General features: G+C 44.1%; 3 long non-coding RNA genes across 4 annotated transcripts; 2 read left to right on the forward strand and 1 right to left on the reverse strand.

Annotated features, from left to right (window-relative positions):
* Positions 1 to 30,690: 30,690 nt before the first annotated feature.
* On the forward strand, positions 30,691 to 46,188 carry LOC144339653 (uncharacterized). The gene is made up of 3 exons (XR_013414910.1): positions 30,691 to 30,926; positions 32,831 to 32,972; positions 45,511 to 46,188. It is a non-coding gene; the product is annotated as an uncharacterized LOC144339653 (long non-coding RNA).
* On the reverse strand, positions 45,480 to 49,634 carry LOC106997241 (uncharacterized). Its single transcript, XR_003727868.2, has 2 exons — positions 49,405 to 49,634; positions 45,480 to 48,710 (listed from the first exon to the last, which is right to left on the reverse strand). It is a non-coding gene; the product is annotated as an uncharacterized LOC106997241 (long non-coding RNA).
* Positions 49,635 to 54,455: 4,821 nt separating this feature from the next.
* On the forward strand, positions 54,456 to 84,893 carry LOC114676806 (uncharacterized). Of its 2 annotated transcripts, XR_003727869.2 has the most exons (4): positions 54,456 to 55,236; positions 57,199 to 57,263; positions 79,120 to 79,178; positions 83,129 to 84,893. It is a non-coding gene; the product is annotated as an uncharacterized LOC114676806 (long non-coding RNA). The 2 variants fall into 2 exon arrangements; XR_003727870.2 differs by lacking the exon at positions 79,120 to 79,178 and having other exon boundaries at positions 54,486 to 55,236.
* The last annotated feature ends 40,928 nt before the right edge of the window (positions 84,894 to 125,821 follow it).

Here is a 125,821-nt window from a genome sequence, read left to right on the forward strand (position 1 = left end):
TAAGCCTGGAGGAATTTTTGTTGAATGAATGAATGAGTGCAGGAAAGAATTAAAAGCAGCATTTGCTAAGTGTCCTGTCAACCCATCTGTTCCGAAATGGCTTTGTCATTTCTGTCTGAAATGAGTCACCTGCTTAGGGGCCTCACGATTCTTCTTTTCTCCTCGCCCACAGAATTTATTTTTTAATGATGAAAGGCTGGATCGTTTGAAATCACTGTGGGATGTGTGCTTTTCTAGCCCCAAGGGTGGTGCTGACCATGTAATTTTCCATGAACCAGTTTAAGAAGGCAGTAGATTTCCACCAAGAAAGAGGAAGGAGCTGGCGGCCAAGTCAGGAGTGGTATTTTACTGGGGAAAAACAGGGGCGGTTGATATACAAAGCAATCTGCAGGCTTGGTGCTGACACCATAGCCTTCCAGCGACCAGGTGCAGAAACTCAATATAGAAAGCTCCAAAAACGGAACGTTTATTACCTATTACCTGAGAAGTATGCACTTTCAATTTACCCTGCCCCAAAATGGATTTCTGGGAAAGCAGCCTTATCTCTAGTGTGGCTTGGTAGCAACAGCTCTGCTTAGTGTCATTATCTGGAGTGCAGCTGTCTACACTCACCTTTTAAAAAGGTGCTTATAACAAACAAGCAGTCTAATTTATTAAGCAAGCTGGCTTGGGCTGGGGAGGAAGGCAGGTGCTTTCATTCAGCTTGCTCACAGGGTATTGTTCTCACAGAGCTTCCCACTTGTTTGTTTTTTATTCCCTTCATTTCCCTGCTTAAGAGAGCTGTTTGCCCGGCACGCCGATTTACAGGACGGGGAGTGATCTGGATTTATCTGTGGGTTCACTGGCCTTCCACAGGGCTTATGGATGGTCTCAGTTTGAGCTGCATCACACGCTGCCTGATGAAATTGACAATATTCGGCCAAACACCAGCTGCGTGTGGTTCAACCTAAGGGTAATTTACAGTGAAGGGCAAAGTTACAGATTTCAAAGCAAAAGACCCAAATTCACATCTGATCACCTGCTGACTGGCTACGTAACCTTGGGAATGTTCCTTGGTTTCTCTGATCATTCCTGGTCCTCATCTGTAAAACAGTTCAGTTAATAGCCAGCTAGGAAGCCATGATGGGAAGCACTTGCAGCTAGTTATATAAAGCACTCAGCACAGTGCCTGGCGCAAAGGAAGCTTTCAGTAAGTGGTAGCTGGTGCTTATTTGTGGCCACGGCTGATTGAGACTGGAAGCTGCAGGGACTCCGGTGCGCGATGGTAGATGCTCCATGAATGCTGGCAAGAAGAGTGAGCATGGGGTGAGCTGAGAACTCAGAACTCTGCTTCTTAGATGCCTGCTTTGTGTATAGTTTTGCCCTGTCCTAAAGCCCAACATGCACCCATGTTTTGCGTCATTGTTCCTGTTGTATATGTTACTTATCACTCGTCATGAGCTTGTTTATATCCATCCACAGTCAGGGGTTCTCCTCCTCCCTCCTCTGCAGGCAAATCCATGTCTGGCTCTCCGGTGAAGAGGGTGGGGTGGGTGGTGGACCAGGAGGTCCTGATGGGGTTGGCCTCACCTTGCCCTGGGCATTCTGCAGCCTATGGCCTCCCCACAGCCACTTTGCCTTTTATCTCTGGTTTCCCCAGGCCTAGAACAGGATCTGGCTTTTGTAGGCAGAATCAAATACACAATTTGCAGGGCCCACAGTACAAAAGGAAAATGCAGGACTCCTTGTTCAAAAATTAAGAATTTCAAGATGGCAGCCACTGAGCATTAAACCACAAGCAGGGCCTTCTGAGGGCGCCCCCTGTGGCACGACCTGCAGGTGTCTGTGATTCCAGCCCTGTTGATAGGCAAGAAATGTTTCTCGAGTTAAACTAAATAAAAGTTAATTCAATGCACACAGATGCCCGGGTGCTCCCAATGTATCCTGCTGTTTTGCAGCAGCATGAGTAAGTGTCAGGCTGAGGGACATGAGTCACTGATGTGACCTGAGCACTTGGCTCGCTGGGTGATGCTCAGCTCTGGCGTGGGTGTGATAGAGCCTCTAGAACATGTCTGTGCTTGGGCTCCATCCCAAGAGATTCTAATTTGAGTTGATTGGGTCCACAATACAAGGTGGTTTTTTCTGTCCTCAGCAACGATGACAGAATCATGGCAAACATGTTTTTCTTTTTAGTATTTCCATTGTGGTAAAATACACATAACATAAAATGTTCCAACTTAACCATTTTTACAGAGAGTTCTATGATACTAGGTACATTCACACTGCTGTGCAACCATCCCCACTGTCCATCTCCAGGCCTGTTTCTGTCTTGCAAAAGTGAAATTCTCTATGCATGAAACCCTAACTCCCCATACCCTACAGCCCCTGGAAGGACACCATTCTACTTTCTGTCTATGGATTTCATTCCTCCAGGTGCCTCATGTTAGTTGAAATCATACAGTATTTGCCTTTTTGTGACTTGGCATTATGCCGTCAAGGACTATCTGTGGTGTGACCTGTGTCAGAAGCTCATTCCTTTTTGAGGCTGAATAATATTGCATTGTATGTGGAGACCACATTTTGTTGATCTATTCACCTGTTTGCTTCCACCTTTTGACTGTTTTGGGCAAACGTATCCTTTTTACAGTAGTGTGGTTTGATTGCCAGCCCCATTCACAGATAGGAAAGTCGAGGTAAGAGAGTGTGAGTAGCTTGTCCACACAAGCAGAGAAGTCTCCCGATTCTGAACGGTCTGCTTCCTGCCCCTCGCTCTCTCCACCTTTCCACACTTCCTTTACTCCTGCAGAAGGGTGCTTGTTTTTTGCACTGAGATAAGCAGCAACTATTTACCTAACGACTGGCTGAGTAGTTTTCCTCCCTTTCATACCCAATGGATCAGCTGCTGCTGGTAGAAAATTGGATACACACAGGTGTCCCCTTATTGGAGTCTTGCGTACACAATACCTGTGGGCAGCTGGTTGCTTCGGTGGCAGGGCTCGCTCAGCAGGTGAAGAGGTCGCAGCCCCTTGTGTGTTTGAGTGTGTACATTTTGAAGAAACTGACCTGTTTTGTGGCCAAAAGAATGGAAATTTCTCTTTATTCAGTAGGTGAAGAGGAGATTGGCTCTGTACGATCAACCTATTTGTCTTTTTTATTTGATATGAAAGACGTAGGACATTAGTTTTTCCAAAAGTGTTGAGACTGAAAGACAATCTTTTTTCTAAACCTACAAATGTGAGAAAGTAGACAAAGAAAAGGCGGGGGTTCAGGTTTTCTAATGCGTCATTTAAAAAGAAATCTGACTGTTTTGGAATTTCTTGGATGTGCTGCTCCTTTGATGACTATGATGAGGACCTAATTGGGGGAATGGAAATCTCTGGGATGAATTTTAAAAAATGTATGTGTTTTATTGGCATATTTCTGAAGTCCTTAAAGTACTTCTGTAAAAACAATCTCTATGAAAGATCAAGTTCTACAACAGGGTAAACTGAGTTTTAAGTAATCGAGCATGATCCTGTAATTGACGAGGTCATTGGTCTCTTTGGTATTGCCTTCACTGGTCATTTTCTTTTTTTCTTTTATCTTTTTTTTGAGATGGAGTCTCGCTCTGTTGCACAGGCTGAAGTGCAATGGCACAATCTTGGCTCACTGCAACCTCGGCCTCCCAGGTTCAAGCGATTTTCCTGCCTCAGCCACCTGAGTAGCTGGAATTACAGACACCTGCCACCACGCCTGGCTAATTTTTGTATTTTTAAGTAGAGACGGGGTTTCACCATGTTGGTCAGGCTGGTCTCAAACTCCTGACCTCAGGTGATCCACCCACCATGGCCTCCCAAAGTGCTGGGATTACAAGCGTGAGCCATCATGCCCGGCTTAGTGGTTGTTTTCTGCTCAAAGGTGGGGAGAGGGATGTCCATTCCCCTCCTGGGCTATACTCTTGGGCCAGGACTCTGTCCACATATTTAGTGGCTCCAGCTGGGGCAAGGTGGTGTTGACAAGGCTTGTTGTGTCTTTGCATATTCATGGTGACTTCGCTGCTGTGAACATCACCAGCCAGGGGATCTAATGCGCCGTTTAGACCTTTTGGTGTTGTTGAATGACACTGTCATCATGTCAGCTGTGTAGCGACTGTGACATCACCAGTCATGTCAGCCAAAATGGATGCCAGACAAAGTCACCCATCTGGCTCTGCAGGCCTCTGCCCACGTATTTAATCTGTCATAAAGATTTGCTAAACTCCTGTCCTCAAAGATCTTACCGTCAACCCGAGTCAGCAAGATACCCGTGAAACACACTGTGTGCCATGTGGGCTTATAATTAGATTATCATAAGGCTGGAAATGACAGGAGGAAGTGGAAGGCCTGACAGTGGTCAGGGAACACCTTGTGGGGAAGGAGGACGGAGTGCTGAGATCTGAGGTGGGAAGATTTGGAAGGGAAAGGAAACCAGAGGGGGCTTTCCCAGCCGGGGAACTGGCATCTCCGTAAGTGGAGAGGTGGGGCCAAGCCCAGGCTCTCATGCAACGTTGGAGTTCAGTAGAAGCTGGAGCAGGTACTCGGTGACCTGGGGTCCAGCTTAGCCATGAGCTTGCTGAGTGAGCCTAGCCAAGTCACTGGATCTTTTGTGGCCTGGTCCTTCATCTATAACATTGGAGCATGGAGGTATAGACCCAAAGGAACTGTAGACAGAAACTCAAGTGCTTACACACTAATGCTCAGAGACACAGTAATTCACAGTAGCCAGAAGGTGGTGGAAAGAACCCCAATGTCCATCAGTGGAGAGACGAATATCTCCCTACAACAGATTATTATTCAGCCGTAAAAAGGAATACATCCTGGTATGTGCTACAGTGTGGATGAACCTTGAAAACATTATGCTAAGTGAAAGAAGACAGATCTAAAAAGGCACATATTGTCTGATTCCACTGATACGAAATACTAGAATAGGTAAACCTGTACCCACAGAAAGCAAATTGGTGGTGTCCTGGGGTAAAGGGAGGAGGAAATGGGGATTGATTGCTTAATGGGTTTGGGGATTACTGGGGGGTGATGAAAATGTTTTGCAACTGGATAGAGGTGGTGGTCACACAATGTTGTGAATGTACTGAATCTTTTAAATGCTTAATTTTATGTTCACCTCGGTTTTTAAAAAATGGGGCATTGTATTAAATCCAAGCATTTCAGCTTTCCTCTATGGGTCCTGAGGAATTCTGGGGAGAGGCCCCTACAGGGCGGGAGAAAGGTTTTACCTACCCCGTCCTCTCTCTCCTTCGGTGAGCACAGCTCTACTTTAAGTGTGTGATACCCTGGGAAGGCAGTAAGATTTCATGGGAAGAAAAACTTCCCAAGGACTTTCCTTTTTTAAAAATGATGAAAGGTGAGCTCCGCTTTCTGGTGTCTTTGCTGGATGGGAAATTCTATCATTTCTTTGGGAATCGGCCAAGTGTCATTTTTCAGCATCACTTAGACCTCTTTGGGCTGTGGCCCTTCTAAAACAGCCTTCTATAACCTCGTGTGGCAGATGAAAATGGAAAGCACCCCTGGCTCTTGCCATTTTATTTGTCTTCGGAGAAATTTTGGCCAGGGGAGTTTCTAGGCACGTGGGACTTAGGTTCCAATGGGAAGGCTGTGGACAGATGGGATGAATTCCCCTTTGCCTCCTCCCACCCTCAGCCTGCTGAATCAGAGTCTGCATTGTCACGAGATTTCCCAGGTGATGGTCACAGTGTTAAAGTTTGAAAAATGCTGGTAACTAGGCAAGTTCAAAGGCCTGAAGGTCAGTACCTGACTACACTTCCTCATGGTAAAAAGAAGAAAAACAAAGACAACAACAACAAAAAAACATCTTGCAGAATCTAGCAGAATTTAGGAATAGGTGCTGCCTTCAGCCCAGTCCTGAACACAGGGGAATCAATCACTCCATGAAAAATTGGGTAAATCTCACTCTAACATCTTTAGGGCTTCATAGGATCTCTAGGAGTTGCCCTGGATGTAAGTTTCAACCCTGGGGAAAGTTCCCATTTCACTTTAGATTCAGAGTTGAAATCCAACTTTTGGGTCTAAAGATACTCAACTGGGTTTCTCTTAAACAAACATAATTAGGAAATTGAAAAATATACACACACGAACTTATACATAGAGATATTTAACTAGTTGATGTTTCTGGATGGTCTTTAAAAGGCTCTTTACAGCTGTGTGTAGTTAACACTCATGGGCAATGTACTCTAACTGTCCCATAAACCAGGAAGGCAGGGCATGTTGCACAATACATCACCCCATCACTTGACTGTAGTAAAATGACTACTTCCTTGATGAATGTGTACCAGTTCTTTCATATGTTATTTGAGTAAATGATAAAAGTGGCAATTATGTTTTAATAGGATATGTTTCCAAATCTTTTTTTAAACCATTGCCAACATATACAATGAACAGTCTGTATATTTACATGCTCCAAGGTGGAGTCTAGGTTATTTTATGGTAAACATATGGAAACTTGCTGTACTTAGGAAGTTTTTTCTCCTGCCAATGAAGTTTTTCATTAACCAAAGCTTTTGTTTTGGTTGATCCATTCCTGTTCTATGAATCAGAAATAATAGGCATGTTATGATAAAATATCCCCTCTTTAACGCAAACAGAAAGGCTAAAACACTGGGATGATATCTCTGAGACTGTTTGAGTGTTGTATTAGTATGTTCTCACATCTTTAATAAAGACGTACCCAAGACTGGGTAATTTATAAAGGAAAGAGGTTTAATTGACCACAGTTCTGCAGGGCTGGAGAGGCCTCAGGAAACTTACAATCATGGCAGAAGGGGAAGCAAACGTGTCCTCCTTCACATGGCAGCAGCAAGGAGAAATGCCGAGCAAAGGGAGAAAAAGCCCCTTGTAAAGTCAACATATCTTATGAGAACAGCAGCATGGGGGTAACCACCCCCATGATTCAATTACCTCCCACTGGATCCCTCCCATGAGGGGACTATGGGAACTACAAGTCAAGATGAGATTTGGGTGGGGACACAGCCAAACCATATCAAGTGTTTAAAAAGAAAGCCAAAGGTAAAAAGAAATGTTTCTGAGATCCTAAGCACATTCACCTTTCTGAATCATCCTGCATTTCTGGAACACAAATGAGCTAATTAAAAATTGCTGGTATTATTCAGATTACAATGAGAAGTTTTTCCTTCCATTATCTCTAAGCTTTTGATCATTTGCACTTTTTGAGTTTTCTTTGCTGTAGCTTGAGTTGTTTCATATATAGCAAATTTTCATAATAAATACAAAACGATTATTCTTCAGCTTAAAATGTGAAACTAAGAAGAATTGCTTATAATCAGAAGCTTTTCAAGGGATACTGATAGTTAATAACACATGGTTCAAAATCAAAGAACCATCTCATGTATCTGACACCTGTCACCTATGCTCTTTCAATGAATCAGTACTACTTTTTGAGCATGTATGCTATCAGCCTTGAGTCAGATCTTACAAAGGTGTTGAAAATGCAAAGGTCATTGAGAGTTTCACCAATCTTACCATCTAAATGCTTTCTCTGAAGCAAAGGAAATGAGCCGTACATTCTGTGTTGAATCAGTGGTGTGGATGAGGCCCTGCTCTATCGTTCAGAACAAGCACAGAGCACTGATGCTTGGGGGTGATGATGCAACGAAGCCCATCCTTCATGCTAAAGTCAATAAGGCATTTTTCCCCCCAGAAGCCAAATATATCTTGAGATTCCATTTTGAAATAAGGGCTGCTCTTGTTTCTGTTCTTCATGTTCATGCTGAGGAGATGCAAATACTGGATTAAAGGGCATCTCACTCAATTAATAGAAATTCAATAAAATCAAGACCATTTTGGTCCATAGATACTAGGCCTTCATAGAGTCAACTAATACTATCTAGATATTTGTTGAAACGTTCAAGACTTACTCAGGTGCAAGTGACAAAAACTGAGCTCAGACTGGCTTAAGAAAAAGGGGAAGGCAGAAGGGAAGGAGGGACTTTGGGTCCAGCTGGATCCAGAGTCTCAGATGATATCATCGAGATGACTGTCTCAGCTCTAGCTGCCTCTGCTTAACTTCAGTTTCACAGATTTTCTTCATATGGCTTCAAGATGGTCCCTAGTAGCTTCTGTGACTACATACATAGTAGGACCTCCAGACCAAGTATGACCTCTTACCTTAAGCTCCGTTTCAGTTCCCCCGAAGAGCTCTGATTGGGCCAGCTCTGGGCCAATCACAGTGTGGGTGGGACTGGGGTGGGACAATTTCATAGGCTTGAGTGACTACCCACTCCTAGGGTGAGTGAAGTGGATCACATGGTCATGACATCCAGTGGAGAGACCTGTGTAGAAGGGAGGGAGAGCAGTTTGGGAAGGAAAGGAGGCAGGACAGGTAACACATGTCAGAATTGTATTATTGTTTGATGAAGAGGCAGTATTGCAGAGTAAATATCGAAAACTCAGCGTAACCTGGGAGTAAAATGGTTGATATGGGCTTCTATCCTGGCTATACCACTTACTAGCGATATGACCTTCAGCAAGTTACTTAACTTTTGTGTCTCACTCTCCTTCCTCGAGGTGAAGGTAACAATAGTACCCCACCTCATTGGATTGCTTTGAGAATGAAATAAGCTACATCATACAAAACCCTTGGATTAGCGCCTGGCATATGGAAATGTTACATAGTTGAGTGGCTTCTGCCTGGTGTTGTTTAAGCCACATATTTTTGATATGAAACAGTCCCTTTAGTGGGGAAATAAGTATCCACCCATTGATTCATTCATTGATTCATCAAATATTAAGTACCAGTGAAGGGTCAAGTACTTGCCTACCATTGGGGATGCAGCAGTGACCTCGACCCAGACCTGCCCTCAAGGAGCTCATAATTATAGAGGCAGAAGGTACTGAAGAAACGAGATTATAATGAAACGTGGGAAGTGCTGCGAGGGGTGTGTCACCTGTACCACCTGCATCTCAGGGCAGCCATGGCTCCAGTCCGAGGTCTCCAACTGAGCATGTCTCTAGTGGCACTCCCTCTTGTTATCTGCCTCTCTCTCCCCCAAGTTTCCCACCTTTTCTTTTGAGATCCTGTGCCCGTTCATCAACAAACACCACCCCTACTGCAGATAGAGGAGGTTCCAGCCCTGCCTCCTTTCTTTGTGTCTTATGAAAATGGGTGCTTCACCTGGAGATGGAGACGTAGCTGGTTCCGGGTTTGTGGCAGTGAGTCTCAGTGGGGGAGGGTGTGTGTATAATTTTACCCCCCAGGGGAAATTTGGCACCTTCTGCAGACAGTTTTGGTTGTCACACTGAGGGGTGCTCCTGGCATCTTTTAGGTAGAGGACAGGGATGCTGCTCAGCCTCCTACAGTGCCCAAGACAGCTCCCTCAACAAAGACCTGTGCAGTCCTAAATGCTGTGGACACTCTTCAGGGTAGAGGGCTTGCAGAGGGGGCTTGTGGAGGGGAGGGACTGGAGATGAAGCCCCATAGGTCTTGCATTGTGGAAAATGGAGAAGACAGACTTTTGCTCGAGCCTGGCTATAGGCACCCAATGTGTCCATGTAGAGGGGACATGCCTGTCGTGGCCTCTCCAGAAGTGTGGGGAGATGCAGGGAGGCGACACCAGCACCAACCCCCCTTGGCCAGGCTCTCTTGCAGCTCTCCCCTTCCTACTGAGTTGCCAGCACTTATGAAACCATCATTACAGGTATTTTTGTTTTCCAGAAACAGAACTACCACTTTTCTGCACCCTAATGTGAGAGGCAGAATTTGCTATATTTCCCCCAGATCTTCTATAGAGTGGAATTTTTGGCTGAGCACATGACTGCCTAGAAGCAATCACTGTGTTTTCCTGCTTCCCCTGAAACTGGGTGAAGACACGTAGTTGGTTCTGTCCAATGAGGTGACAGCAACAAACCCCACCGTAGATGCGGATGTGGATGTGGTGGCTGGGTGACATCTTGGACTGTGAGACAAGGACCTCACCTTAGAGGTGGCCAAGTGGCAGAATGAAGAAGCCAGGTCCCGCAGGTTCAGTGAAGAGGAGCTGGATCATTTCTGCCACACTTTGCAGGGAAAAAGAAACCCAGTCCCGTGGTGTTTAAGCCACTGTGATTTGGTGTCTATGATACTTGCGGCCAACCTGATCCTAACTGGTAAAATAGGTAAATTCATTCTTGGACTTTCAGACTTTTACCTTTTAAAAGTTTTGGGGGCTAAAGTAGAGGGCTGCCTGAATAGTGACTGGAGACTGGTGGCCCTCCTGGCAGGCTGCCTCCGAGAGCATGTCCCATGGTGCAGACACCTAGGAAGGAGAGGGATCATGTGTTGTGTACGCGCTTCCACATAGTCCCCAAGATGTATGCGCTTCCACATAGTCCCCAAGATGTATGCGCTTCCACACAGTCCCCAAGATGTATGCGCTTCCACATAGTCCCCAAGATGTATGCGCTTCCACATAGTCCCCAAGATGTATGTGCTTTCACATATGCCTCTGGTGCTCCTGCCCTACAGGAGTGCTTGGTGCACCCTACTAGACCCCTGCCTTATCCCAGTGCCCCTTCCTTCTCTTTTCCTTCTGAGGTCATTCTTCCCTACCCCTGGGGACAGGGCTGCCCTGATACCTTGCGGTCCCAGCAGATCCTCCCCACAGAGAAGAAATGGTCTCAGAGGGCGAGGACTCTGGAAAGGAAAATCTCTTGAATCACTCCCGAGAACATTACTGGCCTGTATTGTGTATCTCTCATGTGCAGGGAGCTGCCTGAGAACACTGCAGGGGTGTCGCACTGATGCCCAGAACCCCTCAATAAAAAGGGAAAGCAGAACATCATGATAAACCTGACTCATAGGTGACGGGGGGCGGGTGTTCTAAGTGTAAGTGACAAGAAGTTAGAGGCACAGAAAAAGCAAAACAAGGGAGGAACAATGTCGGGGGATCTCATGGCACTCCTGCCTAGGTGCCTCCCAGCACTTCATAAGCAGGGTTCTTTTCTGACCTGCTAACTCATCCGAGGGGGTGCGCATTTCCATCGTGGTCCCGGCAGGCTCACGCCCTGGCCTCCTTTCCTGGGGGGTGGCTGAGCTGGGGCAGAGGATGCAGAGGAGCACAGAGCCAGTGCTGGGCCATCTGTACTCCTTCTCAGGGTGTCTGGTTTTCTCACAGTTCTGGGAGGAGAAGAGAGACAAGGAAGAGTGCTTTGTTTTCGAATCTAAAGAGACCTTCAGCATTCTCTGATTCCCAGCACTCTTCCTATCTGTAGCCTTTTCTACCCACGCTCTGCCTCTTCCCTTCCACTGGTGGGCCCCACTGGACAGAGCAGGCTTGGGAGGTGCTCTGTCCCTGGTCTGCCTCCTGGGACACTCCTGGCCAGGTACTGCCTCTTCCTGGTGTACCTGCCCTACAGGAGTGCTTGGTTCACCCTACTAGACCCCTGCCTTATCCCAGCTCCCCTTCTTCCTCGTTTCCTTCTGAGGTCATTCTTCCCTACCCCTGGGACAGGGATGTACTGATACCTTGTCCCAGCACATCCTCCCCACAGAGAAGAAAAAATGGTCTCAGAGGGTGAGGACTGTTCTGCAGACATAGTCGGCAGACATAGTCGGACTGTTCTGCAGACATAGCTCTTCCATAGTCGATGGAAGAGCTGGGACTTAAACCCAAGTTCCAAGGTGCGTGCTCCCTTCTCTCTCTCCTCTCTCTCTGCACCACAATTCTCTTGTCCATAAACATTCGAGTAATATAGAAAGTTTAGACCAATATGGGATGGTCAAACTTGAAGATGGTTTAATTATTTTTAATGGAGAATAGAGGTTTCTGTAATGACAGTATCATCAAATGCTATGATTAAGTGCTGAATCATAGTTGTTTAAAATACATTTCTTTATCGAGCCAATTAGCAACGCTTAAATGACCCCAGTGTCCTACTTGAATGACCAAGAGGTTCCAGACGCAAAGTTCCAGAGCAGGAGAATTAGACTGATGTACTCAATAAATTATTCTTTAAGAGGAAAATCCATTTTCCAAAATGTATACCTAAGAAGTGAGACATGAAAATCAGCCTGAATGATGAAATGTTTTTTCACATTGTTGGAAAAATGCAAGTCTTAGGAGTTGGCTTCAACACTGCAGCCAGCGTTTCCGCAGGGCTGAGGACTGGGCTGGCGGACGGGGCTGCCCACAGGCCTCAGTGGTGACAGTGCCAGAGCTGCGTGCACTCTGCCTGGGCTGAGTGGATGCATTACCTTGCTCTCTAGAAATAATGGGAATTATCCACTTAATCCTTGGCACACAGCACGGATGATATATCAATTAATGAGTAATTAGGAAGATTTTTCCAGAACATTAGGTTCTGGGAGAAAGTCTCATTTGAGAAAGAGGTTTGCATGTCTTCTCTTTTCTTCCTGTGGTTTTCAGCTCAGCGGGCATCCAGCGGGTCTGGGTTTGTTTACAATGACTCCAGGGCTGTTCCATTCACTGATTTGGTTCAGGCAGCGTGTGTAAATCATGCTGCGCTGACCCTGGTCATCCCAGAACCTGTGTAAATAAAATGGGGGCCTTGCCCTCCCGCTGTGAGACAGACTTGCATGGGATTCCTTCAGTGCAGAATTCTGGAATGCTGATGAACATCAGCTAAGCCAGGGAAGGAAAGGGAGCCCACAGCAGGAAGGGAGAGAAATGGCTCTGCCTCAGTTTCTTTCTTTTTTTCTTTTCTTTCTTTCTTTTTTTTTTTTTTTTTGAGATGGAGTCTGACTGTCGCCCAGACTGGAGTGCAGTGGTGCAATCTTGGTTCACTGTAACCTCCGCCTCCCAGGTTCAAGCGATTCTCCTGCCTCAGCCTCCTGCGCAGCTGGGATTACAGGTGCCTGCCACCACGCACGGCTAATTTTTGTATTTTAGTAGAGATGGGGTTTCACCATGTTGGTCAGGCTGGTCTTGAACTTCTAACCTCAGGTGATCCACCTGCCTCGGCCTCCCAAAGTACTAGGATTACAGACCTGAACCATCACACCAGGCCCCCTACCTCGGTTTCTTTGCTCCACTTCCTGTAGCAGGGACAATGGGATCCCACCATGTTCCGCAGAAGATTCTTCGCTGGGAAGACAAGAGGTGGGTGGAAGAGGATGGAGGAGCCCAGAGGGCCCTGCCCAGCAGTGAGGCACCCCTAGAGGGGAAGCAGAAGAGGAAATGTTGAAAGTGGTTCCAGGTTTCCGACACTGGGAAAGAAAGCGATAGAGACGGGTAACCACTGAGTGGCCAGTTCCCGGTGGGCCGGCACTCACTGTGGCCTAGAGCACGCCCTGGTCCGGGTCTGCTCCAAACCCATCCACAGAGTACCGTGATGTGCAGGCTGTGGTCTGGGCACCAGGATGCAGTCGTGACAGACAAATCCCCGCTCTCACAGAGTTGATGACGTAGGAGGTGACGTTTCTGCCGAGGCACTGCCAGCGTTTTGGGCTGGATCGTGCTTTGTGGCAGGGCCCTCCTGTGCACTGTAGGATGTGAAGCAGCGTCCCTGGCCTCCACTCACCAGATGCCAGGGGCCTCCTCCAATTGTGACAATCAAAAATGACCCCAGGTACTGCCCACTGTCCCCCTGGGGAAGTGAGGAGTGTTGTTACCACCAATTGAGAATCTGTTTAGTAGAAAAGCCAGGTGATAAATAATATGTCAGTGAATAGACACATGCTGGATGACAAGGAGAAGTAAAGCAGGGGAGGGTGGAGAGGGCACTGATGAGGTGACAGTGGGTCTCACTGAGAGGTGATACGGGAATAGAGTCCTGAGGAGGGGAGAAGAGGAGTAGTGCAAAGCCAGGGGCCCATCTGCTGGATAAGTGGGCGGGAGGAGACCTCGGGGAGGAGGTGGAGACACGGGCAAGCTGCGAGGGCCTTTGCAGAGGGTGTGGAAGTGGGACCCCGAGTGCGCTGGGGTCACAGTGGGCCGAGGCAGATGGCTCCCTCCCACCACTGTCCTCTGACACAGGCCTGTGGGCCCAAAGGCCCGCTCGGCTCAGCTGGTTTCTCTGCTGTGGCTCTCACAGACCGCAGTCCTGGAGTTGACCAGCTGGGCTTTCATCAGGAAGCTCCGGGAAATCCACTTCTAAACCATTCCAGGCCATTGGCAGCCTCCGGTTCCCTGTGGCTGCATGGCTGAGGCCCTGTTTCCTTCCCGGCTGTCAGAGCTGGGAGCCATCCCGAGCTCCTGAGGCCTCTCTGGTCCTTGCATGTGGCCCCTGCACCGCAGAGCCACAAGGACCCAGGGAATCCTTCTCAGGCTTGGAGTGTCTCCCACCTTCCTTTTGCCTCCAGCCTGAGGAATTTCTCTGCTTTTAAGGCCTCATGAGATCAGATTGGGCCCACCCAGTGAATCCCAGACGATCGCCCTTTCAAAAAGAAGATGAAGAGATTGCCTTCATCAATTGGCAGAGTCTTTTTTGCTGTGTAGCAAAGTGCATTCATGGGTTCCGGGGATTAGGACGTGGACATCTTTGGGGGACTATTCTGCCTACCAAAGTCTGAAACAAAAGACGTGGTGTTATTTTTCTGAGCATGATGCTTTTATTTAACTTATTTATTTTTAGTTTTAATTTTTATTAGAGACAGAGTCTTGCTCTGTTGCTCAGGCTGGAGTGCAAGAGCATAATCACAGCTCACTGCAGCCTCCATCTACCAGGTTCAAGCGATCCTCCCACCTCAGCCTTTCAGGTGGCCTGGGACCACAGATGTGTACCACCACACCCACCTAGTTTTTTTGTAGAGAAAGGGTGTCATTATGTTGCCGAGGCTGGTCTCAAACTTTTGGGCTCTAGTAATCCTCCCACCTTGGCCTCCCAGAGTGCTGGAATGAGTGGCCTGAGCCACCACACCAGGCCAGCATGATGCTTTTATACAGGGAACCCTGTGTTGAGCTTGACAAGGGCAGATCCTTTGCATTGACCTTCATTGATGCCACACATGGGCATGGTGAGGCGGGTGTTGACAGCGGTAAATCCTGACTGAGCACACATGCTACATGCAAGGCATGGGAATGACGGTCCCCACATAGTTCTTGGAGATGGGGACCACTTTTAGCCTGAGTTTTTTAATGCGGGAAGCCAGACTCACAAAGACAAGCCTCTCTCATCCGAGAGTGGGAGACCCGGGGCTCAGTGCACGCCCGCCTGTGCTCTAAACCAAGATGTTCTGTGAGATTCTTCTCTCCCACAGCAGCCCCCGCGCGTTTCATTCATGCTCACCTAAAAGGAAACAAGAGGAACCACCAGCTTGTGCTCCTCTAGTGGGAATGTGCTTTACGGGGAGCCCTGGGAGAGGTGTGGGCTGAGTAGGGAGAAATGAAACAGAGGTGACAAGAGCCCACTCTGGGCGCTTAGGGAAATACGGCGTGTCATGTGCAAGATGAAATGGAATGAGTGTTTCCTAGCAACCAGACTGCTAAGGGACAGGTGTATGTAGGTGGGGGGAAGCTGTGTGTGGAAGGTTGTGCTGGGTTCTCAGTGCTTGGAGGACTAAGAGCGCACTATCTTGTCAGTCCTGTGTCAACGAGACTCTCACAGGTAGCTCATGAGACGTGCACCTAGTTAGGGTAGAGAAGTGCCTTCAAAGGGCATTGATGTAAATATCCTCCCAACCCCCCTGGAGCACAGCAGATAGTCAATGTGCAGACAGCGTTGTCTCTAGCTTCCATGTCTACGAAGTTTTATCTGATTCTATTTATACAAAGTTCTAGAAAACGGAAGTCAGATCTCCCATGTTGCTTTGGGCCAGGAGTGGGAACGATTGCAAAGGAATGTAGAAAACTTTTTGGGGTAACGGGACAATTCTTTTTTTTTTTTTTTTTTTTTTTGAGACGGAGTCTCACGCTGTTGCCCAGGCTGGAGTGCAGTGGCGCGATCTCGGCTCACTGCAAGCTCCGCCTCCCGGGTTCCCGCCATTCTCCTGCCTCAGCCTCCTGAGTAGCTGGGACTACAGGCGCCCTCCACCGCGCCCGGCTAATTTTTTGTATTTTTAGTAGAGACGGGGTTTCACTGTGGTCTCGATCTCCTGACCTTGTGATCCGCCCGCCTCGGCCTCCCAAAGTGCTGGGATTACAGGCTTGAGCCACTGCGCCCGGCCGACAATTCTATATTGTTGTGGTGGTCATGTATGTTTACCTTTGTCAAAGCTCGGGCTGTGCAAATAAAAATGGATGCATTTTATTGTGTGTTAGTTCATAGCAGGAATGATTTTTTAGAAAGGAATGCCACAGGCTTTGCTTGGGAGAAGGAAGCATTGCAGGATTGAGTTGAATTCAGATCTCGCTGAGCCAGGGCCAAGTCACTTGGACTCCACATTCCTGCTTTTCCATCATCAGAATGAAGTGGTGGCTTAGACCCAATTCCAAAGGGCTGTGCAGATGGGCTCACTGGTCAATATGTGGCTCTCAGAACTAACCACCGAGTGGGCGAGAATGCTGAGCGGCAGCCTTGCTTGCAAATGAAGGACTGGTCGGGGCAGGTGGCTGTTAAGTAGCCACCCAAGTCGAGATGGCTGATTAGATGCTGCTCCCGTACTTTCATCTGATGTTGATTTGGGATCTGCACAACAGCTGTCCTTTGAAGGATGAAAAATAAGCAAAGTTAGGAAAGTGTGAGTTTCCTCTTTGCCTCGCATTAATGGACGGGTGATGAGGCACACAGAGGGTGTCCTGAGGAGCCCAGGGCAGGATCTCACTGATCTCCTTGAACTCTTGGATGCCTGCTTCCCCACCTGGACAATTGCCCTGGCAAGTTAGAGGTGATAGGGTTCATGCCTGTATTAGTCCATTTTCATGCTGCTGATAAAGACATACCAAAGACTGGGCAATATACATAAGAAAGAGGTTTAATGGACTTACAGTTCCATATGGCTGGGGAGGCCTCACAATCATGGAAGGCAAGGAGGAGAAAGTTATGTCTTACATGGAGGGCAGCAGGCAAAGAGAGAGAAGCAAAAGTGGAAAACCCTTTATAGAACCATCGGATCTTGTGAGACTTATTCACTACCATGAGAACAGTCATGAGAACAGTATGGGGGAAACTGCCCCATCATTCAATTATCTCCCACCATGTGGGAATTATGGGAGCTCCAAGATGAGATTTGGGTGGGGACACAGAGCTAAACCATATCAGTGCCCTCATTCAGACCACTTAGGCTTGAATCCTACCATTAGCTGTTGAAGACTAGGGGGAGCCAGAAGTAGGAAGGCCAGTGTGACAAGCCTCCCAAAATACCCACAGTGGGTGGACTTAGGGGCTGAATGCTGGCTCTACCAATTACTTGCTGTAGGAACTTCTCACAAGTTTCCGTACCCTCTGTTCTTCAGTTCTTCATCTAAAAATCTACAACAATAATAGTACCTACCTCTTGGTATTGTTATAAGGGTGTATTAGTCCATTTTCACACTGCTATAAAATACCTGAGACTGGGTAATTTATAAAGGAAAAAGGTTTAATTGACTCACAGTTTTGCATGGCTGGGAAGGCCTCAGGAAACTTACAATCATTGCGTAAGGCAAAGAGGCATGTCTTACATGGCGGCAGGCAAGAGAGAGAGAATGCGTGTACAGGAGGAACTGTCAAACACTTATAAAATCATCAGATCTTGTGAGAACTCACTGTCATGAGAACAGCACTGGGGAAAGCCACCCCCATGATCCAATCACCTTCCACCAGGTCCCACCCTCAACATGTGAGGATTATGGGGATTACAATTCGAGATGAGCTTTGGGTGGGGACACAGACCGAAACCAAATCAAAGGGTTATATACGATAATGTTTTGAAGCACTTAGAACAGTGCCTGGCACATGGGAAGAACTATCTGCACATTTGTCAAATAAACAAATGATGGAACGAATTAATGGATGCAAAACTCTTGGCACTGGTTCTGGACCTTTGTGTGTGTCCGTTTATGTTAAAGAGTGGTATTCCTGCTTCAGTGTCTACTTTGGTAGAATGAATTGAAACAGGCCTAGATTTTAACTAACAAGCATAAGGGCTTCTGTGCTCTGTAATGAGCCTTGTATTATCTCTCTCATGCCTTGGGTCTTTTTATTATTATTAATTAATTAATTTATTTATTTTGAGACGGAGTCTCCCTCTTGTTGCCCAGGCTGGAGTGCAATGGTGTGATCTTGGCTCACTGACTGCAACCTCCACCTCCCAGGGAAAATTATTCTCTTGCCTCAACCTCCTGAGTAGCTGGGATTACAGGCAGGCATCACTGTGCCCGGCTAATTTTGTATTTTTAGTGGAGACAGGATTTCTCCATGTTGGCCAGGCTGGTCTCAAACTCCCAACCTCAGGTGATCTGCCCCCCTCAGCCTCCCAAAGTGCTGAGATCATGGGTATGAGTCACTGCGCCCAGCCCTTGATTTTTAAAGTATACTTTTTCCCACTAGAAATTCCAGGCCAGCTTCCCAAGTTCTCATTTCCACATGTCATATCAGCATCACTTTTGAGGACTTCAATAGAAAACAAATAGAGACAAATAAATGATGAAATCCTCAATTTTCATGGCAAACAAATGATCCATACCTACAGGTAGATATAGATACCTGTATATCTATATCTTCTATGAATATCTTCAGAATGTTGTATCTATCTGATTGATTGATATAGATATCCTTTTTATTGAAAGGCCAATGACTAACACCTGTGAATGGCAAAAACACCAGTAATAATGGATCGTATTAATAATACTAGATTTTTTTCTTTCTGGAGACATTTATGCACCCGGACCTCTTTGGCAGTCTGTGAAACCTTTGGGCCACTTTTCAGAATCAGATTTTTGAATGCACAAAATAAAACACACAGGTTACAAAGGAAACCACTTATATGAATGTTAAGATACCATTATAAAACAATGAATGAGGTAGCAACACATGTGCTATTAATATACCATAACCAGATCTCTAACAGGCCTCAGAGGTGGGACTAATAACATGGGAATTTTGAAGCAGTGATGGGCAGAAGTGGTGGACAGGCATAATATGGTATCCAATGATTTTTGCTGATGTCAAAGTCACAAGGATGCTAACATACCACTGTGGTTGTTGCCTAGGTACCTATTGAAAGGAAATGCTACATTTCAGTTAAAGGCTGGTGAAAATAAAAATGTGATTTTTACCCTTTCAGTTCCTGGATCCAGGTTCAGAGGCCCCTGCCTGTGTCATTAGGGCCCTTTTCATTCCCTCCCCCTTCCCTTCTTTCTTTTCTCCTTCCTGCCTGCTTCTGGAGTGAAAACCAGGAAGGCAGGCCTATCTCCCCAGCACCAGAGTCCCTTAATCTAAAAGATCCAGAATCGATTCTCCCTAGCCATGCCTAATAATGCATTGATTTTTGCAATGATCTGAATATTTATGTCCCCATAAAATTCATATGCTGAAATCCATACCCCCAGGGTGATGGTATTAGGAGTTGGAGCCTTTTGGAGATGACTAGGTGGTGAGGGGAGAACCCTCACCACTGGGATTAGTGATCCCATGAGAGAGACCCCAGAGAAACCCCTCTCCCCTTCCCATGTGAAGTTAGGGTGAGCAGAGGCCATCGGAGGGAAAGCCGCCCTCACCAGAACTGACTCGGCCAGCACCTTAATCTCAGACTTCCAGCCTCGCGAACTGCAGAAAATCCATTTCTGTTGTTCGTAAGCCACCTACTTGATGGTATTTTGTGATAGCAGCCTGAACAGGCTAAGGCATTTTCATCTCAAAGACATTATAATTTCCATGAAGTTAATGTGTCTCCGCAGATGAAGGAAGCTAACGCCTTGCGAAGGAGGTGGCTTGCGGCTGTTGCCTTAGAATCTCATCAAGTGTTACTTGGGTATAAATTTCCTATGGCCCAAATTGTGAGAAATGGCCAGTGTGGGTTCACAAAGTGCCTCTGAGAGTGGCACATGTAGCCCCAAGGGTTTACAAACGCTTGTTCCCAGCAGCAATGATGAAGACCCCCACACCAAAGCCAAGTTAATTAAAGTGCTTGATTTAATCATCTGTGGTGTTGCTGAGGGAGATGAAGGTGATGCTGAATGCAGGAGCCTGGGTAAGGCAGGAAGTGGAGAGTCATGTTACCACGGCAACAGTGTCCCTGGCCTGCAGTGTGAACGAAACTCTTGCTCTGAAGACCTCCATGGTTTAAAATGCCATCGATGTGAATATGACATCTATTTGTTGCAACAAATCTAAATGGAACCTACTGGGGAGGGACAGAGACCCAGAGACCCAGAGGGAGACACTGACACAGAGAGAGTGATAGAGAGATGGAGAGAGACAAAGATACAGAGACAGAAAGAGGAGGGGAGAGGGATGGAGAGAGACAAAGTCAGAGATAGGTGGAGGGGGAAGAAGGGAGGAGGGAGAGAGAGAGAGGAGAAAAACAGAGACGGTTGACAGATGAGGAGAGGTGCTGCTGGTGGTGCTAGGAAAAGGCATGTTTCTCTTTGGACAGACGTGCTGCCAGTGCTGGCAGTAGGCTGACTCTGTGTCTCTCTCCCTGTGCTGAGCCTGGCACCAGATTTGGCAGAACCAGACAGAGCAAAAGCTGCTTCCAGCCCACAGCACCCAAGGCTGGCCTCCTCTTTCATCGCAGGGCTGCTACGTACAGTCGCACAGGCTGTGCCCTGCACCAAGCACCCGGAAGAGGACACAGGAGCCTGCCTGTGCTCCTTGAAGTATCCCTGAGCCCTGATGAGCAGCTGTGTCTACCTAGAGAGAGGGGAGCCTCTGCTCACATGAACAAAGCAACAGGGCGACTGCAGGGGCCCGTTCCCTCCCACAGTCTCTATTTTGCAATAAGGTGGGTGGGAGGCTCTTCCAAATGTATTTACATGCAACAGTGACCTCCTATCCTTACCTCCTTACCTTTGATGAAGACAGTAAAGACCAACTCCCTGACAGACAGATAGAAATGCACGGCGATTGGAAGAGAGTCTTGGCACCTGTGTAGACTTGAGGCGTGTCCTTGATGTTCTTGTCTTGGGGTTGGTGTAAGAAGCCTGTGGTTTCTTCACGGGAGAGGAATGTCAGCTCTGCCGTCATGAGCTGACTGCGCGGACAGGAGTCTCTACCCCACAGAGCCTCAGTGCACTCATCGGTACAATGGGGTGGCTTGGAATCACCAATTCATAGCAAAGGTTGTTGTGAGGATTCAGAGATGCATCATGTGAAGTGTGTGTGTGTACGCGCGCGTGTGTGTGTGCAGAGCCCTGACACCTCAGGGCAGGTCACTTTGACCACACACAGCTGTGCATGAGACTGCCATGGGTGCACTCATGGGACTGGCTTCGGCCTGAGCCTTGGCACCATCAGAGTGGGTGCTACAAGGTGCTGTCCAGAGATGAGAAAACCTGGATTTGCTGAAATTGCTGCTGCCTCAGGCTGACCTGACCCTGCTCCCAGGAACAGGTGTTTGCCCTTTCCTTCCTGCGGGTGTCTGGTCTCCCTCTTGCACAGGCAGTGCCAGCCTGATGGTGGAAGCACACATCCAACACTCTGATTGGCAGGACCTCTGATGCCACACATGCCTTGGGAACTCGTGTCCACGTGGGAGAGTCAGGCTGACATGGGCTCCTGCAGCAGGGCAGACAAGCCCAAGTTCAGGGCCTGCTCTGCCAGCCATGTGACCAGAGTTAAATTCACCTGCCTTGAGTCCCTGCTTCCTCATCTGTGAAATATAGAACAAAACAACCTTGATACCAGGTCAAGGCAAGACAGAGAAACTATGTGGGGGTGGAAGTTCCTCCCACAGCTTCTAAGAAATGATCATTCCATGTTAATATGTTGGTTGCATGTCAATCTATGTGATGGGTTATGGCTGTGCAGTGGGGAGGAGCTTGTCCTTCTCTGAGGCTCGGTTTCCTCTGTGGTCCAAGGACTGGAGGGGTCTTGGACACTGCGAGCCCTAACAGAGTTGAAAACATGAATCCCCGAAAGTGGCAGGCACCATGATAACCTTTTAGAAAAATATGAAAAAACTAAAACTAAAGAGTGTGTTTTTAGGAATAACTACCCAGGATAAAACTACAGTGTTAAAAAAAAGAAAAAAAAAAAAAGCCAAACACAGGTTCAGCCCAAGTGGTGCCTCTACAGGAAGAGGGAGCCGTAAGCGGGTGTGAATTGGTGCTGAGGCTCGGGACACATGGTGCTGGTGACCTCACTGGGCTGAGAGTATGCAGATGTGTGGGGATGTGTACATACTTAGATGTGCTTCCAATAAGAAGAGGGTGGTAATCTATTTCTGTGAACCTGACATTGGAGAGAGAGAGAGAGAGACAGAAAGACAGAGGGAGGAGAGAGAGAGAGACAGAGACAGAGACAGAGAGAGAAACATAGAGACAGAGAGACAGGGGGAGGAGAGAGAGAGAGAGACAGCGTTTGGAGCTGTTTTTTTCCAAGCAGTCTTTCAGGAGCGGCCTGCGTCTCACCTGTGGTTCCATGGAAAGGAGCGCTGTCCCCATACACAACTGTTGAGATGTATGTAAACAAAGGTCTGCGCGTGCTAAGCAGAGTTTGGAGGACGGGTCCTGGAGACTGTGCATTTTAATTGGGTAGTAAGAGAACGTAAGTAGCGGCTCAAATGTTTCAGCAAGATTTCAAAAGAAATACGATTTACAAAAATATCATTTGGTGGCTCTGTGGTCCAAAGCTGCTTAGTTTTTCAGAGGAGTGAACTCATTTATTTAGTAAAAGGAACAGAAAGGAATATTCCGGCGTATGAGGCAGGTGCTTGCCTGGAGCTTTGCTGGGTGCTTTTCAGGGGGCGCCTCACTTCAACCTGGCAGCAAACTCCACGAAAGCTTAGACCTCATTGTGTACAGTGGTCAAGAGTGCAGGGGCCCGACAGTGAGCGCTATGGAGGGCATGAAGTTCGGGGAGACCTCCCACTGTGGGGGCACCATCAAATGGTAGGCACTTAGGAAGACCAGCATGGCAGTTTCATGTAAAATGAAACACATACCACTCCCATGACCCAAAAATTCCACTCGTAGAAGGGTTTGCCCAAGAGAAATGAAAACATGTGTGCACCAAAAGACCTGCCCAAGAGGGTTTACAGCAGGTTGATGCCTCGTAGCCAAAAACTGGATCCCAAGAGTTAGTTCACAGGCAAACCATAGCAATCTGTGGAATATTCAAACCATGGATAGGAGAAAAGGAGCAATGTACTATTTTATTTATATGATATTCAAGAACAGGCAGGACTGATGGATGGTGATGGGAATCAGGACAGTGGCTGTTTCGGGACAGGGACTGGATCCACTAGAAAGGGGCAGGGGGGAGTTTTCTTGGGGGAATGATCTGTTCTATATCTTGATTCAGGTGGTGCTACGCACGTGCTTAAATTTGTCAAATCGTATTGTGAATTTCACTTAATGAAACTTTGCCTTATTAAGAATGTTTTAAATAGTAAAATTCTTTATTAATAAGTACAGGTTCTGAAGACAGACGGCCTGGGTTTAAGTCCTTTCTCCTCCATCTGTAGGAGTTTGCTGTGGCTGTCCTAGCAAATGACCACAAACCTGATGCCTTCAAACAACACAGCTTCATTCTGTTATGGGGCTGGAGAGCGGAAATTTGAAGTTAGAGTTGCTGGGTTAAAGGCAAGGCATTGGCAGGGCTGTCCCGCTCTGGAGGGTCTAGCGGAGAATCTGTTCTTGTATTTTCTGGCCCAGGGTGGCTGCCAGCATTCCCTGGCCCATGGCCCCTCCCTCCATCTTTAAAGCAACAGCGTAGCATCCTGCTCCTTGGTAACAGCCCTTCTGCTGCTGTAGCATATCTTCCTCTGAGTTCTTCTATAAGGCCTCTTGTCATTGCATTTAGGACATACCAGGACAATCTCTTCATCTGAAAAATCCTTAAACCCAGCCTGGTGCGGTGGCTCGCACCTGTAATCCCAGCCCTTTGGGAGGCCGAGATGGGTGGTTCACCTGAGGTCAGGAGTTCAAGCCCAGCCTGGCCAACATAGTGAAACCCCATCTCTACTAAAAATATAAAAATTAGCCAGGTATGATGGTGGGCACCTGTAATCCCCACTACTCGGGAGGCTGAGGTGGCAGAATAGCTTGAACCCGGGAGGCAGAGGCTGCAGTGAGCTGAGACCATGCCACTGCACTCTGGCCTGGGCGAGAGCATGAGACTCTGTCTCAAAAGAAAAAAAAAAATCCTTAAACCCGTCATTTCTGAAAAGCCTCCAGCCATAAAAGAGACTTCTGGCCCTGGGATAGTCACATTTAACCTTAATCAGCTCTTCAATGGCCCCGTCTCCAAATACAGTCACAGTCTGAGCTACTGGGGGATAGGGCTTCAAGAGATGAGTTTGTTTTTGTTTTTCTGAGACAGAGCCTCACTCTGTCACCCAGACTGGAGTACAGTGGCGCAATCTCGGTTCACCGCAACCTCCGCCACCCGGGTTAAGTTATTCTCCTGCCTTAGTCTCCCGAGTAGCTAGGATTACAGGCGTGCGCCACTACCACCTGGCTAATTTTTGTATTTTTAGTAGAGATGGGGTTTCAACATGTTGGCCAGGCTGGTTTTGAACTTCTAACCTGAGATGATCCACCCGCCTCAGCCTCCCAAAGTGCTGGGATTATAAGCATGAGTTTTGAGGGGAACACAGTCCAACTCATAACACAATCTGTAGCAAAACAAATCCAGAAGGGAAGGACAAGGTAAACAGGGAAAGGTGGGAAAAGACATGGCAGCTCCTGAGGGTGTGTCTGCTCATGTGAACATAAGCTCAGGGACGTTCCCTCCACATGAATTAACCGTGAATAGAGGGAAGTAGGGAAATGGAGTCTGGGCACAGGAAGGATGGAGGATGTGAGTGACAGCACTTAGGTCACTGCCTGGCAGAGGCAGCTAACAAAGGGGAGGTCATGAAAGCCGTGTGTGTGGGTGGAGGGGGGCTGAGGAAGGAGGGCCGGGCCCTGCATCTTCTGGTCTTTTCCGTCCATCATTTGAGGGTGTAGACACCAGGACTTGGCTCATACCTGATACCATCCCACGTTTACACGAAGTGGTGGGTCTCAAACTGTAGAGTCTGGATTGACCTCTCACCATTGCCTGGAAACGTGTTAGCAATGCAGAATCCCAGGCCCTACCCAGACCCATGGAATCAAACTGTGGGGCGAGGAACAACGGGTGTTGCACCAAGCCCGTCAGGTGATTCTGATGCCCCTGAAAGTTTGAGAACTGCTGCTGTAATTATGTTGAACTGAACTTAAACCGAGTGGCCCTGCACAGACCCTGGATACAGAAGAAGGCTGCTGTAACACCAGGTCGTGGGGGGAATTTTCATGTGATCTTCGGAACAAGGATACTCTGCTTGGATCCCAGCCCAGACACCCTGCACCTATAGGATGGGGACCTTGGCCCTGACCTTATGATGGTGAGAACCAGACATTCTATGGGACACTCATAGCAGACAGTCAGGCATGACTAGAGACCTAACAGCATCTTCTTTCCTTCCTCCTTGGGCCCTGCCCCTTGTAGGCAATGTGTATGGCATTATTTTGCTTTTGTTTTGCATTCTTCAACATGGTCCATCCTACTTTAAGAGAACTTGGAGGGAGGGAAGGTTGGGGAGGACATAGCTCATTTCCCAGGACCCCTTTTGGAACTAGTCAAATTCCCAGAGGGCCTTAGTGGTTCTTACTTGGATTTCCAGTCCAAATCGGGCTTAGGCTGAAACCTCAGAAGCAGACAGAAACAGCAGAAGAGATGTATTAAGTATAGAGATAATGCCAGGCATGGTGGCTCATGCCTGTAATCCCAGCACTTTGGGAGGGTGAGGTGGGCGTATCACTTGAGGTCAGGAGTTTGAGACCAGCCTGGCCAACATGGTGAAACCCATGTCTACTAAAAAAACACAAAAAATTAGCCAGGCATGGTGGCGTGTGCCTGTAATTCCAGCTACTTGGGAGGTTAAGGCAGGAGAATCGCTTGAACCCGGGAGGCAGAAGTTGCAGTGAGTTGAGATCATGCCTCTGCACTCCAGCCTGGGTGACAGAGTGAGACTGTCTCAGGAAAAAAAAAAAAAATAGAGATAGGCACTTACTTTGAGTTAAAGTGACCTAAAGGGGCATTTTAGGGTGGAACTCAGTGTGTGAGTTTCCCGGAGCTGCCATAACAATCACAAACCTGGTGGCTTCAAACAACAGAAATGGGGCTGAGCACAGTGGCTCATGCCTGTAATCCCAGCACTTTGGGAGGCCAAGGCAGGTGGATCACTTGAGCTCAGGAGTTTGAGACCAGCCTAGCCAACATAGAGAAACCCCATCTCAACAGAAAATACAAAAATTAGTTGGGCATGGTGGCGGTGATTGCCTGTAATCCCAGCTTCTCAGGAGATTGAGGTGGGAGGATTGCTTGAGCCCAGGAGGTCCAGGCTGCAGTAAGCTGTGATCACACCACTGTATTTCAGCTTGGGTGATAGAGTGAGACCCTGTCTCCAAAAAGAAAAGAAAAAAACAAACCAAAAAGAAAACAGAAATGTATTCTCTCACAGTCCTGGAGGCCAGAAGTCTGCATCAGCTGATTCCTTCTTGGGGACTCGGGGAAGAACCCTTCTTGCCTCTTCCTGGTTTCTGGTGGTTGCCAAGGATCCTTGGGGTTCCGGGGCTTGCAGTAAATGCCTCCCATCCCCATGACATCCTCCCTGTGTGTCTTTCCATCATCTTACCTCTGTGCTTGTGTCCACATTTCCCCCTTAGGAGGACACAGCCTTTGGATTTAAGGCACACCCTACTCTGGCATGACCCCATCTTCTTATATCTACAAAGACCCTCTTTCCAAATAAAGTCACATTCCCAGGTACCAGGGATTGGGACTGTAACATATCTTTTCAGGGGACACAATTCAAGCCACCACACTCAGCATTTATGTAGCAGTGCCAGGAATGATGGCGGCTCTTTGAGCAGGCTCTGCTCTGCAGCGGCAGGTGGGTGGGCAGCGGGATCTGCCCAGTGGCGAGTTTCTCAGAAAGCATTTGTTCCTCCGAGGAGGGGGACTTCACTCTGGAGAAACTGGCTGGACTCTCAAACCCTTGAGAGGTAATGGCAGCTTCTCAGGACTTGCAAAATACAGAAAATTAGGAAATATCTTAGGTTGTTTGAACCAACTATTGCCTATTTAACTTCACAGAATGGAATAAAGAAAAAGGAGAAGCAGAAGTTAGATCTTAATGACTTTTTTTTTTTTTTGCTTGAAGGCAATTTAATTAGAGATGGGTGGGAGCAATAATGAGAGTGGTCTGAAAATAAATGTGGTAACTGTCCCCTGCATCTGGATGGAATATACTGAAAGGAAGTCATATATGTTTAATGATGTGTTTGTTAGCATTCGAGTTCCTTGTGACTAGCTGGGGGCCATTCCTTTAAAAGCATGCTTTTAGGGGGAAAATCTGCTCTTGGAGAAAGAAAATGAACGAATCCAAACCTCCACAAACACTTTGTATATTGCACTCTGCTGCACTTTGGCTAAAGTGATGGTGAAGCGGGTGACCTCACTTCCCCCAAGCAATATCTTGCTCAACTTCAGAAGGAGGAGTGGGGTCAGTCTGGGGGATATTGCTGCATCTGGAGTTTTCTGAGTTTCTGGCTGCTTGAACATTGCTTGTCTGTTTCCTTTAATAGAGTGGGTTAGGCCGGGCGCGGTGGCTCACGCCTGTAATCCCAGCACTTTGGGAGGCCGAGGCAGGCGGATCACAAGGTCAGGAGATCGAGACCACGGTGAAACCCCGTCTCTACTAAAAATACAAAAAATTAGCTGGGCGCGGTGGCGGGCGCCTGTAGTCCCAGCTACTCAGGAGGCTGAGGCAGGAGAATGGCGTGAACCCGGGAGGCAGAGCTTGCAGTGAGCCGAGATCGCGCCACTGCACTCCAGCCTGGGCGACAGAGCGAGACTCCGTCTCAAAAAAAAAAAAAAAAAAAAAAAAAAAAAAAAAAAATAGAGTGGGTTACTGCTGTCTCAAGGCAAAGGCTCTATCCCCAATACCCCCCTTGCCATTTTGACTTTTAACTGTTTAATCCAAAGCTATCTTCAAAAATATAAATAGTCTTGGGAAAATATCAGGGCAGGCCTTGCAGGCATGGCCCAGGAGAGCATCTACAACAACCCAGTTTCTTGGGGTGCCTCCTGATCCACAGGTTGCCAAGTTGAGTTGCATTCTGTGATTTAACTGCTCTATCCACCACTGACAAGTCATGCTCTCCAGGCAGGCTGTCAGTCAGCAAAGTGTCCTGGCAGAAGAACTCTGTCTTAAGGCATCAGGTAGCCTGAACAATGCCCCCTCTCTTCCCCCCAAAAAAGCCTGTGTCCAAATCCCTGTGAATATGTTACTCTACACAGCTGATGTGATTCAATAAGGTCTCTTGTGATGGGAAATTGTACTAGATTATCTGAGTGGGCCCTGAAGCATAGCAGAATAATATGCCTCTCCAATATAAGCCATGTTGGCAACAAGATTATTTTAAGCTGAAGGCAATTAAGAAGTAGATATAAGAAAAGCTCCCTGCCTTCCCCGTTTGTCTAAAAGCAGAACCTAAATCTGTAAAGGTATCCCCCTCCTTTCTCTACCAGGAAGGGAGGATGTTAATCACCAGAGACAACTCTAGACCCTTATCAGCCTGTGATGGCACTAGGGGAATCAACAAACCTTATTAAATAGCCCTTATCTACCATTAGTTTTTCCATATATTTGTCTTCCCACAATGTGTCCTCCCCTTGAAACTCAAAGTCCTTTTTTCTTGTCTTGTCACTTCTCTACAAAATCTATTGTTCTTTTGTTAAAATTCTATGTACACCCAAGTTCTATCCACCCCTCTGAGTTACTCACCCCTGAGTGCTCTCATGCACAGTTAAGATGCACACATTAGTAAACTTCTGTCTGCTTTTCTCTTGTTAATCTGTCCTTCATCAGTGCCTTAGTCCATTTTCTGCTGCTATAACAGAATGCCACAGACAAGATAATTTATTTCAAAAAAGAGAGATTGATTTAGCTCACAGTTCTGGAGGCTGGGAAGTCCAAGTGCTTGGCACTTGCATCTGGCCAGAGTGGGCCCATGACAGAAGGCAGAAGTGAGCATGTGAGACAGGCAGAGGAAATCAGGCTGAACTCATTCTTTTCATCAGGATCCCACTTCTGCAATAACTAACCCACTCCCACAATAATGACATTAATCTATTAATCACCTCTTCAAGGCCCCACCTCCTGATACATTATATTACATTACATTGGCAATTAAGTTTCAACATGAGTTTTGGAAAGAGACATTCAAACCATTAGCAATTAGTTTCATTTACAGGGCAATAGCGGGAGAAGCTAGGAGGGTGAGAGTAGACGTTTTTTCCTCCTTTATGGCCCCCAAATTTTGTGTTTTTAAAGCCACTAAGTCTATGGTAATTTATTACAGCAGCTGCAAGGAAACTAACACAAAGGATATTGGAAACTAGAAAATGACTGATCAATCCACCCTGTCACCCTCTTGGGAAGCATGAGGAAAAGACTAACCAAGAATTGGCAAGGGCAGAGCAGCAGGGTGCAAGAGGAAGCCAGACGTGGGAGCCATGTGGCCACAGACTTGTGACTAGCAGAAGCCATATGTCACAGGAACAGAGAAAAGAGCCACCATCTTCGAGGAGCAATGAAGATGGTGCCCCTGGCCCACCGCATTGGTTCCTCCCTACATGCTCACACCTCTGTGCAGCATGGCTAGCCGCTGGCGGGAAAGGTTCCACCCATCAGACATCCCAGTCAAACACTTAGGCCCAAGTGTGAGTGAGCTTCAGACTCTCCTCAGTGGACAGGGCTGCTGGTGCCAGAGGGGACTGGGACTGTGTTGTACAACTTTTCCATCCTTATCACCCCCCAGAAAGAAAGACTAATCAATTTAAACTTAATTTAATTTCCTCACAACAAAGGAAATTCAATACTAAAGAGTAAGAATGTGCTGTAGAGGATGAAGAGTTAAAGGGCCACAAACCATTACAACGTCTAAGATTTGTTGACCCCTTAAGAACCAGTTTTATGCCCTTTGGAAACAGCATCACCCCCATTAAGGATGTGGGGTGCAGGGAAGGTGAGGCCGCCAGTGAAGACCTAAGTACACACAGCAGGTGTTGGCTGCAGACAGCCATCTGGGCTGGCCCATGGCCTGCTGCAGTAGAATCTTTTCTGTTCACATAAAAACATGACTGTGTTGGGAGGTCCAGTTTTTTCTCCACCTCAAATGTATACAAGTGTAGCTGCTACAATTAAATCAAAATCATTCTTCTATAACAGCTGATGATACTCGGGCCTCATCAGACTTTTCTCTTATTCTTTGGACTCTGCCATTTTTGATGTGGGAAATTTTTTTATTTCCTTTTGGACTTTCCATCATCCCATAAATGTCCCCCGCCTCTCTCTCTCTTTCTCCCCACCCTACCCCCTAACTGAAGTGGGAGGAAGGGGGGTCCTTGTCACTTCTCTTCACTCTCCCAATCTGCAAAGTACTTGAATTAACCGTGAACTAGTGACTTAGAATCTTAAAGTGTCAAAGCTTCTCTGGCTGGGCTCTCTCTGTTTATCGAAAAGCCTATTTTTCCTGGAAGCTTCAGAGGGCAGGTAAAAAGAGGGGGGAACAAGTTCAGAAGTAAAAACCCACAATGCCAGGAAGTCCTTACAGCTTTAAGCTTCACATTTAATCACTTCCCACAAGGAGGAGCAGGCTGGGTGTGCTCCAGCCTCCGGAAGCTCCAGCAGCCCCAGAGATGAGGGTGGTCTGCTCCCCACACTCCCTGCCCCAGCCCATCCTGGACCTTCTCCTGACACACAGCAAACCACACTTAGCTGTCCATGATGAATCGGAGCCTCTGCCAGACAGCCGGCCAAGCCGACGCTAACCCACCCCACAGCCTGAAATAGAAACTTGCTTGTTTTCCAGTGTGTGACAAAGAGGGAAGGTATTTAATTTTGAAAAGAGCTGAGCCAGCTTTATTGTGGGTCATTTTTTTCTGGGGCAAAATCCTCTCTAGTTTTCTCCCCAGGCTCATCTTCCTTCTGCTCTATGGATTGGCATTTTGGACGGGATGGTTTTCTGGTGTGGGGGGCTGTCACCGGTGCTGCAGGATGTTAGCAGCACCCCTGCCCCTACCTGCCAGATGCCGGCAGCACCCCTGCCCCATTCGTGCCAACCAAAAATGCCTCCAGAAATTGCCAGTGTCCCCTGGGGGAAACAGCAGCCCGCTGTTGAGAAGAACTGGTCTAATTAAACAGCAGAGGAAACAGATTAGTTAGGAAGAATGGGCTGGTGTCCTGGCTCTGCCTCCCCTGCTGGGAATACAGCAGGCTGAGATGTGTGCCTGGTGTCTTATGATGCTGGATGTGAATGGAGGGGCTGCCAAAGAAGGCAGGAGCCTCTTCAGTGGTGTGCAAGGAGGGCAGTGGTGCACGGTAGATTTTATTTATTTAATTTTACTCTTTTGTGACAGACGGGGACTCTACTTTGCCCAGGCTGGCCTTGAACTCCTGGCCTTGAGCCATCCTTCCATCTTAGCCTCCTAAGTAGCTGGCATTACAGGCACATGCCAACACCCCTGGCTTCTTCACTGGGTTTTGAATCAGATAAGTTTTTCCATCGGTTCCCTGAGTGGTTTAGAAGCCCACGCTTGGGGCTGCAGATGAGACCAGAGAGTGTCCTCAGAAGACAGTTGGGACCATCTTCTTGCTTCCCTGTGATGCCCTGTGTTCACACGGAGCATCCCTCCTTCCTTCCCCTGCAGCTGCAAAACACCAGCTGCTCCTCGAATGCTCCTGACCACCTACCCCAGGGCCTTTGCATGTGTTCCCCACACAAAGCTTTCCCCCTGTATTTTCACTTACCTGGCTCCTTTTCCTCACTGAGGCCTTAGCTTGGCACTCCCCGAAGTGGGGGTTCAGGGGGGTTCAGTTGCTCTGCAGCCCGTGACCCACCTGGTGTTCTTTATAGCACCATGTGCTGTGATGGGAAAGCTGGGTTTCTTGCCTGAGGACTGTAGGTCTCAAGGTCCTCAGCACCATGAGAGCAGAGTCTTGTTTGCTGCCAATTCCCAACCTTGAGAACACAGAGCAGAAACTCAATGAACTGTTATTGAATGAATGAAGGAATGAATGATGCAGCCTGTAGTCCCCCTGAAGGATGTGAGTCCAAAGATCAGAGGGGCCCCTTTCAGCCCATTGTTTCTCCCACAACCCTTTGGGCAGGACTGGCTCCCATTAAAAGGCAGACAATTCTTGGGACTCATCGCCCCTTTCTTGGGATTGGTGGAGTGTTGTCTGAGAGGGCAGTGGGCCTCGGCTGCAGGCAAGGGGTTGGGTGACACCATCAGCAGTGGATCTGCAGGAGGGGATATGGAGGCCCCAGCTGGCAGCTTCACTGGCGCCGTCCCTGCTTGTGTCCTCTCATCTTGCTCTTTACAGCCAAGGGAGTTTCCAAAGGTGAGGGAAGTGCTAACACCAGCCCCCGCCCTCCATTCCAGAGCAAGAGACGCCCACCCAAGGGCACCAACCTTCGCCTGCCTTCCATGACCACAAATGGGGGCTTTGTGGAGAGAAGCTCTTCTGTGGCTTATCTTAGGACCTCCGGAAGAAATCTCTTCCTTCTTTCTGCCCAGACTATAGAGAGAGGGCAGAAAAGGAGTGGAGGTGGGGAAGGTGAATAGTGGAGTTGAAGATAGCCATGCCTAAGTGACCTTTCCACCCCATTAGAGGTGTCATCACTGGTGTAATATGGTGCCCAGCCTTGTGTCTCAAGTGGGGGTGGCTCAGCCCTGCTAAACTTCACTGCCTTGCCTCTGGTGTGCATTGTGTTATATGGCGTCTCCCCCAGGTCTGGCCAAAAAGAGAGCTTCCTAATGAGGCATCCTGGAAACTGATGGGAACTGTGTTCTTATCCATCTTCCCCACCTCTTGTGCCCCATCAACTCAGAGTGGCCCAGAAGCCCAAAGCTGAGAGGACGAAGCTCAATGGGGTAAGTTAACATCACTCCAGATCCGCCCCAGTGAAGACAGGGAGAATTGCCTACACGTGAAAAAATGTGACAAACTTATTTGTAAAGCTTATCTGACAGTTTTGTCTATATTTGATACATTCATTCCTCCACAATCTCTGCTTTACCAAAATCCATGTGGGTGCATCATAAAGAGAGATGTTTGATGACCAAGTTGTTCTGGGCAAGTCAAGGTAAACAGATGATAATTACTTCACAGGGATTATTTTTGCAATGTAATGGCTGGTCACTCCCTCGACTGTGTATATCTCTTAACATGTAATTCAGAAACATGGCCTGTGCCTTAGGGAGAGCATGAAGATACACATGAGATGGGCATTCATTACCTGTTTAGTCATGCCAGAGACTCTAAAAAATGACGTTCTTGAAGATCTTTATTCTTGGTGCTTTATTTTTCATTTGAAACTCAAACAGCAGAATACTTCTTTTGAGGTTTGAGTTTAGGCAATTCCTTTTCAAAAGAATACATACACATGGCCAACAAGCATATGAAAAAAAAGCTACACATCACCAATTATTAGAGAAATGCACATCAAAACCACAATGAGATACCATCGCACATCAGTCAGAATGGCTATTACTAAAAAGTCAAAAAATAACAGATGCTGGTGAGGTTATGGAGAGAAAGGAATGCTTCTACACTTTTGGTGGGAGTGTAAATTGGGCCAGCCACTGCGGAAAGCAGCGTGGTGATTCCTTGAAGAGCTAAAAACAGAATAGCCATTCAACTCAGCAATCTCAATACAGGCATATACCCAAAGAAATAGAAATCATTCTGTCATAAAGACATGCACACATATGTTCATTGCAGCACTATTCACCATAGCAGAGATACGGAATCAACCTAAATGCCCATCAGTAATTGACTGGATAAAACATGTGATACACATACACCATGGAATACTATGCAGCCATAAAAAAGAATGAGATCACATTATTTGTAGGAACGTAGATGAAGCTGGAGGCCATTATCCTTAGCAAACTAATACAGGAACAGAAAACCAAATTGTTCTCACTTATAACTGGGAGCTAAATGATGAGAACGCTTAGACACATAGAGGGGAACAACATACACTGGGGCCTACTTGAGGGTGGAGGGTGGGAGGAAGGAGAGGATCAGAAAAAATAACTAATGGGTACTAGGCTTAATACCTGGGTGATGAAACAATCTGTACAATAAACATTTGTAACGCAAGTTTACCTATATAACAAACCTGCACATGTACCCCTGAACTTACATTAAAAAAAAAAAAGAGTTTAGTGCAGTTCATTGTTCTTGAAGAGGCATACATGAAGTCGTTTCTCATGACCAGTACTGCTTCAAGGGTGTTATCAAAAGTACCGAACAACAAAACGCTCCTTAAAAACTTGGGCTTGCCATGCAATTAAAAATGAAAGAGTGGTTTTTAGATTAGGATTAATTTTATGACCAAATAGAGGGTCGAGCTACTTTGAACATGCTGCAGTTGACAGTTTATTACACAAGAACAAAGGCGCCGGTGCGTAAAACTTAGGTAACAGCTACAATAACTTAAAACAAATCTCAGGGGCCACCACATTTCTACAGTTGAGACTTTTTTCCCAAGAAGGGAGGCTGCACCTGCCCCCTGCCAAGACAGTCTTGCGTGGCCCTAAGAAAACCACCTAACTCAGTTGGAACGGTACCAGTTTTGTGATTAAAGTAGGGCTTGGGTCCAGCCAAACATTCGTTTGGAAGAATGAGTAACTAGGCTGTTTCAGGAGCAGCAGTGTTGGTAAGATCAAAACCAGGGCGGGGAAGAAGCCCCGGGCCACTCGTATTTCTAAAAGTGTCTTCCCAGAGTCCTCAAGGTATATTCCTGCTGGGAACAAGTATCAGAATTTTATTCCTTTTTAAGGCTGAATACTATTCCATGTTTTTGTTATTCATTCATCAGTCATTGGACATTTGGGTAAAAACAGAACTTTTTATCTTACTAGCTCGTATATGAACAAGCTCAAGTCTTGTTCATATATGAGCTAGTAATATTTTAAAAAGTCAGTTTCTTCTTTAGAATAAGAGCATTTTAAGCAACTTCACTGACGAAAATTGCCCAACCTCTTTAATCGTGTGGGGAAGAATAGATGATAAAATACAAAAGTCAGTGGGCAACAGCATGTATTTAAATCACAGCAAACATGTAAATAGGAGTATCATTCCTCCCCTACTCCTCCACCTCAGGTTTTTTTTGTTGCTGTTCTGGAAAAATATTCGGGGTACAAAGATTGCATTTCAAAAATAGAATTTATGAGCCTAATCATCTTAACAGGGAACATAAATGCCAAAACAGCCTCTGTGAGTCATTTCTTGGATTCTGAAAGGAATTCATTTCAAACAGGAGTTTTCTCATCTTTGAGGTTTGTTTTAAGAAGTTCCAAAAGCAAATAGCAAAATAACAAAACGCCTGGAGCTGCAGATCTCGAAGCACCCTTCAAAATAGCAGCCCTGGTGTCAGACATCTGGGGCTGGCTCTGGGCTGGAGGGGTCTGCATTCCTCTCCTAGGTCTGTGGACCATGAGAAGATCATTCCATTTAAGAAACCATGATGCTAAGGAAGGGGTGGGGGTTCTGGGGAATGGGAGCATGAGAAAGAAAACCAAAGGATCTTTGAGATTTTTAAAAGCAATGACTGTATTTTGGAAAGGAATCCCACACAGGAGCACCAAGGTGATTCTGCTGACTTCTCTTTTTAAACGTTCTGTGTTTACTCAACTGTCCATGCCTGAATTGTCTCCCTAGCTCATTTTTTGCACCCCCTGTTTCTGGGGAACAAAACCTCCTGGTCAAGAATCATCAAGCCCCTGGCTACACTACCACAAACACTCCAGTAAATCAGGTGAACGCCCACCCGGGGCTCCAGAGCCTACACACACAGAACATTTGTACTTTAGTGACTTCCACCTTGAAGATCTACATGGGCCAAGAGTGATGCTGACATTAGCTGCTGCTTTTTCCATGATCAAGTGGGTTCAGTGATCAAATAAGTTAGGAGCCTGGGCAACATAGTGAGACCCCATTACTACAAATAATACAAAAATTAGCTAGGTGTGGTGGCGTGTGCCTCTAGCCCCAGTTACTTGGGAGGCTGAGGAAGGAGGATCACTGGAGCCCAGAAAGCAGAGGTTGCAGTGAGCTGAGATTGTGCCACTGCACACCAGCCTGGGTGCTAGAGTAAGACCCTGTCTCAAAAAACGAACACACACACACACACACACACAAACACACACACAAAAAACGGAAATACTGGGCTAACCGATGACAAATAAGTATATCTATTGCACGCATTACCAAAAATTTAATGTGTATTGGGAGTCTTCAGGGGATGAATAAGAGATGACACATTTTCCAAAGGTATTTAACAATCAAATGCTCTTAGTAAGAAGCATCTCCCTGGAACAGTGTCCTCCGAACACACTTAGAAAAGCCCAGTTTAGACACCTGTTAAATTCAGCAATTTAATATGGCGGCCAACACATTGTAGGCCATCAACACAATATTAATAGTGTTCCAGGGACCACATATTTTGTGCACCAATAACCCAAGTCTCTCTTTCCTACTCCACTCTCAGGGTCTCCCCATTCTGTAATCCCAGCTTGGTCTTGATTTTTTGGTACAGGGAAAGGAGAGAGGGTCCTAGGAAGGAAGAAACTGGTGGGATTTTCCATGGGAAGGTTTGAGAACTACTGCTGCATCAAGAGGGAGAGAGAAAGCAAGAGGGTGTCCCAGGAGAATGTGGCAGAATTTGTTTGGAGAAAAGAGTATGAGAACTGAAATGTGAGATGCAGAAAGAAGGACGAAGAAGAAAGGTGGGAAGAAGTCGAGCTGGGTGTGGGATGGAATCTTCCTCTGGCCTTTCTGAGCACCTTCAGTGGTGGCTTAATTTGCCCTTTGCTTTCCTTTTTGGCTGCTGCGTGTTTGGATTTTGAATCAGCTACTGTGCCATGGCTGACTTCAGGGTGCCAGCAAACCAACCTGACTTAATGCAGGTTCGTGGGTAATAATGCCAACCATTTACCATATTCTTGTCATTATTCACCCATAGATCTTCTCATTTGCTATCCCTAGGAGGGAATATTGAAATTGGAACCATAGCACTTGGGTATATCGGGTTGGAAAAGACAGTTCAACAGATGGCTGGTCACCTTGATTGAGTAGAATGCCACTGGAAGACCCCAAATCTCTAAACCATAGTGAAGAATTGCCCAAGGGAAGCAAAACCCAATCAATTCAAGGGGTTCCCCTTTCCAGGGTCTTGGACAGTGAGGTGAGTGTGTGTTTCTAGCAGGTGAAGCTGACGCATGGCATCCAGGAGGTCTCTGCTCAACTCGAAGAAACTGAATGAGTGCATTTTGTTTCCTGCTTATAATTTCCACTTAAAGCACCTCTGTAGTTGACCTCAAGGCCTGCTTTGATATCAATCTCCAAAGCACAAAAGGAATCATTTTGCACTTTTTTTCTTCAGGGGACTTACAAATGAGGGATCTGATAAGCACAGTTGATGATTAAACCTAATAAGCTGGCTGCCGGAGTGCTTTGATTTACTTTGACAAAGGTTCTTTGAGCTTGGTTGAAAACCTGAATCAGTTTGTTTGTTTTTGTTTGTCTCTGGCTTTTCTGTTGAAGACCTTGATTTAAGTCTTAAAAGCAGTATTTTTTTTTTTTTTAACCAGAAAGTTCTGCAGGTTGAGAGGACTGTCCTTGGTATACCCTGCTGAGTGGTCTGAATGGAGTCCTCTGTGATCACCAGCCACCCTGGGGAGCTACTGAGTGATGGTGCCAGCCAAGGACATTTAGGGAAATGGTTTATGTATGATGTAACTTTCTTTTTTTATTTTATTTTATTTTATTTTATTTTATTTTATTATTTTTTTTAAAATTTATTTATTATTATTATACTTTAAGTTGTAGGGTACATGTGCATAATGTGCAGGTTTGTTACATATGTATACTTGTGCCATGTTGGTGTGCTACACCCATCAACTCGTCATTTACATCAGGTATAACTCCCAATGCAATCTCTCCCCCCTCCCCCCTCCCCATGATAGGCCCCTGTGTGTGATGTTCCCCTTCCTGAGTCCAAGTGATCTCATTGTTCAGTTCCCACCTATGAGTGAGAACATGCGGTGTTTGGTTTTCTGTTCTTGTGATAGTTTGCTAAGAATGATGGTTTCCAGCTGCATCCACGTCCCTACAAAGGACACAAACTCATCCTTTTTGATGGCTGCATAGTATTCCATGGTGTATATGTGCCACATTTTCTTAATCCAATCTGTCACTGATGGACATTTGGGTTGATTCCAAGTCTTTGCTATTGTGAATAGTGCTGCAATAAACATACGTGTGCATGTGTCTTTATAGCAGCATAATTTATAATCCTTTGGGTATATACCCAGTAATGGGATGGCTGGGTCATATGGTACATCTACTTCTAGATCCTTGAGGAATCGCCATACTGTTTTCCATAATGGTTGAACTAGTTTACAATCCCACCAACAGTGTAAAAGTGTTCCTATTTCTCCACATCCTCTCCAGCACCTGTTGTTTCCTGACTTTTTAATGATCGCCATTCTAACTGGTGTGAGATGGTATCTCATTGTGGTTTTGATTTGCATTTCTCTGATGGCCAGTGATGATGAGCATTTTTTCATGTGTCTGTTGGCTGTATGAATGTCTTCTTTTGAGAAATGTCTGTTCATATCCTTTGCCCACTTTTTGATGGGGTTGTTTGTTTTTTTTCTTGTAAATTTGTTTGAGTTCTTTGTAGGTTCTGGATATTAGCCCTTTGTCAGATGAGTAGATTGCAAAAATTTTCTCCCATTCTGTAGGTTGCCTGTTCACTCTGATGGTAGTTTCTTTTGCTGTGCAGAAGCTCTTTAGTTTAATGAGATCCCATTTGTCAGTTTTGGCTTTTGCTGCCGTTGCTTTTGGTGTTTTAGACATGAAGTCTTTGCCCATGCCTATGTTCTGAATGGTACTACCTAGGTTTTCCTCTAGGATTTTTATGGTATTAGGTCTAACATTTAAGTCTCTAATCCATCTTGAATTAATTTTCGTATAAGGAGTAAGGAAAGGATCCAGTTTCAGCTTTCTACTTATGGCTAGCCAATTTTCCCAGCACCATTTATTAAATAGGGAATCCTTTCCCCATTTCTTGTTTCTCTCAGGTTTGTCAAAGATCAGATGGCTGTAGATGTGTGGTATTTTTTCTGAGGACTCTGTTCTGTTCCATTGGTCTATATCTCTGTTTTGGTACCAGTACCATGCTGTTTTGGTTACTGTAGCCTTGTAGTATAGTTTGAAGTCAGGTAGCGTGATGCCTCCAGCTTTGTTCTTTTGACTTAGGATTGTCTTGGAGATGCGGGCTCTTTTTTGGTTCCATATGAACTTTAAAGCAGTTTTTTCCAATTCCAATTTTTGAGACGGAGTCTCGCTCTGTCGCCCAGGCTGGAGTGCAGTGGCGTGATCTCGGCTCACTGCAAGCTCCGCCTCCTGGGTTTACGCCATTCTCCTGCCTCAGCCTCCCGAGTAGCTGGGACTACAGGCGCCCGCCACCTCGCCCGGCTAGTTTTTTTTTTTGTATTTTTTAGTAGAGACGGGGTTTCAGTGTGTTAGCCAGGATGGTCTCGATCTCCTGACCTCGTGATCCGCCCGTCTCGGCCTCCCAAAGTGCTGGGATTACAGGCTTGAGCCACCGCGCCCGGCCGTATGATGTAACTTTCAATACTTGTATTATTTTCTAATTGTGAATTAGAATAGGTTAAAAAAATAAAGGGGTGCAGGAGAGGAAGAGGAGCCTTGAGGTGAAGCCACAGTCAGTTTTGCCTCTCAGTTTGGGTTGGATTTGGGTCCCTGGGCAAGACTGGCACCTTCATGTGCATATCAAACAGCCAGCGTTGACGTCTCTGATTCTTCTTCCATTATTTACTCATTGGTTCATTCACTTCACAAAGTTGTCTGGTGCCACGTTCAGCAGCAGCTCAGAGACTCATTTGGGAGCTTTTGGAGTAACCTTTATGGGCCACCCCCCGCCCCCAACCCCAGAGACTGACTCAACCAGCCCAAATGCTTTTCAAATTCAAAGTCTAACTTTCTTTTGTGATTTAGACACGGCTAGGAAAAAAAATCAACCCGTATAGAAATATTTTATTGTGGAAAACAAGAGTTCTCTGCCCTGGTCACCCCACCCCAGGTTAGCTTCACAGAAATCACCATTTTAAATTAAATCTTGTAACTATTTCTGCTTTTAGTTCTGATGGCAATCCACCCCAGGTTGCTAAGTAATGTATGTATACCGCTTCAAAAATACCCATTTTTGGCATTATCGGTAGATTTCTGCCATGAGAAATGAAGATTTGTTCCCTCCTCCCTCCTGCTAATATACTGCTTAGGCTATTGCTATTTTGATCTCTTAGGCGGCTGTTTTATAAGTTTAAATAACAAGCCTTTATTTGAAGCTTCTTAAAGTGTTTCTTAGACCCTCAGGTTGAAAGAGAATAATGTTAGGCCAGGCGCAGTGGCTCACGCCTGTAATCTCAGCACTTTGGGAGGCCGAGATAGGTGGATGACCTGAGGTCAGGAGTTCCAGACCAGCCTGACTAACATGGAGAAACCCTGTCTCTACTAAAAATACAAAATTAGCTGGGCATGGTGCTGCATGCCTGTAATCCCAGCTACTCAGGAGGCTGAGGCGGAAGAATCACTTGAACCCAGGAGGTGGAGGTTGCGGTGAGCTGAGATCTCACAATTGCACTCCTGGGCAACAAGAGTGAAACTCCATCTCAAAAAAAAAAGAAAGAAAGAAAAAAGAAAAAAAGAATAATATTAATGCCCCTTTCTCCCCCTCACCCCCGTGGTGCAGGCTGGCTGGGGCTCCGGGTCAACTCTCCCTGCTCTCCTCTGTAGAAGCCAGACACTTTCCCTCTCTCCCCTCACCTAGAGGAACCAGTTTAGGACCAGTCACATACTGGACTGTGGATCTTCAGAATCTGGTCTTTGGCAATTTGGAAAGGCCTGGAATATGCCTTTTTAGCAGATGACTGTGATGCAGGTGGTCTGAGAATGCACTCTAAATCTTGTAAGACAGGTGACGTGAAATGGCGGTTCTAGTCTATGCAAGGGCAGCATGAACACAGAAAGTGGAAATGGGGGACCAATTCTGCAGCCAAGAGACATTAAAGCTCAAAGCTATAATCAGAAGCTAGAATTCATTCATTCAACAAATGTTGACTGAGCAAGCTCTTACTGTGTGTAATGCCTTTTTTATTATAGTTTTTGCACCCCCTGCCCACCCCTTTTCAGGTGCTTTGCCAGATTTCTAACTCCAGGGGTATTTATTCAGTGTATTGTTTCAAGAAAAGGAAGGTCTTCACAAATAGGTGCAACGGGCCACAGCCTGCCTAGGCAGACGCTTGCAAGCACCTCTGATAAAGAAGCCAAAAAACATGGGAGGACATTTGTTTCTTTCAGATTTTCATCTACAGATGGGGAAGAGATAAGGGTAGCTCCATTCTAAGTTCTTTGTGTTTGGTTAAAATAGGCTCAGTTATTTCCTTCCTTCCTTCCTTCCTTCCTTCCTTCCTTCCTTCCTTCCTTCCTTCCTTCCTTCCTTCCTTCCTTCCTTCCCTCCCTCCCTCCCTCCCTCCTTCCTTCCTTCCTTCCCCTTCCTCCCATCCTTCTTCCCTCCCTCCCATCCTTCCTCCCTCCCTCCTTCCTTCTCTCCTTCCTTCCCTCCCTCCTTCCTTTCTTCCTTCCTTCCTTTCCTTCCTTCCTTCCCTCCCTCTTTCCTTCCTTCCCTCCTTCCTTCCTTCCTTCCTTCCCTCCCTCCCTCCCTCCTTCCTTCCTTCCCTCCTTCCTTCCCTCTTTCTTTCCTTCCTTCCCCTCCCTCCCATCCTTTCTCCCTCCCTCCCATCCTTTCTCCCTCCCTCCCATCCTTCCTCTCTTCCTCCCTTCCTTCCTCTCTTCCTCCCTTCCTTTCTTCCTACCTTCCTCCCATCCTTCTCCCTTTCTCCTTCCATCCCTCTCTTCCCCCTTTTTCTTTTATCAATCCTTATTTCTAACTAAAAGACCAATAAAACAAAACAAACAAAAAACCCCATAAATTTCAATAACCTTATAGGCATGCCTTCAATTAGCTCAATAAGTAACCAGATCATCATTTGATTTTTCTAAGGTACATAGAATTGTATTGTGGAAAAACAAATCCAAGGGCAAAGAGAATGCCTACTGTGGCTCAGTGTTTGGCAGCAGCATCTCATTTAATCTTTACAGCAAACCTACCAGGGAGCTGCCATTACTATTGTTTGTTTAGAGATGGGGACAGGAGTCTAGAAGGGGTTAATCAGCCTGAGGTCCTTTGGTGGATAGATGACAGAAGCAGATTTGAACTCCTGGGCTCTTGATACTACAGTCGGCTGCCACTGATTAAAAATACCAATTCACACCTTTTAACAAGAATGCAAGATTGACTTGGCTGTGCAAAATGTGCATTTACCTTGTGCCAATAAAGAGTTCACCTAAGTCGTCCAACCTAGCATTTAAGTCACTTGACCTAAATACAATGCGCCCACTTCAACTGTCCTTGAAAACGACATGTCTACCCTGAGTTTGTGCCTGGTACTACAATGTCCATAGCAGCATTTAGGAAATGGTTTTAGTTACAAATCCCAGTTTTAGGAAAAATGAAGATGGATAAGCTTTCCAATGAAGGGCTCAGGACAAAGTTGAGGGTCCTGCTCGTTCTCTCTTCTGAAGTTGTTCCCTTCCGAGGGTGTATTTCTTATAGCTGCTTCTGTTTCTCTGTGTCTTTTTGGCTTCAGATTTTTAAAATCTTCTCTTTAATCCCTGAAAACAAAAGGTGAGGGTATGTCTCTGTGCTCGTAGCATGTGTCCAAATAATCACCGAGACGAGCAGCTTGCTCAAGCTATGAGTGAAGAAGTCAGGCTGGTCTGTGTTGCCCTTGGCTTTGGGTTGGACAGTTCCTCTTTTAAACCTCTTCCTAGGTGTTGGGATCCCAGGCAGCGATGGGGTCAGAGAAAGCTGCCTCTAAGAGTCAGGTTCTTCTCCACATTCAGACAATGAGTGAAGCAAATCTTTCTAGTTCTAAAGGCCAAGCTTTCAGAAACCAAGCTGTGCTGTATGTGAGCCCTTTCACCATGGGAGGAATGCCTGCTTCCAAATAGGGGTTTGAGGAGGAAAGAGATTCAGCTCCGGACCAGCCATTTTTTTGGGAGGAAATAGATATATATAAAAAATATATAATATATAAATATGTATATGCATGTGTATACATATGTGTACACACACACATACACATATAGAAATACAGGACATCAAAGCTCATTCATTTGGGAAGAACTTTCCCTTTGCCATTCCATTAGCATAAAAACAAGCTCCCTGTTGGCTGGTGAGTTCATACTGTGTGTGAACTTTGAGATACAGAAGGATTCATCCGTGTGATGCATTACAGAGATCTTGCCTGGGAGTGAGGACTGTTGATATTGTAAAAACGCATCACTCCTAGAAGGGAGGAATGAAGGAACTCGGTCCAAGGGCCTCTCTGAGACCCCTTCTCCCTTCTCTGTCAGCACAGGAAAAAGAGGGTGGAGGGGCTGCTGCCCCAGGAAGGCTGGACCCACCCTTCCTCACAAGCACGCCTGCTGCCTGTTCAGCTTGGCTCTCTGGGTGACAGGCAGAAGGTAACATGATGCCACCAGCCACCCACCCTCTCTTCCTCCTTCCTTAACCCTTCAGCATCTGGAGAGCTGGTCCTTGACTTCCGACCTCACTTGACATCTTCCCTGAGACAGAAGCAGGTTCCTTGGCTGGGTCATCTGGGACACAGTGGCCCTCGCCCCTCCTTGAATTTGCCCTGTGCCCTGAGGTGAGCGTTGACCTCTCCTCTCTGACAGGGAGAACCAAGCTGCCGCCCCAGCTGCCTCAGAGGTGTGGGCGGCTTAATGAGTCAATGCTGGTGAAGTTCTTTGAAGACACACAGTGCTCTGTGAAAGCTGGCTCCCATCTTGCTAACAGTGGCGCTCCCTGAGCTCTGGCCCTTCTGGTAGAGAGTGGGCTCCCGCTGTCCTTCTTCTTTATGGATGCCTCATTGGCTCCACGATGCAAACAGCTCTTCTCACTTACATTCTCCATGGGCGAGAACGCATGAGGAGAGACAGAGATGGGGAGAGAGAGAGAGGGGTGTGTGGTATGTGTTTTTTGTGTTGTATGTTGTGTGTGTTGTGTGTGGCGTATGTTGTTGTATGTGGTGTATGTTGTGTATGGTTTGTGTGTTGTATGTTTTGTGGTGTGCATGGTTTGTTGTATTGTCTGTAGTGTGTGTTGTGTTATATATTGTATGTTGTGTTGTCTGTAGTGTGTGTGTGTTGTTTTTTGTGTTATATGTGTTGTGTATTGTGTGTAGTATATTGTGTGCTGTTTGTAGTGTGTGTTGTATATTGTGTGTGGTCAGTTGTGTGTGTTGTATGTATTGTATGTTGTTTGTGTTGTCTGTTGTGTGTGTTGTATGTGTTGTGTGTTGTCTGTTGTGTGTATGTGTTGTGTGTTTGTGTTGTATGTGTTTGTGTTGTCTGTTGTGTGTTGTGTGTATGTGTTGTGTGTGTTGTATGTGTTGTGTGTTGTCTGTTGTGTGTATGTGTTGTGTTTGTGTTGTATGTGTTGTGTGTGTTGTCTGTTGTGTGTATGTGTTGTGTGTTTGTGTTGTATGTGTTGTGTCTTTTTGTTGTCTGTTGTGTGTTTGTGTTGGATGTGTTGTGTGTTGTCTGTTGTGTGTATGTGTTGTGTGTATGTGTTTGTGTTGTATGTGTTGTGTGTTGTCTGTTGTATGTTGTGTGTATGTGTTGTGTGTGTTGTATGTGTTGTGTGTTTGTGTTGTCTGTTGTGTGTGTTGTATGTGTTGTGTGTGTTGTCTGTTGTGTGTGTGTTGTGTGTATGTGTTGTGTGTGTTGTATGTGTTGTGTGTGTTGTCTGTTGTGTGTGTGTTGTGTGTATGTGTTGTGTGTGTTGTATGTGTTGTGTGTGTTGTCTGTTGTGTGTTGTGTGTATGTGTTGTGTGTGTCGTATGTGTTGTGTGTTGTCTGTTGTGTGTGTGTTGTGTGTATGTGTTGTGTTTGTGTTGTATGTGTTGTGTGTGTTGTATGTGTTGTGTGTGTTGTCTGTTGTATGTTGTGTGTATGTGCTGTGTGTTGTGCGCGGTGCATGTTTGCCCTCCCTGGCAGCAGGGCTACCTGGCTGCTGTGCTCACTGCCCTGGGCGGTGGGCGGAGCGGTCCCTGGTGGGCGGGGACAGGGCTCTCCCGCAGGTGACTCTTGCGCAGCCTGAACTTTTGTTCTGGGAACGCCACCCACGCTCCCTGGCAGGCCGCCAGAGCCAGAGCCGCACGCCCACGCGGGAATCAGTCAGGCCGACATGAAAGCAATGCGCTTCCAACTGGCAGAGGATTTAATTTTTTTTTTTTTCTGAAACAGCCCCAGTCGCTTCTCTTCTCCACGGTGATTTCTGCATACTTTATCGGAACCCCCTCCCCATCGCTGTCCAGTTTCTGGCTCCTCTTCCTGCCCGCGCTCTGAGGCCAGCTGGGGTCCCCCCAGGTGACTGCTTATCGCTGGACCCTGACGCTGTGCCGCACCCGAATTCCTCCGAATGGAGCCTTGGCCAGAGCAAGGCGTGCCGTGTAGAGGAGTGGATCTGAGCCTGGCAGGAGATCGCTAAGACCTTTGTCCTTCACACAAACACGGAAACACGGGGCGGGTGCTGAAGAGCCAAGCAAGTGTCCCCCATTTCCTTCCAAGGCAGAGCAGTAGCCCAGGGAGGCCCAGTTCCCATCGCGGCTCCAGGTGAAGGGCGGAAGAGTGGGGGAGGTCCCAGGACCGCAGCCCAGGGGACACTCAGAATGCGCTAGGAAGGACATGGCAGGCAGGCCCTGTAGGTGGAAAAGCAACCCCCAGCTGCCCAGAGAGTGGCCCCTCCAGGCCCTCCCCGCCGTATGCAAAGCTCTTCAGCTGGGAGCAGAGGAAAGGGTTTGTTCTTGACCTCCTTCGTTTCCCTTCTTCTCCACTGTCCACGAGTGAGCTGGAAGACAGACTGATGTTGTTGTTAAAAATGAAGGTATAATTCACATGCCATAAAATTCACCATTTTAACCATTTTAAGGTGTACAATTCAGTGGTTTTGAGTGCGTTACATTGTTGGGCAACCATCATCATGGTCTAATTCCAGAACATTTGTCACTCCAAAAAGAAATCTTGTACCCATTAGCAGTCACTCCCCATGTCCCTCTACCCCCCAGACCCTGGCACCCACGAAGGTGCTTTCTGTGTTTGGAGGGATCTGCCTATTGTGGCAAATCCTCTAAATGGAATCATGCAATATGTGGTCTTCTGCCACTGGCTTATTTCACTGACCATAATTTTTCAAGGTTCACCCACGTTGTAGCATGCGTCAGTGCTGCATTCCTTTTCATGGCTGGACCGTATTTCATTGTATGTCTGGACCACATTGTTTCTCTAGTCGTCAGTTGATTACTTGCTTTTCAGGGCCCACTTAGCCTTTCTTCCCAAGGGCAGGGGCTCTGTTGTCCTCTGTTTTGGAATCTTCCAGCAGACTGGATGCAGTGTACCAGTGGTTTCCTTGCTGGGCAAATAACCGAAGGGTCCTTGGGTATGGGAATCTCTGAGTCCTGATCTTTGGCTCTACTGCAGACAAGATCACTGTATAATCTTTTAGCAGCCCCTTTACCTCACCTGGCCTCAATTTCTTCATCTGAAATATGAAGGGCTTGAAGCAGATGGTCTCTAACACTTCTCCTGGCCCAACACTTTAAGATGTTTCAGCAAAGCTGTGAACAAGCAGCCTTCTGTGACCTTTCTGAACAAGGCAGAGGGAAGCAAGCTGTAGGCTGACATGGTTAGGTGATTCCATAACAAAATTGCTCTGTAAACAATAATGTGGATCAATCAACAGAAGGCATTTGCAACAGGTTCCCAGATGACAGAAAACTATAGGAATGATGGGGCAGATTAAAACAGAGAAATGTAACAGGGACAAATGTAAAAGTCGGACATTTTGCTCCGAAGCTCAACAAAACAGCTACCTGCTTGGGGGCAGGGGTGGATGTGTCCAGGCAGTGTCCTTTATAAGAGTTTTGGTTGACTCCAAATGAACCTCATTATGAGTCACCATAGGGACAGGCTGCCAAAAGGCCAATGTGACTTTAGACTAAATCAATAGAGGTCTACTGGCTGAAACAAGGGAGGTGACATTATTGAATCCACCCCTGGTGTATGTAGCTGCTACATTCTGAGAAGGAGGCCCCCAGTAGGAAAAGCTAGAGGGAGGATGGATGAGACATGAAGAGTTCCAGAACCATGGTTTGGTAGTAGGAGGGGATCAGGGTCTGGGTCTCTAAAAGACAGGACAGAGAGAGCTGTTCACATCTGTGAAGGAACATGGCATGAGAAGGGGAGTGGACTTCCACCATGAGGACCTGCAGGATGACTGGGGCTGGAAGGTGGTCAGTTGGGACCCAGGACCAGGAAGAACTTCGCAGCAACAAAAGTCACAGAAAATGGAAAAACCTCCTGGTGAAGAACACAGACAGATACGGGGGACACGGGGCTCCACTCATGAGGGGCGTGACCGGGGAGACCAAATCACAACTTCGAGAGTCGTTTTCATCTTTGAAATAAAATGAACCGGGCTTAGATGGGATGGGGCAGGGAGATGAGGAGGGACCAATCACAGAATAGTCGTAGGTACGAGGGGTCAGCCTTCACTGGGTCCTGCCAGCAAAAGAATGGCTGCCCCTGTCCCAGTTTAGGGTTTAAATGCAAACTCTAAGTGTTTAGTACCTGAAACTCCCAGAGGTAAATGACTTTCTGAGGCAATTGTGCACTAATCTGAGGCAATCAGCTATCTCTAAATCCACCTAAGCCCTCATTTGAATCAGATCGGTGATTCACAGCAATTTGATGTCACTTTGAAAGCTGGTTTGTTGCCAAAACACCAGCCTGGTGCCCTTGATGACAGCCAGGCACAGGGCTGGGTTCTGCCTGGAATTGAAGAGGCTGGTGGGTGGGGGTGTCTTTTGCACCTTAACAATTTTGACAGGAGGGAAGGGAGCCCTGTGGCTGCTTTTTGGTCTTAAGTCAAAAGGTCTTTGGTCTTCGGTCACCTAATTTAGCACAGATGCCTCTTTCTTCATCTGGGTAAGCCTTGGGCTTTCTTCCGCAGGTGAAGTGTGCGGCCAGTGAGTCAGATGACCTGCCCCTTCTGGAGGTGGCTGGTGCCATTCTCAATGTCAGTGGTCGCTTCTTACAGATCCCGATGGATTCAGGCCTCAGGTGGCCAAACAGGGCATCCCATGGCCCTGGCCAGGTTCTGTAGAGGCAAATGCTCAAAAGGGAGTGTCTCTGACACCATTGTCCGTGCTCCTCCCTGTCTTGCTTGATGTCAACAGAAGACAGGACCCAGCGGGGCCTGAGCGACAAGTGTGGCTGCTTATGGGAAGCAGGGCTTGCTCTGGGAGAACTGCGTCTCAAAGGACTGACACCTACAGGAATTATATGCTGTCGTCTCTGGAAGTCTGCGGATGCCTGGTCCTTAGGGTGAAAAGCAGCCGGGGAAGCTGGAGCCACACATTCCAAAGGGCTTGACGGACAAAAGCACCCTGAATTTAGGAAACAAAAGACAGGCGGAGGAGGAAGCATCCAGCAACCCCCTTGTAATCTCAGAAGACTGACTCACACCTGTGCCGGCCACAGGGCTGCCACGGTACATGGCTCAAGGAAGCCCAGGCTCTCCCGGGAGGTTCTAGCCATTGTTGAGCCCCTGAAGGAAATGTGTCAGGCCCGCCCTGCCTCGTTTTCTTGGTTTAGCAGGCTGGAGCTAGCTGTAAATGCTGGTCAATTCCAGTTGCCAGACACAGGCCTCACCATGATTGTAGCAGCAGCCTGGGTGATCTCAGAGCCCCATCCCCTCATCTGTCACGGGAGAACTTGGCCCTGGAGCACACTCCAGATATCTCGCTCAGAATGCAGCTCCCATGGGCGTCCAACACACAGTTCATGTTCCTGACTGTCGGCTTTGGGACACTGTGTTGGCTTTGGGACACTCTGTTGGCTTTGGGACACTCTGTTGGCTTTGGGACACTTCCAGGATGTTCCTGCAAGCTACTCACTGTGGCCCTCAGCATCTGACCTGTCCAGAACTGCTGGTCTGCAGCGGGGCCTGTTCTTGGGGGTTCCTGGGGACCCCCACCCCAGGGACCACCCAGTGGCTGAGGGAGGGAGAATCGCTCATGAACTGTGGATGATGCCAGCACAATGTCAGATGTCATCACCCCGCATGACCTAGGTACTCACCTAAACATCAGCACAGAATTTTGGGTGAGGGGGTCTTTCTGGCCACCCTTTCACTCCTCAGAAACTTCTACTGCTTGGTGCTCCTTCCTCAACTTGTCCCAGAAACGGTGGCGTCAACTAAAGGGAAAGTGGGAAGACAGGTGCCTTCTGCAGGGATCTGGCGTTGGAACCTCCGGCCGGAACGTTGAAGCGCTGCTGTCACAATCACCTCATTCTGTCCCAGGACTTCCTCTTCAGCCTTCTCCAAGTCCGTTTCTGAGCTTTGTACCCTGTTCCCACTTCCCATAGCCTTTTTCCTCCTGCTGAGATAGGAGAACCGCCAGGAATGTAAACTCAATCTTCTCCTCCTTTGGGGACTATGCTGCCTGCTACCAACAGCAGTCATCCCAGGACGTGGGATTTTCAGTGCTGAAACCAGGACAGTGATTCTGAAACTCTTTTTGATCCCAGGTTTCTCTGAAAATCTGAAGACCACGGGCCCTGTCTCCAGCACAGCCTCCATAAGCACAGATACACGCCATTGTGCATGCAATTCCAGGGGTGCTGGGATTCCCTTCCCAATCAAAGAGAGGACTTAGGGACCCATGGACCTGTCCGGAGACCTAGGCTGAAGATGGTAGCACGTAGGGAGGTGAGGGTGATGTCATGGTTAGTTGCGTAAGCTCTGGAAGCAGACTGGCCATGCTGCCTAGCCAAGCGCTCCCACTGTACGGCTGAGAACCCCTGGACAAGTTTCCTAGCCTCCCCAAGCCTCCCTTTCTGCATCTATAAAATGGGAATCACATCTGTTTCGTGGGGCATAAAAGACTTAATAATGACACAGTGTGAAATACAGTCTCTGGCAGAACGACGACACGCACTCGCCTGTTCAAAATATGCATTGAGCTGCCATGTGCCAAGGCCTGTCTTGGGCTAGAGATCCCTTTGGGAACAAGACAGAGTCCTTGCCTTCTGAGTGCTTACATTTTAGTGGGTTAAGGCTGTGGGGGCCACAGGCTCTTGACCTCTGAAGTTTTGCTGAGGGGCGTAAGGCAGATTGATTAATGGGAGAAAAGGCATAAAACTTATTTAATGTGTTCATGCAGGAGCCTTCAAAATGAAGCCCCAACTTCCCAATGAGTTACAGAAACTTATGTACCATTTTGGGGTTACAGAATGTATGGGGCCTTGGATTCTGGTAAAACAGGTTACGGGAATGGGAAGAAGAGGAATTCTATTGAGGGGCAATAAATGATTGTTAGGGAGAATGACTGGATGGGAGAACAGAAATAACCTTGTAATGTCAGGTCACATCTTGGTCTTCTTTTCCGCCATAGATAAGATAAGTGGGAAGGAGAAGAAAGAATAATTGCTCTCCTTGGAAGGTCTGGATCTTAGACAGATAAAGAAACTTCAGCTTCTTTGGGAAAGACGGGGTGTTTGGGGGAAGGTCAGAGAGACCTTAAGGCTTCCTGAATTCGGCATGTTAAAACCCTCTATGTTGGGGTATTGGTTTCTGAGTCTCAACAAGGCTAAATAAATAGTCGTTGTTGTGATTACTTGTTATTTGTTAGTGGTAGTTTGATTTGGAACTTACGACGACATTCACTTTCAGGTCCTACTTAACGGCCCGTTTCCCATCAGCATGATCCTCTGCAGGGCCAACGATGGGGAACTTTTTGATAAAAGGGAGAAGGCGCCTTTCACCCTTTATCAAAACATTGTAGTAGCCTCAGTGCTTAAGTGTCATCATTTTTGTTCTCGCCGACATTTTAAAAAACCAATTTGAGCACCCATCCTCACATTTCTAATGAAGAGTTTTCACTTCTTTCTCTCAATAAATTATTTAGTCCTCCTGTGGACTGTTGCTGAACTGTGATTTTACAACCAAACCATTCTTCTTTGTCATGAGTTGGCAAGGAGACCTTACATGGGACCAGTGTAGACAGGAGTAGACAGGAGACCTGTGTTACTGAGGCACCAAATAAACGTTCCAGCCACCATTCATGCCATTTCAGTTTAGAGTCTCAATTTTCTGCATCTTTATGCATATTCTGGTTCAGTTTTTCTGCACAACCCCTGAAGGGAATGTGGTCACCTGGGAGAACAACTCCCAGATCCCAGTTTTGAGTGTGGGAGCTCCAGAAGCCAGCAGGCAGGCGGGGCTGGCCCAGTGACAGGAGGGCTGCTGGAAAGGGCTTTGGCTTCCAGGCCTGGGCCCCGCCTTTGCTGACGTGGGAGCCCTGGAGCAGGGCTGCTGACGTGTGCACCGCCTGGGCTGGCTGTTTACTAGACTGTTGGTTAAGGGCTGTACTTCCAGTAAAACCTGAGAACACACCGTGACATCCTCATTTACAGCACGGAGTGTGTCACTTGGGCAGCACGTGGGCCAAGAAAGGGAGAGTCTAGGAAAGGTGAGATTAGCTGACTGTCGGGTAAATCACCTGACACGAAGAACCGGGAGTTAATTGATCACCGTCAGAGGGCTGCCCTGGAGCACACAGCAGGCTGCACTTGGGAAAAGTCCATTTGAACAAGAATTTCTTCTTGAGAAGGTCCGAGTAGCCAAGGGACCTTGATTTAGGAGTAGGAACTGGTCTCAGGTCGCTGACTGCCAGGGTGGCCTGGGCAAATCATTTCTGCTCTTGGAGGCTCAGGGTCCCCGCCCATGCAGTGAGGGCGTGCATGCACTGATGCCTTCATGACTGGCAGCACAGCACCATGTTAGGCACGGGGGCTCCAGGGCCTCATCCTTTGTCTTCCTGGCTGTGGGGAAGTAGAAAAGGCCTTACTCTGCTAAGATGCGTCTTCCCAAGTAAGCGGGGCATTTGTGTACCCGGGACTGCTCAGGGCTACGGTGGGGTTTTGTGTGATGAGGCACATAGATAGCAGAATGGCAGAGGTGGCCAGGCGCGGTGGCTCATGCCTGTAATCCCAGCACTTTGGGAGGCCGAGGTGGGCGGGTCACTAGGTCAGGAGATCAAGACCATCCTGGCTAACATGGTGAAACCCCGTCTCTACTAAAAATACAAAAAATTAGCCGGGTGTCGTGGCAGGCACCTGTAGTCCCAGCTACTCAGGAGGCTGAGGCAGGAGAACGGCAGGAGCCCGGGAGGCGGAGCTTGCAGTGAGCCGAGATCACGCCACTGCACTCCAGCCTGGGCGACAGAGCGAGACTCCATCCCCCACCCCCGCCAAAAAACAAAGAGAATGGCAGATGCCTAGGGAGGGCCAGCACAGAAGCTCTTAGTGTTATAGGCCACTAGTGAGCATTTGTTGGGTGCTTTGTGGATAACCAGAGCTGTGTGCGGGGCAGGGGCCTTCTGCGGCGCCTTCCTTCAAACCTGTGGTCTCATAGCAAAAGGCCACTGGCTGTCTTCCTCCCTCCTGATGGAAGTTACCCAAATCCATTTTGCTAAGTCTCCAAAACATAATCACTTTTTATTTGAAAGCATTTCCCTAAGGGAAAGATCAAGCTGTCCATTTGGGATGAAAGAGAACAACAATAATAACAATAAATTTCTCTCTACCCAGTACTGTGGACTTGCAGCATTTTCCAGTATGTTATCGCGTGGAGATGCCGCTGACATCCCCATAGTGGGGGAGGACAAGAAAACTGAGGCTCAGGGAGGTTGCCAAAGGCCACGTGGATAATAAGGGGCAGAGAGGTTGCTAAAGGACTATAGCTGGTTCTAAATCCAGCATCTTTTCAAAGCAAAACAATATAGCTTATAGCTGACTCTTCAAAACCTGAAACAAACACAAGAGGTTTGTGAGTTGTCTTCCCGCTCTCCCGTGTGGCTGCTTGAGAAGCGGTAAAGTTAAACAGGATAGCTGTGCTTTCTCTGGGAGGTGGGGTATGTGTGTGCTTATGACCATGGCCGCCCCCACATACCCCCACGTGTGGAGAACATCATGGTGCCCTGCATTTGCATATTAAAAGGCTGGGATGACAGGGCCAGTTTTTTTCTGCAGGCTACGTGAGTGACATGCCTGGTCAAACCAATCCCCTGAGCCCTGTGCAAATCAGACATCACCTCCTCCAGCCTATTCATATAAGCAGCCATTTTTCCGTGGCACATGGGGTCTCCTCTCTTGGCTTCGGAGCTCCCCATTCCTCTGTGTCTGTACATGGGAGCCTCTTCCTTCTTTCTTCTCCCATCTTTCTTGCCTGTTAAACTCTCTGCTCCTTAAAACCACTCCATGTATGTCCAGGTCATTTTATCTAATTTGACTGGAGACGAAGAACCCTGGTCTTCCTCTGCTCATCAGAGCTGTATCACCTGCAAGGGCCAGGATCCAGCACTAGGGCTGCCCTTTATGTTCGTGCACCCTCCTCTAGGAAGACCCTCCCCAGCTGTAAAGGGATCTATCTATCGATCGATCGATCGATCGAGAGAGGTTTATTATAAGGAATTGACTCATGTGATTATGGAGGCTGAGAAGTTCCGCAGTCTGCTGTCTGCAAGCTGGAGACCCAGGAAGGCTGCTGGTGCAGTTCCAGTTTGATTCTGAAGGCCTGAGAACCAGAACTGATGGTGTGAGTTCTAGTCCAAGTCCACAGGACTGAAACCGAGAACCAAAGGTGTAAGGCAGTTTGAGCGCAGGAGAACCCAATAACCCAGCTCAAGCAATTAGGCAGAGAGAAAGAATTTTCTCTCCCTCTACTTTTTCTGTTGTTGTTGATCTACTGAGGCCTTCAATGGATTGAAGGAGTTCTACTCATTAAGTCAATTAACTTCTGAAGTCTATTATTGTCATTGCCTCCCCAGGTAGGGAAAACAAGAAGCCTGGGGACGCGGCTTACAGTGAAGTGTGCCTGGTCCTTTTTTTTTTTTTTGAGACGGAGTCTCGCTCACTTGCCCAGGCTGGAGTGCAGTGGCACGATCTCGGCTCACTACAAGCTCCGCCTCCCGGGTTCTCGCCATTCTCCTGCCTCAGCCTCCCGAGTAGCTGGGACTACAGGTGCCCACTGCCACGCCCAGCTAAGTTTTTGCATTTTTAGTAGAGATGGGGTTTCACCGTGTTAGCCAGGATGATCTCAATCTCCTGACCTAGTGACCTGCCCACCTCGGCCTCCCAAAGTGCTGGGATTACAGGCGTGAGCCACCGCGCCCGGCCGCCTGGTCCTTTTTTATTCTCTTGGCCAAGCTCCTTCCCTCTGCCAAGGTGCAGGTGGTCCAGGTGTTTGCTTCCAGATGTTTAGGTGGTGGAAGGCACAGAAGGAAAGACTGCTTAGAGGGACTCTTACTCCTGTTCCTACCTGCACCTTCTGGAGAGCTTTTCCTTCTGTACATTCACCTCAGCTCAACATCGGAATCCCTGCTCTTTCACTGCACACACACTGACCACCCTCTGCAGGCTGGTGGTCCTAGGGGGTTTCACGCACTGTGCTGTCTCCAGCAGAGGAGGTCCTGCTACAACGCCGGCACTGTTAGCCCTTTCTGGGCTGTGCTCTGTGAGTCCTTGAGAGGACAATAAATCGCTGTCAAAGTTGTGGAATGATCCCATTCAATTCTCATCAAGGAACAGAGAAGACATAAAATTCAGCAAATGGAGGAGGGAAATTTGCTTATTAAAGGTATTTGTGATGAGTGGAGTAGACAAAAAAACAAAACAAAACAAAAAACACAAACAGCTGAGCTTTAACTGGAAATTACCAAGCAAAAAAGGACAGGACAGCACCATGTGAGCAGGAGGCCGGTGGCACAGCGGGCTTTGCCCCGACGCGCACACGGGTAACAGGACCTCAGGAGGGAAGAGGTCGCCGGGACAAGTCCCATCAGGCTGCGGGGAGTCCTTCCCGGACAGATGCTGCTGGCTCCTGGAACTGACTTGCCTCCTCACGCACAGGTAGGCAGCTTATCTCGGGTTTTGTTTTGGCTTCAAAATCTTTTAATCTCCCAGGATTGTTTGAGTGGATCAGCCCCTATTTTTATTCTTGGATAGAGAAGTGAATCAGAAATGCAGCCAACTTCATTGGACTTGTGGAGGCCTGTCCCCGAGCACTAAATTCCTTGCAGCTTCAAGCAAGTTGACAGAGCTGAGACTGAAATAAAAAACACCAACAGGATTGGACCTGCTCCTGACCGTGGAGTTTGGTGCATAGTAGGCCTTCAGCAAGTATTTGTTGAAGACAAGTATCAAGGAATACTATTAATTCCAAATTGCTTTCTCTGTGCAGTGCGGACTGCACAGAGTGGAATGCAAGGCAGTGTCAGCCAACAGATTGTTTTCTGAATTGGCAGGGTCCTCTGCCTGTAATTTTACCAAAGAAAAATATTTGTGGGTGTGGCTACACGCAGTGGCACTTTCTAGGCTTCATGCAGGTTTGGAAACCTTCGTTTTCCTTTCCTTATACATGGCCACTACATTTACCCTCCACCTTCTTTCTGAGGGAAGCCCCAGGAAATGTAGGTGCCCTGTGGAGCCTACAGGCCCTTTCAGTGTTCCTGATGCTTATGAAAATCCACTCTGGATTTTGTGGAAATGGGAGTTTGGATTGTCCTGAATGCCTTAGTCTGGGAGCTGGGGAGTTTCTGGAAAACAGCAGGTTGTTTTGTGGTGAGATTGTTTTGAATTAAGCTGTCAATACCTCCCCACAATGAAGGTTAGAGGGTTAGAATGCTGGTAAGAAAAGATCAGGGGTAATGTGTTCTAAGTGGGGACAAAGACACAGTGACTGGCATTCTGGGTACCTGGGGCAATGTATTGAGCTTGACATGATCCCAGGGGTCCTGCGGGGAATGGTCTCAAAGAGGGGTTGGCTATGATTATGGTGAAACGCAAGCCTACTGGGTTCCCCTTGATTAATGGTCCTACCCAAACCAAAGGTAGCCACTTTGTGGGTTGACTGATGACCTACAAGGGGCCATGGGGTAAGAGCCCTAAGCATGGACCGTGGTAATTAGCAAGTATGGTCACATTCTTTCTCCTGGAGACACGAATGGAGTCAGTTGGTACAAGAGGAGAAAAAAGAAGATGCCTAGAGAGGAGCAGAAATCAACAGACAGTAGGGGATCCATGCCAATGGGAGTGCCATAGTGAAGATCCAAGAATTCCTGATGTTAATGGGCAACAAGCTAACATGGAGCCCAGAGTCAGCTTCAGTCCTAAACAACCTCCCAAGTCTGTCCTCTATGGAGCCTGTACTACATTAGGTTCTGTCCTACCCCTATATAACTTATTACTAGATGGCTCCTTCAATAAATCATAAAACCCCAGTTCTTAAGATGACATGAATGTGCCTATTCCTTTCAAATGAGATAAACCAATGTATTTACCATACATGAAAAACTAATGCCAATGACCTAATCCCATGTGACTTTTCTGATTGATTAGAGTCCATGTTCACTAAAGAGTCACTCAAAAGGTTTCTAATCTATTTCCTTACTTGTTGGCTGGGTAAGTGTTACATTAGGGAAATAGAAGAAAAAGGTGATTAGAGGATAGAGCTGGGGCCGTTGGCCTTGTGTAGATACAACTATTCACAGATTTCATAGGATAGGAAAATGTAGGGTTAAGGGTTGCTTTCCAAATTGTTTCCCCCGTTTGCCATTGTAGCTTTTCCAGACCACTTAATTTGATTTTCAGTGTTCAAAATCTTACTTATAAATCTCCCTTGAGTGGAGAGTTGGGTAGGTGGCAGGAAGAGATGAAGAGAGAATGTTCACAATGCTAATATCATGGTTATACAGTTGACCCTTGAACAACACAGGTTTAAACTCTGTGGGTCCACTTCTGGGCAGATTTTTTTTCACCTCTGCCACTCTTGAGACAGCAAGTCTAACTCCTTCTCCTCCTCCTCTTCCTCAGCCCACTCAACATGAAGATGACAAGGATGAAGACCTTTATGATGATCCACTCCCACTTACTGAATAGTAAGTACGTTTTCTCTTCCTTATGATTTTCTTAATAGTATTTTCTGTCCTCTAGTTTACTTTATTGTAAGAATACAGTGTATAATATAGATGACATACAAAATACATATCAATTGATTGTTCATGTTATTGGTAAGACTACTTGTAGGCTATTAGTAGTTAAGTTTGAAAGAGTCAAAAGTCGTATATGGATTTTTGATTGTGTATGGGGTCAGCACCCCTTACCTCGGCATTGTTCAAGGGTCAGCTGTATTTATCTAGAGAAGCATAGAAAATAATACATTTGTTCACTTGATAGACATTTGTTGAAATGCCTGCTGTGTGACAGGTCAAGTCGTACGTGCTTAAGAGAAGTTAATAAAACGAGTAAAGACACCTGCCATAGAGCACTTACATTGTAGCAGGAGGAGCAGGCAATAAACTAAAAATAAAAGATAATAATATAACAGATAATACATATAACACAATAAGGCAATAAACACAAAAAGATTAAAAAAGTCACAGTATGTCAAAGGTGATGAGTGCACTGGAAAGAAAGGAGGGCAGAGAAAGGAAGGAAGGCATAGGCCTTGCTTGTGAGAGGACAGATTGCAATTTTAAATAGGGATGGTCAAGGTTGGCCCTTCTAAGAGAATGACCTTTATGAGAAAGTGTGCAAGAGGTAAAGGAATCAGTCATTGGGGTATCTGGGAAAGGTGGTTCAGGTAAGTGGAACAGTCACTACAAAGGTGTTAAGGCAGGAGCATCTGACATGTTCAAGAAAGAGCAAGGAGGCCAGTGCAGTTGGAGTCTTAAGGGAGGGAGAAAGTAGGAGGCTGGGGCAAAGGAGGAATGTGGGGGACAGACCATATAACATCTTGGGAAGAATGAGAAAAATCAAAGATTCCCTTGAACCTGAGCAAAAAACCAAAAGCAAAAACAAAAGCCATAATAAGGATATTGGTATTTGATTAATTTAATTCCTTATTGAATTAGTGATTCTCATCTTAAATTGATTAATTTAATTCCTTATTGAATTAGTAATTTAATTCCTTATTGAATTAGTAATGTGGGGAAGGAAACTATATATCATACCCCCTACCCCTGCCACCAACCAGGGAACATCTTTATACCATTCCCCTCCTTTTTTTTTTTGAGACGGAGTCTCGCTGTGTCTCCCAGGCTGGAGTGCAGTGGCGTGATCTCGGCTCACTGCAAGCTCCGCCTCCCGGGTTCACGCCATTCTCCCGCCTCAGCCTCCCAAGTAGCTGAGACTACAGGCGCCCGCCACCACGCCCGGCTAGTTTTTTGTATTTTTAGTAGAGACGGGGTTTCACCATGTTAGCCAGGATAGTCTCGATCTCCTGACCTCGTGATCCACCCGCCTCGGCCTCCCAAAGTGCTGGGATTACAGGCTTGAGCCACCGCGCCCGGCCCATTCCCCTCCTTTTAACACCACTGCCTTATGGAGTCACCTGTGCTAATGGGCAGATACTTACTGTGCTCCTTGCAAATATTAGGGCAGGGAAAATGTTGAAGACCAATGTAAACACATCAGGATTAACTGAAATAATTATTGCCTAATATGTGTGTCTTCATCCATTTGGGCTGCTATAGCATAATACCTTAGATTAGGTAATTTATAAACAACAGAAATTTATTGCTTACAGTCCTGGAGGTTGGGAAGTCCAAGATCAAGGCAGATTTGTGTCTGGCAAGGGCTTGTTCTCTGCCTTGTTGCTGTGTCCTCACATGGCAAAAGGGCAAGGAGGCCCCCTCAGGCCTCTTTTATAAGGGCACTAATCCCATTCATGAGGGCAGAGCCTTCAAGAGCAAATCACCTCCAAAAGGCCCCACTTCTTAATACTATCACTCTGGGCATTGCATTAGTTCATTTCCACCTGCTGATAAAGATATACCCGAGACTGAGTAATTTATAAGGAAAAAGAGGTTTAATGGACTCACAGTTCCACGTGGCTGGGGAGGCCTCACAATCATGGTGGAGGGCGAAAGGCATGTCTTACATGGCAGCAGGCAGGAGAGAGTGAGAGCCAAGCAAAAGGGGTTTCCCCTTATAAAACCATCCTATCTTGTGAGACTTTTTCACTACCACGAGAACAGTCTGGGGAAACTGCCCTCATGATTCAGTTATCTCCCAATGGGTCCCTCCCACATGTGGGAATTATGGGAACTATAATTCAAGATGAGATTTGGGTAGGGACACAGCCAAACTATATCAGGCATTAAGTTCCAACATACGAATTTTGGGAAGACACCAACATTTGGATCATAGCAATGTGCAAACCCTTTTCTAAGGCAATTTTACATTTTTGTCATTTATATTCCTACAAGGTATCCTGAGCAGAACTACACCAGATACATGGTAGAGTTTTGTTTAAAGGTTCTTAAGGGGTGTGTCTTAATGTAGTTACTAAATATCCCAGTAGGGCTTTCCATGTGTTGGTTTCAAATCAAAGAACCAATTTAAACTCCGTCCCTTTTGGACGGGACCAGACTCATACGAGGAGTGGTGACTATACGAGTTAATGTGGTTTTACTACCCAGGAGGTGAGATTTGGCTGTCATTTTAGACCTCATTTAAAATATTCTCTGTAACTTCCTTCTAGTGTTTCTAATATTCTATCTTGTACAGTAGTTACATTTTTTGGATTTAAAATCCCCCCTTTTGAGCCTTTGTAAGCTAGTGTAGAGGTTCATGATATGTGATGAGTTACAATTTTTCTGAGGCCCAACTTTGAGTCTCAGGCACTAAAGGAATGGGCCCCAGAGGTGGGTTCCTGTTTTCACCCAGCACCTGGCCTCACTGTGGCTTCATCATCCCACGATCATCCCAACCTCCTCCCTTTCTTGCCAAAGTGAACATTTTATTGTGAAGTCCTGTTCTATGGTGATATTAACAAATTTGAGGATTTTTGTAGTATTTGCAATGCAAACTCACAACTGTCAAATGTCTACTATTTCTATTTTTACCTTCTCTGAGTATTAAAAAATGAAGTGTAACTTAAGTATAACAAAATGCACAGATCTTACACGCTTAGTTTGATAAGTTTAGACAATTGTATACCTGTGTAACCATCATCCCAATCAAGATTCAGAACACATCCACCACCCTAGAACTTCCTCTTCTGTCCCTTTCCAGTGAATTGTTGATCCACCCCCACAATCTTGGAGGCAGTCACTTTTTGACTTCTATCACCACAGCTTTAATCTCATAGAACAGGTTTGCCTGTTCTAGAGTTTCAAACAAATGAATTCTTCCAACATGTATTCTTTGTGTGTGTGACTTCTGTCTCTCAAAGTGGAGTTTTTGAGATGTGCCCATGTTGTTGCACCTATTAGTAACTTGTTCTATTTGATTGTTCAATAGTATTCTACTGTATGACTATACCACAGTTTGTTTACCCATCCTCCTGTTGATGGACATTTGTCTTTGTGGGGAAGGAGGCTATTGTAAACAAAGCAGCTATAAACATTCTTGCATACGCTTTCTGTAGACATAGGTTTTCATTTCTTTTGGGTAAGTATTCATACCTAGAAATGGAATTGCTGGGCCATAGGGTAGCTTTAAGAGAATTGCCAAACAGATTTTCAACATGGTTGTACCATTACTCTCCCCTAGTAACATAAGATAGTTCTGGTTTCTCTGCATCTTGGCCAACATTTGGCGTTGTCAATCATTTTTATTTGAGCTACTCTAGTGGGTGTGAAATGGCATCTTGCTGTAGTTTTAATTTCCGTTTCTCTGATGACTAATGGTGCTGAGCAACCTGTCATGTGCTTACTGACCATTCCTACATGTTCTTCTGTTAAATGTCTGTTCAAGTCTTTTGCCCTATGTTTAAAATCAGGTTATTTCATTGCTCTTGTTAATTGGTAAGAGTTCTATTATTTATTTTTGTACTTGTCCTTTTTCCTGGTTACCTTCTAAATTCCTTGAGATATTTTATCAGTTCTCTCTACAGTGTCTACCACAGTGCTTTGTAAATAGCAAGTGCTTAATAAACACTTATTGGATTATCAGCATAAAGTAGTAGCCCTGCCTGTACAGTGGAACAACCTGTTGATTTTATTAACAGAATTCAGTAAAGTTGGGGCATTCAATTTTTGGATTGGCAGCATCTCTTAGTTTTCACTTTTTGAATTGGACATTACTCTTTTCCAGTATGTGACCTTTTGCAAACATCCAGGCTGTTCATTTCTAAATGCTTTAAGCCAATCTGGCATATAGTACTTGATTTTGGAAACTGTCATAAACTTTATAGTTAATTTTTATAAGACTTACTTAGGAAGATCTGAAGTTTTCATGATAGGTGGTCTCTTAGAGAAGTTAAAATATTTATAGTCTTAAAAATAGAACGTTCTGTACCATCACCTTCTGTTTTCCTCCTCTTCTGAAATTTATGAGACATTTCTTAACCAAGAACCAGAGCCCAAGGGGCAGACAGAAGAAATATAAATACTTTTATTTGAAGATAAAGATGGTGAGCGTCGACAAAGAGAATATCTGAGGCTTTTTAAACCTTGTCTCCTTTCCAATTTTGTCAGCCAGAAGCATTATAAATGTATGCTCCACTTTGAAAGAACACCTGCAATGATGTCATCTTTATGTTCTTAAATTAGTTCTAGGCAGACTGGCCAGCTTGGGTAAGCCAGAGAAACGTTTCCATTCTCATCCATTTGAACTTTGCCTCAGACCTATGGCTCCTGTGTGCTAACCCCAGGTTTTAGAAAAGCTCTCATCCCCACGGTGATTCAGAAATCTTGAAAATCATATGTCGCCAGTGAATGTATTGGTTAATTTTTATCTCAAGTCAACTCAACAAATTAAAATTCTTTTCTGATCTGATCTCAAAAGTATACTTGCTTGTTGTAGATAATATAGCATGAATACATACAGAAAACAAGGTTGATCTAAAAATTGATCTCACAAAACTACTATTAAAATCTCATAGGTTTACTTGCCATTATTTTTGTTTTTATTTTCTGACATTATATTTAACTTGTAGTCAAAGAAAAGAATCATAGTGAATATATTCATGGATACTGGGCTTTGTTTATGTATTTATTTTTTTCCAGAGTGATTTTCACTCACTTACAGATTTTTACCGGCTGTGTAGCATTTCATTTTGTTCTGTTTGTCGATTATGTTTGTATTGTGTCTCAATAGTTTTTTTCTTCATGTTCTGAGTAAGAATGAAATCTTTTTCACCAATGAGAGTATATTTTTGTTTGCTTCATGTTGGTATATGGAGAAGCAATGGACTGTTGTACATTTATTATCATTTTTAAATCTGGTCCCTTTACTGTGTTTTTTAAAAATTCAAAGTGCTTAGAATTGATTCCCTTGGGTGTTTAGGTTATCCAGTCATATCGTTAGTTTATAATGAACTTTTAATCACCTCCTTTCTCTTAGTTGTGGTTCATATTTCTACTTCCAGTCTTATTACATGACTCTGATCTTCTTGAGCAATGTGAAATAGTAGACACACCTGCTTTGTTTCTGGTTTTAACAGGAATACTTTTAATGTTTCATATGCTGGCCACTTGTTTACATAATTATGATGTGAAAGAAGTATCCTTGAGCTCTCATTTTCCCTAAGGATTTTTAACAATGTGAGAAAGTGTTTGAGGTGTTATTTAATGCCCTTTAAATCACTGATAAATGTGGGGACCGCTGACATAAAGTATTATAACGTTGGATTTTCTAGTATTGAACGCTTTTGCATTCCCAAGATAAGGTACACTTTCCTTGATCATGCTAGAAAATTCCTTTAGTATACTATTTATTTTGCGGTTACTTTATTTAGGATTTTAAAATTACTCCTAAGTGAGACTGGCTCACGATTTTCTTTTCTTTATTGCATTATCTTTGTTAGGTACAGAAATCAAGATTAATTTAGCTTCATGAAATCGATTGTGTAGCTTTCCATCTTTTTCTGTGTTCTAGAAGAGTTGATAAACCTAATTCCTTAAATTTGTGAAAGAAACTTTTGAGATATGTTAATTGTATTTTAAATTGCTTTTGTGGCTAGTAATATATTCACATTTAAATTTTTCTCTTATGTCAATTTTGGTAACATGCCCAGAAAAGTGTCCTTAATTTTAGGATTTTAAATTATATTTTGCAAGGTAGAATATCATAATCTCCTATCCCTTTTGTTCTCAGCTCAGTTTAATTTTAAACACTTTTTATTATATAAAATTAGAGAAGATAGTACAATGAACTATTGTCCCATCTTCTAGCTTCAATATTAGTCAGTTCAAGAAAACTTCGTACTACTTATATCCCCATTCATTTTGTCATTCACTGCCACCCCCTCTCCCATTATTTTGAACAAATTCTGCCATGATAATTTCATCTTTAAATATTTCATCCTGTAGCTCTAAAATATATGGACTCTAAAAATAGTGAAAATATCACTGCCTACCTAAAACGTTAACAATAATTTCTTGATGTCATCAAATATTCATTCAATGTTCATGTTTCTCCAATGATCTTTTGCTTTTATACAGTTTGAGTACATACATTACAATCAGTTGCTATGTCACCTCCATTTCTGTTATTATACATTTCTCCCACCAACTCTTTTTTCCCTTGACGTTTCTTATTTCTCATTTATTGGCCCATTTTTCCTGCTTATGTTTATCAGAAGCTTATCATTTTGTCTTTCTCATTTTTTTATTTGTTCATTTTTTCTGTTTTCTTAATTATATTTGCTTAGAGTTTATTATACTTTTTTAAAGAGCCAAATATTGTACTACATCAAATTTGACACTATACTCCCAGCCTCCTCTAAAACATATTTATCTGATTGCAATTGTTGTTTCCTTAGAATCCTTTCTTATCTCAACAGCTTTGTTTATCTTCTCATCTGGTTGTCTTGGCTCCTCTTACTTTTTAAAAAACTGGTATTAATTTTCCATTCACCTTTTTTCTGTTTTCTGTGTAAAAACCTGTGGAAAAACAGTTAAGACCCCTCAGTGGCTGGGCAGTGAGGGCTACAGATCAGCCCTCAGTGGGAGACTGAGCCCCCCAGACTTAAGTAAGGATCAGCTGAATGGGCCCAGAAGCCACCTGCACCTATAGCCCAGTCTGTGGCCTCAGCTTGGAGAGCAGTCAACTCAGGAACTGGAGTAGTCCATTCTCCTTGAAATTCCTCCCTGGACACAACTTTTCAGCAGTGGCTGCTCTTCCCTTTCAGTCTCTTCAGGATCTCTGTGGAATTGGAGATCAGGCATGGCCTCCCATGGATGTCACAGGGGTGCCACCATGCACAGAACTTCCTGGGCCAGCATCCCTCACATCAGACCTGTGGAGTGAGCTCCTATCCATTTTTCACATGTTTTAATCCCTCCTCAAAACTCTCAGACATTTAAACTACCATCAATCCCCATTCACTGAGCCAGACTCTTGTGGTGTTAGTGCAAAACGTGCTCCTTGTGGAGCACACGACCTGCCATCTTTCTGTCTTTAATGCTCTTCTTCTTTCCCCTTCCTTTGCAGCCTGTTCTTTGGTTTTGGCTTCTGATCTTGTTTCATGGAGTTGCTGTCTTTGTGTATTCTATTAGTGATGGCACACTGTTTCCAAAATAATTTACTTCTGGTGTCTCTAGTGAATCATTTTGAGTTTCCAAAATAATTTATTTCTGGTTTATGCAGTAAATCATCTTCAAAAGTCTCTCCACCCCCTTCTGAGTTGTTGGAGTTGTTTTTCTTTCAGTTTTTAAAAAATATTTTATTCCCATTGGCACATATCAATGTTTTCCTTTTAGAGTTACTCTTAGAAGAAACATTTATCAAGCCTTGATGATGGCCTACGTAAGAATGTGTTAACTTCCCTATCTTTGTTAAGGAGGTCACTGGTTATGGCTCATAGTGGCAGACAACAGAATGCACCTTAGTTACTCAGAAGAAAATGATTTATCAGATGATATGATGAATCTTACAGAACTTCACCAGGACCCAGGGAATAAGATTTGATTGCCGCACACTTAGAAACAATGGCAATCAAGAGAAATGCCCCATCTTACATGGAGCTCTTCTAGTGGAAATACCACAGTTGCCACCACATACTGCTCTGTACCTAAGTTTCTAGGAACCAGACTCTGGAAACTCTTCCAGAACTGCCCCAGGAGAACCAACATGTCTATTGCTTGCAAAGACCTCCAGTGTCCCTGAGCCTGGCCACTGCCTCCCATTGCTCAAACCCTCCTAGTCTCATGTGTGGACATCTGCTTGGAAGAGTCTCATCTACATACAAAATCCTGGCTCTGGTAAGTGGGATTCTTAGTTTTCTAGCATTGTTATATCAGAAGCCTCACTAGAAGCAAGCAGGAATGGCAGTGAAGTCAGTGAAAAATCTGCTGCACTAAAGAAGTTTAGTGATGGATAGAACTCCTACAATCCCAGGTCTAGAAGGCCTTCATCCATGGTAGCTTTGCTATACAGGAGTGGGTCTCCTGTCACACCTCTGATTTCCTAGAACTCTGTGCCAAAGAATAATATTTAAAAAATCACAATCCCTTCTTGCTTCCTATCTAGTGCTCCTCTTGCCTTCATCTTCCCTAACAGAAATGTATTTTCTCAAATGAAATGTGTTACTAACAATTTCTCCCTAAACCCTTCACACCACATCACTCCCCTGATCCCTGCACATCTACTAGTTTTCTGAGAGTTTTAGTATCAAGGTGGAAATAAAAATATATAGGAGAAAAAGGAGAAGGGAATTCTGATCATCAACACAGTAGAGGACCAGCTGCACAGTTTCTAGGTTGGTATAGATCCTGAGCACATGAGCTGGGGGCAGAATCGATGCTCTCAGTAAATTAGTTGACCTGTTTGAGGACATTTGAAATAAATTACTTCTAAGCAGAATTCTAGAGGCAATGTCCTATGATTTTAAAATTATAGCCATTTATATATTAGAGATTTTTTTCTTTGACAAAAATGCTGCATGGCTTTTCAACAAATGGTGCTGGAACAATTAGATATCTACATACAAAAGAATGAAGTTGGGGCCTTACCTCATAGCATACACAAAAGTTAATTCAAAATGGATCATAGGCCTCTTACAGAGGTCTAGATGTAAGAATTGAAAATGTAAGATATACAAATAGTCAATAGCACATTGGAAAGATACACACCATTGGTCTTTTGAGAAATGCAAATCAAAACCTCAATGTGATACATGTCATACCACTAGGATGGTTAAACATCCTGAACTAAAAACTAAACTAAAAAAAGTTTAGTTTAACCAAAAAAAAAAAAAAGACAATAATAAGTGTTGACAAACGTGGAGAAACTGGACCCCTCATTCATTGTTGGTGGGAATTTAAATTATGCAGTTGTTTTGGAAACAAGTTTGGCAGTTCGTCAAGAAGTTACAGTTACCATATGACCCAGCAATTCAGCCCCATGAGCATTGAAAACATATGTCGATGCAAAAACATCTACACAAATGTTCAAAGCAGCATTATTCATAATAGCCAAAGAGTCAAAAAGCCCAAATATGCATCAACTGATAGAAGATAAGCAAATATTGTACATCATTCACCATAAAAAGGAAGGCAGTACTGATACGTACTGAACATGGATGAATCTTGAAAACAGTACATTACGTGAAAGGAACCAGTCACAAAATATCACAAATTGTATAATCCCATTCCTATTGCATGTCCATAAAAGGCAAGTCCACTGGGACATAAAACAGATTAGTGGTTGCCCAGAACTGAGGGTGAGATGTGGAAAGACTGCTGATGGGTGTGGTTTTTCCTTTTGGGGTGACAAAAATGTTCTAAAATGAGAGAGTGGTGAGGTTGTATAACTCTGTGAGTAAATTAAAAACCACTGAATTATAAACTTTAAAAAGGTGAATTAAACCTCAATAAAGCTGTTATTTAAAAAAGCAATGCATGAGATTCCTGTTTGAATGTCACCAAGAGCATTGTTCACTTGACACAGATTTATTCATGGTACACCCATTATATGAAGTATAGTCCTAGCCTCAGCAAAAAGTAAAAAAAAAATTAAAAACAGAAAATATAAGAGTTTCAAACTCAACAGATTTTAGGAAACAAACTCAAAAAAAAAAAAAATCAGAAGAAAAGAGATAATAGATAAAAGCAACAATTAATGAGTTAGAAACTTAAAAAACCATAGATGTAATACATTCAAATTTAGTTCATTAAAAAAACAAAGCAGACAAACCTATTTAAGAAAAAAAAAGGGAGAAAACACAAATATAAACAAAGGATAACGGAGAAATAATTATGCTAACAAAGGAAGTGAACAAAATAAGGAGCATTTCACCTCAGGCCATGAGGAAATAGCAAGGCCTGAACTTCTTTTACTATAAAAAGCTTCAAAACAGGACAAAATAGATTAGACAACTGTATTCAGACTTTGAACAATAGACAGCTCAGTACTGTGATCCCTAACAACAGATAAACACCTTTCTACCTGGAGGCATTTTTCAGACTGTGGTCCGGGCCCAGTGGCCTCAGAGTTGAAAGGATAGAAATCAGAGTTCAAGGAGGCTGAAGCTGTAAGACATTCTAAAGATGATTTCCAAAGTGGAGGGAACTACCCAGAAAAACCGCTGCAGAAATTTGCAGAGGATCTTCATGAGTGTTTGCTGAGTTTTAGCCTGTTCCTGTATAGGGTGAATGTCAACAAAGATGGGCAAAGTATGACCAGCGAGCTGTGAGCTGACTGAATGCCCATCACACAAGGAAGGCAGATGTTTATGGTCTGGTTTGTTAGAGTGGAGAGTCCTCAGCAACACCCTGGAGTGGTCACTGAGTACCCCAGGGCAGTCACACAGTACTAATAGGACCAAATTATTGATGGAGCAACATTATTCTAGATCTACCCTAGAAAAGCTTTAAAATAAAAAACCAGGCCTCCAAAGGATCAGTTTAATCTTTGAATGACTTAGCTACTTTTCAAAACAAGGCCCACCACTCTATAAAGGGAAATGGTAAAATTTAACCCCCCAAACACACCATTTATAGTATCCTTCTAAAAACTACAAGAAGCAAAAAGAAAATATGAGTAAGATAACTAGGAGAAATATTAACCATTAGAAGCAAATCAGAAAGGACAGAGTGATATGGTTTGGTTTCCTACCCAAATCTCATCTTGAATTGTAGTTCACATAATCCCCATGTGTTGTGGGAGGGACCAGGTGGAGATAATTGAATCATGGGAGTGGTTTCCCCCATCCTGTTTTCATGATAGTAAATTCTCATGAGATCTGATGGTTTTATAAGGGGCTACCCCCTTTACTTGGCTCTCATTCTTCTTCTTCCTGCCGTCATGTGAAGAAGGATATGTTTGCTTTCCCTTCTGCTATGATTGTAAGTTTCCTGAGGCTTCCCCAGCCATGCTGAACTGTGAGTCAATTAAGTCTCTTTCCTTTATAAATTGCCCAGTCTTGGGTATATCCTCATAGCAGTGTGAGAATGGACTAATACACAGAGATTATGGAATTAGCAGACAAGGACCCTACAACACATATTATAAATACATTTAGGTACTTAAAAGAAAATAAAAACATAGTGAGGACAGAATTGGATAAATTTAAAAGAATCGAATGCAACTTCAAGTGATGAAAAATACAATAGATGAAATTAAAAAATTGGTGGAAGTAATATGAGTAAATTCAATACTACAGAAGAAAAAATTATAGGTTCACTGAAAGTTCACTGAAAATCAACTGACAAAAGGCAGATTAGTAGGAGAAAAAGGCATACAAACTTTATTTTAATGTGCATAGCACAGGGGAATTGCAGGAGAATCATTACCCAATAACCCAATGGGGTACAGACACTTATAGCCCCTTCTTTATAGGGGAAGGGAAAATGATGGAAATGTGGCAATCTGAGGGATAATGAATGATTTTTAGGGGGAAATAAATGGGCCTAATGCTCCAACAATTGTTAGTAAGTAATTTTCTTTGGAAATTGAATGGGCCAGAGAGAAGAAATGGTCTGGGATTCTTCCTCTGTGCTATGAGTTTTAATCTTCTCTGGTTAATAAAATTTCAAGGCAGGCAATTGTGTTCGTCTTTGGTAGGTCCAGTTTCCAGATGGGATAAGGGAATTTTAGAGAACAGCTTTATCCTATGCTTTGGGAAGGACAGAGGACTGAGAGATGGGGGAAGGACTTAGACCTTGAGCTGCTTCTTTAGATCAGCAATATTTTGGGGGTGAAATACTGATTTTTTAGTCTCCTATTTGAAAATTTATTTTCAAAAGGTTTCACATATTAAAGTAGGATTGGTAACTATGGAAAGAGAAATCGGGTTAGTAATCCAGTGGCAAAGGATCTGTAAAGGGAGAAAAGAACATAGATTATGATGAGAATGAATACATAAAAAAAGAACAAATCTAAGCACTGTAAAAAATCCAATTAAACTAGTCTCCTATTTCTGGAAATTGGCCAGTCCAATCAAACAAATGTGTTTCATTTTAAAAGATGGCATTGTAGATAGGTTCTCAAAGCTAGGCCACTATATATGATGTAGGCAAATAGAGCTTTAATACGAGGGCTTTTATGGAAACAGAAACAAAAAACAAATGTTAACGGGTGAAATAATTTATAAACTAGTTTCTTTAGAGTCTGGAGGGCAGTCAGTTGAGAAGATTAGTGGCAATCTGACAGATTTTTGTAGTCTTCATTTTGCATGTAGAAAGTTTGTCCAAATATAAGCTGTTGCAATAATATTTCTTCAAAGCCAAGTTGACTAGTTTCAGCCTCAGGAAAAAAGCAGTTTTAGTTTCTAATAATTCCAAGTCAGAAGGGTGGAAGAAATATTGGAAACGTTAGTCTGAGTGTCTCAGCCAGATATTGGAGGAAAATAAAAATGTGTGATTCAGTCCACATACAAAGCTCAGACACAAATGGACAGGACTAGAATCTAATAACAGGCATATGTGAGGTTTTTTTCTGTGACATAATTTTTTTCTCTCCAATCCTCCCATTTCGACCAAAGATAATCATAATTTTTTTTTGTTTTAGTTTAGTTTTGTTTAAGTTTAGTCTGACTTGATTATTTACAAAAGTTTAGTAAGAATGATGAATGAGCATATAGGCTTGTTCTAAGTTGGCTTTGCTGGGATATTTTCATAAAGAATCTCAGATCAGACTTCTAGAAAAGCCCCTTGGCTTCCTAGCTATGTTAAGAAGTCCACTGTGTCTGTAATACCTGTATAAATGGGTGAATACCTCTTTCCTCAAGGCCCCTCAAATAACTTGAGGTTCATGGGCCTATCATAAGGTGACATTCATTACTCACCACAAAATCAGGAAGCTTGCAAGGGAACCATGTAGACAAGGTACAAGGCTAGTCTCTCCAAGGGACACTTTATTGACTCCACAAAAGTCAACCTCAGCCCCTCAAAGCAATCTGATCATACCTAAAAATATTGCATTTCAGTCAGGGCCTTGGTAAAATAACCAGTGTTTCCAGTGGTGTCCTGTTATAAAAGAGAATGAGTTCTTATTGAACTTATGAGATAATTGTATTGCCATAAAGTAAGAATATTCATGAAGAATTTCTGAATTCCGAAGGCATCAGGTAGAGAGAAAGGTAAATATTTCAACTTTTTTTCACAGAAATATACTTTGTCTATAGCTTTTGCTGTAAAGCTATAGAAAGCTTAGGAGAAAAATGTTTTCTTAACTCTGGAAAACAAAACTTGAAAAGGATAAGCAATGTTTCAAACAAAAGAATCATAAAAAATTATTTCAGTCCTTTATCATTTCAGCTCTATGTAATTCTTGTTCTGCTTGACGTTAGGTTAGCAATTTTATAAGTCCATTTTTTTTTTTCATTAGAGTTCTGGAATTTTAACCAGTCCAATGAATGGTATGGTCTCAAAGTTTTCTAAAAACTTTTTAACTTACTAAAAAGGTGTTTGAAATGATGACAACTTTATTCTTGTTTATTCCATTTACATTTACCTAATTTATTCATTCTTAACAATTATATTTGAATCACTCATAGAAAATAAAGCTAGCCATTTAAGTGATTTTTAATTTTAATTTATTATTTATTTTATTTCATTTTTTTAAGACAGGGTCTCACTCTGCCACCCAGACTGCAGTGCAGTGGCATGATCATGGCTTACTGCAGCCTTGATTCCAAAGGCGAAGTGATCTTTCCACCTCAGCTTCCCAAGTAGCTGGGACTGTAGGTGCACACCATCACATTCAGCTAATATTTTTCTTTTTACTCACTCAGCTAATTTTTAAATTTTCTGTAGACATGGTGTCTCACCATGTTGTCCAGGCTGATTTTGAACTCCTGGGCTCAAGGGATCCTCCTGCCTTGGCCTCTCAAAGTCTTGAGATTACAGGTGTGAGCCACTATGTCTGGTCTATTTTTTAAAAGGCAACACGAGGCTAATCCTGTGTTGGCAAGGAGTTTATCCTACCAAGGCCTTTGAGATATTGGAAACAGATACCATCCCCCCCCAACCCAGTGTCCCTCCCACAGCCATCCTGGGTATCTAGGAAGGCTATGAAGGGCAGGGCCCATCTTGGTCCTAGAGTTACATATCAGATGTAGAGCCCAGGACAGAGGATAGACTTTTGAAGACAATGTCTAGAGGATCCAACCCCACCGAGCATGGCCAGGAGGTATAGCTGGGCCAGGGAAGATGGGGCCATATTGGGCTTGGCTCTGCCCTGCAGCTGGTGGCTTAGGCACTGTAGACCCACATGTCCCCAGGCCTCGCCATAGCCACCTGTCCAGACCCCAGAATCCAGAGGCTCAAAACCAAAGATATAAGCTCACAGTAAGATGTATGTAAGGTTAGGGGGAACCCAGTAGCCAGCCCACAGCACAGTTTTACCTCACAGACAAATCAAGCAAGTATTAAAAGTATCACAGAAGCAATAATTTTATAACCTTAAAATGTCTTTAAGAGACAGCATAAATCTGTCTGACCAGTAGACCCAGGCAAAAACATCTGCATTAATAATGACAATTCTGAAGGCATTTCCTTTTTATTTTACCAACAATTTAAAAATTAGCTTTATTTACCAAAGATTTATTACAGTCATGTAAACTTGAAAAGCATTTGAGCTTATCTACTTAATTTAGGAATGTTTATTTTAAAATCAATTTGGTATTATGTAGACAATATAGAAACACAGGTATAGTAATCTACATACATGTAGACACAACATACACCAGCACATGCTTACATGATATGTATCTAAAAACCAAAGAGATCCAGGAATTCAGTGCAGAAGAGAGCAGACCTTTAGACCTGAGAAGAAGCTGATTATGACTTTTGAGGCCCATGAGGAAGACAGAGGACCCCAAAAGAGAGGGTCAATAGCGCCTTTACTGTGTTCCTCTCAGGTTCTCAGCATTGCTAAAAGTTTCCTTTAATCTTTGTGGTGGTCAGAGTGCTGTTGCTTCCTTTTAGTCATTTGTATCAACTGATTACCAAATGAAGGAGGGAGGGGATTAACAGGATGAAAGATTGAAGATGCCAAAAGGAAAGAGGAAAAGTAAATGGACCAAGTCTTAGAGAAGTCAGTTTGGGGGTATCTTAAGTTTCCCAAAGAGTCAATGAAGTTCTAGTTAGCAGGGGTTCAAAAAAGAGGGGTCTTGTTGAATAAGAAGTTTCCATAGGAGAAATAGAATTTAAAAGAGAAGAGAGAAGAAGATTAGCTTTTAATCAAACTGACTTTTGACCATAGAGCTCTGTAAATTAAAAAAAAAAAAAACAAAAAAACAAAAAAACAAAAAAAAACATACAAGCAGCAAACTTTCTGTTATGTGAGCAGCCAGCCTTTTGTGAGAGCTGAGAGACTGAGGAGGGGGGCTTTGGCAGTGGTGGTGGGAGCAGCACCTCTCTTTTGCCACCTAACAGGGTCTTTGGTTCTTAGTGGTGGTGGGAGATATATCTCTCTGACCCAGTAGAGGATGCAAGATAAACAGAAAAAAAGTTACTATCACACTCTAAAAATAGAGTTTTAAATCAGAAGTATTCCTAAGTGAATTACTCAAAACCAAAACAAATAAGCATACATGAGAATAAAACCAAGAAGCCCTTTATGGCTTTAACCAAAGTCTCCAAAAGCGAAGCAAAAGTTACAACCCTTCCGAGATCTAGACCCCTCCCAGTGACAGTTTAAAGCAAGGAAAATGTCACCAGTCACAAATGAAGTACAGCCCACATATCTGTCTGGTCATATTTTCTAGAGACCCAACTTCCCAGCTGGCCATCTACATACAAAGGGCCAGCAATCTGTGTGCTCCATAGATGGAAAATTAAATGTGACAGTCAGTGGGACAGCAAAAAATCAAAAGTTGTCTATGTGAGAAGAAAGAATCCAAACAAATGGGTACCTCAAATGTTGAGGCATACAAATATAAATTCAAAACGAATAATTCAAACTAATTTTTATAAATGTTTCCCCCTGAGTTAAAGGATTTACATTTTCAAGGGGCTGATTCCCTGACCAGAGAACTAAATGAAACCCAGACTGCAGTGGTAAATGCACAGAATCTTAAACACCAGACCAGAGGCTGGAGTGACTTTTTTACAAATCCCCTTGGAAATTCAAAGTTGGCAGTTTGAGTGTTCAAAGAATTTTAACTTCTGTTTCAGGTCAAATTTTTGCTTTTTAATTTTGTCAGAATAATTTTTAAGACTAGCCATCCCAATATTATGTGTCTTTCTTTTAATTTGGTTCTCTCATCAATACAAATAAGGCAACTGCTTAGGGCAAGAGATCTTCAAATTTTGTTTTCAAATATAGAGGTCTTTCTAATTCAAAAAACGTTTATGTGGCCGTTGATGATTAGAATTTCCAATGGTGTACTTATTTTAATAGCGACCCAATCTAATAAGCCTCTTTGTGGGAAGATCAGGAGGCATAGAAGATGCAGCCTCCATGATCCTCAAAAATTTACACCCAGAAATAGGCTAAGATAGCAAAAGATCTTTGTTGCTACAGGTGATTAAGGATGGTATTTGCGTGAATGACGTCTCTGTTCTCCACACAAGCACATGGGCACGTGGACACTCGGCCGTACCTCCAGTTATAGATCCACCAACTTCTGGGATTGGACTTGCCCAGCACTAACCAGGCAACAAAGATTGAGACAACAAAGCCCCTTGTGGATGAGGCTCCTTATTAAGGCAAACCATCCTGAGAGCCTGGCATGTTAGCAACAGAGTACGCTGCTTAAAATTTTATACATCTTGGGTCTCCCAGTCCTTTCAGACTGGCCACCAGACATAATTTGAAAAATCACACACCCTGGATAGCAGAGACCAAGATAAATGCTCCCCCTTTGTCACAAGGCAAGCTTTCAAGGACATAAAACAAGAAGAGAGGGCAACCTTTTTCCATTTTTATTTTGGAGACCCACAGCACAGTTTGTCTAAATAGATGCTGGAGGTCTGCTGAGAACTGTAAAACTCTCTGGTCTGTGGAAGCTGGGTTGAACAACAGGCTTATGTCTTAGGCCTATGTTCTACCCTATGGTACCCCTTTTTATGACAAAGTCACACGGGAAGACAAAGATAAAGAAAAAGCAAAGACTATTTCTGGGCATAAATGGATCAGACAACATGAATATTCATGCCAAAAATACACCAGAGTCACTGCGCCTAACACTAGTCATACAAATGCTTTTCTCCCATTAATCTTAAATGTAAAAAGGAAAAATAGACAAACAGTAATTTTTACCATCTGCTCAACCAGATTCCACAGAGAGAGACTGGGAGTCTGGTACCAGATTCCACAGAAAAAGACTGGGAGTCTGGTAACAATTTCTTACTCTTATATTGGCCTCTCAGGTCCTGAGTTCCTTTGATTGTGGCTTCCAGAAAAACAGAGCAGTTTTGGTTATGCTGCTTACAGCACCAAATATGTAAGAGTAAAGGGGGAACATTTCCCTCTTCATCCTCTGACAGTTTGCTGAAAATGAACAGAGAAAAAGCAGACTAATAAGAGAAAAAAGGCATACAAACTTTATTTTAATGTGCATACCACAGGGGAATTGCAGGAAAATGACTACCCAATGGGGTATGGATGCGTATATACTCTTCTTCATAGCAGAAGGGAACATGGCGGAAATGTGGATGGTTTGAGGGGTAGTAAGTGATTTTCAGGGAGGAAATGAATGGACCTCATACTCAGACAATGGCTAGTAAATAATTGTCTTTGGAAATTGGAGAGGACGGAGAGCAGACAACGTTTTGGGATGAGTTCATCTGGTGTTTAATTTTCAGTCTCTTCCTTTTGATAGGAGTTTTAATCTTCTCTGGTTAATGAAATTTTAGGGAAGGAAAGTGTGTTACTCTTTGGTAGGTCCAGTTTCTAGGTAGATAAGGGAACTTTGGAGAGTAGCTTCATCCTGTGCTTTGGGAGAGACAGAGGATTGAGAGACAGGAGAAGGGGTCAAAGAGACCTTGAGATTGCTTCTTTACTTCAGCCACATTTTGGGGTGAAATATTCTGGTTTCCTTTAAGATCAATGAACTTGTAGATATAGCAATGGGATCTATCCAAAATGAAGCATAGAGAGAAAAATGACTAACAAAAATTGAATGGAGCTACAGAGATCTGTGGAAAAACGTAAAGTCCTCTAACATAATGGTAACTGAAATTCCTAAAAGAGAAAAGACAAAAATATTTGAAGAAATAATGTCTGAAATGTCTCCAAATCAGATGAAAATTATAGAGCTAGAGATCCAAGAAGCACAACAAACCCAAAATAGAATAAACACACACATGCAACCCCCCGCCACACCCCATAATAAAGCATTATAATAAATAGCTAAAAACCAGTGGTAGAAATATTCTTAAAAGCAGAGAGGGAAAATAGACATATGTTCAGAGGAGCAGAGTAGAAATGACTGCAGACTTCTTGTCAGAAACTATGCAGACCAGAATACTTTAAAGAACAATAGATAGATAGACAATAAATCCTGCTAACCTGTAATTATACATTCATGAAAAATAATTATTTGAAAGTGGAAGTCAAATAAAATATCCTTCAGACAAATACAAGCTACAAGAAATCACTTCCAGCAGACCTACACTACATTTAAATCAAGTCCTTTAAATCACAGGAATATAAAACCTACGATCACATAGAAACTTGGATGTATACACAAGAATGGAAAGGGCCGATATTGATACATATATGAGTAAATATGAAGGTTTTTTTTGCCTCATTTAAACATTTGGTTAAAAGATTAATGATTTTTTTTTTTTTTTTTTTTTGAGACAGAGTCTTGCTCTGTCACCCAGGCTGGAATGCAGTGATGTGATCTTGGCTCACTGCAGCCTCTGCCTCATGGGTTCAAGCGGTTCTCCTGCCTCAAACTTTGGAGGTCTGGGACCACAGGCATGCACCACCATGCCAGGCTAAGTTTTGTATTTTTAGGAGAGATGGGGTTTCACTGTGTTGGCCAGGCTGGTCTCAAACTCCTGATCTCAAGAGATCTGCCCACTTGGCCTCCCAAAGTGCTGGGGTTACATATGTGAGCCACCATGCCTGGCCCATTATTTGCCTTAAATAATGTAATATTTAAGGCAAAAAGAGTAGAAATGTATTTTGCAGTTAAAATAAGGTGAGAAATAAAATGTATGACGATAATAGCACAAAAGATAGCAGGCAAAAATAGAAATATAATGTCCTAAGGATTATACATTATACATGAAGTAGCATAATATTATAACTATATGGACTGTGAAAAGTTAAATTTGAATATTGTAAATCTTAGAAGAATTACTTAAAATAATAAAAGAGTATAAGCTTATCAGCCAATAGTGTCTATAAATAGAGTAGAAAAAATATATTCCAAAAGAAAGTTGAAATTGAGGGGAAAAGAAATAAAAAAGGGATGAGACAAATAGAAAAACATAGGAAGATGGTAGATTTAAATTCAACCATGTTGATAATTACATGACATGTAATGATCTATACCCCAATCAAAAGACAGAGCTTGTGAGATAAAAAAGGAAAGACAAAACTGTGTGTGATCTGCAAGAAACTTACTTTATTATTAATATTGTTTAAATTTTTAAATTTAAATTTTAGATTCCAGTGGTATGTGTTTGTTACAAGATTTGTCACAGGTTTGTTTCAAGGTTAGTTATATCGTGTGATGCTGAGGCTTAGTCTTCTATTGATCCCGTCATCCAGATAGTGAACATAGTACCAATAAAAAGTTTTTCAGCCCTTGCCACCCTTCTGTCTTCCCTCCTTTTGTAGTTCCCAGTATCTCTTGTTCCCATATTTATGTTCATGTGTATCTGAGGTTTAACTCCCACTTATAAATGAGAATATGCAATATTTATTTTGTTTCTGAATTAATTTGCTTATAATAATGGCCTCCAGCTGCATCCATGTTGCTGCAAAGATTGTTATTTCATTCTTTCTTTATGGCTGTATGGTATTCCATGGTGCATATGTACCACATTTTCTTTATCCAAGAAATTCACTTTACATGTGATGATAAAAATAGGTAAAAGGATAGAAACAGATATTTCATGCAAATAATCAAAATAAAGTAAGACTGGCTATATTAACATCAGAGAAAACAGAAATCAGAAAAATGATTATTAGCAGGGTCATACTGACAAAGGGTCAATGCCTCACAAAGACATAACAATCTTAAATGTGTAAGCACACAATAAATGGAGCAAAAACTGAAGAACTGGGAAGAATGGGTAAATCAACAATTATAGTTGGAAATTTCTGCATTCTTTTCCTAATAACTTATAGAAGTAAACAGAAACTCAGCAACACTATCTACCGAATAATGAATAACACTATTTACCAACTTGACTAGTTGATGTAAATATGTCCATATAATAGCAACAGAATGTTCACTCTTTTCCAGTGCACATGGAACATTTGCCAAGATAGACCTTGTGCTGAGCCAAAGACCAAGCCTCAACAAATTTAAAAGAATTGAAATCATAGAAAGTTTATGTTCTGCCTATAATAGAATTTAATAAGAAGTCAACAACAGAAGAATCTGGAAAGTCCCCAAATATGTGGAAATTAAACAACATACTTCTAAATCACCCATGGGTCAAAGCAGAAATAGCAAGGAGGATTAAAAATATTTTGAACTAACTAAGAACAAAAACACAGCATATTAAAATAGGTAAGATCTGGCTAAAAACAGATCAAAACTTCTACTTCAAGATGCTAGAAAAGAAAAAGAAGCAAATTAAATCCAAAATAGGAAAAAGGAAACAATAAACATAAAAGCAGACATGAATTAAATTTACAAAACTAAAAAAATGAATGAAACCCACAACAAGTTCTTTGGGGAAAAATTAATAAAATTTAAAAACCTAATTAGACTTATGCAGTAAAAAAGAGAAAAGACACAAATTCCCAAATCAGGAATGAAAGTGACACATCACTACAGATCCTATAGACTTTAAGAGGATAATAAGAAAATATTATGAACAACTTTATTCTGACTACTTTGACAACTTAAATGAAATAATTCTTTGTTACAGTGTTACTTTGCATTGGAGAGAATGTTTTTATTCTCAGGTGATAGATGCAAAAATATTTCAAGTACAGCTCACTTTCAAATGGTTCAGCCAAATGTCGATGATTGTTGAATCTAAGTGGTGAGTATACAGATGTTCCTCGTATTCATCTTTTATCTTTTTTTCATATTTGAACATTTTTGGAATACAAAGTTGGAAAAAATAAATCATGCACAAAAAATTGCCAGTAGAGTGGCTGCCATTCAAGTTAAGTCATTTGAAACAGGGCTTATGATGGGAAGAATAGTGTCATGATCTTTCAACCACGAGATCAGGGTTTGTGACCTTCTTTTTGTTTCAGGTTAAAGCTTCTTGGTGACGTGACAGTCTGTGGAAACTCCCACAGGACAAATGCAGAAAGTAAGGACCTAGATCACTGGATGGTCAATGTTGCCCCTTGCACTAGCAGCAAAGGCCTATAAAATTTTTTTGAGTAGCTTTATCTAGTTGTCCAGTTACTGGGAATAACTCATAAAATCCCCTAGAAAGTCAACAGCATTGGGGCTTGCTTTGTAAACAGAGACCTGACCTACTTAATTCTTCCCAGAGGTTGGAAAAAGAGGCTTGACTCACACAGACATGAAACCTTGGCTTAACTGGACACTAATTACTCATAAGAGATCTGTTTACCCAAACTTCCCGTAGACCAAGCTCAGTATAAAATGAGAGCATGCATAAAGAAGCAAGATATTTAGAGGAAAATGTCACAAATACATTTATCAGTCCCAAAAGTCCTTTTTTTCCCTCAGAAGTGATGTTACTAATTGCACAAAAATAAACAATACAGGAGTTGATAAATTCCACATTTAAGGGCTGAGAATAGTGTCCCTATATTTCGAAGAAGCTGTATATTTGGAAATGAATACAACTGAAAGTAAGGATAATTGGCATTCTAAAGCCAATTGGATAACTTGGATGAACAAGCAGAATTTGCCGTATTTTGATATGTCTCTTTGTGATTAAAGTATCTAAAGGAAAAATTGCTACAAATTCTATTACTGAACAAGAAAAAAAGGCCTGATGTTGTGAATTTCCTTTTGGCCTTGGGTCCTGGCTGATGTTGGGCATCTGATGAGCTTCTCTGTCTTGAGTGAAGACTTAAGAGGGAGTGAAAAGTAGGAAGAGCATCAAAACTTATTTGCAGGATGTAATCGAACCACTTACTACTTATTTTCTTATGATCCATTTATTCAACAAATGAAACGTCTCAATTACTTGATGCTATCACAGACACTAGGTATAGTCTCAGACAGAACAAATTGCTGTTTTTATACAGCTTGTATTATGGTTGATGTAGTAAAGTCAAAATTATTTAAATAAAGGAAGATATGGGGAAGACATTGAACATAGAAATCTGGGTTCTCATCCAAGCTTTGCTGCTAGCTTGTTGGGGAAACCTTGGGTGATGAGTTCGTTGACTCCTTCTGGATCTCAACGTTCATCCATCAAGTGAGGGAACTTGACCAGATATTCAATAATGGCCCTTCCAGCCCCATCTTTATATGAAAGGGAAACCACAGTATGGGCCCGTGGGGAAGATCATGGACTTTGGAGTCAAACATTTCTGGCTTGGTCAATTCTTTAATCTCTTGATATCGATCAACTCATGTAACTACTCTGAACCTCAGTTTCCTTGCTGCAAAATGAGATACTAATATTTACTCAAATAAGATAACAGGCAAAACAATCATGAGGGCTCCTGGCACATCACTGTGCATGGCTTTTGCTCCCTTGGGGAGCTTATAAATGAAAAAAAGATTTTACAATGCAAAGATAGTAATCATTTTGTTAGTGAAGCAACAAAATAATTGGGCAATTTCCTTTCAATGGCACCATCAACTGATGCCCAACCTAGAAAGCATTTGGCTAAGAATGGAAAAGGAATCTTTGCCCAGATCCTTCAATTTTGAGCATCACTGGTCTGAAGGACTGGAATTTTATTTTTAATTCAAAAAACTTCCCAATGGCATATACAGGAATTGGCAGACTAAATTTATGCTCCTTTTGAAAACTGTGTCCATTCCAAAAAGTCAGGATATTTTCACTCAGCCTGGCCTAGGCAGTGGGACTCCCCAAGGGTACAAGCAGAGCCACAGTGCTCTGGGCTGGGCTGCCACACTGTCGTGCTGGGGCAAAGATGGCAGCAGACAGCTCTCGGGTAACAGCAGAAAGCTCTTGTCACAAGAGTGATCTCATCTCTTAGGGGACCATGGTAGAAACACAGGGCAAAAGCTATAGGAGTGGTCCAACATAATAACTATGGTTTTTTTTTTTTTAATTTTCAAAGCGTGATAAATGATTAAGAATATAAAACTGGAATTTAGAACTCACAGAGAATGTGTATGAATACATTAAAAAAAAAACCCTAATTTAAAAATGGGCAGAAGTCTTGAGCAGACACATTACAATTCAGCAGGGGTCACCAAATTAAAGCCTCACCAGCAAAATCCACCCTCCCATCCCAGCCTGTTTTTATAAATAAGCTGTGTTAGAACACAGCCAATCCCATTCATTCACACATTGCCCTTGGCTGTTTTTGCTTGACAACAGCATAGTTGAGTAGTGGGGACAAGACCATATGACCTCCAAAGCCAGAGATATTAACTATCAGGCCCTTTACAGAGTGATTCACAGAGACCGCCATAATAGAGGAAAATACAAGTGGCCAATAGCAGATAAGAAGGTGCCCAGCATTAGAGCCAACAGGAAAATGCAAAGTACATCCACAGTAAGATACCATTATGCATGCCTTAGAAAGACTAAAATTAAAAGGATTGACAACAACAAGTGTTGGCAATGGTGGGCAACAGCGAGAGCTCTCATACACTGATGGCTGAAGTGTAAATTGATTCAGTTTTGGAAAACAGCTTGGCAGTGTCTACTACAGTTAAACATACATACATATCTCCATGCCCCAGAAATTCCTGGGCATATTCTCAAAAGAAACGAGGGCTGTGGCCACCAAGAGACATGTATGAGAAATGTCCTAGCACCTTTATATATCATAGTCCCAAACAGAAAACAGCAAATACCTATCCACATTAGGATGAACTAAATAAATTGGGGCATATGCACTCAGTGGAATAGTATATAGCGATGAAAAAAATAAACTGTTGCCCCATGCAAAGATGTTTCACAGATATAACATTAAGCAGAAGAAAGCAGACCTCAAGGAGCCCACGTTGTATGATTTCAATCTATGTGAAGCTCAATAACACATGGTACTAGAAGTTGTAATAGCAGTTACCTGTAGGACCAGAGATCTGTATTGAAAGAGAAGGAATGTCAGGAAGTCTGTGGGGCCTGGGAATGTCTGAGATGTTGCTCTGGGAGGCGGTTACATGGCTGTAGACATATGTAAGATGTTATTGAATGGTGTACCTGAGATTGGAGCACCTACAATAGAAGGTACAGTGTTACATCTCAGTGAAAAAGAGAAAACATTAAAGAAGAAAAAGACCGTGGATCATTTTGGACTTGAACCTTATGCAGTAGTGGGTACTACAGACTCATGTCTCAACTACAATTCAAACTGCAATACCTTTTAAGCTTTGTGTTGAAAAGAATGAATATTTGGGAATGTAATTCTGCGTTTGTGATAAAATCCTCCATAATAACAGCTTCAGAGTGAAGGAGAATACAGTTTCCCCTGGTGCCCTGCCCTTGTCTCTGATGGGTGCATGTTTGTTGGGACATCTACCAGAGGGAATTAATGCGCCAGGCTAATGCCACTCTCTGTGCCCAACTCATGTCAGGTGGCTGGGGGGCAGGTAATCCAGAGCCTTCCTGCTTCCCCAGTGAGGGATGCACAGGAGGAAGCGCCCTCCAAAGGGCCGGCCTGTCCCATGGATTGTCCAGGAGGAGGACAACACAAAGGCGAGATCGTTTCTCAGTGAGCCCATGCCTGGCCTTGCAGAGCAAATACTGGGGATCAGGCGTCATGCCTCCAACAGGCAAGTGGCCCCACGCCCATGAGCCACAGGATTCTGGGGATGTGGAATTGCAGCTGCCCTGTGGGTTTTCTCAATGAAGTAAATACTTCCTCCGAGGAAATTCGGGTCCTCTACCTCTCTCAGTCAGTTGCTTCTTGACTGGTCCACACGTGCTGGAATTCTGGGTTCAATTGGATCACACTATTGTGGAGGGCTGGAGCCACATCAGAAATGTCCCCGTAGCTCCCACCTCCACCACTACAGGCCTGTAATGCTGCTCGCTCTAAGTGGTTAGTTAACACAGTGCATGAATGGTCTGATCCATGAATGCCTTTTCCAGTTGTGTTTGACTTACAGCCATCTCTGTTCTCACTATAGAGAGGAGTGGAGCTTCACAGAGGTGACGTCAGTGGAAGATCCTCCAACCCTCCTTTGAACACACCTGCAACAAGGAAACCTGTCTGATTTCCCCACCTTTCCTCCTTCCTGTCTTGTGGCAGAGCAGTCTCCCTGCAGCTGACTTAGAGCAAACCAAACACAACTGGACCTGTTTTCACCGAGCAACTTGCAGTGTTTTGCCCAGATTCCAGCAATGAAGTCAGTATCATTGGATGGGTTCATGATGCATGCATTTGTTCATACCAGGGAATTCCCTGGAAGGTTACTTGTAAAATAACTATCTAATGGCGGAATTAATTTGCGTTCTTTTTCTTATTAGTTCTGTCTCCTTAAAAATATGGAAAATGGCTATCAGATGCACATAACTTTTCCTTTTAATGGCAGGTTCAGGCTAATTGGATTCCAGCTTTGAGGTTTTGTAATGGCTGTATTTTGAAGTGTTTATGTGGCCCTGTGTGCGTTTCCTGTGGCTGACTTAGTAAGCACCACAAATGGCTTGGCTTAAAACACCAGAAATGTATTCTCTTACAGTTCTGGAGGTCAGAAGTGTGAAATCCAGGAGTCGGCAGGATTGGCTCCTTCTAGTAGCTTCTATGCCCCTTCCAAGCTCCTGGTGATTGCTGCAGTCCTTGGCATTCCTCGGCTTGTAGCTGCATCCCTCCAACCTCTGCGTTGGCCTTCACGTGGCTTCTTCCCTGTGTGTCTCTGTGTCTCTGTTTTCTTTCCTTATAGAGTACACAAATCATTGGATTTAGGGCCCATTTGATTCAGAATGATGTTATACTAACTCATTACATCTGTAAAGACCCTTTTTCCAAATAAGGTCCCATTCCGAGGATCCAGGAAGGCCATGGATTTTGGAGTGATAACTCTGAAACCCAGTCCAAGCACCACGCATCCAATGCTCATTTCCATCAGCCCACTCTTTGCCAGTGGGTAGAGAGATCTGCCTGTGACCACATGAGAGGAAGTGGATGGATGTCAGGCGTTATATTCTGGAAGGAGAATGTCTGGATCAAGTGATGGGGAGGAGAATGAAGGCTGGAGAGCTGGTTGCCATAGTGACTCCTTCTTCACTCTCCAGGGCTCTCCCAGCTTCCATAAAATCCTGTTCCTCCTGCCATAGGCTTGGATTATTCCTAAGTCAACATGCTGTACTTACAGGGCCCTGTGAGTGGCCAGCCGCCTTCCCTCCTCACTTGATAGTTTGGGGACCAAGGATGTGGCAGCTCTGGAGGGGGTTAGGACAGGGCTGTCTTTCGAGGAGGGTGAAGATCACATGAGTCCCAGCTGAAGGAGGGGACTTGATTTGTTATTCTAGCAATGGGTAGAAGACCGGCTGGAGCCTGACTCAACATACAACAGCTCACATAGCTTTGTTGGGGCTTAGCCTTCAGTGGTAAGGCAAGAGTACTCACTGGAGTTTTATGTCAACTGATGGCAAGGCCTTTAACATATTTAACTAATATGTTATAGAACCTGAAGAACTAGGTGAGGGCTTTGCTCTGAAAACCGCACCTGGAGACTTCACCTAGGGCATTTTCTATGGGAATATTTAGGTGGAACGGTCTAGTCTATGGCTAGGCAGTCCTGGGCACTCTTGCAAGTCTCAAATTTCACAACCACTGTTCCCCTTTTTCTCCTCCAGAGAGTTAACTGAGATAGCTTGGTGCTAACTTTGCCAAGGGAAAAATGTATTTTTTTTAATCCTCAGGCAATTTTAATAATAAATCTTAATAGATGGGGTAAGAGCTGCCTTTATCTCATACAGAGAATACAATAGTGCGAGACTAAGTAGAGATTTTATTTCAGCTTAAAGATTCTGTTTGATGTCTAAAATTACATGTTTAGGTGGCATGGGGAACAGGACTGTTCTTTAGCATCAGTTTCACAATTACTTTAATCTACTAGGTTTCATTCACCTTATAATTCGAAATTTCATCAGCAGTGGGAACAGAAAAGGATATTCACGTATAAAGCCAGCCACAAATTGGCTGTGATTGAAACGAATGATACAATTACAGCAATGAGTGTTTGCAGCGGTCGATGATCAGGTACCAGTGTGGGATGAAACGGCAGAGAAGTGGTGCTTGTGGGTGACGTGAGACTCCATTGATCTGTTGAATTGGGTGCCTCTTCCTCCGGCATCACTGACAATTCTTGACTGGGCCCAAAGATGGGGGTGGGTTACACTCTGGGCCAATTTCGTCTCCTCTCTCTGACATGCTGAGGCCCATGGATTCCGTGAACAAGTGTGGGCTGTTTGTTCAAACCTTGAGAAAGCTCAAGGGGAGATGTTTCCTAGGGAGTGGTAGCTCCTTCCAGTTTCTGGGATTGGAGATTCTCCCTGCTTATGGGAGCCCAGAGCCGCAGGCTCTGGATCTTCTCCCAGGAGAAGCCTGCAGTGGGCCTGATGACCCATGGCCAAGGCTGAGCCTTCAACTCTTTGTCCCTGCTGTGTTCCCTGAGAAGGCTTAGAAGTAGGGCAAAAGCCATGCACTCCTCTACAGACCCACAGAGAGATTATCAGGACAATGGAAAGAGAGTGACGCCCCAGAGGGAGAACGCCTTGTGGACTCACACAGAGGAAGTTTGTTATGACTTTGATACTTGGAAGGCATGAGCCCAGTTGTAGCTGTGAGCTGTCTGACCTTATTTGTTCCGATGGACTCCACTGTGACTCTGAACAGAGCATTCTATTGAAGACAGTTTGCACATCAGCAGGATTATCATATAATTACCAATAAGATTCTTCCTCCTGAAAGTGGCAGAAACTCAGATCAAACTGGCTTAAGCTTCTAAGGGGACCCATTGACTTGGGTAATTGACCAGATTAGGGTATGGGGCTTTATGGAGAGCTGGATCCAGAGTCACAGATGCTATCAGGATTCTGTCTCTTTCTTTTAGCTCTACTACTTTCTCTGTGATAGGCTAGTTCTCCAAAAGGATCAAGACGGCCACTGGGGCCCCAGGATTACAGGATTCTTTGTGCTTGGGATCTTACGGAATCCTGGACCTGCTTGGGTCACATGCCCACCCCTGTGCTGAGGAGTTGGAAGTCATTTTCACGTTGAGGAGGGCATCCCCAGGAAACCCAAGAAAGGGGCAGAAATGCAGGGTGGGCTCAACACCAGGCCTCTGCTACCGAATGTTAGGAGACCAACCTTCCTGAAGTGACATGTTAAGTGGACACCCAGCGAGAGCCTGTGATAGTAACCAGCAGCAGTTGGAGGAGGGCTGGGTGTGGTGGCTCCCGCCTGTAATACCAGCACTTTGGGAGGCCGAGGTAGGTGGGTCACTTGAGCGCAGGAGTTTGAGACCAGTCTAGGCAACATAGTGAGACCACATCTCTACTAAAAAAAATAAAGAAAAATGAGCTGCGTGTGATAGTGTGTATTCATCACTGCTGTGAAGAACTCCTGAGACTGGGTAATTTACGAAGAAAAGGGGTTTAATTAACTCACAGTTCCATGGGCTGTACAGGAAAGATGACTGAGAGCCTTCAGGAAACTTACAATCATGACAGAAGGTGAAGGAGAAGCAAGGACCTTCCTCACAAGGTGGCAGGAGAGAGGGAGCGGGGGGGAAGTGCCACACACTTTTAAACCATCAGATCTCATGAGAACTCACTATCACAAAAATAGCAAGAGAGAAATCTGCCCCCATGATCCAGTCACCTCCCACCAGGCCCTTTCCCTAACATTGGGAATTACAATTCAACGTGAGATTTGGGTGGGGACACAGAGCCAAACTGCACCACAGTGGGTGCCTGTAGTCCCAGCTACTTGGGAGGCTGAGGCAGGAGGATCATTTGAGCCTGGGAGTTCAAGGCCACATTGCATTCCAGCATCCTGGGTGACAGAGCGAGACCCTATCTCAAAAAAAAAAAAATAATAATAATAATAATAAAAAAATAAAAATTGGAGGAAAAAAATTTAATAGCAGAAAAAATAACAGTCTCCATACTGACAGCCTCACAACTCAGAAAACTTGAAAAATGTTGTGTAGATAATGGCAATAAAGGACTGGCAGGTCCCTGTGCACTGGTGAATACAGAGCCTTCTTGAGGCTGTACCCTTCAGCTTCGTTCGGAATTTGACATTTTAAAAAACACTCCACCCACAGGTTTCCTTTGAGAGACTAAAGTATCTTTCAACTTAATATTCAGGTAAATAAAGAGACCACTTGGGAGAAAATTACCTCCTCTGAGAAGCTTGTCACTTAACACTTGTTCCTTAAGAGAACTACAAAAAAAGTCAGTAAAATGGCAGAACTTTTCTCTGACATTTAAAGCTTTCCACGTGGTTTGCCACTGAGAACAAGGTGTATGTTCTTTTCAATTGCCTAAATCTTGCTGCCCCGGCTGAGAACTTTGCTGCAGAATCCAGAGAAGCGACTCCTCAGGGTCTGCGAATACACTTGGATGGAAAAAAATACTTTTTTATTTTTACTAATTTCCAACAGATATCAAGCATTTTATTCAACTACTGAATGGAAGCAACAGATTACACAGATTACAGCAGCATTAACAGGACCTGGGATATCATCACCAATCAAAATCATGGATATTTCATAGCACAAGAACATTGTTTCAGAATCTCAAAGTGTTCCTCCTACTCAACATGACTTTGAAATTGCAATAGTTGTTAGACCTGCCACTGCAGTTTAATATATGATGTGTTTAGAAAGAGGCACATGTATTAATCTTCCACAATTATAACTCTGTATGCATTTCAATGTAATTGGTTTCCTTTGTCATCTTCTGAATTTTGTGTATTTAAAAATATTCTGATGTTAAGAATACACAACAAAGAAAGGATAGAATTTTCAATAAGTGGTGTTGGGGAAATTGGATATCCATATACAAAAAATAAAAATAAAATTGGATTCTTATCTTAAACCCTACACAAAAATTAACTCAAAATGGACTAAAGACATAGACATAAGACCTGAAACTTTAAAATTCCTAGAAGAAAACATAGGGGATGGCATTGGTCTGGGCAATAACTTTTTGGATATGACCCTAAAAGTACAAGCAACAAAAGCAAAAATAGACAAACACAATTATATCAAACTAAAAAAGTTTTCACACAGTAAAGAAAGCAATCAACAGAGTGAAGAGACAACTTACAGAATGCAAGGATATATCTGTAAACCATACAGCTGAGAAGGATTTAATATCCAAAATATACAAGGAACTGAACTCAATAGCAAAAACAACAGCAACAAACCAAAACCAACTCACATATAACTCAGTTAACAACGGGCAAAAGATCTGAATAAATATTTCTCAAAGGAAGATATACGAATGACCAACAGGTATATGAAAAGATGCTCTACGCCACTAATCATCAGGAAAATACAAATTAAAGCCACAATGAGATATCACCTCATACCTGCTAGAATGGCTATTATCAAAAAGATAAGTGATAACAGATGTTGGCAAGGCTATGTAGAAAATAGAACCCTTGTACACTGTTGATGGGAATGTCGATTGCTACAATCATTATGAAAAACAGTATGGAAATTCATCAAGATACTAAAAATAGAACTACCATATGATCCAGCAGCCCCACTTCTGGGCATATATTTAAAGGAAATGAAATCAATATCTTGAAGGGGTATCTGGATTCATTTGTTTATTGCGGCATTATTCACAATAGCCAAGATATGGAATCAACCTTAGTGCTTAGTGTCCACTGATGGATGAATGGATAAAGAAAATGTGATACACACACACACACACACACACACGCATGCACACACACGGATATTATTCAGTCTTTAACAAGAAGAAGACTCTGCCATTTGCAACAACATGGGTGGATCTGGAGGACATTATGCTAAGTGAAAGCAAGCCAGACACAGAAAAACAAACACTGCACAGCATGATCTCACTCATATGTGGACTCTAAGAAGGTTGGGCTCAGAAACAGAGCAGAAGCCTGGTTACCAGAGGTGACAGTAGGGATTAGAGTGTGAAATTGGGAGATGCTGGCTAAAGGGTACAGACTTTTAGGTATAAAAAGAATAAGGTCCTCAGAGCTAACGTACGGCAAAGTGACTGTTAATAATAACGTATTTTAGACTTGAAAATTGCTAAGAGAGTAGATCTTCAGTATTCTCACCACAAAAAAAGGTTGAACTGTGTGACATGATAGATAACATTAATTAGCTGGATTGTGGTCATCATTTCACAATGGATATATGCATCAGAGCTTCATGGTGTACATCTTAAATATATTCCACTTTTATTTTTTCAATTATAACTCAATAAACCTAGAAAAAAATAAAAATAATAATATCACTCTGAAACATGGTCTGCAGGTTTCGCTACTGCTGAAGGGGGCTGTGGCACTTCCTAGATGCTGGGCTCTATTCTATGATTTTCCATATATTATTAAGTGAATCCTCACAGTCACATTATGAGGTAGGTATTAATAATTAAGATGAAAAAAACCGAGGGTCACAGAGTAGATAAATTCCCCAAGGGGTAAAGCCAGTAAGTGGCATAGTTGGCACCAAAATCTAGAAATCTAAGCCCCTAAGCTTTCTGCACCTCTCCTTGATGAGGTAGCAACCTTGTCATGGTCCAGTGAGGGGGCCATGGCCAGTCCTATCCCAAGCCTAGTGCTTCCTTCCCCCAGTGCTTCCTTCCCCCAGTGCTTCCTTCCCCCAGTGCTCCCTTCCCCCAGTGCTTCCTTCCCCCAGTGCTTCCTTCCCCCAGTGCTCCCTTCCCCCAGTGCTCCCTTCCCCCAGTGCTTCCTTCCCTCAGTGCTCCCTTCTCCCAGTGCTTCCTTCCCTTAGTGCTCCCTTCCCCCAGTGCTTCCTTCCCCCAGTGCTTCCTTCCCCCAGTGATGTTCAGAAAGAGTCCCAAAGTGAGCAGATGCCCCAGGGCCCACTGAGGGGCCCCAAGGCACACTCAAGAGGGAACTGTTATTGCAAGAACAAAGGAAATCCACCAGGGGCTGTGCAGGGTTTGCTTTCCCCAAACGCCCCTGGTAAAGTTTCCCAAACTTTTACTTTCTGTGATCACTTAAAGAACATTTAACTTACCCAGAGACAAATCTCAGGTAAATTTTTTAAAGGTGTCATCAGAAATTTTCCAACAACAAAGAGAAAACGCAGTGTTCTAGGTTAGTAATAATAAAATCTGTTTCTTACAGTGAGGGGGTGATATTTTCTCTTTCGATGAAACCTCTCCATCCCTGTTGATGATAGAGAACTCAATCCAACAAGACGGTTTTTTTCTTCATTTTTCTTTTTTTGTTTTCAAATTGAAAAGTAAAAATTGTACATATTTATGGTGTGCAACATGATGTTTTGATATTTGTGTACGTTTTGGAATGGCTAAATCAAGCTTTTTAACATATGCATTACCTCATATACTTATTTTTGGAGTAAGAACACTTAAAACTCTGCCTTTCTAGAAAATGTCCAGTGTATAGTATATTATTATTAACTGTAGTTTCATTATGTGTAATAGATCTCTTGAACTTATTCCTCCTGTCTAACTGGAATTTTGTGTCTGTTGACCATCATCTCCTCAATCCTCCAACCTCTACCTTCTGGCAGCCATCATTCTATTCCTTGTTTCTATGAGTCCTACTTTTTTAGATTCCACATATAAGTGAGATTATGCAGTATTTATCTTTCTGTGTCTGGCTTATTTCATTTAGCCTAATGCCCTCCAGCTTCAGCCATGTTGTCACAAATGGCAGAACTTACTTCTTTTAAAGAGCCCTCACACTCTTGCTCTCTCAAGCTATCTTGCCCTTCTGCCTTCTGCCATGGGATGAGTAGCAAAAAGGCCCTCACCAGATGCAGCCCCTTGACCTTGGACTTCCCAGCCTCCAGAACTGTAAGAAATAAATTTTTCTTTTTTCTTTTTTTTTTTTTTTGAGACGGAGTCTCGCTCTGCCGCCCAGGCTGGAGTGCAGTAGCCGGATCTCAGCTCACTGCAAGCTCCGCCTCCCGGGTTTACACCATTCTCCTGCCTCCGCCTCCCGAGTAGCTGGGACTACAGGCGCCCGCCAGGTCGCCCGGCTAGTTTTTTGTATTTTTTTAAGTAGAGACGGGGTTTCACCGTGTTAGTCAGGATGGTCTCGATCTCCTGACCTCGTGATCCGCCCATCTCGGCCTCCCAAAGTGCTGGGATTACAGGCTTGAGCCACCGCGCCCGGCCTAAGAAATAAATTTTTCTAAATAAATTAGCATGAGGGCTAATTTAAAGGTTGAATAGTATTTTCTTTATCCATTCATCCATTAATGGATACTTAAGTTGATTCCATATCTTGGCTATTGTGAATAATGCTGCAATGAACATGAAAGTATAGATATCTCTTCAAGCTACCAGTTTTATTTCCTTTAAATATATACCCAGAAATTAAATTGCTGGATCATATGGTAGTTCTATTTTTAATTCCTTAAGAAATCTCCATATTGTTTTCCATAATGGTTGTATTAATCTACATCCCCACCAACAGTGTACAAGGGTCCCATTTTCTACACAGCCTTGCCAACATCTGTTATCTTTCATCTTTTTGATACTAGTCATTTTAACAGATGTGAAGTGATATTCATATCTTATTGTGATTTTAATTTGCATTTCTCTGATCAGTGATGTTGAATATCTTTTCATATACCCATTGGCCACTCGTATGTCTTTTTTGAGAAATATTTATTTAGATCCTTTGACCGTTTCAACTGAGTTATATTTGGGTATTTTTGTTTGTTTGTTTTTGTTTTTGCTATTGAGTTGTTTGAGTTCCCTGTATATTTTGGATATTAACTTCTTATCAGATGTGTGATTTGCAAATGTATTCTCCCATACAATATGTTGTTTCTTCACTCTATGGTCATTTCCTTTGCTGTGTGGAAGCTTTTTTGGTTTGATTGAATTTCATTTGTGCATTTTTATTTATTTGTTTATTTTTGTATTTTGAGATGCAGTCTTGCTCTGTTGCCCAGGCTGGAGTGCAGTGGTGCGATCTTGGCTCACTGCAACCTCCCACTCCCGGGTTCAAGGATTCTCCTGCCTCAGCCTCCTGAGTAGCTGAGATTACAAATGCCCACCACCACGCCCAGCTAATTTTTGTATTTTTAGTAGAGATGGAGTTTCACCATGTAGGTCAGGCTGGTCTTGAACTCCTGACCTCATGATCCACCTGCCTCAGCCTCCCAAAGTGCTGGGATTACAGGCATGAGCCACCGTGCCTGGTTGCATTTTTAGTTTTGTTGCTTTTAGGGTCATATCCAAAAATTCATTGCCCAGACCAATGTCATAGAGCTTTTTCTCTATGTTTTCTTCCAGTATTTATAAGGTTCTAGGTCTTATATTCAAGTCTCTTATCTACTGTGAGTGGATTTTTGTGTGTCATGTGAGATAAGGGTCTAATTTTATTTATTTGCGTCTGGATATCCAATGTTTTCAGCACCATTTACTGAAGGACTGTTCTTTCCCTATTGTATGTTCTTGGAATCTTTGTCAAAGCTCAATTGACCATAAATTCATGAATTAATTTCTGGGCTGTTTATTCAGCTCCATTTGTCTGTGTCTGTTTTGTGGCAGTTTTACACTGTTTAGATTACTATAGCTTTGTAATAGACTTTAAAATCAGGTAGTGTAATACCTCTAGCTTTGTTCTTTTTGCTCAAGATTTCTTTGGCCATTCATGGTCTTTTGTGGTTCCATACACATTTTAGGATTTTTTTTTTCATTTCTGTTAAAAAAAAGTCATTGGAATTTTGATAGGATTGTATTTGACTCTTAGATCACTTTGGACAGTATGGACATTTTAAAAATATTAAATCTTCCAGTTCTTTTTTTTTTGAGTCGGAGTCTTGCTCTGTCACCAAAGTTGGAGTGCAGTGGCACGATCTTGGCTCACTGCAACCTCCACCTCCCGGGTTCAAGCAATTCTCTGCCTCAGCCTCCTGAGTACCTGGGATTACAGGCGCCTGCCACCACAGCAGGCTAATTTTTTGTATTTTTAGTAGAGACTGGGTTTCACCATCTTGGCCACGCTGGTCTTGAACTCCTGACCTTGTGTAACACCTGCCTTGGCCTCCCAAAGTGCTGGGATTATAGGCCTGAGCCACCGCATGTGCCCGGCCTTAAGATCTTCCAATTCTTCCACACAGAATATCTTTCTATTTATTTGTGTCTTCTTCAACTTCTTTCATTCATGTTTTATAGTTTTCAGTGTACAGATCTTTCATTAACTTGGTTAAATTTCCGTCTAAGTAATTTTGGGGGGAGGTGCCACTGTAAATGGGATTGTTTTCTTGATTTCTTTTTCAGATAGTTAATTGTTCTTATATAGAAATGCTACTGATTTTTGCATATTGATTTTGTATCCTGCAACATTATTGAATTTATTAGTTCTAACAGTTCTTTGGTACAGTCTTTAGGATATTTTATATATGAGATCATGTTGTCTGCAAATAGAGACAATGTAACTCTTTCCTTTCCAATTCAAATGCCTTTTATTTATTTCTCTTCTAGTTGCTCTAGCTAGAACATCCAGAACTATGTTTAATAGAAGTGGTAAGAGTAGACATCCTAGTCTTTTTATTGATCTTAGAGGAAAAGATCCCAACTTTTCACTGTAGAGTGTGATGTTAGTTATGAGCTTTTTATATGTAGCCTTTATTGTATTGAGGTACATTCCTTCTATATCTCACCTATTGGGACTTTTCACCACGAAAAATTTGGAACTTTGGTGATTTTTCTGTATCTCTTGAGATGATCACATGATTTTCGTCCTTCTTTCTTTTAATGTGGTGTATCACATTTATTGATTTAATTATGTGAAGCCATCTTTGTGTCCTAGGAATAAATCCCTCATTAGTCTTTAAACTGGAAAATCTTAGCTCACAGTTAAAGGTCAGAAGGACTGTCAGTAAATAGTCAGTGGCTCAGAAAGGATTTAAATTCAAGGTTGACTTCAATATTAGGGAAAGATTTCTCATTGCAGAAGGCTCTACTTTCCTGAAAGATTATAGGAACTACCAGGAAAACCTTGAGTCATGCTGGGGAATGCTAAATTTCCTTCCCTTCCCCTTTCCTTTGTTTCCATTCCCCTTGCCTTTCCTCCCTACCCCCAGTACATCCTGTCTCCCAGCATGTTCCTCTCTGCTTTGAAGCTCCTCTCCCTGAATTAGGTATTCACAGAGTTCATTTGAAAGAATTAATTAAATGTTACATAAAAGTTAAAACCAACCAAAAAGAGATGAGTAAAATATTCACCTCACCTGAATTTTTCAATGAAAAACCCAGAGCACAGTTTTCACGGGGTTTAGTAAGCAGATTTGTAAGGGTTCCAGGTCAGGGCAAATATTCAGGCACCACCATGTGCCCAGGACCCAGTAACATACTTAGTCTATGTGCAACTGGTACTCAGTCTATGTGCAACTGGGTTGGGCAGTGAAAGTTGATTGAGGTGGGAAGAGCATCTTGTGTTGTTGTAATAGAATATCACAGACTGGGTCATTTATAAATTAAAAAAAATTATTTCTTATGGTTCTGGAGGCTGGGAAGTCCAAGGTCAAGGGGCTGCATCTGGTGAGGACCTTCTTGCTACTCATCCCATGGCAGAAGGCAGAAGGACAAGAGGGTTTGGGAGAGCGAGAGCTTGAGGGCTGAACTTGCTTTTATAACAATTCCACTCTCGCAATAACTAACCTGCTCCCTCAATAATGACTGCTTCCTCAATAATGACCTAATTCATTCATGAGGGCAGGGTTTCATGACCGGATCATCACTTACTAAGGCCCCACCTCTTAACGCTTGCACATTGGAGGTTCAATTTCTAACACTTGAACTTTGGAGGACACATTCAAACCGTGGAGGAAAAGGAGAAAAAAAGGAGAAAAAGAGAAAGGAGGGACAGAGGAGGGAAAGAAAAGGGAGAAAGAAAGAGACAGGAAAGATAAAGAATGATAGAGGGGAGGCAAGCAGAGACAAAGATTGAACGAATTAGAGAAGAGGGAAAGGGGCCTGGGGTTTGCTTCTCTGTAAACGTGAGTTCAAGCCCTGTTCTAGCCTCACCAGCTTTCTGAATCTGATTTACTTCTCAACTATAGACTAGGGACCACACACAAACCCCAGAGAATTAAGGAATGCCAAGGGCGGCTTGTAGAGCACAGAGCCAGGCCTGGCCCTCCACAGGCACTCAATGAATACACATGCAAGTGGCGTAGGGCCTGGCATCGCTCTGTCACCAAGAGATGCTATTCACTTGGGCTTAGAGGATGGAGTTCTCCTCCATGTCTTATCTCAGTCACAAGTGCTTCTGCTGAAAACTGCTCCTGTTCTCCAACCACTCTTTCCTCTGGAACCATAGTGGTCCTTTTGGATCAGAGAACACAGGTGCCACCACCAAGGAGCTGCAGTCGCCGCCACCAAGAAACTGTAGCAACAGAGACCAGCGTGGTGGTACTGTGAGGACCCAAGAAAACCCAGCTGCGAGCCAGGAGCTTTCCTCCCTGAAGCTTTCAACACAGAGTCTGTGGCCCTCGTCCCATGGGAATTGATTCACAGCCCTGTCATTTCATCTCATTCCTCATGGACTCTCAGCATCTTTAGAATGACCTGAACATTGTAGAGGGAGTCCAGAATCCCTACCCCTGGGCTCTGAGGCAATGCCTTGGGTTTTGCATTTTCCCTTTTCTAATAATGGCAACAACAACAACAACAACAAAAACCCCAGCTCAATCCATTCCCCTCCTAGCTCTCTCTTCCCTGGTATCTTCACTTGCACAGCTTAAAAACTGTAAATAGTAAGGCCCTTTTCCAAACATCCTTTGGTGTTCTATGCGTGACCCTGAAAACAAAGCCACCATCTTCCACGTGGGAGCGGCCTGTGAGATTATAACCTCAGTCCTCTTTCCTAATAACCAGCTGCTGTGACCTACCTTGCCTGTGTGGCCCCATCCTTTGATTGACATGCTGGTTGGGGTGGAAGGTGAAGAGTCTGCCATGTTACAACCATAGAAGGAGAGTGAGCGGTCCCCAGACCAGTGCCTGGGGCAGAACATCTTTTCCTTGTGACTCACCCAGACTCATGAGGGTTCCAGCAATAACTTGACAGCAGGTAGGCCCTGGATGGCCAAGGAGGAGACAGGCTCTTCACACAGACACCCTCAGGGTGGATGCTGAAATCTGTGAGTAGGCTGGGGTGGGGGAGACACCCACGTCAGAACACCTGGGAGAGGCTATATTTAAAAGGGAACTTCCCTGCTGCTTGTGTGGGTATGGCCTAATATTAAGATGTTTTATGACTCCAGATTAGCTAAGAAAGGGGAACTAGAGAGAGGCAGTGATTAATCCTCCCACGGAAGAGCACAGGACGGGGGAGAGCAGATCTTGATCACACAGTGGCTTCTCCATGGACCCCAACATATCCCTCCATGTAGATAGAGAGGGGTCAGAGCAGCAGTGCAGGGTCTGCCCAACCCCTGAGGAGCCCGGTTACACCCTGCAAGTTCAACAGAGGGCCTTTCTGGCACTGGTTTGTGTTGCTGAGAGGAGTGCAAAATGCACAGGACCCAGGGCCTACCCTTGGGGTGGAGTAGGTGAACAGCACAGCCAGGCGACATTATCACATCAGACAGACCAGAAATGTGTCCCGGGAGGTAGGGCCTGTGTGCTGGGAGCCATGGGGGAGCCTATATCCCTCTCTCAGGGCTTTCCCCATGGGGGCCTCAGAAGCTGCAGTGCTTGTTATATGCAGTGGCATAAGAAAGAGTCACATCAAGACCTAGTCCATGACATTCCACAGGGGCCCCTGAGTGGATTTCACAAGGAAAAGCTCTTTTAAAGCCCAGCCCTAAGCACATGTGTTTCTCCCAAGGAAGGGACATGCTTCAGCCCTGATCTTGTTTCCCTTGTTCTTGGCCCAGAAAGCTTGGCCTCAGCTGGGGACTCAACTTTGTGAACTGTTGAAGTCCCATGGCCCACAGGGTACTTTCTAACCCCCTCCCGGCCCAGCCTGCTCCTGGGTCCTCTTGGCCCTGACCCCTTGTACATTCACATTTCCAGTTTTCAGTTTTCAGTTTTCTGGTGCAGTGTGCGCCTTCCTGTGCGCCACCTTGGGTCTGCGGTGGAAGGAGGTAGAGGGTGACGGTGTGCACATCCATCTGTCTTTTCTAGTCGGAGGTGTCCTAGTGTCTCCATTCATTGGACTCTCAGTGTCCCCAGATGGAGTCTTGCCTCAAAGTCCTCCAGGAGAAGACACAAGCAGGATCAGATGCTGCAGACACACGGTTATGAAAAGAGCCCACCTGGCCAGCAGGGGATGGGTCAGTGGGGCTCCTCCCGCACTGGAACACTCTGTAAGCTTCAATGCAACTGCTTAAAAATGCAAAGCAGTTTTTGTGGGTTGGCTGGTTTGCATATTGGGTGCACGTGTCTGTGGTAAAAGTCTAAAGCCATGTGCTTCCTGGTGGTTAAGAACACAGGCTCTAACATTCTATAGCCTGGATTGGAACTCTGGCTGCTTAGCTGTGTGGCCTTCAAGTTACTTAATGTCTTGGTGCCTCCATGCCCTCATCTGTAAAATGAGGATAACGATGACCATTTCATGGGGGAGGAGGGGACTGTGAGAGCCGAAAGCCACAGTCCCTGAAAGATTACTTAGAGTGTGGGTAGCATGAAGGAAGACAGCAACATATTCAGCTGTTATTATTGTTACTCTTATCATAGATGGCCACAATGAACATAATGTGTAATAACAGTTACCTCTGGGGGGCGGGCAGAGAAAGGGAGATGAGACTTTAGCAAGAAACACAGGAACTGTCCATTTTATTATTGGTGATTCCTGTTTTCCTAGATGCTGAAGTAAATATGCATCCCACTAAGATTGGGTAAACCTGAGTGGTGCGGATATGTTTATCTTATTTATTTTCATATCCGTGTTTGAGATACCTTATAGCAGAAAAATAAAGTTGCGAGGGGGAAGGAAACGGAAAAGAACAAAAACTCCAAACCATTGCATTGGTCTTGAAGATCTTATAGGTAGGTCTAAGACAGAAAGAAGTGGAAGGGGTGGCCATGGAAACTCCTCCCAAAGACAGGCTCTTCCCAGCCAACCAATCAGATGAGCAGCAGCCCGGCTGGTCACGCCCTCCTGTGTGATGTCACGGCTGCCCAGGCCGTCTCCCTGCCCCTGCTGGAGGACACCTGGAGGGCACCCAGAGACGTGGCATCCCCCTCTCAGGGTAGGGGGCCATTGCCCCAGTGTCCTGCCTGATTGTATCCCAGACTCCTCCGGCCGCCTTTGGAATGATGGGATTCCTTTACCCCTCCCCTGAAACCCACAGCTTTCTTCAGGGAAGTTATAGGGGAAACTACACACATGCAAATTTCGAGTATTTAGAATCACCTTGGTTGTGCCTTGGAGGGAGGGAGAGACCTTTCTTAGTGTGTTTTCTAGTGGGCCCGTGCAGCTCTGTGCTGGTGAAATGCAGGGACCCACAGGGGACGAGAACAAATAACCATCCGTGAGGCTTGGGTGGGAGGCAGGGGTGGCCATAGAAATGTGAGGGTGAAGAGCAGGGATGGCATGTGGGGCAGTGGGGCCCAGGGGAGAGTGGTGTCCCAGGTTCATCTGAATCAGCTCTGTGGGTGACAGAGTATGACCACCTTGAGCTGACATGTGGATCTGCTATGGTCTCAACATTTGTGTCCTCTGGAATCCATGTGTTGAAACCTAATCTCCAATGCAATAGTTTCAACAGGTAGAGCCCTTGGGAGGTGATGAGGTCATGAGGTCTCTGGGGTTAGAGATAAGATCAGTGCTCTTATAAATGAGGCCTGGGGAGCATGTTCACCCTCTGCCAGGTGAGGACACATGGATGGTGCGGTCCCTGAGAGGTGGTCTCTCAGCACATGCTGAATCGGCTGACACTTTGGTCTTGTACTTTCCAGACTCCAGAACTGTGACCTTATAACTTTTGAATCTTTGTAAGTTACTCATTTGAAGGTATTTTGTTATAGTGACCGGGACTACAAAGCTCACTCTCTCAGGTGCTGACCTAAACGCAGTCTAAGCACGAGCTCGTTCCCTCTTCCTGTCACCCCGTAAGGCACCCTCTCTTACCAGCTCCTCCCTTGTTCAGATGAAGGTAGAAAGGTTTAGAGGTTAAGTCTGTTGCCTTGGAGGCTCCACAGGTCTATATTGTTTCCCGGTGAACATGGGCTTGGGTTTCTTGGTTTACTTTGGAGGAAAGTGTGTGCTCAGAGTGGATTGTTCCAGATGGACCAGGTCACTTGGGTCACACTGTGACTGCCAACCATCCCCCCCAGCCCCACTCCTCCTTCCCTGCCTCCAGGGCATGTGCAGGTGCTAACCCTGTCCAAACTCACACTCCCTCCTGTGAACATCCCTGCAGAGGAAGGCCCAGCAGAATCCTCTGAACACCTCCGAACTCTTGGTCTCCCAGCTCTTGTAGCAGCCCTTGGTTTACATTGAAATGGTCTCTAGGTTGAAAGACAGGAATTCCTAGCCTCCCTCCACAATGATGGACCCCACAGATGACTCCCTGAAGGCATCAGGTGATTGTTGAGTGAATACACACAGGGAGCAGAGAACCCAGAAGTGTGGGGAAGACCAGGAGATGTCCACATGTGGGGCCGTGCCTTAAAGAATAAACAATGCCTGACTGTCATTCGAATGCTATTTATTTGCTTGACCCAGAGGTGTTTCTGAATACTCATCTAAACGAGGCAGTGCATTAGGCACTGGACCTCACCAGTTCCAGTCTCCCTGAGTGTTTGATCAGTGACCCCTACGTGAGAAAGACAGTTTGGGGAAGAAAAACAGACAAGTGAAACTAACAAATTATTGAGTCTTACTGTCCAACCTGATTTCTGAAAAGACACGGCTGCCCCACATGCCAAGGGTGTTTTCCATCTGTAGAAACAGGTCACACACATGTGGACTCTCACCCAGATTCAAGGCGGTGAGTGCTGAGGCATGACAGAGCCATTCTCCACGTGGATATTGCTGTAGGAGGGGTTTGCAGGACTCCTGCCTTCAGCCCCACAGCCCCGTGGCCCCCATGACACCACGGACCAGAGCGTTCAGGACCTTTCCTTAGAGTCTGGGACAATGAGCTCTGAGGGTCCCCCTTGAAAGAAGACCAGCCTTCTCTGCTTCCCCAGGCACAGCCAGTCACGGAGAGAAAACAGCATTTCTGATGACCAAGTCATGCCACCCTTGGGAGATGGGGAAAGGCCAGGACTGAATGAGGTGAGAGTCGTGATCACCTCAGCCGCAAAACTTAATGGGTGCCCCATTTCACACTCTCTAGGATGGTTCTGATTAAAAAAATAAAACCAACCAACCAAAAAAACATAACAAGTGTTAGTGAGAATATGAGAAATGGAAACCCTGGTACATTGCTATGGGAAGGTAAAATGATGGGGTTGCTGTGGAAAACAGTATGGCGACTCCATCTTCTTCTTCCTTCCTCCTCCTCCTCCTCTTCTTCTTCCTCTTCCTCCCCCTTCCCCTCCCCCTCCCCCTCCCTTCCTCCTCCTCCTCCTCCTCCTCCTCTTCTTCTTCCTCTTTCTTCTTTCTTCTTCTTCTTCCTTCTTTTTTGACAGGTTCACACTCTGTTGCCCAGGCTGGAGTACAATAAAGTAACCACAGCTCACTGCTGTCTCAATCTCCTGGGCTTAAGGAGGAGGAAGCCTTCTCCCTCTTCAGCCTCCAAAGTAGCTGGAACCACAGGTACATGCCACCATGCCCAGCTAATTTTTAAAATTTTTTGTAGAGATGGGATCCTGCTGTCACCCAGGCAGATCTCGAACTCCTGGGCTCAAGTGATCTGCCTGCCTCGCCCTCCCAAAGGGCTGGGATTACAGGCGTGAACCACTACACCCAGCTAGTATGACCCTTCTTGGAAAAATTAAACAATACTATATAACACAACAATTCTGCTTCTGTGTATGTACTCTAAAGAACTGAAAGCAGGGACCCCTGCAGGTATTTCTACACTAATGTTCATGGCAGCATTATCCACAACAGCCAAAATGTAGAAATACCCCAAATGTCCATTGATGGATAAACTGATGAACAAAATATGGTATATCCGTATAATGGAATATTATTCAGACTTAAAAAAGAAGGAAACTTTCATCCACACTGCAACATGGATGAACCTTGAAAACATTATGCTGAATGAGCCAGACCCAAAAGGGCAAGTACTGTATGATTCCACTTATGTGATATCTTTAGAGCAGCCAAATTCATAGAGACAGAAAGAAGAATGATGGTTGCCAGAAACTGAGGATAACTGGGAAATAGGAGTTACTGTTTAGTGGGTACAGAGTTTAAATTTGGGAAGATAAAAACGTTCTGGAGAGGGATGGTGGTGATGGCTGTACAACAGTGTGAGTGTGTTAATGGCACTGACCACACACTTCAAATGGTTGAAATGGTAAATTTTATGTTATGTTTATTCTACCAAAATAAAAAAAAAAATTTAAGGAGATTCCAAAAATCTCGGTAATCAAGATAGATAATATTTTTATTTCATTTTTATTTCTTTTTTGAGTCAAGGTCTCATTCTGTCACCCAGCCTGGGGTGCAGTGGTGCAATCATGGCTCGCTGCAGCCTTGAGCTCCTGGGAACAAGTGATCCTCCCACCTTAGCCTCCTGAGTAGCTAGGACTATAGGGGCGTGCCACCACCCTTGGCTAATTTCTAAAAACTTTTTGTAGAGATTGGGTCTTGCTATGCTGCCCCTATGTTGGTCTTGAATTCCTGGCTGCAAGCGATCCTCCTGCGTTGGCCTCTCAAAGTGTTGGGATTAAAGGCCTGAGCCACCTTGCCCAGCCAAGATAGATACTATTTTAATGCTATATATATAATCAAAATGAATGCAATACATTCCATGATGGCAAAATAGCAACATTTTAAATGAAGAGGATCTGTATTTCCGAACTTTCCTTTTGCTGCAGGCTCTAACATGGCTTGGCCTACCGCAGACCGGCAGTTACCTCCCTTTGAGAATGTATGTGCTGGTCACAACACAGGTGTGATTTCTCAACCATATAGTCATATGGCCAGCCTGCAAGGCAGGAATTATTACAGATAAGTAAACTGAGGCTCCTGGAGATTAAGTCATTTGCCCAAGGCCAAACCACGGCCCTTGGCCTCTGCAAAGCTGCCTGCCAACTACACACACAGCTGGGTAAAAGATGGCCCCAGGCTCAAGACTAGAGATTTGATCGGTCTCTTCTAGCTAAAAATGCCTAAGCAAATCAGAGGCTAAGGTGGAGATTTCAATCATGTAACTGCAATCTGTAATAGCCGGCGATTGCATGGGTTTTTCTCCTGTGGTTTTTGCTGAACCTCTTTTTTAATTTCATTGTTCCTTTAACGACGTGATTCTTTTGGCTCTCTAATCTGTCCTAATAAATGCTGTAATTACAAGTTTCCCTGACCATGCTGTGCAGCAGGCGAGCTCCCTCCCTGGCTCCTGGGAAACTGAACTGGAGACGGATCTTGGCAGGGAGCCGCTGCATCCACGAGGCCGCAGTTACCACCCGCCTCTCAGTCAGGTTCAGCTCTTTCAAGCCAGGACCTTGTCTCTCTTGTTCACAGTAGTATCTCCCAAATCTGCCTGTGCCTGGCACATAGAAGAGGCTTAATAAATCTCTGTTGAATGAATAAATGAAAAAATAGAAGTCTAACTGGCATAGAACCCTTGAAAAAGTACATGCAACCTATACAGCATCCTATTCTTGAGCAACCTATTCTTGAACCTTGGACCCCATGTGGTGGTTGGAGTTCACTAAGGATATTTGTAGAATGAAATAAAAAAGCATACAGGTGTTGTGCTGCATTGCTTAATGTGCTTATACATACACACACAATTATATATATGTGTGTGTATATGTATACATATATATATATATGATTGTATGTATATATACACCTCTTCAGTTGAGAAGAGCACATCAGAATACACATTATTTTATCCCAAAGGGGATAAAAATGCTCATTTGTCATCAAATCCTTAGACATAAGGTGTATTTGCATTTGATGTGTTCACTAAGATTCACTGAGGCCTCAGACATCCTGCTCATGGGACCAATGAGCTTGTCTGGAGCTCGTGAGTTGGTTCGTGATTTGAAGCCTTTGGCCTTGTCTTCAGGCTATTCCTTGTACAAGCTGTTTCTGTGTTTAGGCAGAGTGTGTTCTCCAGGGCTGCTTCCCCACTGTGACCTCCAGTCTGTGGTCCTTCGTATTCCTCTGAAAAATGAAGTGTTCTGGGACTAAAGATCACCCATGGTAGATAGGGGCATTGGAGAGGATGACGGGAAGAGCTCATCTGTGTGGGTTGGGAATTTGTTCTGCTGCCTGGTCCTGCCCTCCCTCCTGGGTCCCTGGCTCCCGAGCACAAACTCTCCTGCTCCCCTAGACCAAGCTGTGTGCACCCTTGTGTCTTTGCCTGTGCCTTGTCCTGGCCAGAAATCTTTCCTTCTCTGTCCCTTCATCTTTCCTTGACTCCTGCCCTGTAATGATCTAAAGAGCCTCACTATTTTGTATCTCATCCCAGCACAGGCATCACCTGGGAGCAAAGTGGGGATCAGGCCCCTGCCAGATGAATCAGACTCTACTTAGTAACAAGCTCTCCAAGTGATTCATCTGCTCCTTCAATTTTGAAAAGCACTGGAGATAGCTCCTACTCATCTTTCGGTGTTCAGCTCAGGGGCCACCTCCTCCAGAGGGCCTGCCCGGATCTTCCCACCCACCACAGTTGGCTGCTGGGACAATCAAATAGCCAGGCACAGCCCCAACATGTACACCCATCACATTCATGAGCACTTCTAGTTCACAAGTCTTTCTCATTTAATGGTGGTGCACTCTGGTGGAATAAACTTAAAATTCCTCTTGGAATCTCCAAACGAGGGGCATCATATAGCCTCCATGCAGGCTGTGAGCGCGTCGTACCTGAGAACCACCCCCCTTCACTCCGCACTCTCTTTTTACTTGCATGGTTTTCGAGGAGAAGTCTGATGTAATCTTACCCTTGATCCTCCAGATGTAAGGTAGGTCCTTTTTCCACCTCTGAATTCTTTCATTATTTTCTCTGCATCTTTGATTTTCTGCAATTTGAATATATATTATATACCGAGGTATACATTTTAAAATATCCATCCTGCTTGGTGTTCTCTGTAGTTTCCTGAATCTGTGGTTTGGTGTCTCATTAATTTTGGAAAATTCTCAGTCATTCTTACTTCAAATATTTTTTCTGTTCCTTTCTCCCTTTCTTCATTTTTGGTATTCCCACTACATGTATGTTACACTTTTTGTAATTGTCCTGTCATTTTTAAACATGGTGCTCCTTTTTTTTTTTTTCAGTCTTTCTTCCCTTTGTCTTTCAGTTTGAGAATTTTCTATTCATATATCTTCAAGCTCACTGACATAGAGCTTGTATTGTATTCCAGTCACTGTAAAAGAGCACTGCTGATGTGCTGGGCAGAAATGGGGGAGGGGAATAATTCTATAGAGAGTCCAATGGTTAGGTTTCAGGTTTTTAGTGAGCCTGTGTCCCTGGGCTGTGAACTTCACCTGGGAGTCTCAGTTATTATCCCATCGTATATTAGGTAAGATAGGAACGCTAGCTGAGATGGGACTGGGAGTCTCAGTTATGATCCCATCTTATATTAGGTGAGACAGGAATGCTAGCTGAGATGGGACTGGGAGTCTCAGTTATGATCCCATCGTATATTAGGTGAGACAGGAACGCTAGCTGAGATGGGACTGGAATGTTTTGTTTTCCCTGGGTGTCAGGATGAAGGAAGCTGAGGTACGGCATTTCCCTCCACAAAGATGAGGTGGTGCTTCTCCCCCTGTCCACCAAGATAATGGAGGTAGTGCAGCCTGGTAGACGGCAAGCAGGGTGATGGCACGGATGTGATGCCCCCGCCCAGGATGGAATCAGAGAGCCAGCCTGGGATCCTACCTCCACCAATTCCCAGCTTTGTGATCCTGAGCAAATTAGTTACTGTCACTGCAGTTTCATTTCCTCATCTTAAAAGAAGGTAATAACAGTCATCACATAGCACACTTGTGAGAGTTAAACCAAATGATGCAAGGGAAATGCCTGCAACACTGCTTGGCAGATAACAGAGTCTCAGCAGATGGTAGAGGTCATTCTGAAGAGAATGCCATTTGACCTAATCGGGGTGACGAAGGCAGTTAAGAGTAGGCGAGAGGAGTGGTAGGGCTTGGGGAAAGCAGGTCAGGCAGCTGGTGGGATTTGCAGACCTGAGGAGAGAGCCTTCTGGGTGCATTTAGTTGCTGACAGAGTCTGGCCCAAGCCCAGGCCACAGGCACAGTCCCAGGAGACATGCTTATGAGCTGTCATCTCAGTCCAGCCGCTGACTCACCCCACAGGCGGGCACCCAGGGAGCAGGTGCTGCAGCTGTTCCGTCAGTAGACCTCTGAGGCTGTAAGAGCTGACCATCTTCTGGCTGATGGAGTAACTTGCCCACAGGTGGGGATGGGAAGGGTGAAGGCCCAGCCTCTCTCTCTTGTGTGTCTGGGATGAGAGGGTCAGTATCCTCACCTTGGTCTAGACTTTGTTGTTTAAAAGGTAAGCTGGGGAGCAGCAGGCTCAACATCACTTGGGCGCGTGTTACAGATGCAAACCTCTGGTCCAGTCCCAAACTTGCTGAGTCTTAATATGCATTGGGCGAGCTCTCCAGGTGATTCCTTTGTATGTAAAAGTCTGAGAAGCACTGGCTATAGCATCTTTGTGGTTCACATGCATGTTAAAGCTTGAGAGGTGTTGGCCTAGGGGTCTTCATGGATTCCAAATAGAAGTCAGAATACCAACAACCTGCATGAATTTCTGATTGTAATATCAACAGCTGGAGGATCAAGGTGTTTGGGACCCAGGAATCACAATCAGACTTTTTCAGGCCACAAATGGATTGATAAAACAATGGTGGTCTCTCTGATAAGGTGACATTTCAGCTGAGCATGGAAGTAAGTGAAGACATGACCATAGGAGTATCTGGGGATCGAGTAGCAAGTGCAAAGGTCCTGGGGCTGGAACACACTCAGTGTGTGTGAAAAATGGCAAGGAGTTCAGTGTGCCTGATGCAGATTAAGCGAAGAAGCCAGGAATAGGAGACGATGTGGAAAGATTGTGTTGACTCTGCAGTTCATGGTAAGGCCTTAGGATATTGTCATGAGTGAAATGGGAAGCTGTCGGAGGGTTTAGAGTGAAGGGGTCATATTATCTGACTTTTGTTTTAACAGGAATCTCTCCAGCTGAGTCTAAGACTGAAGAGGGCACAGCAGGGCAGTCTGGTCAGAGATGCCTGCAGGAATCCCAGACGGATGGTAGTGAAGGTAGTGAAGGAAGTGGAGAGATGAGCTTTGGGCCTGGTCCTGTTTAAAGCAGAGCCGACAGGACTTGCTGGGGATGGGTGCATGCTGTTGGGGAAAGAGAAGAAGCTCCTGGGTTGGCTGTGTGCACCTCTGTGAGTCAGCTTTCCTGGAAGGTGCTTGCGTTTTCCCTTCAGTGTCTATGGCAGGCATGGGCAGAAGAGTCTTTGTTTTTTTTGTTTGTTTGTGTTTTTGGTGATGGAGTTTCACTCTTGTCACCCAGGCTGGAGTGCAGTGGCCCGATCTCGGCTCACTGTACCCTCTGCCTCCTGGGTTCAAGCGATTCTCATGCCTCAGGCTCCCAAGTAGCTGGGATTAAAGGCGCCCACCACCACTCCCAGCTAATTTTTGTATTTTTTAGTAGAGACGGGGTTTCGCCATGTTGGCCAGGCTGGTCTTGAACTCCCAACCTCAGGTGGTCCACTCACCTCAGACTCCCAAAGTGCTGGGATTACAGGCATGAACAACCATGCCCAGCCCAGGCAGAAGAGCCTTAAACATGGCCAGTAGCACATGCACTTTCATCTCTGTTTCTTCCCACCCCCCCCCCTAAAATGTCAGTAAAAGCATGAAAACAGGGAACCTACAGGATGAAGAGCCCAGGACTGGGGATTAAAGAAGATGAATGACAATGTAAGTTATGTCTGAAAAGGAAAGCAAACACAGCCATAGGTGGGAGGTGACTTAGCTGAGGGAAGGAAGCTGACTACCAAGTGCCTCAGTCAGAGGTGCAAGCAGAAGACCTTGAGGATCCACCCAAGAGCTCAGGAATCAGACTCCAGGCCCTCTGAAAGGTCCGGATGAAATGGGACTGGCAAGAGCTGGGTTATTGAATGCTGTCCAAGGGTTGTTAGATCTGCTGCTCAGGCAGACACTAGCTCCTTGATCCCAGGAGAGACTCGAGGGTGATCCTCTGGGAAATCGAGGCAGCTGACACTCCAATGCAGGGTGAGATGGGGGTATGAATTCTGCACACTGAATGGTGGATTTCCAGCCCCTTCTCCATGTCTGCTCCAGGGCAGCCATAGCCAAACCTATAACCAGCAAGCAGGAAAACAGATGACCTCCGAGGACAACATCACCCAGAGGACAGCCTCCAGATGCCAACAATGCGGGCTCCTCTGAACATGTACTTTGCCTCTCGCTGCATAGGCAAATCCTGCCCCAGCACACCAGTTTCTGATCAATATTTTAGTGCCTCACTCTTAACTATGAATAGATAGCCAAGGATCACCAGACAGGAAGTCCTCTAACACACACAAACATAAAGACAAGAAAGAAAGGATTTCAGAGAAAACAGGCAATTCAGGGAGCAGAGGGAAACTTTCTGGACAAACCCACAATTAAAATCTTCCAGGACTTAAGAGGAACTGTATACTTGTGATTCAAGATCAGGCTCCTAGGAGGAACATTCATAGCTCCAAGATTGGGGGCAGGAAAGAGGACAGAGCTGAAACAAAATCCTACAGAAGGATTAGAAGATAACACTGAGAAATTTTGCAAAAAAATATACCACAAAAGGCCAAAGAGTCAACAATAGGAGAGGAAAGATGAAAAGATAAGAGAATAAGCCCTGAAGGCTGAACTCCTGACAAACAGGAATTCCAAAAGAGAGAAGAGGAAAAAATATACAGAGAATAAGTTATTTTTAAAAATGCAAGAAAATTCCCTAGAGCTAAGTGGTATAAATCGCTTGATAGATGCTCAGGCCAAGGCAAATCATCATGGACTGTCACTGCAGCAGAGATAAAGAGAAGGCCTTAGAAGCTTCCAGAGGCCACTTAGCAAATATCAGCAATCAGGAGGCCCTTAGAATTCTCAACAGCAACACAGGGAGCTAGAAGACAACGGCCTTCAAAATTCTGGAAGGGCAATGAATTTCTAATATAGAATTCTTGGTTTATGAAACTACTGATCAATTATGAAAATGAAATATAGGCATTTTCAAGCACTCAAGATCTCAAGAAACTTTTCTTGTCTGTGCCCTTTCTCAGGCAGTTACTGGGCACATGCTCATCCAAGATAAGAGAGAGAACCAAGAAAGAGGGGTCTCAGCAGGGAAACCAATGAAGCAGAGCAGGACAGAAGGGATTGTCAGCCTGGCAGTCATGCAGGGGACCCAGGGAGCTATTGGTCCAGGTGTGAGCTGGGAGACCCGGGTTTCCCGGAGGGATTCCTCCAGGAAAAACATGAACTGAACGTTTTTTTTTTAATATATACAGGCTGTGCAGAAAATAGAATTGAGAAAGGATTTTACAAGTAAATCACGACTGTTGAAAATTAGCCAGAGGTGCATCAGGGAAAATCCAAAGTAATTATAAGCTTGAAAACATACACATGTACGAGACAGAAATGCAATCTTACTTCTTGATGTGGCTCAGTGGAAAATATTTACATAATCATAGTACTGACTTCACTGAAGACCCAGATAAACAACATTGGGAAGATGAAGAAAGAGAAGCGAATGTCTGTTGGGGCAACAGAGTGGTAATTTGGGGGAGTATTAAAGAGCTGTATTGGCTTCCTGTTGCTTCTGTAACTCATTACCGAACATTCAGTGGCTTAAGACAACACAAGTGAGACCTTGCAGTTCTGGAGTTCAGAAGTCTGAAATGAGTCTTCCCTGCACTAAAATTAAGGCGTCCTCCCTTCCGGAAGCTCCAAGGAGAATCTTCCCTTTCCAGGTTCCAGAGGCCTTGCAGCTTCCAGAGGCTGCCACATTCCTCAGCTTTGGCCTCTTCCTCTGTCTTCACGGTGAATTGTTCCAACCTCTGCTTCCATGGTGACCTCTCTTTTTTCTGACTCCACTCTCATCCCTCCCTTTCATATGGACCCTTATGATGATATTGGACCAGGCTGGATAATCCCTCCCTTTCATACGGATCCTTACGATGCTATTGGACCAGGCTGGATAATCCAGGAAAATCTCCCCATCTCAAGATGCTTACTTGAATCACACATGCAAAGTCCCTTCTGCCATGGAAAGTGACATGTTCACAGGATCCTGCGTTCCTGAGATTAGGATGCGGACATCTTTAGGGGGGAAAAGTTGTAGTTTTGCAGACCCCAAAGGTTAATGTGCTCAATGGAGGATCAGGATTTAGTCCTATGAGCATGTTATTAACAAGTGTAGAGGTAAATTCCCAAAAGCATCACTAAGTGCACTGGTGGTCGTAGTCTCATGGCTATGAGCAGGGTGGGGTAGGCAGAGCCAGGGGCTAGTTGTTTCCATTATAAACCTTGTGATATTTTAGACCATGTGTATCTAATGCTGTGATAAAGAGTAAAATGTCCAGTCAGGTGCAGTGACTCAAGCCTGTAATCCCAGCACTTTGGGAGCCCAAGGCAGGAGAACCACTTGTGTACAGGAGTTCCTGGCCAGTCTCGGCAACATAGTGAGACCCTGTCTCTACGAAAAATGAAATATGAGCTAGGCGTGGTGGTGTGCCTATAGTCCCACCTACTTGTGGGGCTGTGGTAGGAGGATCGCTTGAGCCCGGGTGGTTGAGACTGCAGTGAACCATGATCGTGCCACTGCACTCTGCCTGGGTGACAGTTAAGACCCTGTCTCAAAAGCAAACAAACAAGAGTAAAATGCTGTCATTAGGCCCAGCTCATACCTAATCAATCAAAACGTAACTTAAGTTCTGGAGATCTAGTGTCCCTCATGGTGACTGCAATGAACATTACTGTGTTGTACACTTGAAATTTGCTAAGAGGTCAGATCTTGAGTGTTCTCATCACATACTAAAAAGGTAACTGTGAGGCGATGGATATGTTAATTAGCATAATTGTGTATACGTATTTCAAATCATCAAATAGTACACCTTAAATGCATACCTTTTAATTTGTCAATTCTGCCTGAATAAAGCCAAAAAATCTAGGCAGGAGATCTGAGCGCCATAGTTTTGTAGACTTAGCCTAGGCTCCACCAGGCTGTTGGATGCAGAGCCAGGCAGGAGCCGCTCTCACCCCTCGTGACTACTCCTGGAGTTTATCTCTGACATGTCTCCCAAGCAGGATGCAAGCAGACAGGTTGCAGGGCCTGTGCCGGGGACTTCCGGCTGCCTCTTGCCCACATCTGTTTCTTACATTTTCAAGGCACACAGAAGGATATGTGAATGCACAGGAAGTCTCAAAGGGGAGGATTTCAGAGGTTCCACCCCTTGTTCTTCACAGGCACGAGGTTTCCAAGTGCCTGCTTTCTGACTGGGGTTGGTCCACATAAAAACCTTTTCACTGGCCTGCAAACAAAAGTAGAAAAATAAGGAATGTATAGCAAGTTTTCATACTTCAGATGAATTTAATTGAGAAACTGTCTTTTATTCTAACTTTCTTTACTACCCTTTTTTTCTGCTAAAACTATCCTTTTATAAAATGATAGCAAAAAGGAGTGTTACCTATTTTTTCAAATTGCTTATTTGGCAAAGTGGAAGGTTGAAAGACCAGTACGCTTGATCCTTAAATTTTCATTGTTGTTGAAATTGTACAGGGCTTTGAAATTTACAGTCTGGAAACCTCTGAAAGGAGCTGGTTTCCCTGTCCTGCCAGGGTCCTGCCTCTCATCACATGCGGTTATGTGCCCAGGACAGGTCACTGGTCAATTTCCTTTCTCTGGTTTGGACGATGACTTTTTCTTGTGGTCTTTGTGCAATACCTATGTGGTGAATAACATAGTGAGTGACTGGGTGACTTCCAGAAGCTTGGGGTGTGTGCTAGATGAGAAATCATCTTTGAATGGCATTTAAGAATCCCCTTTTCATTTATCTTGGCATATAAGTAAGCCCGAACTGGGAATCTATCCAAATTTGCATTTCAAAAAGGGCTCTTGCACTGTGGAGGTTCACAGAAGTTCAGTAATGAATTTCTGAACTAATGACCTACAAATGGTTGTAGTTCATCATGGTTTTGTAGACATCATGGTTGTGATCCTTAAACTGGGCTCGTTTAAACTTGTCCTGCGAGTGGCATGCAGAGGGACCATACCCCACAGTCAAGGCTGCACTGGGAAGGGGCCCTGCACAGCCCTGCGGAGCTGGAGAAAGTTCCCTCATTCTGAGAGGGGCTGGGGTGCCTGAGGCTATTCCAGATCAGGCTGGAGGAGTACGTAATGCTTTCCAATGCAACGCTTTAAAAGTCCCTTTTTTTTTTTTTAAAGTAGAGATGGGCGTGGTGGCGGGCGCCTGTAGTCCCAGCTACTCGGGAGGCTGAGCCAGGAGAATGGCGTGAACCCGGGAGGCGGGGCTTGCAGTGAGCTGAGATCGCGCCACTGCACTCCAGCCTGGGCGACAGAGTGAGACTCCGAGATTTCGTCGAAGGAAGAAAGGAAGGGAGGAAGGGAGGAAGGGAGGGAGGGAGGGAGGGCCCGCCCATTGTTTTTCACTAAGTAGAGGGCAGGGATGATGGCACTGTGCTGAAGGAGCTGTCTTCACAGCCAGGTGGATTTTATTTCATGTGAGCCTGGCTGACCAGGACTAGGATGACCTTAGAACAACGACACTTCCTAACAGTTTATAGGTAAATTGTGTTTATACAATTTTATACAATTTATAGTTTTAATATTTGCTATAGTCTGAATGTGTCCCCCAGAATTCATGTATTGGAAGCTTAATCCCCAGTGTAACGCTGTTCGGGGGGAACTGGGCCTTTTGGGAGGTGTTTAGGTCATGAGGATGGAGTGTATAAAACTTGGTATAATCATGAACAAAATTGAAAGGGAAAAATACTTTCTATAAATGTAATGTGCAGCTAGTTACTCTCCACAATCCACTAAACATCATTAAATACAAATATTTTAAAATCAAAATAGAAAATTTGCAGAGTAGGAAAAACTACTGTCTAATAAAATGTGAATAATGCAAAAATTAAGTGTCACTCATTATATTTAACAAAGTTAAAAAATATTTGATAAATTTTGGCAAAGTTACTCTGAAGTGGGCATTCTTGTCTTGCTGGTGAAAGAGTTAATTGATACAAGCACTCTGGAAATTTTTTGCTAAAATCTATCAAGAATCTTAAAATGTTCATGCCCTTTGATGTACTTGAGCATGGGAATTCCAGTTATAAAAACACATCCCAAGAATAAAATCAGTGTTTGAACCAAATATACCACACAAAAAATACTTATTACGAATTAAATGTGACAGCAAAAACCTGGAAACATCACCACAAAATCCATGAAGAGGGAAATGATTCGATGAATTCAGACATTGATTTGGGATGATGATACTTGACTATGGAGACCAGAGGATAAGCCTTAAGTGGAGGGAACCAGGTAATTAGACATAGATTACTGTCAGTTAAGTTTTTGTTTGGAAGGTGAAATAGAGGGTGCCTCTTACATTGTTAAAATTACATACATATGTATGAAATGCACCTACCATGCATAGATCAATACTGAGATTGTTCCATGAATTGAGGAGTAGAGTTTGCCCAAGTCTGAAAATAGAGACTCAAACAAAGATAGATATAGATATAGACATTAATATAAACATATAGCTGTAGTGATAGATATATAAATACACTCATATGTATGTGTTTTTATATACACACATATTTTTATATAGCATTTAAAATGAAAAGTTTTAAAATACTCTTTACAGTAGTACCCCAAAATATGAAATACTTAGAGATAAATTTAATAAAAGGTATGTAATACCTCTATAATAAAAACTGTAAGATGTCGTGGAGAAATAAAAGAAAACCTAAATAAATATAAATATATACAATGTTTATGGATTGGGAGACAATTTTCTTATGATATCAGTTATCTCCAAATGTATGTATAGTTGCAATGCAATCCCAGTCTAAATCCCAGATGGTTTTTAAAAATAGAAATAAATGAGCAGATTCTAAAATTTATGTGAAAATTCAAAGCAGACAGAATGGCAAAAATAATTTTGAAAAAGAACAAATTTGGAGGACTTATACTACCTGATTTCAAATTTTAACCTAAAACTATAGTAATCAAAACAGTACTTGATATGGTTTGGCTGTGTCCCCACCCTTGAATTGTAATAATCCGCATGTGTCAAAGGCAGAGCCAGGTGGAAATAACTGAACCATGGAGGTGGTTTCCCCATACTATTCTCATGCTAGTGAATAAGTCTCATGAGATCTGATAGTTTTATAAAGGGGAGTTCTCCTGAATACTCTCTCTTGCCTTGCACAATGATTGTGAGGCCTCCCCAGCCATGTGGAACTGTGAGTCAATTAAACTTCTTTCCTTTATAAATTGCCCAGTCTTGTGTATGTCTTTATTAGTAGAATGAGAACAGACTAATACAGTACTGTACTGCTGAAAGAACAGACAAAAAAAGATCAAGGGAGCAAAATAGAAATTCTAGAAATAAGTTCCCAACTGTGTGGTCAAATGGTATTTTCAACAAAGCAATTCAATGAGAAAAAAAGGAAATTTCCAAAAACAACTTCAGAAGTAAGTGGATATCCATATGAGGAGAGGGAAGAACCTCAATCCCTACCTCATACCATACAAAAAATTTATTCCAAGGTGGACCATAGGCCTTATCGTAATACTAAACCTGTAAAACCTCTAGAAGAAAACTTTAAAAATATATTTATGAATTTGGGGGTGGACACATTTGTTAGTCGAGTCACAGAAAAAAATTTTCTGGAATTCACCAAAATTTGGAATTGGAATTCAACAAAATTGGAATTGGAATTTGTATTAGTCCATTTTCACACTGCTATAAAGATACTACCTGAGACTGGGTAAGTTATAAAGAAAAAGGGTTTAATTGACTCACAGTTCTGCATGGCTGGAGAGGCCTCACAAAGATGAAGGGGAAGCAAGGCACATCTTACATGGTAGCAGGAGAGAAAGAGAGAGAAGGAGGTAGCACCAGATCCTTATCAAACAACCAGATCTTGTGAGAACTCACTATCACAGGAACAGCATGGGGGAAACTGCCCCCATGATCCAATCACGTCCCACCAGTTCCTTTCCTCAACATATGGGGATTACAATTCAGATTACAATTCAAGATGATATTTGGATGAGAACCCACAGCCAAACCATATGAGAATTCACCAAAATTAAAAACTGCTGCCCATCAAAAGATGTTATTAAGAAATGAAATAGGCAAGCCACAGACTGGGAGAAAACATCCATTCTTATGATTTTTTGACTTTAGAATGGCTTTATTGGAGTGTGAAATACATTTTCAACTTATGATAGTTTTGACTTACAATGGGTTTATCAGGATGTATCTCCATTGCAAGTCAGGGAGCATCTGCATATATTTGTAAAAACTGCTACAATTTAATAATAAAAAGACAAACAACCCTAATTAAAATTAGGTAAAAGACTAAAAAGAGACTTTACCAAATAAGATATGTGACCAATAAGCACATGAACATCATTGTTCATCAAGGAAATGCGTATTAAAACTGAGATAGACTTCAGCCCTCTAGCATGGCTAAAATGAAAAAGATTGACCATTCCAAGTACAGCAGAGGAAGTTGAACTACTGGAACTCTTATATGTTACTGGTGAGCATGTAAAATGATATAACCATTTTGAAAAATGGTTTGGAAGTATCTTACAATTTTAAACATATATCTATCCTATGACTCACAATTCAGTTCCTAGAGAAATGAAAACACATGCCCACAAAAATCCTTGCACAAAAATGTTCATAGCAGCTTTATTCATACTAGTCCAAAACAGAAATGTCCCAAGTGTTCATGAACTTGTGAACCAATAAAATTGCAGTGTATCCATACATGACTCAACAACAGATAGGACAAAAGCACTGAAACACAGCAACGTGCATGAATCTCAAAAGCATTATTCCGAGTGGGAGAAGCAAACACAGAAGTACATGGTGTATGGTAACATTTCTGACCTTCTCAAGGAAAACTAATTCATGGGGATAGAAATGAGAATAGAAGTTGTTTCTGGAATGGTGGGACTTGATCAGGAAGTGGCACAGAAGGAATTTTCTAAAATGATCGAAAACATCTATATGTTGATAGTGGTGTGAGTTACATAGCTGTATGCATTTGTCAGAACTGATTGATATGGTCTGGATCTGTGTCCCTGCCCAAGTCTCATGTCGAATTGTAATCCCCAATGTTGGAGTGGGGGCCTGGTGAGCGGTGACTGGATCATGAGAGCAGTTTCTTCCTTTGATGCTCTTCTTGGGATAGAGGTCTCACACGATCTGGTTGTTTAAAAGTGTTCAACACCTCTCTCCTCTCTCTCTATTCCTTATGCTTCAGTCATGTAAGATGCATCTGCTGCCTCTTTGCCTTTGACATGATTGTAAGTTTCCTGAGGCCTCCCCAGAGGCTGTCATGCCTTCTGTACAGCCTGCAGAACCAGGAGCCAATTAAACCTCTTTTCTTTACAAATTACCCAGTCTCAGGTACTTCTTTACAGCAGTGTAAGAATGAACTAATACACTGGTCAAACTGAACTCTTATAATCTGTTCATTTTACTGCATGTAAATTAAACCTCACTTTTTTAAAAAAGGAAAGACCTTGCCATTATGGAGTTTGAAAAACTAATATGTAGTCATTGAAAAACAGATTTTTGAAATTTTTCTAATAACATATTAATAGTAACAGTGTTACTTATTAAGAAGCTATACGATTATATATGACATGATCTTCTTCTAAGAAAAATATTGTATGTGGGCTTTAAAATATCAGGAAGTAATACAGGAAAATGTGATCAGTAATTGTATTAGTATGCTTGGGCTGCCATAAGTAAATACTATAGACTGAGTGGCTTAAACAACAGACATTTATTTCTCACAGTTTTGGAGGCTGGAAGTCCAAGATCAAGGTCCCAGCCTATTGAGTTTCTGATGAGGGCTTTCTTCCCAGCTTACAGACAGCTGCTCTGTCCTCACGTGTTCTTGCTGTGTCCTCACGTGACAGAGAGAGAGAGAGAGAGAGAGAGAGAGAGAGCGATTGTATATATACAATATATATAATTATTAAATTGTCTTTTTATGAGGACACCAATCCTATTGGATCAGAGCCCTACTCTCATGGCCTCAGTTACCTTAATTAGCTCCATAAAGACCCCACCTCCAAATACAGTCCCATTGGTGGTTAGAAATTTCAACATATTAATTTTGAGGGAACACTATATAGTCCATTGCAATAATGATAATGATCTCTGGTTGGTGAGATTATAAGTAATTTTAATTTTCTTCTTTACTTTTTCCGTGTTTTTCTATTTTCCAAGAATGAGAGTGTATCATTTTTATCATCAGAAATAAACAATGAAAATTTTCTCTTCTAGAGAATACTATTTTACAGCACTTATCCTGCTCTCACTGAAATGGCTTGGTTTAGTTTTCTGTTGCTGCCATAACAAACAGTCACAAAGCTAGGGGTTAAAACCAAGAACGGTTTACTGCCTGAAAGTAAATGGTTTACTCCCAGAAGTCTGGGTCAGCTCAACTGCTTTCTCTGCTTTGGGTTCTGCAAGCCTGAAACCAAGATGTCAACCAGCTGGGTTCTTACTGAGAGGCTCTGCAAAAAATCAGCAGCCAGGTGCTTTGATGCTGCTAGTTTAGTTCCCATGGTTGTGGGGCTCAGGTCCCTGTTTCCTTGCTGGCTGTCAGCTGGGAGGAGCCATCAGACACCCTAGAGATCTCCCTGTGGTCCTCACACGTGGCCCCTGCATCTAGGGCCAGTGAGCGTGCATGCCATCCTTCTCGGGATCAGACTCCCACTGACTTCTCTTCCTGCTGCATCCCTCTTCTGCTCCCAGCCTAAGAGAGCTCCCTACTGTGAAGGACTCATGAAATTAATTTGGCCCACCCAGAGAATCCAGGACAATCTCGCTATTATAAAGTCCCTAAATGTAATTACATCTGCAAAGTCTCTCTGACCATATAATACAGCATATTCACAGGTCTTAGAGATTTGGGCATAGACATATTTGAGGGGCCCTTATTTTGCTGATCACACACATTGTGTGTGAAATTAGAAATAAGGCACGTTGGTTGCACAACCAAGCACAAGGCTGTGCCCCCTGGGAGGTTCTCAGTTCCTTGACTGGAGTACAGCTCTTGAATGAACAAGACTGTTGTAGTCATCGCCTTTCGATAATAAGGGCAGCATTGTGCCAACGCTTTGACAGAGTGATTCAAAAGTGGGTAATCTCTGTGGAGATATGATTTTCACGTTATTGTCTGGTCAGACACCTTCACTTCGTGGAAACCACAAACATTTGTACTTTAATATTTCCATTGGGCACCTCTATCAGCAAACTGCTCAAATCTATTCATTCCCTTGGAAAGCTGTTCCGTACGTGCTAAGCGAGTCTATCTTTTCAATACATTTAAAAAATAAGTGCTAGAGATGGTGCACAGAGTTAAGGAAAAATGATGCTGAAATAGGTGACTTTGAGAAGGGTTCATACACCAAGGGGCTGTTCACAAAGGTTTGGGCATAAGAAACTGCAAAGTAGAAAGTAAGGTGTGGTACATGCAATAATGGCCCCTAAGAGGTCCACCTCCTGCTCCCCAGAACCTGTGAACATGCTGCCTTACTCGGCAAAAGAGACTTTGCAGGGTGGCTGAGGATCTGGAGAAGGGCAGACTGTCATGGATCACCCATGTAATCACAGGGTTCCTCGAAAGAGGGAAGCAGGATCCTCACAGTCAGAGATGAATGATGATGAGAGCGGAGGGTGGGCAGAGAGAGAGTTGAAGATACCACACTGCTGGCTCTCAGGATGGTGGAAGGGGCCGTCAGCCTGGGGATGAAGGCTGACTCTAGGAGCTCCAGAAGGCACTAGCCCTTGACATTAACCCAGTGGGACTATTTCTAGACTGTTGTCCTCTAGAAATGTAAGATAATAAATATATGTTGTTTTAAGTGAATGGGTATGCGGAAATTTCTTACAGCAGACACAGGTACTGAATACAGGCAGTAAACTGGGGCTCCCTGCAGTTCAGCTGCAGCACCTTCTAAGCCTCCAGGGACAAGGGAAGGGACTAGTGAGAGGAACCACATGGAGAGCCATGGAGAGCCAACCTTTGAGAGGAGCATAGCTTCAGGCACACAGACACAGCCAGCTCAAGGCCAGCTGGTCAAAAGGGAGGCAGGAAAGCATGGTGGCTCCCGTCTGTAATCTTAGCACTTTAGGAGGCCGAGGCGGGCAGTTCACTTGAGGTCAGGAGTTCAAGACCAGCCTGGCCAACACGGTGAAATCCCGTCTCTACTAAAAATATAAAAATAAAAAAATTAGCCAGGTGTGGTGGCCCGTGCCCGTAGTTCAGCAGCTCGGGAGGCTGAGGCTGGACAATTGCTTGAACGCAGGAGGCGGAGGTTGCAGTGAGCCAAGATCATGCCACGGCACTCCAGCCTGAGTGATAGAGTGAGAACCTGTCTCAAAAAAAAAAAAAAAAAAAAAAAAAAGCAGGGATCAGGGGAGGCAGGAGAGTGAACCTCCAGTCTCCTTCTGGAAATCCCCATGGGATGAACCCATGGGGTAGGAATCTGTTTGTGGTCAACACCCCACAGGTCAGCAGCACCCCACAGAGTGGAGAAGGACAGAGAGTAGACATAAAGGCCGAACTGACCATACTGTACACCATGCAGTCAAGAGACGTGAGAAGCGGGGTGCCCCTTGTGTTGAGTCAGAGACAGATGCATGTCTCTGGGCCATAACTCTCAAGATCATGCCTTATTACAGTGGTTCCCCAGCTTTTCTGAGCATTAGAATCATGAGTGGAACTTGGAGAAAATATAGATGTCCAGGGCTCACCTAAGAGCAATGGAATCAGAGGCTCCCAAGGGCCCTGGAGGTGTGTTGACTATTGCATTGACTTCCTAGCTGCTCTTTCTATAGTTCTTTTCCTGGCATAGCAACTCCATATCTTTACATTATATCTTGAGACTCAGTGCTTTACTTCACCACAAAAAATGTCCTTGAATCTGAGTCAAACAGATGAATCATTTGTCTATAATTCACAAGAACGTTGCATCATACAAACTTTAGAATGGACTCTTGTGAAACGATTTGCAAGCGTAATATCTTCAGGTCCACAATAAATTAGAGGGGCCTTAACTTTAAACTATGCTTACCCATTATTCCGCTTTTATTGGGACCTACCCAAAACTGAGGTGGTTTACATTTGGCCTTTAAGAATATAGAATTGTCTTAACCAAAAACGTGATATTCCCACATGGGCTAACTTGGCAAAGCAGTGGCGTTTCTTTGACTGTCCACGGCTGTATTTAGAGTTTGATTTGACTCATGTTGTCTATTTTCTCATGAGCTTCTATATATTTTAAGAATGTTGCAGTTCTCTTTGAAAAGTTTGAACTCAAGTGACCCATTCATTGTGTGATCATATAATTTATTGTCGTAACTGAAGCAATTTTAAGAGTGAAAGGGAGCTATGAATAATACGCTGGGCACAGCATGATACGCTGGCCCCAGCCAGGCCCATCCAGGGCACTCGGGGATGTGTGCTCACCTTTGCTGTTCATGACCCGAGGTAGGAGACAGGGACCAAGGCCAAGGGCTGCTGCACACTCACCGCATGCAGGCCAAGGTCTGGCTTCATACCAAGCATGCTCAAGTCTTTGGTAAAAGGTCCACTGTGGCCGTGTGCAGATGTGAATTGGAGGAAGTAATAGTGAAGTGGGGGCCTAGTAAGGGAGGTGGTTACCCAGGGAACAGAGCTTCTGGGAAGAGGGAATGGTGGCTTGCAGGATGGTGGTGGTTGAGATGACAGAAGAGAGTAGAGGGGCTTTGCAGGGTGGAATTTGTGAGTACCTGATGGATGAATGTAGAGGAGTCAGGAGGGATTTCTAGATGTCTGGGCCAAGCAACCGGGGGAGCAGGGAGCTGCTGAATCCCACAGGGGATTCTGGAGGCCAAGCATACCCTCCATGGTGGCTTCTCTAAGGGGGACCTTCAGCCTATAGTTCCTCACGCTCCTCCGAGACAGGTGGTATCCTGAGGACAAGACTTGTCTGTGGCAGATATGAGTGTTTCTGAGGACAATTGGGAAGACACCCTGCATACATTGCGTGCTGGTTCCCAGGGTCCTGTCCTTCCTGCCTGATGTTGGGCTGCAGAACCCCCGTCGCATGGCGCAGCTCGCGCAGACCCAGGCTGTCTGTGCTCTCGTGTCTTTGCCTGGGCTGTACCGTCTGCCAGAAATGCTCCTGTCCCTTCAACTTCCCCAGATCCTGCCCTATATTTAGCAAAGGATTCTTGCTGCTCCACATCTCATCCTGCTGTAGGCAGCACCTGGGAGCAACCCAGGGTCTCAGCTCCTGCTGCAAGACCTGATGAATCCGAACCTGCTTAGCGAAAGATCTCCAAGTGATTCATCTACCCCTACATGTGTGAAAAGCACTGGAGGTAGCTCCTAATCTGCCAGTGTTCAGCTCAGGGACCACCTCCTCCAGAGAGCCTGCCTTGATGTTCCCACCCTCCCCAGCCAGCTGCAGAGACATTGGGGGGCACAGCCCCAGCAATGAGCCCTGGCCACTGTAGTAGGCACCTCTAGCTCTAGTTTCTCCACGTCCCAAGACAGTTGTTCCTCCCTGGGCTCAGATGACACCACATCCTCCTCCCTTCAAGCCCAGAGGTGAGACTACCTTTCCCCTAGTGCTAGCCCCTGGGAGCCTCACCATCTCTTGTCCAAGCCTTTATCTCTGCCCAGGAAACTGTCATAGGAAACTGTGACAGCCCAGGAAACCGTCCTGCATCAGTCTCTTCATGAACTGTTTCTTGTTGAAATCTTGTCTGATACATCAGGCAACTCTCCTTTAGTGTGAAGATAATTTAGTTGTCTTTTCTGTATGTACAAATTGTGTACATACAAATTTTTTCCTTTATTTATATAAATGTTAAAAAAACACTTTGTATCTTTCTTAATTTTACTTTTTCTTCAGATACTGACATAACAACTGAAAGCCCCTTCCCTCAACATTGGGGGTGTTGTGTGTGTGCGTGTGTGTGTGTGTGTGTGTGTTTGTGTGTAACAGAGAATGGGTTTGCCATCAATGGAAATCTTTTTGTTGATTATATAGTTTAGAAATGTTTAAACAACCTTGTCTTAAAACATCGATGGTTAAGAAAAATACAAAACAAGAAACAAACAGTTATAAAATATCGACTCCCCCAGATTAGTCAATAAATTTAGAACTAAACTAATAGAAATGTTGGGTAGTTTGAATGGCATGTTGTTCTTAAGTTTTTTTGCATTGTTTTTAAAAACAATTAAAATTTATTCAGGTAAATATTGTCACTTGTATAGATGTACAATAACAGCTTATGGCATTCAGAAATGAACTTTATTGTTTTAAATGTCTCCACCTATCTCAAACTTAAAAGGAGAGTTTAAATAAAAACACAATACTCATACCATGTAATCTAAAGGGTCCAGTGATGAGGAATTATATTTATGAGAATTACATTGATAAGTCTATATTTTAAAGTACTAACATAAAATTATAATGCTATACCAAACTTCAAGAAACAAAAATTGTGACATCCCAAGTCACAATAGCTAAACTAAAAATAGATAAATCAAGCTCACTTTAAGGAGACAGCACAGGCTGCTGTGTCCCGCTGTGACCCTGTGCATTCAGGGCCCTGCTGTTGGGAGAGTTGAGTGAAACCTGGTGGCCTGGGTCCCTGAGCCTCACAGCACCTCCCTCCTCCTTGCTGGGGACCTGATGACCCAGGGGACCCCTGGTACTTCTGGGCCTCTGTGGGCTATTCCTGGAGAAGGAGGAGCAAAGGATCCCCCAGGGAAAGCCTGGAACTTGTACTCCACGTCAGCCAGGATCAGCCTACTGCAATCATCTTCTTTTCTTAGCTCCTGGAGCTTTCTCTCAGTGGACAGAACTGCCCTCCAGCTTTCCTGAGCTCGTTCCTCACAGATGAGAATCTCCTTCTGATAGAAGGAAGTGGTTCTCTCCAATTCTTTGCTGATATCTTTGGCCATCTCCTTGTAGAGGCTTCAAATCTGCTGTGTGTGTTCACGTTTCTACACACGCTAGGAAGTTTCTTCATCTCTAAGCTGTGTGTTTCCTCCTCAGATGATCTTCTCTGAATTTGCACTGTATGTTCTTGATGTGATTCAGGCAAGATTTGAAGCTTCAGCTGCATGTTCTGGATCTCACCTGTGAGCCAGGATTTTTTTTTTTTTTTTTTTTTTTTTGAGATGGAGTCTTGCTCTGTCGCCAGGCTGGAGTGCAGTGGCACCATCTCAGCTCACTACAGCCTCCACTTCCTGGGTTCAAGAGGTTCTCCTGCCTCAGCCTCCTTAGTAGCTGGGATTACAGGTGTACGCCACCATACCCAGCTAATTTTTTGTATTTTTAGTAGAGATGGGCTTCACCATGTTGTCCAGGCTGGCCTTGAACTCCCGACCTCTGGTAATCAGTCCACGTCCGCCTCCCAAAGTGCTGGGATTATAGGTGTGAGCCACCACACCTGGCACAGCTGGGAATTTTCAAATTGCAAAGATGCTTTCTCAGTTTGGAGGCATTTGATTTTTCCTGTGAGCTCTTATTCATTGCATTTTCTTCCGACAATTGTCTGGCTATTTCTTGTTTCTCCTTGACTTTCACAGGACAGATTTAAGTCACCATCACCCAGCAAACTCTCTGACTTATAATTGGGCGGGCGGGGGCTGGGGGAGGCGGTCTTCATTTTCTGCTTTTCTGTGTAGCTCTGGTTTCTAGTTCTCGTCACTGTGGTCCCTAAGGAAATCTCGCAACCGCATGGTGTCCAGGTTTTCAGCTAGAGATTTTAATTGGCTCATGGTATCTTTCATGACCTGTCTTATTTGTGCATTCAAAAGTTCCAGCTTTTCTTTCGCCTCCTTTTTCTGTACTCTTTGCTTCCATCTTGTACTTTCTTGGTTGAGCACTTCCGGACTTTCTGCAAAATGAGCGTTTTCATTCAAACCACCTGTTATTTTCTTCTGAAGTTTTTCTTCATCCTCCTTTGATCCTTTTAAGATGTGTCCTACATCAGTCACTTGGGAACATTTAGGAGGCTTGTTTTTCCATACTTTTTCCAGAAAACCTCCTGTGTTCAGGAGGGAAGACCTCCTCAGATTTGCATTAATGGTTGACAAGCAGAGGGATTATAACGTTCAAGGTCTGGCCTCCATCAAGGGTGACTTGAAGGCTTCCTGGGCCTGTGTCTTGACTCCCATCCTTCTACGTGTTCTGGCTGCCTTCTACATGGACCTCCTGATGGAAACAGCGTTTGGCTCAGTTCTTTTCCTGTGATATAAAGTGTGTCATCTCTTGATGATTAAGATCACCACAGCAGCACAAACCAGGACCTCCCAGGGATGCCCAGGGACCCCCAGGGCTTCTCTTAAGCCATCACCAGCAGGGCAGCCCCCACCAGCTCCAGAGTGGCTGGAGAGGCATTTTGAGGAGCAGCAGCCCCTCTGTGGCTCTGCCTCTGCTTGCCAGTGGCCTAAGGGCCACAATTGACCAATCAGAACCCTGCAGAGTGTTCTGTCTCTAATGTAAACAAGTGCCTGGCAACCAGGACAATCAGCTGGGTTGGGGGAGGGGAGCTAGCCAAGTTCTAGAAACAGTGTCCCTGACTTCGCTCTGCTCACTGCACAAATAATAATATACTAATGAAAAAAAAAATGAAAGAGAACACAAACAAATGGAAAGACATCCTATGCTCATGGATTGAAAGAATTAATATAATCAAAATGACCATACTGCCCAAAGCAATCTACAGATTCAATGAAATCCCTATCAAAATGCCAACATCATTTTTTCCCACAGAAATAGAAAAAACTGTGTAAAAGAATCTGAATGGCCAAAGCAATTCTGAGAAAAAAGAAAGAAGCTGAAGGCATCACACTATCTGACTTTAAAATATATTACAAAGCTATAGTAACCCAAATAGCTTGGTATTGGCATAAAAATAGACACAGAGTCTAATGCAATAGACAACCCAAAAATAAATCCACATACTTGCAGCCAATTGATTTTCCACAAAAGCATGAAGAGCATACAATGGGAAAAGGACACCCTCTTCAATAAATGATGCTGGGAAAAGTAGATACTCACATATAGATGCATGAAACTGAACCCTTATCTCTTACCATGTACACAAATCAACCCAAGGTGAGTTAAAAACTTGAGCATAAGACCTGAAATCATAAACTGGTAGAAGAAAACATAGCAAAAACACTTCAGGACATTGAGCTAGGCAAAAAAATTTATGGTTAAGACCTCAAAAATACAGGCAACAAAAACAAAAACTGACAAATGAGACTCTATTAAACTAAAATGCTTCTGCACAGCAAAGGAAACAATCTACGAAGGGAAGAGATGCCCTTTTGAATGGGAGATAATATCTGCAAACTGTTCATTTGGACAAGGAACTAATATCCAGAATATACAAAAACCTCAAAGTCAACAGTAAAAACAACAACAACAAATAATAATCGCATTAAAAAGTGGGCAAAACATGAATAGACATTTATCAAAAAAAGACATACAAATGGCTAACAGATATATGAAAAAAGAAGCTCAACATCGCTAATCATGAGAGAAATGCAAATTGAAATGCAGAGAAAAGGGGACACACGGTTGATGGGAGTGAAAATGAGTGCAGCCACTATGAAAAACAGGATGAAGATTTCTCAAAGAAATAAGAATAGAACTACTATGTAACTTATTTAGTGTTAAGGCATATATGGGCTGTATTGTGTGCCCTCAAATTGATATGTTGAAATCCTAACCCCCAGAACCTCAGAATGACACTGTCTTTGCAGGTGGGTTATTTACAGAGGTAATTGAGTTAAAATGCGATAATTAGAGCTGGCCCTAATGCAATATGACTGGTATCCTTATAAAAAGGGGGAATTTGGACACAGAGACGGGCAAGTGACATGAAGAGACACAGGGAAAAGACGATCATCTACCAGCCAAGGGGAGAGAGGGCTGGAGCCGACTCGCTCCTCACTGCCCTCAAAAGGAACGAACCTTATAGACACCATGATCTTGGATTTCTAGCCCCGCTACTATAACAAAGTTTGTGACACTCTGTTATAGTAGGTAGTCCTGGGGAATTGATACAGGAGACAGGGCATGGGAGGTGATGACCACCAGGAGGAGCAGAGACAGACAAGGTGAAGCAAGCAAAAGGAGTGGTGTGTGTGTGTGTGTGTGCACGTGTGCGTGCACATATGCACATGTGTGTCAGTGTATGAGTGTGCGTGTGTGTGCATGTGAATACATGTGTGCACACAT

Source organism: Macaca mulatta, chromosome 3 (genome assembly GCF_049350105.2).
Source record: "Macaca mulatta isolate MMU2019108-1 chromosome 3, T2T-MMU8v2.0, whole genome shotgun sequence".
Taxonomy (NCBI): domain Eukaryota; kingdom Metazoa; phylum Chordata; class Mammalia; order Primates; family Cercopithecidae; genus Macaca; species Macaca mulatta.